The following is a 144179-nucleotide window of genomic DNA, read 5'->3' as shown; positions in this document are numbered from 1 at the left end:
CCATGGATTGTAGAGTCCATGGGATCGCAAAGAGTCGGACACGACTGAGTGACTTTCACTTCAAGCTGAGCAGGGTCCCCAGTCTGAGCAGTTGGTGTTGTCCCCTATCACCGCCTGACGTTCCACTCCTTCATTGCCTGGAGCAATGTCACCTTACTTCTCATACATTCTATCAATACCATGGGACCTGTCAGATCTCTCACATGAGACTGTGTTGTGGCACACTGTGTAAAGGGGACCTACAGAGAGGACAGCCCCAGATTCTACAGCCAAGGGTGCTTCCACCCAGTGACACTGTCACCTTCTAAAGGATTCATGGCCACGGAGTTCTTTATGTATTCAGGTAACACACTTACCCCTGCTTTGCCTGCCTTTCAAGCCCTGCCCTCCTCACCAGCCCCCACACCTAGCCCAGGCAGTCAGAGACAGGGAGTCAGGTCTGTGGTAACAGCAGCAGCTGCTGCTGCTGCGTTGCTTCAGTCGTGTCTGACTCTGTGCGACCCCAGAGACGGCAGCCCACCAGGCTCCCCCGTCCCCGGGATTCTCCAGGCAAGAACACTGGAGTGGGTTGGCATTTCCTTCTCCAATGCATGAAAGTGAAAAGTGAAAGTGAAGTCGCTCAGTTGTGTCCAATCCTCAGTGACCCCATGGACTGCAGCCTACCAGGCTCCTCCATCCATGGGATTTTCCAGGCAAGAGTACTGGAGTGAGGTTCAGACTCCCCCATAATCAACATAGGAGAGACTCTGTCCTGAGAATGCTCCTTAAAGAAATGTGTGTCGAGGTTCTATTTTTAGCCTATATTCACATTCCATCTTTGTCCTCTTTTCTTTTTCTATCTTAATCAATACTATAATTTTCTACTTTATTCAAGGTTATTGGACTCTTGTTAAGATAAAGATCTCAGTGAAGCCCTATGAGTAACACAAAGATGGAGGAAGTCGATACTATGCTCTGAGAACTTACCAGCTGATGTTTCTGAAATGTTAAATAAAAAGCATATTTTTCCACATCACCAAACCTGATTTGGAGGCTGATTTACTCGAATGGACTAGAGTCTGAGATCGACTATGAATCAAGCAGGTTTTTGAACACCCAAATTGATTTTCTGTGAAGAAAGAAAAGCTTCACAGCAGGATCCTCTATGACCCACCTCCCAGAATACTGGAAATAAAAGCAAAAATAAACAAATGGGACCTAATTAACCTTAAAAGCTTCTGCACATCAAAGGACACTATTAGCAAGGTGAAAAAACAGCCTTCAGAATGGGAGAAAATAATAGCAAATGAAGCAACTGACAAACAACTAATCTCAAAAATATACAAGCAACTCCTACAGCTCAACTCCAGAAAAATAAATGACCCAATCAAAAAATCAAAGAACTAAATAGACATTTCTCCAAAGAAGACATACAGATGGCTAACAAACACATGAAAAGATGCTCAACATCACTCATTATCAGAGAAATGCAAATCAAAACCACTATGAGGTACCATTTCACACCAGTCAGAATGGCTGTGATCCAAAAGTCTACAAGCAATAAATGCTGGAGAGGGTGTGGAGAAAAGGGAACCCTCTTACACTGTTGGTGGGAATGCAAACTAGTACAGCCACTATGGAGAACAGTGTAGAGATTCCTTAAAAAACTGGAAATAGAACTGCCTTATGATCCAGCAATCCCACTGCTGGGCATACACACTGAGGAAACCAGAATTGAAAGAGACATGTGTACCCCAAGGTTCATCACAGCACTGTTTATAATAGCCAGGACATGGAAGCAACCTAGATGTCCATCAGCAGATGAATGGATGGGAAAGCAGTGGTACATATACACAATGGAGTATTACTCAGCCATTAAAAAGAATACATTTGAATCAGTTCTAATGAGGTGGATGAAACTGCAGCCTATTATACAGAGTGAAGTAAGCCAGAAGGAAAAACACCAATACAGTATACTAACGCATATATATGGAATTTAGAAAGATGGTAACAATAACCCGGTGTACGAGACAGCAAAAGAGACACTGATGTATAGAACAGTCTTATGGACTCTGTGGGAGAGGGAGAGGGTGGGAAGATTTGGGAGAATGACATTGAAACATGTAAAATACCATGTAAGAAACGAGTCGCCAGTCCAGGTTCGATGCACGATACTGGATGCTTGGGGCTAGTGCACTGGGATGACCCAGAGGGACAGTATGTGGAGGGAGGAGGGAGGAGGGCTCAGGATGGGGAACACATGTATACCTGTGGTGGATTCATTTTGATATTTGACAAAACTAATACAATTATGTAAAGTTTAAAAATAAAATAAAATTTAAATTAAAAAAAAAAAAAAGAAAAGCTTTGGCATTACAAGGCCAACCAAATGAACTACACAAAGAACATTTAAGTTGTCTGATTTTTATTCATCTAAACATATCAAAATGTGACCAGAACTTTGAAAGAAGTGAAAGAATCTGGAAACAAGAAAATATGCAGAGGATTAAAAAACAAAGTGGGGGAAAGGGATGTATGGGCTTTTCAAGACTTCCATGGATTGAGGTCTGTTGACATAAAAACTAATTCTACCTACGTAAGATGAACTTTGCCAACTTAACAACAGGAGCAAAGAAAAGATAGTAACTATGTCTCACTATGAGAACCCCAATATGTCATAGGACCCTTCACCTTGAAGTGCTTTCTACTTCAGATCATAGGCAACGTTGATCTGAGCGTCTGCCCTTCCACATCATATGTACCCCTTGCGTGCATCTTGGCTTTTGTCACCACTGTGGATCAGAGCTGACTGATGTGACATCTGGTTCATCTCTGATTTGGGGGCTCTTCCATTTTCTCTTGGTGAGCAATGGGCTGTATGTGTTGGTTTCAATTTACAAAGGAAGGAGCTGCCTGGGTCTCCTTGCTGGGCCCAAACCTCAGGGTTGTTTACTCATGAGTTTTCTCATAGAATCATAGAGGACTCTGGCCTCCTCCTATTGCTCATTTGTATGAAACAGTCCAGAATGTCCTTTTTTGACAAGGACATCACTCATCACTTTTCCTCTTCCTGATGTAAATTCTGCCAATTTAGCCATTGTTTTTACGAGTTGGTGCTGAGTATTCCTACACATTTTAGCATCAGTCCCGTCGTCTCCTATGCCTTTTGCCAACAACTGTCTTTAAATTAATGATACGTCTACTTCCCCTCCTTTCTCCATCTGTAGCAAGACCAAACTTGAGCTAGTACTTCAAGTTAGGAAGAGTAATAAGTCTCATTTAATTGCTTTTGTTTTAAATATACACACGCACACACACACACACAGAAGCCAGGTGTATCTAGCATTTATCTCCTTGGAGTTGATAGGCTTCAGTGATGATCTCAGCATGATCACATCTAACAAATAACACATTACCTCTGCCTTCCAGAGACCTTGAAGCTTTGTGATTTATTATCTGGCCTTGCCTTTCGACTTCATTTTTAGGATATGTTATTCATAAAATTAAGAGCTGCTGCTCCTGCTAAGTCACTTCAGTCGTGTCTGACTCTGTGCGACCCCATGAATCGCAGCACGCCAGGCCTCCCTGTCCATCACCAACTCCTGAAGTTCATCCAAACTCATGCCCATTGAGTCGGTGATGCCATCCAGCCATCTCGTCCTCTGTCGTCCTCTTCTCCTCCTGCCCCCAATCCCTCCCAGCATCAGAGTCTTTTCCAATGAGTCAACTCTTCGCATGAGGTGGCCAAAGTACTGGAGTTTCAGCTTCAGCATCAGTCCTTCCAAGGAACACCCAGGACTGATCTCCTTTAGGATGGACTGGTTGGATCTTCTTGCAGTCCAAGGGACTCTCAAGAGTCTTCTCCAACACCACAGTTCAAAAGCATCAATTCTTCGGTGCTCAGCTTTCTTCACAGTTCAACTCTCACATCCATACATGACCACTGGAAAAACAATAGTCTTGACTAGATGGACCTTTGTTGGCAAAGTAATTTCTCTGCTTTTCAATATGCTATTTAGGTTGGTCATAACTTTCCTTTCAAGGAGTAAGCATCTTTTAATTTCGTGACTGCAATCACCATCTGCAGTGATTTTGGAACCCCCAAAAATAAAGTCTGACACTGTTTCCACTGTTTCCCCATCTATTTCCCATGAAGTGGTGGGACCGGATGCCATGATCTTCGTTTTCTGAATGTTGAGCTTTAAGCCAACCCTTTCACTCTCCTCTTGCACTTTCATCAAGAGGCTTTTTAGTTCCTCTTCACTTTCTGCCATAAGGGTGGTGTCATCTGCATATCTGAGGTTATTGATATTTCTCCTGGCAATCTTGATTCCAGCTTGTGCTTCTTCCAGCCCAGTGTTTCTCATGATGTACTCTGCATATAAGTTAACTAAGCAGGGTGACAATATACAGCCTTGACATACTCCTTTTCCTATTTGGGACCAGTCTGTTGTTCCATGTCCAGTTCTAACTGTTGCTTCCTGGTATTTAAATGCTTGAGGCCAGATAGCTTCTATTGAGAGGGAGTCACAGTGATAATTAGGGAAAGAGAAGGCCTAGCCAGTGCCTGAAGCTGCAGAGTGGCTGCTCTGTGCCCTGAAGACTGCTGACTGGGGCTCTGTATACCTCCCTGGGTCCCAGCAGGTCAAGAGTTCAGACACTGAATGTTTTTCCAAGGAATGAATACACCACAGTCACCACCTCAGCTTTAAGCTGAGGAACATGGGGAGGATAGGGGGAGTTGGTTCTCCCAGGGTAGAAATGGTTTTTTGAAATGTCAGCAGTAGGAATTGCCCAATTAAAGTTTGATATGATAGCCTGATGGGCTACTATGCAGACTTTGAAACTGAAAATTTCAAGACTGTGAAGTCACCTGGGAAACTTTATGACAAAATGTTAGTATAAAATGTTTATGATAAAATGTTAGTATAAAAATCAGAATGTCCAATTTAATCAACACTAGCAAGTAGGAAGGAATATGGAAAAAAAGTTTAATGAGTTCTTTGTTATAAAGATGGAACGGGGTAACTTCTAAAAATATATTTGCAATTTTTTATATGGCTGCATTGCTTTTAAAAATGGAACCTGCTCATGAATGAATTTGAGCCTGGTTCATAATGATTCTGTCATTAAATCTTTGATTTTTCAAAAATGCTGTTTATTTGATAGAAGGGTAAGATCTTTGAGGAATATAACCCCATTCCACTCCCTGGTTCCCTGTTTCTTTCTCTTCTTTTTTTTTTTTTTTTAGTATGTATTTATTTACTTATTTATTAGGCTGTGCTGGTGGTTGAGTATGCAGGATCTTGGATCTTTAGTTGCGGCATGTGGACTCTAAGTTGCAGCATGTGGAACCTATACCCCTGACCAGGGATCAAACCCAGGCCTCCTGCATTGGGAACACAGATTCTTAGCCACTGAACCATCAAAGAAGTCCCTCTCTCTCTTTTTTAATTTCCAGAGCCTATAAGTAAGATGACTTAATGAAGTATCATGACTCCAGAGAATTTATGAGAATTTTTGAAGTGTAAGCATAGCACACGAGAAGTATCATATTAAAAATTTTCATAAAAACAAACAAAAGGAACTTTTTCATGTTCTTTAAAATGGTATTGATTTTTTAAAAATAAATTTTATTTGTGTAGAATAGCATCATATTTATAGAAAAATTGGAAAAATAAGATATAGAGTTCTAATGTGCTCTGTAACTAGTTTTCCCTATTATTGACATCTTACATTAGCATGATATATGGTATATTTGAATTATTGAATCAAAGTTGATAAATATTGTTAACAGAAAGTGAAAGTGAAAGTGAAGTCGCTCAGTCATGTCTGACTCTTAGCGACCCCATGGACTGGAGCCCACCAGGCTCCTCCGTCCATGGGATTTTCCAGGCAAGAGTACTGGAGTGAGGTGCCATTGCCTTCTCCGATTGTTAGCAGAAGCCCGTACTTTACTCATATTTCCTTAGTTTTACATGTTGTCCTTTTCCTGTTCTGGAACTCCACCCAGGATGCCACATTACACTTAGTTATCGTGTCTCCTTAGGCTCTCATGGCCATGACAGTTTCTCAGACTTCTCTTGTTTTTGATGATCTTGGCTGCTTGGAGGAGTATTGGTCAGGTATTTCCTAGAATGTTCCTCCATGGTGATGATGTGTCTGATGTCTCTCTGGTGATTTGTCTAGGGTCATGAGTTTTGGGGAAAGACCACAAGGGTAAAATGCCATTGTCACCATATCATCATATCAAGGGTACATACTATCAACATGACCTGTTCGGTTGATGTTAACCTTGACCACCTGGCTGAGAAAGTGAAAGACAATTTTAAAAGATTTGAGAACTTGCGTATCTGCCAAGGAAAAGAGTTGACAAACATGGCAATATGCAACAAACGAACAAATATGACAAGGCTCTAATCTGTGACTCCCAGGATTTACTAAGTAAGACAACATCACTCTTCACATGACCTGTCTTCTTCTTCTCCCCGTATATCCATCTATTCCAGCCCTCCCTGCCTTGGCATCGATATTTGCTTTTATTATATCTTAGTGAGATATTCATATTTATATTATTTCAGAAAGTAAAATGCCATAGACCCTCCAGAACTAATTGGAAGCTCTCATGTAGAGTTTTGTGCTATGAAGACATAAGCTACTTTTACGTCAAGGGGGAGATTATGCACATAAAGACATCTTTCTTTCATACTGACAAAACGAATGCATTTTAGAGAGGGTCAAATTAAAACTGTGCTATTGTGATGAATGTCAACTGCCTAAACCTCTGCAGATCTGGGTGAGATGAGACTTGCAATGAAAGGAGTCACTGGGGAGCAAGTACTCTTAAGTAGCCTCACTTTCTACCTCATGTTGTCATTTCCCCCCTACAGTTGACCCATTGGAGTTGCTTAATAAAATGTTGAATGAATGAATAACTCAGTATTTGAATAAAGAGCTGAGAAGATATAAAAAGTAAACTATTCTAGAGATATGGTAACTGTCAGGTCTGCTGCATGTCTTTCTAAGGAATGGACTCTATCCATGCCCTTTGCTCCATAAAGTTTTGGTTCATTCTGTCAATTGCACACCCTAACCCAAAACATACAGAGATTGGACAAGCCTGACCCAAGGATAGCCAATTTATAGTCTTACCACTACTCAGAGGCTGGCATACAGAGATGAGCTGGCCTAACTTAGAGTCTTCCTCTTGGGAATTTAGAGTGAGGAAAAAAGGGATGAATTGCCAGCAAGCCATTTTACTGGCCTTGTCAAATTGAGAAAGAAAAGCTATGTGCAAGATGAAATTATGAAGTGGCCTGAAGAAGAGAGGAAAAAACTGCTTAGGGAAGGATTATCTTGAGGGAATCTGAGTCAGAGAGAAGCCAGCAAAGCAATATGAAAAGGACCAAGGGAAAAAAAATCAGTGCCCCAAACTAGGTAACCTCTAGGGCCTGTGACTTGTGATCCTTTCTGATTTGTGTGAAAACTTCAAATAACACCCACCTCTCTTCCCCAAAGTCAAGTGAGTCTCAGTTCATTAGAGTTCAAAGAACATTTATGAAAACGGTAAAGTTCTGTAGGCTTCTGGTCCAGTAACAGTCTGTTAAAAGATTTTTCAAATTTGAGCAATTTTCCTTATTAAAAAATATATAATTATAATGCCTTATAATTGTGTATCCTACAGTCAAAATTTTCAGTTTACTGTTTGCTAAAAGGTTTAGTTGAGAGTCCCTTGGACTGCAAGGAGATCCAACCAGTCCATCTGAAAGGAGATCAGTCCTGGGTGTTCATTGGAAGAACTGATGCTGAAGCTGAAACTCCAATACTTTGGCCACCTCATGCGAAGAGTTGACTCATTGGAAAAGACTCTGATGCTGGGAGGAATTGGGTGCAGGAGGAGAAAGGGACGACAGAGGATGAGATGGGTGGATGGCATGACTGACGCAATGCACATGAGTTTGGGTGAACTCCGGGAGTTGGTGATAGACAGGGAGGCCTGGTGTGCTGCGATTAATGGGGTCGCAAAGAGTTGGACACAACTGAGCGACTGACTGAACTGAACTGAAAAGGTTTGGTTAGACATAATGGAGGAAAGAGGAAGAAGATAGAAAGAAAACAATGACCACACCCCCACCTTTCCCAAGGCTAAGCTGGAGCTCTTTTCACAAAACACGCCCACATTCTTTCGCCTCCTTCTGGATGGAGCCCATTGCAAAGCTTTGAAGTCCAATTTGTAAATGCGCCTGGGTGATGCATAAATCTGCTTGCTCCTAGAAGTTACTGGGCTGCTACTCTTAGTCATAATAAAGGCATGCATCTTTCCCATTGTTGATGTTTTTATGAGATTGGTTATGTTATGTGCTTGTTAAGTAATAATAACATTGCATCTGTTATTTTATAACATGACTGAAGAGTGTATTAAAATAGGCTACAAGTAGAGTATTATGTATAACAACAGATTTATGAAACACTAATTAAAAGATGACTTATTTAGACCAACAAAATATTTAAATAAAAATATTTGGACAATTATGCTTCCCTTGAATGTAGTCTCTGTTTCTTTTCCATGGTAATTTATTTGTTCCCTTTAGAGTATATTTATTGATATTTTCTTAGAGTTTAACTTTCCAATTTAGGAAACTTTTAAAAAAAAATCAACAGTTAAAAGTATAACTATGAAGTCTTCAGTTAATTAAAAAAAAAAAAAAGCTGTTGTTTTTAGTAACAGACAAAAATTTGATACTTTCTGTGTGCTTCATGAATTTTTTGAGCATGAAAATTTGAAAAGATTTTATTACTACAGCTGATACTTGAAAAATAAGGGGGAAGGTTTATCTGAGTATATAAGTTACTTACCCTCCTTATGTGAGATTCTTCCACATTTGAAGATCCAATACTAAATATTCACTATTAAAAATATCTGAATATAAGTGGAACTCCACAGTTCAACTGTCTATTGTTCGAAGGTTAGGTGTACATCTAAAGGAACAGAACATCTACATGTCTCACCAGGTCAATTCATGGGATGGCCCATAGTGTTGGGTAGAACATTCACTCAGTGTTGCATATGGATTCTAAAATGTAGGGGGAGTAAGGCTGCAGTGGAAGAAAATGGAGCTGGGTGTGTGGCCTTTGCAAACCATCAAAGTCAACAGACACTTTGCATTAAATGTTTTATACATTCAATGGTTCACTTACAGGGAATTGTAAAAACAGAACTTGAGTTATTTGTGTGACCTTATAACAGTTCCAACTCCTTTTGTCTAGAGATTGGCTACACAAAGATTGACTATTTGTTGGTGGCCTGCATAAGCCTACCTGTTTGAATTGGTGTGAGGATTATACTTGTTGGACATTGAAGTACTAACTGAATAAACCCAGATGCTAGTTTCTTTCTTATACACACACACACACACACACACACACACACACACACACACATATATATGAGAAAAATATACATATATTTTCTTGAAAGATGCTAATGGGTTAAAAGTATTCCTTTTCCTTTCCTTGGAAACTATGTGCAGTACCTGAGATAATGCTGTATCTACAGGGATGCTTCTGTGAATGTTGTGGTCCCCAAGAGACGGTTATGCTATTTCTACCCCATAAGAATATGGAAAGAATAACCAACTTTATTTTATTTGTTTCAGATCAAGAAGTTGTGTGTTTTGGTTTCTGTTCCCATTTTTTTTTTTTTTTAATGTATTATTTAGAGCTCTCACATCAGGAGCTCCTTCTTTTATTTTCTGCTTTTAATTCTTTTGGCTGTTCTCTCAAATTATAAAAGTGATGAAGATTGCTATGAATATTTCTGTGGAAAGCAAGATAAAAAGGCTAATGAAGGTTTATTTTCACACAAATGGCACTTGTGTTTTCTTCTTTGGTGCTTCTTAGAATTTTCCACTAAAGTAGCTCCAATGGCAGAGGGCCATGAACACAAACCTAGAAATCCCCAGTCTATATTTTGAAGAACTTGAAGCAAACTGCTGTAAACACAGTATTTCTTGGATGTATTCTGGTTTTTTCTTATTCATCTTTGTTTTCGCCTTATAATAAATATTCACATTTGAATGAGTTAATATAATTTCCTTCAAACCCTCATATAAAAGTAGATAATTGTGAGAGATGTATCTTATACTTCTTGTGAGTTGGCTACATATCCACATTGGTGTGTACACTCAATTTAGGTATGAGCTAAGAATTGCAGAAGATGAATTCTTTTGCTATGGTTTAAATAATAAGCTAATTCATTTATGATTTAAAACATTAATTACAAATGATACAAATATACAAACAGAACTATCAAGTTTATGATATCCTTGTCATAACAAAAGCTTATGTTGTAACAAGAGCTTATGACTAAATTTTTCTTAAGAAATATGTGATGATTTGTTTTTGTAAGCTTTGTCTCAAAGTTTATTGGGGGCTTCCTTGGTGGCTCATCAGTAAAGAATCCACCTGTAGGACTTGCTTCGTAGCCCAGTGGCTAAGACTCCCTGCTCCCAGTGCACGGGACTGGGGTTCGATCCCTGGTCAGGGAACTAGATCCCACATGCCACAACTAAAGATTTTGTGTGCTACAACAAAGAGCTGGTGGGGCGAAATAAATAAATAAAATATTAAAAAAAAAAAAAAAGAATCCACCTGCAATGCTGGGTACACAGATTCAATTCCTGCATTGGAAAGATCCCCTGGATAAGGAAATGGCAACCCACTCCCAGCATTCTTGCCTGAGAAATCCAATGGACAGAGGAGCCTGGTAGGCTATGGTCCATGGGGTAGTAAAAGAGTCAGACACAACTGAGTAACTAAACAGCAAAAACAGTAACAAAAGGTTATTAGAAATAATGAGGTGTTTTTTTTTTGTTTTTTTTTTTAATGTAGCTGTCCTCCCTGATATGAAAAGAACAGCTAACAAAATTTTATGGACCTCAGAAAGTGAAGTTTCTCAGTCGTGTCCGACTCTTTGTGACCCCATAGACTGTAGCGTACCAGGCTCCTCTGTCCATGGGATTTTCCAGGCAATAGTACTGGAGTGGATTGCCATTTCCTTCTCCAGGGGATCTTGCATTGTAGACAGACGCTTTACCGTCTGAGCCACCAGGGAAGTCCTTGGACCTCAACTTGCTGTCTAATAAAAGTCACCTCTGGCAAGATCTAACAGCATATTGTGTATATATTTCAAGGTGACCTTTGCTAAGTAAGCTGGAGGTAGTAAGTGCGTCCATTAACCACAAATTTTTCTCATTCGCCACTCAGGGTTCTTTGATTCTTTGAAATAATGGGATTCATCCCTGGAAGGATGCTCTCTTCACTTTGTACATGTGTGAGTTAGTTGCTCAGTCACAGCTGACTCTCTACGACCCCGTGGACTGTAGCCCAGAATGCAAATCCAACTTGTTCTCTTGGAGACCATGGCCCAAATCTCTCTTTTTCCAGGGCCAAAACAAGAAATAATAACTTTTAAATCATTGTGAAGGCAGCACTATGAGTAGACAATGTCAATCTCTGGGATTGTGTTAGAGTCCTGACTTTGCTCACTTACTACGTGACCTGTGGCAGAAAGTGAAGAACTAAAGAGCCTCTTGATGAAAGTGAAAGAAGAGAGTGAAAAAGTTGGCTTAAAACTCAACATTCAGAAAACTAAAATCATGGCATCTGGTCCCATCACTTCATGGGAAATAGATGGGGAAACAGTGGCTGACTTTATTTTTTGGGGCTCCAAAATCACTACAGATGGTGATTGCAGCAATGAAATTAAAAGATGCTTACTCCTTGAAAGGAAAGTTATGATCAATCTAGACAGCATATTAAAAAGCAGAGACATTACTTTGTCCACAAAGGTCCATCTAGTCAAGGCTAAGGTTTTTCCAGTAGTCATGTATGGATCTGAGAGTTGGACTGTGAAGAAAGCTGAGTGCCGAAGAATTGATGCTTCTGAACTGTGGTGTTGGAGAAGACTCTTGAGAGTCCCTTAGACTGCAAGGAGATCCAACCAGTCCATCCTAAAGGAGATCAGTCCTGGGTGTTCATTGGAAGGACTGATGCTGAAGCTGAAACTCCAATACTTTGCCCATCTAATGTGAAGAACTGACTCATTTGAAAAGACCCTGATGCCGGGAAAGATTGAGGGCAGGAGGAGAAGGGGACGACAGAGGATGAGATGGTTGGATGGCATCACCGACTCAATGGACATGGGTTTGGGTAGACTCTGGCAGTTGGTGGTGGACAGGGAGGCCTGGCATGCTGTGGTTCATGGGGTTGCAAAGAGTTGGACACAACTGTGTGACTGAACTGAACTGAACTGATGTGACCTGTGCATGTCACTTCACCTCCTTAGCTCAGCTTCCTCACCTGTAACATGGAAGCATTACTACTTACAATGTTGGGCTGCAAGAATGATTAAAATAGTAAATATAGATAAAGTGCTGTGAATGTTATCTGGTATTACAAAATGGTTGGGTAAAATTTACATACATAAGTGACTTTTATCATATATGGATATTTGTTTCATTTAAAAAGTGCCATCAATGCAGGGTTAATTTCAGAGGGTGGAACTCAGACCCTGCACTCCCAAGCGAGTTAGAAAAGCAGACATTGAAATGTCATCTGCCATCCCCACTCTCATAAAACTGTGACAGTGGTTCACAGCCCGCTGTCTCCCCTAAGTCTCTGTCCCAAAAGATAAGCCATGAAGCTGTTGGAAAGAAGCCATCCATCATGACATCACTTGATATAATTATTCTTTAGAAACTCAGCTGTCAGCCTGAGGTGGAAGTGTGCTGGGCAGGGCTATCAGGAAACACAGCTGAACAGGCTTTGTCTCTCTGGCGCTGTCTTGTCTCTACAGAGTATTGTTCCAGGGTATACATTCTTTTGTTTGTTCCCACATTTGGACTGGCAAACTTTAACCTTTCAAAAAGTCAGTGATGAAGATGCTTGTTGACATTGACCTCAGAGACTACCTTTCAATGGAACCCCTGGCTATTCTTGTTTTTTCCATCACCTTGGTCCCTTATTATCTTTTGGTGATCAACCCGATGTGGATATTTTTCTTTGTGTTGATAGCTTAGCAACCAGATTTTGGGAATCCATGTTTATACTGTTTAAGACCAGTTTTCAGTTGAATCTGCTCCCACTACAGCACTGAGATGATACTTCAGAATGAAAAGGGCCTCATTGCAGCTATAAGGGCATGCAACAAAAACAGGTTTCATAAACAAGAAGAAGATATAGGTATCGTGCATGGAAAGAACAATGAGAACAAAGCTCTCTTGATTATGTTTAAGCACTTGAACCTCTAAAGAGACAGAAGAATCAGGAACATTCATAGTTCAAAGAGCCTATCTGGAACAAGAGTGGGATTCCCATCTGAGGAGGAGGTTTCCATGTGACTGCTTCCATCCACTGGTTGACTATCTGCCTGAGGTCTGGAATTGTAAACCTAGAGAGGTCTTAAGAGCACTTCAAGCACTTGCTCTTTTCCCATTATCCCAGACAGGTAGAGGTGTAACAAATTTATAAAATGGTGGTTTTATGACTCATCTATTAAAAAGAAAGATGAATGTTCACTCTTTACAGCAAAGGTTCAGTGGTTATTGAGATTATCAAACTCAAATTCACAAAGAGCTGGTTTAAATATTAGGTCTTCATTGTCAAATGTTGAAGTACACTGGGGGCAATGAGAGGGAAAGGAGGTTCTGAAATCTACATATTGGAACTTAGGGACTGAGGTGGTATGTATTTCAACAGTGTTTAAATCCAATATGTGCTAAATAGTAAAATTATAGACTTCATTTCCAGACAGATCAAGGTTCAAATCCTAGCTTTGCTCCTCAATGTGTAAGACTTTTCTAGCTTCTTCCAATCTTGGTGTTCTCCTGAATAAAATGAAAAAATTTACAAGGTTGTTGTAATGTTTTAAAAAATAATGTATGCAAGGTTCTAGTATGACAGAAATTGAATAAATGATGGTTATTATTTAACTGTTAATTGAAGGCAATGAAGGAATAATACATTTTGTGATTTGATTTTGTAGCTACAGATACAGGTTACATTTGGCACAACTCTCCTGAGTCAATTATGTAAGCATTTCTGAAAGTTCTGCTAATACTATGTGCCACATCATTTGTAGTTATTATGGCATAGGAAGAAGCAACAACAGGCAAAGTTGAAGCTTATCAGTCTGTGTTTTCATGGGGTTGTATCTGATCTCTTTTCAAACTTACTGATCCTAACATGTAGTGGACAACTACTGAATATTTTTGGAATAAGTAAATGGGCCAATGAATTTATAATTTAAGGTATGATTTCTGCTCTGAAAGAAGCATGCAGTAAAGGAGAAAGAGATACATGTACACAAGTAACAGTAGGGAGAAAGACAGGGAAGGACATTGTTAACCCATCTCAAAGATTCGAACCAAAATGTTGTTTTAAAAGCCTAAACCAGTGGAATGATAATGCCTGTGAATCCTTAATGGAGGGCCTGCTAAAATATCAAATCCATATACTCTTACTGATGCCTGCTACATTCTAAGCTTAGAGCTAGGCAAAGAAACAAAGAAATGAATGATGTTTAATTGGGGTTCTTGAGGAACTCACGATGTACTAGAGCTGTTACTGCTAAAGTCTTTATATTGCTACCTTGAGCTAGACCAAAAGCTTTACCAAATAGAGGGCTTGCTGTGTATATTTCCAAGTGTAAACAAAATAATGCCGTATACCAAACTATGCTTAATAAGTGTGGTTGATTAAAAACTAATTTGAGGAATGTACCATATCAGGATAATACCCAGATAAATATATGCTAATGGAGTTATGTTTAATAACACTGAAATTGCATCTTTTCACATTTTTAATTATAGTGAAGTCTGCATGTTCATGGGGCATCCCTGGTGGCTCAGATGGTAAAAAATCCACCAGCAATGCAAGAGACTTGGGTATGATCCCTGGGTTGAGAACATCCCCTGGAGAAGGGAATGGCTACCCACTCTAGTACTGTTGCCTGGAGAATTCCATGGACAAAGGAGCCTGGAGGCTTACAGTCCATGAGGTTGCAAAGAGTTGGATATGACTGAGCAACTAACACCGCATGTTCAAGATTAAATTAAAAGAGACACTCTCAATCTTTTTCCCCCTAAAAGTGCTTTTTTTTCCTTGTTAGTTACTAACACAAGCCACTCACCATGATTCAGAATTCATTCATCTATCATCTTTCTTTTGGTTACTTTTTTGGGTTCCAGCACCTTTAGCACAAATTTATAATGAAAAGAAGCAGAAGAAAAACCCAGATCAGTGATTTGTCATAACTATTTGCTGTCACCCTGAAATTTTATATAAAAGATAAAAAAATAAAATTGTTAATTAATTTGATTGCACTTTTTAAATAATCAGAATTTGAACTTCCTTGACCATTTGGTTATCTATCTACTCCCACTGTAGGCCATGTGATTCCACATTTACCCTCATTGGGGACCACAAACCAAAACCAATCCATGCATCTCAGTCTCCCTTAACTCAGTTTTTATTTCAGAGAATGGCACATAACCCAGTTAAAGACAAAGGAATTTTTCTAGGTCTTCTGCAAAAGGTGTCCTAGACCTTCATTCCATTGAATGGATCTAAGAGGATAAAGGATTCCAATGCTGCTGTTTTGTAATTTAGCTAAGACTACAGAGAAGGCAGTGGCAACCCACTCCACTACTCTTGCCTGGAAAATCCCATGGACGGAGGAACCTGGTAGGCTGCAGTCCATGGGGTCACTAAGAGTTGGACACAACTGAATGACTTCACTTTCACTTTTCACTTCCATGCATTGGAGAAGGAAATGGCAACCCACTCCAGTATTCTTGTCTGGAGAATCCCAGGGACAGAGGAGCCTAGTGGGCTGCCGTCTATGGGGTCTCACAGAGTCGAACACGACTGAAGCAACTTAGCAGCAGCACCAGCAGCACAGTAATACAGCTGAAAGCAGAACTGATGTTTCCATGGTACCATTTTGGGCCTGACTACAGACATGCTGAAGCCATCCTCTAATCCTGAAAATTGCAGTAATAATAACAGTATCTTTTCCCCTAGGCCATTTTCGCTGGGATTTTGTACCACTTTGATTTTCCAGAACACCTTCTAATTTTAGATAACTTTCTTCTTTTCAATTAAGACAATTAGTTGTGTTAGTTAACTGTAAAACCCAGCATGTCTTCATTTCCATACTACTATAAGACTTTTCATATAAACGACCGCAACAAAGCCCTCTTCTGTTTTACATAATTTTGCTCTGTTTTTGGTACAGAAAATACTATTTCTTTATCTGTGGATGTCAAAGATGATTCTCATGATCTTGTTATTTTATGTAAGTTGGAATTATTGAATTCAGACATCCAAGAAAAACAAAACACCAAACACTAATTCCCTGAATATCTCCCTACCAAACTGCCAATCCGATCATGTGCATATGCATCGTCTCTGTTTTTCCTGTTAAGAAAACACACAAAATAACATGTAAATATTGTAATCCATTGGATTTTGTTTTGCTAACCTGTTAATAAAAATATGGGACCATTATCCTTTTAAAAAAAAAAAGAAAACACACAACCCTGTCTATGAAAGGCCCATTTCTTTACTCATGCTTTGACCTTTCTCTCTTTCAAAAAAGTCTTTCTTCTCTTAAAAAAAAAAAAAAAAAAAGCAAAGCAGAAAGAAAGTAAAAAGGACAATTACCCTCCTATAAGTATATTAAACAGTGAATGAATGAGTGAGTAGATGAATGAATAAAACCTCTCTGCTCTGCTAACCTTCATCATCCTGCTTTTCTTTCAAGCCTCTCAAAAAAATTATCCTCATTTATCATCTCCATGTCTTAATTTTTTCATTGATTATTCACTCCAAGTTGACTTTTACCCTCTTCCTTCCACCAAATTTCTTTCATCGAGGTTATTAAAGACCTCGCTGTCAAGAAATCCTGTAGTTATTTTTAGTTTTAGTCTTCCTTATCTTTTCATTAGCATTCACTTTTGGATATCCATTCCTTTTGAAATATCCTCTGCCCTTAATTTTCACTATATTACAAGTACTTTGGCTTTTTTTCTAAAGTATTTGATCACTTCTCCATTTTTCTTTTCCAGGCTGATCTTTCTCTCTACAGACATCAATTATCAGAATTCCTCAAAACTCAAGCCTACAACTAAAATATATCCTTGCCAAGGCCATTACAAAATTTATTTTTCCTTTTGAATACAAGAATACTTTGCTATGTCAGGGAGTAATATTACGATAGTTCATGGGAAAGAAGACTATTTTGAGTTCCCAAGATAATTTTGCTTTCCAAAGAACTTTGAGTACTTTCAAGATACTTCTTCCTTTCATGACTTACCTAGGGGGATAAAAAAAATAGCTGATGGAGTTTGTGTAGGGTCAAGGAATAAACTAGTAAGAAGCGGGGGGAAAAAGAAAGGAAGAAGGGAGAGAGGTGGGAGAGAAGTGGTGGAAATGAAAGTGAAAAAAGTTTTCTGATAAATGTCTGAAGTTCTAAAACCTCTGGGTCTTACAAACCAGATCCAAGTGAATGGCCTTTTCCTTTCTCTCTTTTTTGATTAGGTATTGGGTATGCTGAGGATTTGAGACTGATTATATTCTAAAAGGTTCCTAACAAAGAATCTTCTGGTGAATGTGTAAATCCAACCCCTGCAACAACCAGACAGTCTCTCTTCAGTGTCTCCCATTAATGCTGTTTCTACAGGTCAAGGCAGAAAACCTCAATGCTTGAATGAGAGGGGAAAAAAGTGATCTCAATCTCTTAATGTATTCCTAGTGGATCACTATCATTATCTGCAATCAGTTCTATATATAATTAGAGGGCTTATTTTTGCATTACAAAAACTATCCCTAATTATGTGTTATTTGCAAATTGCTACAGATCTGCATTCATCTTTATGATGAAACAAGGGTCTTGCTCTTCACTGTATTAATATCATTTCTACATTCTTTTTCTCCTACTCCAAATCTCTTTATTTAGTGGCAGGTCATATTCAAAATGTGTTTTAAAAGCATTCACCTATCTTTACAGCCTCCGTACGTGCGCTGTGTCAAAACACCTATTCATCACTTGTCTGTCCTCTAGCAAAGGCAGATGGAGATAAGTCACTAAGACAAAAGCAGACACTATAGCAGGCTTTTATACAAATGTTGTGCTTTGCTATCTTGAGGTCTGAAACAGATGCTTACTCTAAGCATTTTCTTGTTTCTTTGTTTTAAAGTATCTAGCAAAGTTATAATAAGGGATATCCTTTTGGGATGGACCTCCCTCTAGGCAAAAGGGATTCTTTTAACACTACACAAATGAGTCCATGCTATCCTGTGACTGAGTAGAGACAGGATAATGGAAAATAAGTTGATTGCTTCTTCAAAATTTTAGCATACCTAAGGATTCATATGAACCCAGAAGGTGAAAGAAAATTTTTTCAAACAAGAATAGTTTAGAAAACTAAGGAATATGCAAGTGATTTCACAGTCTTCAAAATTTATTTCAATGATTGACTAGGGTTATTGCCAGAAAATGGTTCTAAAGGCTAAATATATCTCCTAACATACAAATCAACAAAATCCTGAAGGCACTGTAAGACTGTGCTCAGTAACAAATGAAAGGAAATTCAAAGGGGTTAACAATGTGTCCTTATGGCTGTGCGAGGCTTGTGGACACCAAGAATTTGTAAGTTCCAAGCATTTGCAAATATTAAGAAAACCATTTTCATTTTCAAGTTTGAGATCAAGTTGAAACATTGAGGATGAGTTGTGCAAAAAAGACCAGAAGTTAAATCTCTGATGCTTATTTTCATTAGAAGTAGAAGACTCAATAGCAATAAAAGCAGTTATTTATATTGATATCTATTATTTAACATTTACTTATAAAATATATTTATTAAAATGTAGATTGTCTTGTCTCTATATTATTTCTCCCATTTTTAGCAATGTAAAAAATCCAGTGTAGTTGAAAATATATGAAGAAACATCACAGTATGGCATTGAATGATGACTTAATGAAGTAGTCCTTTAGGATACCTGAGGACACAACTTTTCATCATCAATATTATTACCAAAAACATTTATTAAGAGCTTCTTGCAATTGTTCTCTGTGTTAGGAAATCTAGTATTCCTTTAAAAAGCCAGTATGGGTTCAAATATTTTTCAACATTTTCTAATCCTTTACCTTCATCTGCCACTCATATTCATGATTCTCCAGGATTCAGTATTTAGCCCGTATAACCTTCTTAAGTCGGAGAAGGCAATGGCACCCCACTCCAGTACTCCTGCCTGGAAAATCCCATGGACAGAGGAGCCTGGTGGGCTGCAGTCCATGGAGTTGCTAAGAGTCAGACATGACTGGGCGACTTCACTTTCACTTTTCACTTTCCTGCATTGGAGAAGGAAATGGCAACCCACTCCAGTGTTCTTGCCTGGAGAATCCCAGGGACGGGGGAGCCTGGTGGGCTGCCATCTATGGGGTCGCACAGAGTCGGACACGACTGAAGCGACTTAGCAGCAGCAGCAGCAGCAACCTTCTTAAGTAACTTCACTCCCTTTGCCACTATTAATTAGTCTCAATAAATATGATGGTAATCTGAAGGCTAGACTAGTGTAATGGTTAAGAACACACACTCTGGCCATGAACTTAGGCTGCTGCTGCTAAGTCACTTCAGTCATGTCTGACTCTGTGCGACCCCAGAGACGGCAGCCCACCAGGCTCCCCCGTCCCTGGGATTCTCCAGGTAAGAACACTGGAGTGGGTTGCCATTTCCTTCTCTAATGCATGAAAGTGAAAAGCGAAAAGTGAAAGTGAAGTCGCTCAGTCGTGTCCGACTCCTAGTGACCCCATGGACTGCAGCCGACCAGGCTCCTCCGTCCATGGGATTTTCCAGGCAAGAGTACTGGAATGAGGTGCTGGCTACCTAAGTTCAAATCTCATCTCTCACAGTCACAAACCTATTTGAGGCTCTGTTTTTCAATCTGCAAAATGCAGAGAATAATACCTACTTGACAGAGGTGTGAAGTTTGTATGTGTTACCATAGTAAAGTGCTTAGAACAGTTTGTCACATTGCAAGTAGTCAGTGCTTGTTGTTATTATCTTTATGTCATTGGTTCCCAAATCTAGATCTCTAACCAGTAACCAAATCTCTAAAACAAACAAACAAAAAACTCCTCAAGAAAAATAAATTGTTAATAGCCTGCACTAGTATCCCCTGGGAGGTATATTCAAAATGGAGATTCTCAGACTTCATCTTATATTTCGTGAATTAGATGATCTGGGAATGAGATTCAGGAATCTGTGCTTTAACAAAATGTCCAGACATTCTGATACAAAATATCATTTGTAACCATTTTTTTTAAGTTTTATATTTATTGTCTGAGTTATCTCTACTGGGTGAGCCTCAAGCAACTAGACCTGTTTCCCAAACTTGTTTCATCATCTCACCCTCAGAAGACATCCCTTCATGATCATTGGCATCACCTAAGACTCAACATGACATCCTGAAGGTATCCTTGACCACTGACCCTGTCAATCCTGTATTTGATCCCTATGATTTCCATATTTTCTAAATATATCCTCTTCTCTCCATTCTTATTGTTAATGACTTCATTCATTTGACAATTAATTATTCAGTACCTACTGGATGGCAAGCAAGGGATATGGCCATATATATGTTGAGATTTCAATGTAGGCAAGCTCTTGGTATTTCTCTCCTGGACTATAATAATCGCCCACTGACTGGTTATTTGTGTCTTGAGTGCTTTTCGAGTAATCCTTCGCAATGCTTACTAAAATGAAATCCAGTCATGTCAGTCTCATGTTTAAAGCTCTCACTTCTAAAATAAGGTTAATCTTTAAGGTGTTGGAAACAACTTTTGCCAGAATGTGCTGAGACCTCTACCCTTCTTCATGTTACTCTTTCCACCTAGGACTTTTGCTTCAAGAACATGAGGAAATTGTAGATCCCTCTCCTACACCACGACTGTCAATTAAACACGCATGTGCTCAGGTGCTACTCTTTCCCAGATATGTGGGAAACACATAACTTTGATATGAGAGCAGAGATGGAGGGCCTTTAGCCCAGCCTTGCAGGATAAGAAAGCTTCCTGTTTCATGTCTCAGTGCCTTTCCTAGTTGTGTTCTTTCTCAATACCTCTGCAATCCCATTGTCCCCTCACCTCAATTCCCTCTTTTCTAATTTACCTTATTCATCCTTCAAGATTCATCCTCCCTAGTCAGTCCCTACATCTTCACGTGAGACTGGCTTAAGGGACTCTTTTCTGGTATCTCAAAGAATCCTTAGTATTCACTGCGTAGGGCTAACATGATTGATTTATGTGTTCATCTTTCTGACCAGACTGAAAACTTCTTGAGAGCAGAAATCAGTATCATTGGTGAATTCCTGGCAGCTCAGGAGTAAAGCAACCATAGAAATATAGGTACTGTCCCAGCCTGACTACCTCCCCTTGTTGTCTCAGTCTCGGTCAGTTTCCTCTTCCTATATAAGAGCACATTCAAACTCTGTCCAATATTCTTCCTCCTCTTTACTCTGCAGTCACTCCTTGACTGTCCTTTGGCCATAAGAGCCAGCATTTTCAGAAGGGCTTCCATACTCTGGAAGACAGCCTGAGAGAGACTAGACCATCCCTGGGAGTGGGGTCAGGTCATTAGGGTAGGGATTCCTGTTCCCAAGTAATTGGAATATCAATAACCTCAGATATGCAGATGACACCACCCTTATGGCAAGAAGCAAAGAAGAACTAAAGAGCCTCTTGATGAAAGTGAAAGAGAAGAGTGAAAAGGTTGGCTTAAAACTCAACATTCAGAAAACTAAGATCATGACATCTGGTCCCATCACTCCAAGGCAAATAGATGGGGAAACAGTAGAAACAGTGGAAAATTTTATTTTGGGGGACTCCAAAATCACTACAGGTGGTGACTGCAGCCATGAAATTAAAAGATGCTTGCTCCTTGGAAGAAAAGTTATGACCAACTTAGATAGCCTATTAAAAACCAGAGACATTACTTTGCCAACAAAGGTCTGTCTAGTCAAGGCTATGGTCTTTCCAGTAGCCATGTATGGATGTGAGAGTTGGACATAGAGAAAGCTGAGCTCTGAAGAATTAATGCTTTTGAACTGTGGTGTTGGACAAGACTCTTGAGAGTCCCTTGGACTGCAAGGAGATCCAACCAGTCCATCCTAAAGGAGATCAGTTCTGGGTGTTCACTGGAAGGACTGATGTTGAAGCTGAAACTCCAATATTTTGGCCACCTGATGCAAAGAACTGACTCATTTGAAAAGACCCTGATGCTGGGGAAGATTGGAGGTGGAACGAGAAGGGGACAACAGAAGATAAAGTGGTTGGATGGCATCACCAATTCAATGGACATGAGTTTGAGTAGATTCTGGGAGTTGGTGCTGGACAGGGAGGCCTAGAGTGCTGCAGTCTGCGGGGTTGCAAAGAGTTAGACACAACTGAGTGACTGAACTGAACTAAACTGAACTGAAGTAATTGGAGCATGGTCTGGTTTAGGAGTGGGACCTGGACAAACACGTTTCCTTCACCTCACAGGGAGGGTGGAGGCCAGAGGAGGGTGTCTCTAAGGGACAGGACCCTGGCTATCTGCGTTTAAAGGCAGGACCAACCCTGGGTCCAACAGTTGAATGCAGAGTAGTTTGTCATCTGTGCCTAGTACACAAACGACGCTCAAAATGGAATTTTGGATAACGGTCTGACTCAGCATGTCCCAATCTGCCAAATGCAATGTCACGACAAACTCCTGTGCTGCCATCAACTGTAAACTGGGTGCCAGGAAAATTTGGGAGTTTTTATTTTTTTTCCTTAATAAACAAAATAACGCAAATTTAGAGTTGTCACTCTTACCATATCACTCCCACTGGCAATCTGAGTTGCTTTATGGCAGGAGAGAATGTGGTGGTGTGGGGGTGGAGAGATGCTGGGGGTGAGGCTCGGCCCACGCAGTCTTTTCATAAGGACTCGAGATTTCACTTATGGGGAGGCTATAAATTGTACTTTTACTTTCCCACAGTTTTATTTTGGTGGGGAGCTTATCCAAAATTTTACTTTTCACATGAACTGTTGCTGTTGTTTAGTCTCTAAGTTGTATCCAACTCTTTTGCAACCCCATGGACTGTAGCCCACCAGACTCCTCTGTCCATGGGATTTCCCAGGCAAGAATACTGAAATGGGTTGCCATTTCCTACTCCAGGAGATCTTCCCAACCCAGGGATTGAACCCATGTCTCCTGCATTGGCAGGTGGATTTTTTACTGCAGAGCCAACAGGGAAGCCCCTTTCACATGAACTAGAATCCCTAAAAAATAAAATCCTTTAAAAATACTGATGGTTTTAAGTTTTAAACACCAATTTTACCCCGAGACTTTGTGATTTAAATAAAAGGATTTCACAGAAATTCTCATCAGTATCTTTGGAATATATCTGTGTTTCCCTCCTTGTTGAAAACAGCATCATACTGAGAACAGAAAAAAAATATTATTTTTAGAAAAGGGAAGTTCTACTGGGAAGCAATCTCAAGATTTTTGGATTAAAAATATATGAATTAACCATCTACATGTCTAAACAAAAGCAGAGTCCCTAAGATGAAATATCGAATCAATGTTTCAATGTCAAAATAAAAGAAAAATTACTAATAAAATTGCCTTAGTAACAAAATCTTGATTAAAGGGAAAAAAGCAAAGAAAATTTAAGTCACAAAAGCATATTGAAAAGATATTTATAAAAAAAAGAGGTATGCATTGCTGACCTACAAAATAGTATAAATGGCAGGCATCACTTTGACTTACCATTCCAAGATAAGATGCACTGTGTGTGTATGCGTGTGTGCTAAGTCACTCAATCCTGTCTCTGACTCTTTGTGATCCTATGGAATGTGGCCCACCAGGTTCCTTCGTCCTTGGAATTCTCCAGGCAAGAATACTGTAGTGGGTTGCCATGCCCTCCTCCAGGAGATCTTCTTGACCCAGGGGTCAAACGTTCATCTCCTGGGCTCTTGCATTATAGGCGAATTCTTTACCACTGAGGCAATGGGGAAGCCTAAAGGGGATTATTTAATCTCAAAAATAAGGTAATGATTAAAGTGAAGACGTGATTGTCCTTTGTATATTCTGACATATGTAGCTCAAGTTCTATATTCAGAATCTGTCAATATTTAACTTATAATTGAAAGTAACTATATCAGATTGGCTTTAGGCTACAGTGAGTTTCATTGTCATAGCAAGTAAACTTTGTGGTTGTAGCTGACAAATTCATTAAGCATCACAGTGCAAATGTAACCACCAAAAGTTAACATAATTTTAAACTGGAAATAGAAATGTAGCTCTGGACAGCAAAAGCTAGGTTTGATATTTAAAAAGAAGGATTGGAGTCCTGATCATACAGCTGGAGTATCTTAAAGTGGTGTGTATTCTAAGATGAGTGGGAAGAAGAGAAATTATGATAAGTCTCCTATATATGAACCTTCAAGTTGTGAACTTTTAAAGATGCGAACATGAAGCTTACTAATGAAGACCTGTTGGAATGGGAGACCCAGAGAAGGGACAAAGAGAGACTAGAGGAAGAAGGAACAACTGAAGAATCAGAGATTCATGGTGCAGAAAATGGCAAGGGGATTTTTTTTATTTGAGGAGGCATTGTTAGTTTTTGAGACATAGGACCAAAATGTAGAATGATACATGAAGGTTGCAGCAGCCATTCAGAATACAATCCAATGATACTGTCTCATCTATGATGAGAAAAAAAGCTGCTACCCAGGGCTTTCCTGGTGGCTCAGACTGTAAAGAATCTGCCTGCAAAGTGAGAGACCTGAGTTCGATACCTGGGTTGGGAAGATCCCCTGGAAGAGGGCATGACAACCCTCTCCAGTATTCTTGCCTGGAGAGTCCCCATGGACAGAGGAGCCTGGTGGGCTATAGTCCCTAGGGGTGGCAAAGAGTTGGATACAACTGAGCGACTAAGCACAGCATAGCACCCAGACATCACTGGATCACTTGTTCCAAGAGAGTAGATAGATTTGAATTCAGCAAGGAACCAGAACCCATACTAGCAAAGTCAGGGGTGAGTAATATTACAGCTTGCCGCCCATCTTCTATTGCTGACAGTCCTTCAGCTCTACCATCTCCCACCCCACTCCCTCCTCCAGTCAATAACTCTTCTTGCCTGTTCACTTGATGCCAGCCTGTGTGTGCCAGCTGTTGCAGTACTACTGTATTTTTCAAAGTACTGTACTGTGAGATAAAAAAGAAACACTTTTTATTTTTGTGTGTTTGCTTTTTTATATATTATTTGTGAGAAAAATGCATGTATTAAAGTCTCTCAGTCGTGTCTGACTCTTTCTGACTCTTTGGACTCTGTACAGTCCATGGAATTCTCCAGGCAAGAATACTGGAGTGGGTAGCCTTTCCCTTCTCCAGGGGATCTTCCCAACCCAGGGAACAAACCCCGGTCTCCTGCATTGTGGCGGTTTCTTTACCAGTTGAGTCACAAGGGAAGCCCCGTGAAAAAGTATTATAAACCTATTATAGTACAGTACTATATAGCCGATTGTGTTAGTTGAGTACCTAGGCCAACTTTGTTGGATTTACGAACAAATTGGACTTACGAATGAACTCTCAAAATGGAACTTGTTCATATGTAGGGGACCTACTATCTATCATACAAGGAATAAAGAAAGTGAGAGTATCCAGTTTAGAGAAGAGAGAACTCTTGAGAGATTTGATAGTCTTTCCTAGGATCTAGAAGGCTATCATGGAAATAGCAGAAACATAGACCTGCTTCCACACATAGAAATGTTCAGAAATGAAATAGTTACAAAGAAATCAGATTCCTGTAATAGGGGTGTTCACACAAGGCCATTTGATGGAGACGTTGTGAAGTGGTTTTTAAATCTGACTCAAGACCTATTTGAGAGTCATGAAGTGAAAGCTTAGTAGATAATTATAGCATTTTTTCTCTTAACAGAGAATAAATAAGAAATATTCATGTTCTCAGCCTGCAGGAAAGCTTATTATTTCATAAAACTTTTGTTACAAAAACACACCACACACACACATGCATGCACATGAATTGTGTTCTAGATTTCAGTTTAAAATAATTTCTTCTTGTGAATTGCAGTCCAAAAAATAAAGCGTGAAAGTCAGCATTCTAGTTGTCATCTTCCTAATTCCCAGAAGAAAATCAGAAACCAGACACATCTGAGCTGATATCCCAGTCACAAATCTTTCATTTAATCTCTTTATGACTAAGTTCCCCATTTGAAAAAGTGGAGAAAATCATGACAGCTACCTCTGGAGTTTATACACACACACACACACACACACACACATAATATTTTTAAAAGATATATCTAAGTGCTTAATGCTTTTTAAAGATTAGGTCATCACTTCTGCACTTCTTTGAAATGACTTTGAAGAAAATCAGAGGTTATTAGGAATTTCCTGGCAGTCCTAAAGTGGTTAGGACTTTCCACTCTCACTGTTGGGGCCCAGGTTTGATACTTGGTGTGGGAACTAAAATCCTGCAAGCCACCTGTCATGGCCAGAAAAGAAAAAGAAAGCAGGAAAGAAAGGAGGAAAAGACAATCAGGGGTTCTTGAGGGGTTTTAAAGACTCATTCCTTGTTTTCTTCCGTCACTGACCCTGACATGTACAGACAGGTGGCCTTGATAAGATAAATAAATTAGGACAGTGTCCCTGGGAACTGGTTGCAGGGGTGGGGAAGGGTAACAGAGCGTGTGTTCAGCAATTTAATACAATAACATGATTCATTCCCAGACACCCAGATGTAGCTCTCCGGGATTCTGCAATGATTTTGGAGGGAAAAGGACCCCTTCCATTTTTTTTCAATGGCTCTTTTGCAACTGTTAACTTTGGCTGTTGGTGTCTCCCCAGCTGGGACATTCATGTTATCAGAGAATTGGCCCCTCGTGTGTAAGCCCCATTGTGTGACCAAGGCTGCTGTGTGGGTTCTGTACCATTGGTGTTTATTGCTGTTTGGGTAACAGGAAGAAACCTGGTACTTTTGTACTGTTCAAACACTCATCCTATTCATGGCCACTGTTTATGCCAAAAGAAAATGTTCTCACAGAGAGACCAATAATTTAGAAAATATTTGAACGGGAGGTTGAATAGTTTCTATTAGAGTCTTTATTAGTGATCTTGATTTCTGAATACAATGGGACTCTGTTAGAAAATGTTCTCTACCATGGATTTGGTTTATTGCAAGCCAAATCTTATTCCCCATATACAGAATAAAATCTCTATTGCCACAAGACAAAAAGCTTGTAATATGGGTGATTCTTATTCCCAACTTCTGGGACAATAGGAAGATTTGTAATCAAATAATATATATTTATATTATATATATTTATATATATTTGCATTGATATATAAATATTTATATATATTTAAATTATATTTATATATTTATATTAATATATAAATGTTTATATATCAATGTAAATGTATATAAATATATATAATATAAATATATATTATTTGATTACAAGCACTCTTGCCTGGAAAATCCCATGGACAGAGGAGCCTGGTAGGCTGCAGTCCACGGGGTCGCTAAGAGTCAGACACGACTGAGCGACTTCACTTTCACTTTTCACTTTCATGCATTGGAGAAGGAAATGGCAACCCACTCCAGTGCTGTTGCCTGGAGAATCCCAGGGACGGGGGAGCCTGGTGGGCTGCCGTCTATGGGGTCACACAGAGTTGGACACGACTGAAGTGACTTAGCAGCAGCAGCATATTAATATTTAATGTAATATAACTAGATTACAAATCTTCCTATTGTCCCAGAAGTTGGGGATAAGTATATATATCACTCATTGGGAATAAGAATATATATATATATATAGTACTCATTGTAGAAAATGAACAAACTACATAAAACATGAGATGTCATTGCAGATGTTTTAGAAAGTACAAAGGTGGTACTATTCATTATCCTTAACATTTAGAAACTTTCCAAGTTAGGATACTGAATTGGGTAGATATGAAAGAGATTTAGACTCTTAGGAATATCTGAAAGTTTGTTAGCTGGTGACTTGTCTCTATTACTTTTCATTAAAGTAGTATAACTGAGGAAGATCCACTTCTTTGAAATGTTATTTATGGGTATACAATAAGCTATAAGTCCTCAAAGTCAAGCATGCTGTATCTCTATAACAACTTTATTTATCTATAAATTAATGTCTAGAGGTTTGTACCTCTTAATCACTTATTTCACCTCTTATTTCACTCTTCCGCAACTCCTATCTTAGCAACCACTAGTTTGTTTTCTCTATGACTTTTTCTGTTTGGAGCTTATTGTTTGGTTTTTCTTGGATTCTGCATATAATTAAAATCCTATGCTATTTGTCTTTCTCTGTCTGACTTATTTCACTTATCTAAGTCCAGCCATGTTGTTGCAAATGGCAAGACGTCATTCTTCTTTTAGGGTTGAGTAATACTCCTGTGTGTGTGAGCGGGTGCACGCAAGCACACATGCACATGCGTGTGGCAGAGAGGAAGTGGGATTTCAATGTATCTTACTTTGCTAAAGTAAAATTGGCCATAAATGAGCCTATTTCTTTCTTTCTTTTTTTTGGTGTCAACAAATTTGTTTTAATATATAATATATATATACATTCACACACACAGTCACAGGCCAGTGTGACAAATACCCTTCTCCACCCAAGAAAGGGTTCCATCATACATCCAGGCTCCTGGAGACTCTCCGGAAGGAGCCCAGGCCTGGCAGTCTTCACAGGTGACACCCAAGGCGGGGAGTGGGGTGGGGGGCACTTTTATTAGACAAGTGGGAAAGGATGGGGTGCACCTTAGGGTGTACTGTCGAGCACCTCACACAGGCCCAGAACTCTGCTGCACCCTCTTCAACAGCTCCTCATCCTGCATAGACAACTCTGTCAACTTCTTGCCCATGCACTCATGGATGTCCAGGTACTTGGAGGCATACGGGTCCAGGCACACGGACTCGCCCTTGGACAGCTCTGCTTCCTTGTAGTGGGCAGGCATGCACTTCCGGTGGTAGGCACTGGTCATTCTGTTGTACATGTCGGCCATCTCTACTCCAGCTCTGCGGCCAGCTAGGCCCTGAGTGGGTCCATCTCAGCACTGCGCCCTGGAAGAGATCTCCTGCAGGCCTCCTAGGTCCGCGCACAGCCGGGGCAGGGCGGAAGCACGTGGGGTGCGGCCGGAGGGAAGTCCCGCCAAATGAGCCTATTTCTATAAGAAGCAATAAATACTTCCGACCCCCTGAATTCCTTTATACCTTCTCTATTCAGAAGATGTAGTCATCCTTTTAATGGGCAGTACTTCTTAGAAGGGGTTCTTCAGACTGACTAATGGATGGCTGCTTGACATATCCAGAGATATATGTTAATAACTTTAGTCCTGCTTTTGACATGAATTAATCATTTCCCCGCTTGAGGGTCTCTTTCACACAGTTAACTTCTCTCTACCCAGTTCTGATAAGGGTTTTTGTAGTGGTCATTATCTCAGATTGGGGCAGATTTTCTCTGAGATAGCTTGCCTCTCTGAGGTGATCTAAAGGAAAATCAAAAAGTTTGAAAAGTAATATTCTCATGTGAAAAAGGAAAGAGGGAGACAGAATTAGATGATCAGAAAAGCTTTACTTTGCAGTGCTGAAAAATTCGTGGTTACTCAGTGGCTTTGGGACTCATACAAAGTATGTTTCACCCCTCCATTATTCAATGGTCTCTCAAATGAAACCCACCAAAGCAGATTTCATTGCAGTTAACTACTTCCAGAATATATATAAACAATCATAGAAGAATTCTGAGAAGTGTATTGGGAATCGAATAAAAACATCTGAATTTATCAGTATATTTTGATAAGAATTTTTATTTAATATTTATCCCTTTAAAGTTCAGGAGGATGTAGGGCAAGCTAAGAACTGCACCCCATAAACCACAAGCCAGTCTATTTTTCAAGAGTATAAAGAAAAGCTGCTGCTGCTGCTAAGTCGCTTCAGTCGTATCCGACAAAGAAAAGCAGATATATATAAATATTCTGAAACAGATGAAATAAAAATGAGGCTAATGACTCAACATTTTTGATACTTAACAGTGGGTTGACTTAGTTTTAGTTCCAGGCACGGGCAAAGGTTCAAATTGGAACTCATTTTATTCAAACTGGTTTTCCCACCATCTTTAGTTACATCGTGACTGAACTCCCACCACCCTGCCTCAAATACCAAACATTTTGCCAATACTTTTACTGGATTAAAGAAAGAGCTGAAGTAAACATGTTATGATATACCCAAAGAACACGTATCTTTTTTTCACTAGTTCCCTGTATTTTCTAGAGTCTTTCACTAATGTGAGACTGAACTCAAACAAGACCACATCTTTGCCGCCAGCTATTTTTGTAGAGAAATCATCTGTAAAGGACAGACACACTCAGTTCATTGCCCAGCCAACTTCCAACTAAGTCCAAACCCATTTAGCTGCAAATCCAATATCATTATTTTGTACAAAATGTCTAGCCACTTTCCTTTAGACTACAATCCTTAAACTTTGTGCAATCCAAGGAAAGCCTGTTTATCTGTCATATAAAGGAAGGAAGTGGCTTCATCTTGTCTGAGAACCCTAAGATATCCTATAAAACCTTCTAGATCTACCACACAGTGATGCTCATAGATTAAAGCCATGAACTTTTCTTCCTCTCACAGTAATATTTTAAGGTTTATGGAAACCATGTAAAGCAAACTAAATTTGTTCCCATAATCTCAGACCTCTGGGCTTAGTTACTGATTTGCAAAAACCCACTTACACAGGAAAATTTTAAATGTGCCTGTTACCAAAATACTTTGGAGAATATTAATTTTTGCCTCAAGAGTGTCTTAAAATTACCTCATTCCCCACCACTGTTACCCATTTCTATCCTAGTGTGAACTGTTTCTTCACAGTGGAAGGACTTATATTCTTTTTTCCATCTCTTTTGTGTAGCATCAATTGACTCAAACCAACCATGGTTCTTTAAAAAAAAAAAATGAGATACAGTTGATTTACAATGTTTCAAGTGTACAGCAAAGTGATTCAGTTATAGGTATATTTAATTACTCATACATATATTCTTTTCAGACTCTTTTCCATTATAGGTTATTATAAGATATTGAATATAGTTCCCTGTGCTATACAGTAAGTACTTGTTGTTTATCTATTTTATATATAGTAGTGTGTATCTATTAATACCAAACTTGTAGTTTATCCCTGCCCCCAACCCTTTTCTCTTTGGTAATCATAAGTTTGTTTTCTATGTCTATGAGTCTGTTTCTGTTTTGTAATTAAGTTCATTTGTATTATTTTATTGGATTCCACATGTAAGTAATTTCATATATTTGTCTTTGTCTGATATTCTTTGCTTATTGTAATAATCTCTAAGTCCATCCATGTGACTGCAAATAGCGTTATTCTATTTTTTATGGTCAAGTACTATTCCATTGTATATATGTATACGTGTGGGTACCACATCTTCTTTATCCATTCATCTGTTGATGGACATTTAGTTTGCTTCCATGTCTTGACTATTGTAAATAGTGCTGAAATGAACACTGAGCTGCATGTATCTTTGAATTACAGTCCTTTTCCATATATACACCCAGGAGTGGGATTGATGGGTCATATAGTAACTCTATTTTTAGTTTTTCAAGGGAACCTCCATACCCATGGTTCTTTTTCCCCTCAACTGTGGCTTAGGTCCCCAAGGATGCCATCAAAGAGTTACTCTAAAGGTTTCCACATTTGAGTTGTTCTCAGGCAAGAGTCTCAGGCTAAAGGTAAAGGACCCAGGAACAAAGAGATCCCAGGATGGTTGGTGTGCTTGACTGAAAAGAAGGAATCCTACTTTGTGCCAGAAATTACTGTTTATGCTTGGAACACAATAAGTGCTATGGTAAGTTATTAGCAATGCATTTCAGTTAAGACCAAAGGCCTGATCATAACTACCAAAAAAATCACAGAGATTTGTAAAAAGAGCATGTAATACTTTGGATAATTCTGATAGTTTATTATACTATTCCAAATAAAATTAATCTGTAAAGCAAACATGACACACAGGATTCAATCAGTGATCAGTTATAATTATTTGCTGTGTGTGGTCTTGGAATGTAAGAAATAGGGTTCTGCCAGTAGCATGTCATTTCCTGCCCAGTTATGCCCAGAAGGCCAAGTGGGTTTATGTGTTCATAGAAGAGTATGAGTTTGGTCTGATAATGAGCTTTAGTTTAGGATTGGCAATCAATTATGTAAAGCTGTTCCCTTCTAAATAAGCATCCTGGAGATTATTACATTACTTAAAAGTGAAGTGCTGTAATATGTTAATTTCACAGTATTGAATCCTGCCAAAAGTTGGAGAGGTTGTACAGTGTTCCCATTGGGCTGTTTAAGCCTAGAGCTTGTCAGCTTCAGTCCTTATCTGTATCATGACCACAGTGTTACATAGGTACTAGTTGTCTTTGTAGTCAAGATACAGAGATATACCTTGCATTAAGATAAAATATCAGAGAAGATATCATGGAAGGGTTTTTTATATATATATGAAGGTAAGGGTGAGTGGGAGGTAGACTGGGAGGATGGGAGTGTTCCTTAGTCATGTCAATTCACACTTTAAATACATAAGAAAATCATCTGAAAAATACTCTGATCATTGCTTTAATTAGTCCCTGGTTCAGGAGTATCTGTTCTGAGACTAAGCATTTGCTGTGGACCACTTACATGGCAATCAGAGTGATAAAACCATCATGTGTATCAATCAATCACATTATCTTCAGTATATTTTTTTGCTGATCAGATTGTGAAAAGTCATATTTATTCAAAGAAGTAATTCAGACAAAAGGAAATATAACCAAAATGATATAATGTGGGTGAACTTCAAGGAAATATTAGAGCTATTCTATTGACATTTTCATAAAAGGGACAAAGAGAGACTGTGTTACACTTGGAATGTCCCAAGAAGAAAAGTATTCTAACAAGAAAAGTCAATGAAAATACTGCAAAGAAAATTCAACAATAGATTACCTAATTAGCTATAAAGAGTATGTTATAAACACTGCCTTCCTAATCCCCAACACATTTGGTATAGGAATATAATAAATAATCAAGCAGTATAATTATTTAATGAGGTGAAAGCATAAAATAATATAGATAGCAGTTGCCAAAAATCTTCAGTAAATAAAAATCTATTTGAAAGCTTTTGAAACTGATTCCATTGCAGTGCAGAATGATAGAAAAGGAAGGGGTCAATACCAATAATCAGTACTGTTGTACATGGGGAGGTTGAGATAGGCACACTGCATTTTCTCTCCCAGGATAAATGAATCAGAGCAAATGGAATAATTTACCAACAATACAAGTCATTGAAATTCAAGTTGCTGTCAAATCCAGAGAGATTCTTTCCACAGTATCTGCCTGAAAGACTGAAAGCTGAGTTGGTTATTTAAAATGATTTAGCTATTTGACACCAAATATTTAAGAACAGGTGCACAGATAAGAACTAAAAATCTGTCAGTGGACGCACAGGAAAGGTGATTCCAAGGCTAATATACCAGCTAATGTATATATTCAGGTTTTCTTATTTTTAGATGACTAAATATAAAAAAAGAATTCTACTCCCTACTTTTCAAGTAGAAGGAAAAAGGAACACAGGAATATGCATCCTGGAGCAAATAAACTTCCTTAGCCCAATCTCAAAAATGACCACAGTCACCATCAAATATAAGGCACACTGTGGTGAAGGAGAAATCAGGGTAGAAAGACACAGCATTTTAAATTAAACAAAAACAAAAGGCTTACTTCTGCAAATCTTGCAAAAATATATGACAACATGAACACATAGCTAGACCTCCCAGAGCCCAGGAAGAGGTGCCCTGAAACATGTTTCATTAGTTTCACAGTGAATTCACCTGCAGTCTTTGTCCTTTGGATTTTGCCCTTTAAAAGTTCATTTATTTTAGGGTGAGCAATTGTTACATTCTCTCAATTCACTGAGAAAATGAGGAAATAAAGTATGCATGAAAAGTGGGATAGGGTGCTCGCTTCGGCAGCACATATACTAAAATTGGAACAATACAGACAAGATTAGCACGGCCCCTGCGCAAGGATGACAAGCAAATTTGTGAAGTGTTCCATATTTTTTGAGGCCAACATCACCCTAATACCAAAACCTAACAAAGATCCCACAAAAAAGAACACTACAGACCAATATCACTGATGAATATAGATGCAAAAATCCTTAACAAAATTTTAGCAATCAGAATCTAACAACACATTAAAAAGATCATACACCATGACCAAGTGGGCTTTATCCCAGGGATGCAAGGATTCTTCAATATCCGCAAATCAATCAATGTAATACACCACATTAACAAATTGAAAAATAAAAACCATATGATTATCTCAATAGATGCAGAGAAAGCCTTTGACAAAATTCAACATCCATTTATGATAAAAACTCTCCAGAAAGCAGGAATAGAAGGAACATACCTCAACATAATAAAAGCTATTTATGACAAACCCACAGCAAACATTATCCTCAATGGTGAAAAATTGAAAGCATTTCCTCTAAAGTCAGGAACAAGGCAAGGGTGCCTACTTTCACCATTACTATTCAACATAGTTTTTGAAGTTTTGGCCACAGCAATCAGAGCAGAAAAAGAAATAAAAGGAATCCAAATTGGAAAAGAAGAAGTAAAACTCTCACTATTTGCAGATGACATGATCCTCTACATAGAAAACCCTAAAGACTCCACCAGAAAATTACTAGAACTAATCAATGACTATAGTAAAGTTGCAGGATATAAAATCAACACACAGAAATCCCTTGCATTCCTATACACTAATAATGAGAAAACAGAAAGAGAAATTAAGGAAACAATTCCATTCACCATTGCAACGGAAAGAATAAAATACTTAGGAATATATCTACCTAAAGAAACTAAAGACCTATATATAGAAAACTATAAAACACTGGTGAAAGAAATCAAAGAGGACACTAATAGATGGAGAAATATACCATGTTCATGGATTGGAAGAATCAATATAGTGAAAATGAGTATACTATCCAAAGTAATTTATAGATCCAATGCAATCCCTATCAAGCTACCAACGGTATTCTTCACAGAGCTAGAACAAATAATTTCACAATTTGTATGGAAATACAAAAAACCTCGAATAGCCAAAGCGATCTTGAGAAAGAAGAATGGAACTGGAGGAATCAACCTACCTGACCTCAGGCTCTACTACAAAGCCACAGTCATCAAGACAGTATGGTACTGGCACAAAGACAGAAATATAGATCAATGGAACAAAATAGAAAGCCCAGAGATAAGTCCACGCACATATGGACACCTTATCTTTGACAAAGGAGGCAAGAATATACAATGGATTAAAGACAATCTCTTTAACAAGTGGTGCTGGGAAAACTGGTCAACCACTTGTAAAAGAATGAAACTAGAACACTTTCTAACACCATACACAAAAATAAACTCAAAATGGATAAAGATCTAAACGTAAGACCAGAAACTATAAAACTCCTAGAGGAGAACATAGGCAAAACACTCTCTGACATACATCACAGCAGGATCCTCTATGACCCACCTCCCAGAATATTGGAAATAAAAGCAAAAATAAACAAATGGGACTTAATTAAACTTAAAAGCTTCTGCACAACAAAGGAAACTATAAGCAAGGTGAAAAGACAGCCTTCAGAATGGGAGAAAATAATAGCAAATGAAGCAACTGACAAGCAACTAATCTCAAAAATATACAAGCAACTCCTACAGCTCAATTCCAGAAAAATAAATGACCCAGTCAAAAAAATGGGCCAAAGAACTAAATAGACATTTCTCCAAAGAAGACATACAGATGGCTAACAAACACATGAAAAGATGCTCAACATCACTCATTATCAGAGAAATGCAAATCAAAACCACTATGAGGTACCATTTCACACCAGTCAGAATGGCTGCGATCCAAAAGTCTACAAGCAATAAATACTGGAGAGGGTGTGGAGAAAAGGGAACCCTCTTACACTGTTGGTGGGAATGCAAACTAGTACAGCCACTAGGGAGAACAGTGTGGAGATTCCTTAAAAAACTGGAAATAGAACTGCCTTATGATCCAGCAATCCCACTGCTGGGCATACACACTGAGGAAACCAGAATTGAAAGAGACATGTGTACCCCAAGGTTCATCGCAGCACTGTTTATAATAGCCAGGACATGGAAGCAACCTAGATGTCCATCAGCAGATGAATGGATAAGAAAGCAGTGGTACATATACACAATGGAGTATTACTCAGCCATTAAAAAGAATACATTTGAATCAGTTCTAATAAGGTGGATGAAACTGCAGCCTATTATACAGAGTGAAGTAAGCCAGAAAGAAGAACACCAATACAGTATACTAACGCATATATATGGAATTTAGAAAGATGATAACAATAACCTTGTATACAAGACAGCAAAAGAGACAACGATGTATAGAACAGTCTTTTGGACTCTGTGGGAGAGGGAGAGGGTGGGATGATTTGGGAGAATGGCATTGAAATACGTATAATATATATAGAACGAGTTGCCAGTCCAGGTTCGATGCACGATACTGGACGCTTGGGGCTGGTGCACTGGGACGACTCAGAGGGATGGTATGGGGAGGGAGGAGGGAGGAGGGTTCAGGATGGGGAACACATGTATTACTGTGGCAGATTCATTTCGATGTTTGGCAAAACAAATACAATATTGTAAAGTTTAAAAATAAAATAAAATTTAAAAAAAAAAGTTGGATAGGGATGAAAGATAGTTAAACTTTCATCATCCACAATATGAAATTAATGAAAATATCTGAAATTGAAAAAATCAAGAAAAAGCAGCATAAACATACTACTTTTTTAAATGGAGGGAAATAAGCTATAAGAAAGTTGGAAATGGTTGTCACAGGGATAGAGTAAATGATAAAGAACGGGACATAGAACTATTTTTTTGAGAAGCCTTGTCCAATATTTAAATATAAAATTAAAAATATTTAAACATACTTAAATGGATCCCAAATAAAGGCAATGCCAAAGAATGCTCAAACCACCACACAATTGCACTCATCTCACACTCTAGTAAAGTAATGCTCAAAATTCTCCAAGCCAGGCTTCAGCAGTACATGAACCGTGAACTTCCAGATGTTCAAGCTGGTTTTAGAAAAGGCAGAGGAACCAGAGATCAAATTGCCAACATCCGCTGGATCATTGAAAAAGCAAGAGAGTTCAAGAAAAACCTCTATTTCTGTTTTATTGACTATGCCAAAGCCTTTGACTGTGTGGATCACAATAAACTGTGGGAAATTCTGAAAGAGATGGGAATACCAGACCACCTGACCGGCCTCTTGAGAAACCTATATACAGGTCAGGAAGCAACAGTTAGAACTGGACATGGAACAACAGACTGGTTCCAAATAGTAAAAAGGAGTACAAGGCTGCATATTGTCACCCTGCTTATTTAACTTCTCTGCAGAGTACATCATGAGAAATGCTGGGCTGGAAGAAACACAAGCTGGAATCAAGATTGCCAGGAGAAATATCAATAACCTCAGATATGCAGACACCACCACCCTTATGGCAGAAAGTGAAGACGAACTAAAAAGTCTCTTGATGAAAGTGAAAGAGGAGAGTGAAAAAGTTGGCTTAAAGCTCAACATTCAGAAAACGAAGATCATGGCATCTGATCCCATCACTTCATGGGAAATAGATGGGGAAACAGTGGAAACAGTGTCAGACTTTATTTTTCTGGGCTCCAAAATCACTGCAGATGGTGATTGCAGCCATGAAATTAAAAGACACTTACTCCTTGGAAGGAAAGTTATGACCAACCTAGATAGCATATTGAAAAGCAGAGACATTACTTTGCCAACAAAGGTCCGTCTCGTCAAGGCTATGGTTTTTCCAGTGGTCATGTATAGATGTGAGAAGTGGACTGTGAAGAAAGCTGAGCACCAAAGACTTGTTGTTTTTGAACTGTGGTGTTGGAGAAGACTCTTGAGAGTCCCTTGGACTGCAAGGAGATCCAACCAGTCCATCCTAAAGGAGACCAGTCCTGGGTGTTCATTGGAAGGACTGATGTTGAAGCTGAAACTCCAATACTTTGGCCACCTCATGCAAAGAGTTGACTCATTGGAAAAGACTCTGATTCTGGGAGGGATTGGGGGCAGGAGGAGAAGGGGACGACAGAGGATGAGATGGCTGGATGGCATCATCGACTCGATGAACATGAGTTTGGGTGGACTCCGGGAGTTGGTGATGGACAGGGAGGCCTGGCAAGCTGCAATTCATGGGGTCGCAAAGAGTCGGACACGACTGAGCGACTGAACTGAACTGAAATGGTATCTTACAATGCATTTTGTTCTTCACCTTTTCTTTTCACTTACTACACCTTGAAGTTTTTTTTTAGAGCAGTACAGATAAAATCTACGTTTTCTTAATGACTGTCTAATCAGCTATTTTATTGATAAAATGTAACTTATTTAACCAAGCTGATACTGATGCACATTCAGCTTGGTGTCAGATTTTTTAAATTATAGATCCTTAGTGGCAAATCTTTCATGGCATGTTTTTATTTGTATATGTTTAGGATAAATAGCTAGTAGTGCATTTTTAAAAGATTGTTTGAAAAGCGTTTTATGTTTTGCATTTTTTAAAAATATACTTTTTATTTTGGACTAGTTTTTTAAAAATAAAAATGTGGAGGTAGTATAGACAATTCTTGTATACTACACAACTCATATTGCACATTAACATCTTACATTAGTGTGGTCTATTTTATATTAATGAACCAATATTGGTAAATTAAAATTAGCTAAAGTGCAAATGTTATTCAGACTTCCGTAGTTTTTAACTAATGTCTTTTTTCTATTTCAAGACGTATGTTTTTTGGTATTTATCTTGCTTTTTTTGTTGTTGTTTGTTTGTTTGTTTTATCAGCTGCTGGTCTGTGGCTTGGCATTAGTCATTAAGTTTGGAAAATCCTTCTCCATTATTATTTCAAATATTTCTTCCCGTATATCCTCTTTTTCTTCACCTTCTGATATTTTAATTACATGTATATTACATTTTTAAAAAATTATACTACATTTGTTGGATGTTATATTCTGTTGTTTTTTTTTCTCTTTTTGTTTCTTTGCATTTCAGTTGGGAAGTTTCTGTTGACCTAACATTAAGCTAATCGATTCTTTCCTCAGCCATTTCCAGTCAGCTAATAAGCTTCTCAAAATTATTCTTTATTTCATAACACAATGGTTTTGTTTTAGTGTTTAATTTTTATTCTTTCTTAGAATTTACATCTCCCCACTTGCATTACCCATCTCTTCTTGCATGACAGATCCTTTCAACATCTGTGTCACATCTCAGTCTGATTCTGATGTTTGCTTTGTCTCTCCAGAGCGTGTTTTTTCCTGCATTTGGCTTGCCTTATAATTTTTTGTTGAGAGCCAGACATGTCATATTGGGCAAATAAATATGTTGGCCCCTAGTGTGAGGTTTTATGTTGATTTGCTAGGGAGTTGGGCTGTGTTTCATGTTTGAAGTAGCAGTCGATGCTAGTGACTTTGAATTTCTCTGGTCTTCTTGTTTTTGACTTTACTCTTGAGTGATGGCTCTCCCCAGATGCTCTGCACTCAGAGAGAGTTTGCAGATTTCAGTTCTAACTCTGCAACTCCCAGCACTTTCTCTCTCTCAGGCTAGGCCACACTCAGCCTCCAGCAATGTGTCAAAATTGTCATGTAAGTGTTTGTGACTTCAGGGACACCTGCTCCTGGTAAGTAAATGTGACTCTCTATTCTGTGACCTCAGTTCTCTAATGAGTCCAAGAAAAGTCACTGATTTTCAGTTTGTTCAGCTTTATCTCGTTGTAAGAAGTGACCACTTCCAAGGTCTTTACACATCAAAGCTGAAACTAGAAATCTCCTAGAAGAGGAGATACCTGGATAAATATTGGCAAGTTGTCCTCCAAAAAATTTTCACCGATTTATATTTTCATCACTATAACTTAAACTTACTTTTAAATAGTTTGACATCCACACTTGCTAGGATTTGACTTTGAGACTGGGAGACAAACCCTAAGAGGATAGATATTGGAGAAAGTCTTAAAGATAACTTACATCAAAATGCAAATGTATTTTTGCTATGCATTCGCATATCTTATTAAATTTTACTGTAGTGGTGGTAGTTGTCTGTTTTGATTTCCAAAGGGACTCATTAGTTTGATCTAAAGAAGGATAAAATGGGGTGAGGTGGATTGTGTTCGAATGTTATTTTAAGAATTTCTCCAGCTATGCTCTTTCTTCATAGGTAATAGGCAAGAACTTTGATTTTGCTAAAAAACTGATTGGTTTGTAGGTATCTGGACTTCCACAAACAAACTGTGTCCCAATATTCTGGAAGTTAGAAATCAAAATTGAAACTTCTAACCTTGGTCTGACTCCAGAAGGGAACAAAGTTCAGCTATTGAGTGTATGCAGCTGACTTTTACACAGAAATTAATCTTCAGTAGTTTCAAACCTTTACCTCTTCTTTCCTCTTTTAAAACAGAAATATTCTTCATTAGAATTTCTCTGTTTCCTTGATTATTTGCCAGGAAAATAATGAGCGCTTTTTCCCAATCTATCATTCTGTGTAGAGATGATGAAACAGTGATGAGTTGATTTTTCTCTTTTCCCACGTGAATGTTATTTTTCCATAAATGTTTTTTTCCATAAGTGGAAAATACACTTAAAATCCAGTGAACGCTTTTTCAGTCGGCACATGGCAAAATTCTAACAACTCAATGATTTTGTTTTTCTGTGAAATACAACCTTTCAACCATTATTTTATCTCACTAAATATTTTATTCTGAAATAGGTCATCTTTGGTGTAATGGAGAAAGGATGAAAAGAAAGTTGTGATATTTATCTCAGAATCAAAACAAAGAAAAATTGAGTCAAATAATTTTGAATAATCAAGCCATCTTAACTCAAGCTTAATTTACTCTGAAAGTGAAAGAAGTGAAGCCTGTTTCAAAAGGGCTACTTGGGACTTCCACAGTGGTCGAGTGGTCAAGAATCCACCTTCCAAAGCAGGGGATGCTGGTTCGATCCCTGGTTGGGGAACTAAGACCCCACGTGCCATGGCAACTAAGCCTATATGCCTCAACTACTGAGATGGCAGGCCACAACGAGAAAGAAGGCCATGTGCTGCAACAAGGAGCGCACACACCTCAGTGAGGGTCCCTGTGTGCTGCAGCTGAAACCTGATGCAGCCAAAAAGGAAATAGCTCCCTAAAGAAGAAAAGCTTAAAAAATTTTTTAATGAAATGGCTACTTAATTATTGGTAAAAATCACAGTGTCATTTGTTCACTCACTTTAGTGTCATTTGTTCACTCACTTTTAAACAAACATGTTTGCAAACAGTAACTTAATTCTATATTCTAAGGTTCATTGGTTAATTCTATATTCTAGGGAATATCAGAAGGCTTGCCATTCTTATAAACAATAAGTTATGAAAAGGAAATAAAATATGAAATAATGCCAATGTGCTTATTGAATCTTTGTTTTGTTAAGCTCTGTGCTCAGAAGATACTGTCAGCCACAGTGAAATGTGACTTTACAAAATGTTATCACTTAATATCACAAAAAATGAAAAAATAAAACAAGTCACACAAGATGCTGAGATTGTGACAAACTGAAGAAGTTGTTTCCACAGTTATATGATAATGTTACTATAAATAGTGTTGAAAACTGTACTAGTTTTTAAACATAAGTCAGGTCCAACTTCTGACTTACTTCTAACCACAGAGGAATATCTATTTCATAGTTTAATCCATTGCCCATCTGGATCCCAATCCAACTCTTTCAGACATTCACTGTCTTTCACTAAAAAAAAAACTTTAGGACCTAAACAATTTAAGTAAATATGAATTACATTTTTTAGAAGAGATCATGTGGCCAATAAAAGTAAAATTATCAAAATGAAAGCTTACTATCTGAACATAAGGCTTTTCACTTCCAAATCCCTCTGCTTCTGTTTTAACAGAGTTTCTGAGTGGGAGAATGTACAGAAATCGCCCACTTTACAGCTCACATTCTAAACCAGCAGCCTAGAATTAGAGTTTTATCCATGTATGGAGAGGCACTGATAATTATAATATCTTCTACATTCAGTGATCAGAAATTACCCTCGTTCTATTATTTCTCTTCAAGTCAAAAACAAGTTTCTCAAAAGATTCTCATGCTACTAAGTTGTGCTTCAGTATTCGTTTATCTCATCAAAATTGTGACACACAAAATTTATGTGTCATTTTTTCTTGTTTTGGACTGAAAATATAATTCCAGAGAATACTCTCAATCCTGAAAACTTGCTTATCATGAGAGAAACAATACCAGGAATGATGGTGCCATTTAGGTCTGTGCATGCTAAGTTGCTTCAGTCGTGTCTCTTTGCAACCCCACGGACTGTAGCCTGCCCGACTCCTCTGTCCATGGGATTCTCCAGGCAAGAATACTGAAGTGGGTTGCCATGCCCTCCTCCAGGGGATGTTCCTCACCCAGGGATAGAACCCACATCTCCTTCATCTCCTACATTGTCAGGTGTCTTCTTTACCGCTAGCACCACCTGGGAAGCCCTTAGATTTGTAGTCCTGCCAAATAAACACTAACCCTAAGCTTTTGACATGGAGAAGGCAATGACACCCCACTCCAGTACTCTTGCCTGGAAAATCCCATGGGCAGAGGAGCCTGGTAGGCTGCAGCCCATGGGGTCACTAAGAGTCGGACACGACTGAGCGAATTCACTTTCACTTTTCACTTTTCACTTTCATGCATTGGAGAAGGAAATGGCAACCCACTCCAGTGTTCTTGCCTGGAGAATCCCAGGGACGGGGGAGCCTGGTGGGCTGCCGTCTATGGGGTCGCACAGAGTCAGACACGACTGAAGTGACTTAGCAGCAGCAGCAAGCTTTTGACGAGAGTCTTATTGATGAGAGTCTAACTGATTTCATGATAGTTTAGGGGCTGAAATTTAGTTTGTGAATTTTTTAGATTGGAGATTAACTACTTTCAATAAGCGGTGTGTCCACTCTATCTGTGGGCTAGATCAGAGATTCATTTTATTCTGAATAGACTAGGAACAACAGTAGGAATTAGAAAGAATGGAGAAAGAGAAGTGGGAAATGGGAAATATAGTTGACTTTTTGCTTTTAGAAAATTGGGCGTTTCATATTGGTGACCTACTCTCAGATGCAAGAGTGAAAAAGTACTTACACTAGCAATCAACCCCCATGGCAATAAAAATCATGCCAGTGCCATCTCAAGCATGTGTGTAGTAAGCTACCAACTCTTTTTGGAGACCCATTACCTCCTCTCTTTTCTTGATCAATCAACCTACCTACTCACCTTCTCAAAAACATGTGTTATTGTTCAGAACCAATGGTTTGTTTTCTTTGCCCTCTTTTTCCTGATTTTGCCTTTTTAAGCTCTGATAGTAGCATCTTCCAACATTTTGGACCTAAGTAGGTCTATGCTGTGCTGTGTTTAGTCACACAGTCCATGGGATTTCCCAGGCAAAAATACTGGAGAGGGTTGCCATGCCCTCCTCCAGGGGATCTTCTCAACCCAGGGATTGAACCCAGATCTCCTGCACTGCAGGTAGAAAGATGTCTATACAGTTCAGTAATCTGCTGAAAATGTATTATCCCTAGCCTGTGTGATGCTACCAAATACAGCATCTTCTTATACAATGAATTAGGGTTCAATATAGAATAATGAGTAAGAGCTCAAACCCCAGTGTAAGAAAGCATGGGGTCATGTCCAATCTCCACCACTTTATAGATGTGTGTTCTTAGCAAACTATATAATTCACTGGGTCCTTGTTTTCTCATTGGAAGTGAGTGTGAAAATAAAACTAGCGTCATGGGTTTTTGAGTCAATATTAAATGAGCACTTAGCATAGAGCATGGCATATAATAGACTCAATAAATGTTTCTATACAAATAAGTTTCAGCAAATGACATTATAAATCTACTCTAACTGTAAAGAAATTGAATACAGCATCCATAGCTTGTTTTTGACTTCCCAGATGGCTCAGCATGTAAAGAATTTGCCTGCAATGTAGATGACACAGGAGATATGGGTTCAGTTCCTGGGTTGGTAAGATCCCTTACAGTAGGAAATGGCAACCCACTCCAGTATTTTTGGCCTGAAAAATCCCATGGATGGAGGAGCCTGGTGGGCTACAGTCCATGGGGTCACAAAGAGTTGGACACAACTGAGTGACAAGCACCTAAGTCAGATACCTTGTTGAAAGTGATTCCTTGGAAGTGTGGTAAGGAGTTTAAGGTCAATGGATATGCGTCTTAGAATCATGTGCTCATTGTGTGACTTTCTGGATTCAAGACACAACTTACAGGGCATAGACTGACTCTGATTCAGATAGGCAATGGACTCTAAATGTCATCCATTGTGCCTTAGGCATTAGACAAATTTGTGGTATTCTAAACATCACCAATTGTTAATTAATTTAAATATTAAAGCAAGACTGCCATTCCAGGGGGAATTTCTGCCACAAGTAAGGTTCAAAGGTTTTTATCAAAGGTCCAAACAGGTGGTCCGGTCCATTTTGTGAGCTCTTTCTTATAAGCTGACTTAAAATACAGAGTACACTTTTCAGAAACTTTCCTTCTAAAATCGAGACTTGGCCTTTCAGTTACGCATCACGATTCAGCAGGGAAAGAAAGGGTAAAGAATCAGCAATTATTTTCTAGCCAATTACTTCTTGCTAATTTTGAGTGAATTCACGTTTCTCTAATAAGATATGGTTTGAAATTTAAAAGATAAGTGGTAAATGAAGTAACTATTCTCCAAACATTAGGCTCAGTGTTCTTTGTGAGCTCCTATAGCTGTATGATGCAGTTATGTAAAGTCAAAGTCAATTACTAAATTTTTTTTCATAGCAATGTGCAATAGCTCATTTGTTTGTTATCCCATGTTTGTTTATGACTACCCAACAATGCTCTGATCCAGTCTTTGACATTTATTCCTGCAGGTCAGCAGATGACATAAAAAGAGGTTAAACACCAAGTTGTCAATAGACTCTTTGTTAGTTAAGTCTGGTGGAAATTTTGATAGAAAAATGACATTCAAAAACCACTGTTTAAAATAAGGTTTGTGAATGATGCATGGTTTCCAATACTCTATTCTTTCCTTTTTCTCTTTTACCACTGATAATCAAGATTTGGCTATAAATAACTCTCCAGATGCAGAGGCTGAAACAGTCAATCGACATTCTCTGCAGTGTCTTTTATGAGTTCCTGGATGAGTGCCTTCGCATTTTTTTTTTTTTTTTTTTTTCTTTTCTGATAAGGAAATGTGTTCAGCATGCCTTACACTGGGTACTTCAATATTAGCTCTTTTTCCACAGGGCATTCTAACTTAACATATACAAAATTATAGATGCTACCTGGCATATACAAAAAGCCATATAAGATACTGATACTATCACCAAGAAATTTCTTTAAAATAAGCCACATTCTAAGGCAGTGTTCCTCAAAATGCTACTGTTGCAACTCAAGGAGGAAAGAGACAATCTTTACATCCCTCTAGATCTCCTAAGAAGAGGCTTGCTGTGTCCCAGTGTCTTATCCCTGTATTGAAAAAAGTCAGGGGTAACATTTAGCCTATTTCCTCTTGCACTGTTCTTCCATCTTGATTCCTGGTTGATGAGGGAGACCTATGGTCTTGGATTTCCTCTGCCCAAAATAAGAAATAGACAATGGACTAGCTATAACAATCATTGTTGAAGAATTCTGAGTGACTGAGGTTAAAATTGGTAATAGTCATTAAGATATCAATGCAAATCATTTCTATCTTCATCTCTAACTTAATGAAAAGTCTTCGACTCAGGTAGCTAGATTATTTCTCCATGTGTATTTCCCTGCAGTGGGTTAGTCTTACTGCCTAGTTTCTACGAGAATGAGTTATAAATTGCCCTGCTGTTAGTCTTGCTGCCTTGCTTCTGTGAGGCAGGATTATAAATTGGAGGAGACTTTGCTGATCCCAAAAAGATTTTCTGAAATAGCTCTGTGGTCAAAATAAGAAATAATTTTTGAGAAGAAGCAGTTTCTCAAGACAACAGTTAAGGAAGAGTTAGGAGCATTAGTCTTTTGCCCTCAGGGCTGGATTCATGGGCATGCAAAGTGCTCAGGAGAGCCTTGGGCTTGGTTTAATGCTCTACTTTTGCCAATTTAAGATTCTTAATTTTATTCTCAAACTCGTGTGATCCTCATCAAGTGTTCATGAGCAAAGCATAGGGATTCACTGAGACTCAAAGCAAGTACAAGTGTATTAATTAGGTCTATGACTAAGGGAGTGGTGGGGGGAGGCAGTCTGACAGCCATGAGAGGTCATGCTTTCCTTTTGCATGAGAACTTGCTTCAAATGTAGATAGAAAACAATGGAGTTCTAAGAAACAAGAACAAGTAAGGAACTCTATCACATCCTTTCTTACGCTTGTTTAGCTGATCACATGTGCTAGCAATCATGACATAAAGGAAACAGAGAGAGAGAGTGATCTATTATTACCTTTCTGTTTAGTCCTTTCTTACCCATCTAGTAGTTGAAGGTATAGCGTGGTAGCAGAATGTATGAATATTGAGAAGTGAAATAAAAACAATTGAGTTAGTATCCTGTAGCATTTTCACTCTTCCACAAAATACATATTCATGTATGAGCTACAAAATACAAATTACATAAAATAAAAGCACTTTACTGCTTTTACTTTTGTATTTAAGACTGGCATGCATAATATAAAGATGAATGATAAAATTCATGATGAGAATTTAAAGTTTTATCTTTTCTCAATTTATAATGGCATTAAATAAAAAATTAATAAAACACCATGACAAGTCAAGAGAGAGATGGTGGAAGAAAGGGAAAAGCTTTATATCTAAATATATCCAAAGTTTCATCTCTAAATGTGATAGTACATTGTTTTCTGCTTTTTGAATATGACATTCTGCATTTTCAATTTGTTCTGGGCCCTGCAAGTTATACAGCTGACCCTTGTTGCTCCAGAACTGCTTGCTAATTCATTTTGCTAAGTCATTAAAAGATGTAGTTTGGGAAGAATGGAATGGAGGTGAGGCACTGAGAAATTCCTCAAGCTTCTTCTCTCCAAAGGCCTGGTGGACTCTATTTATTGAGGTTTTAATAAATAAAGGTTTTAATGAGGTTCTTTCTTGCCTTATTCTAAAATTATTTTAATAGTAATAGTTTCCATCAGTTTTCCAACCAAAGAGTGGTCTCAATATCCCTACTTGTTTTTGATTTTCTAAACATACACAAATTTAAGTTATCTTTGCTTTCATTACTCCCCACAGAGCAAGTTCAGGAACTTGTATTCAAATATCTGCCTTCAAAACCATTTCCTTTTCATTCCATCTTTAATCTCGTAATTTGAGGTCACTAAAAATATGCTACAAATACCCTGCAGAGTTTGATCCTTTCCTTTTCTCTTTTTTCTTGTGTTCTGGTTTCTTCTCATTTATTCTTAGACACACAGAATTGCAGTCAGAATCTAGGACTTTGTAGATGTCCTATTGGTTTCTAAGAAAGAAAAAAAAAATGAGTCACATCACTAATACTGTTTAAAGTTCTCATAAGAGGCCACAACCTACTGACCAAGATGTCAATAATGTTTTAGCCCTGCCTGCAATTCTAGCTGCTGCCTTTCATCACCTTAAAGTAAATCTTTTGATCTTAGTATAACCTCAGTCTTGCCTTTTCAGTTGCTTTGATCCCAAATCTCACACCATCGAATTCCTGGAGTCTTAGTATCAGAAAATGCTAAGAACGAAATCCTCTTCTGATTTCTTTTATCCATATCCTAACAGAAACTTTAAAGTCTGAGAGCAGTTTTCATGCCTGGCCCCTATAGATGTTCCCTGCCCCATTTCTGCCTTACTGTCAACATTCCAGAAATATTGTTATTTATAGTTTTTCAGGCTTTCCTCATAGTTCATTTGGTAAAGAATCTGCCTGCAATGCAGGAGACCTGGGTTCGATTCCTGGGTCAGGAAGATCCTCTGGAGAAGGAAATGGCAACCCACTCCAGTATTCCTGCCTAGAGAATCCTATGGACAGAGGAGTCTGGCAGGCTATAGTCCACGGTGTTGCAAGAGTTGGACACATCTTAGCAACCAAACCACCACCATAGTTTTTCAAATGTGCCTAGTGTTTCAGATCCCCTTACATCTCTCATGTTAGTCCTTCTATTTAGATCTCCTTCCCTGTCTTCTTCACCCAGATAATTACTTTTCAAGCCTTAAGTATCATCTCAAGCATAAGTAAATCCTCACAGTTCTCATTACAAGGAAAAATAGATTTTTCTATTTCTTTCATTTTGTATCTATATGAGATGATGAATGGTCACTAAACTTAGTATGTTATTTCATGATGCATGTAGATAAAATCATTATGCTGTACACCTTCAATTTATATAGTTAAAAAAAAAAAAAAGAAAGTGTTAGTCTCTCAGTTACGTCTGACTCTTTGAAACCCTGTAGACAGTAACCCACAAGCTCCTCTGTCCATAGAATTCTCCAGGAAATAATACTGGAGTGGGTAGCCATTCACTTCTCCAGGATATCTTTCCCAACCTAGGGACTGAACCCAGGTCTGCCTTTACCATCTGAGCCACCAAGGAAGCCCCAAGTTATATAGTACTGAACATCAATTATATCACAATAAAACTTGAATAAATAAATTAATTAAATTAACTGAATCAGATGTGCTTTAATAAAATATATGATATCTCTTTTGGATATTATTTATGTGGCCCTAACCCAGAGAACACCAATATACGTATACAAATTATATGCACTAGCATTATTCTCCTAGGATTTTTAAAGTCATAGAATCTTAAAATTAGAAAGAACCTCTGAATATCACACTCAATGCAGAAATCCCTTTACAAAATTTTACTACTCATTATCCATCTTATAATTTCATTTCTGTTTTATTCTCTTAATCATGGTTGAAGGAAAAGGATGATAGATAGAAAGTGATAGTTAGATAGACGGGTGCTTTCTATCCAAAGCCAACTGCCAATATAAATTCTCTTTTCCAGAAACCTACTGAAATCAGGAATGAGCTCTTCAAGTCAGATATAGGGGAAAGGTCACCAGAATCTTTTACAATACCTAGATTTGGGGAAATCTTTTCCCAAGGATATCCCAGAGAAGACTCCACAAAATTTCCAGGTATTCAAGAGTTTCATTATTAGCTCAGCTAAAGATAAGCCATTTAGAGAGCAGTTTTAAGTTCTACTTATGGGGTTTAGCTAGAATTTTTATTTCTTAGGATTTTTTTGAATCTTTTCCCTTCTTGGGAAAGTAAACTGCCCGGGTTGTCATTTTCTTGTGTCCTGCCTCACTTATTAAATTGATGTCTGTTCTTTTTAGATTAGAACAAGTATAGTGGCCTCCAAGAAATAATTTTCAGGTTTTTCGAGTTTTCCAATATCAGTATCTGCTGTATGTATGTACCTCTGTCACAGCTACCTTCACATAAACACATAGACATGTGTTTATACAGACTCATACAGACTTTAGCAAGCCTGATGGTCAGATTGAGGATTGATGATCACCTGTCCATATGCCTAGGGGAACAAGTTTGATGATCAAGGCCTTGGCCAGGAACCCTACACATGAATTTTCCTTCATGAACTGCTTGCCAGTTCTTTATGAGATTTAAGGGTCTCTGACCTTGTTCTGTCTCTCTGCTGATTCCCACTACTGCTGAAATAGACAATGCCTACCTAACTTCACCAGCTTGTTTTGAGAGTCAAAAGAAAAACAATATTTATGCAGAGTTAAAGTGCCATGGAAGTGGAAAATTTTCATGTTCAGTCTTCTATCCATACTGTGAGTTAACTGTTTAGGTTCCTTTGTGTTATAAATTGGTTGGTACAGGTGGAGTACAGCAGAGAAGAAAGGGCTACGATAGGTGGGAAGAGGTGTCTGAAAAAGGAAAAATCGACTAAACAGTGTTGGCTTGTTTCATGTACTGATTTAGACCTTTTCTTAATCAGAGACTCTTTATTGAATCCTGAATGTCCTTCTCTGAAAAGAAGATGAATTGTCAATAAACCAGGACAACGGGATGGAGAAAATTCTTACTCATGCTTTAACGCTGTGGATTACTTCCTCTTCCCCTTTCTTGTCCTTTAAGAACCAGAGTTGCCCCATTGATAAATAATGAAGGCAGACTTGCTTCTGGGAAGATTCCCTGAGTGCCCACAGCACTCAGACTGTAGTTAAGTACCACCATCTGTGGCCTGTGGCATTGTGCCCACTGTAATAACTAAAGCAACAAATACTTCCTGCTCCAAAAGTCACCAAGCATGCATGTGCCGCCCAAGGGTCATCCCGGAGGCTTTATGTCTCTTCTCTGACAGAGCTTGTTCGTCATAATTGAGCCAGGATGGCGGAGGCTTTGACTGTTTTTTTAAATTTTATTTGTAATGTTCCTTCAAGGCTCCAGACTCACTGGAGACATCCTGACACTGTATGCTTTGTCTAGCACAATGTGATGCCCTTTACCTAAAGAGTGAGTGAGCCTCATAAAGGTGCTGCCTTCCCCCCAGAACAAACAACGGAAATGCATCAGGAGAGCTCAGCTGCAGACAGAATGCACATCATGAAGCAGGAGCCACCATGGGATTCCTTAGATGAAAGCCAATTTCAATGAACATTGTGTTTCAAAGCCTGCTTCCTCTTGCTCCGTAAGAGCCGCAGAAGGAACATCCCACTTGCGTCTGCTGACACAAAAGAATGCTGTGGCTGGGAGATCTTATCAAGCCTTCCTGTGCCACAGTAACAGAGCTCCACTTGTGTCTTGTAAGAATTACTCATTGTTTCATGGGGACGACTGGCTCCTTTGGGTGGGATCTGATGGCATCTCATGGAGTGGAGGTAGGTGGTGCTGGGAGGTCAGCCAGCCACATGACCCAGCTTGCTGGCTTTGGGGAAGTCAGAGAGGGGAGCAGACTTCACCCAGGCTGTTGAATAGCTAAACACATAAGGTTAAACTATTAAAACAGGCCTATGGGCTTCCCAGGTGGCGCTAGTGATAAAGAACCCGCCTGTCAATGCAGGAAACAAGAGATGCAGGTTAGATCCCTGGGTTGGGAAGATCCCTGGCAGAGGGCAAGGCAACCCACTTCAGTATTCTTGCCTGGAGAATTCCATGGACAGAGGAGCCTGGTGGGCTACAATCCACAGGGTCACAAAGAGTTGGATATGACTGAAGCAACTTAGCACACAACACATACTGTTCACTTACTACTATCTTCAACTGTATAAGATGAGAACAAAAATTAAAGTGTTGGTCAGAGTTTTTCTGTTGGTATAAGCTGTTCCTTCTCTTTTAATCAATTCACCTACAGCTGGGTTATTCTGATAAAACTGAAAAGAATAAAGGAAAATTTTTTTGAAAACAGAAATATATTTATTTAAAGCCATCTCTGGAGAATTTAGATGTTAATAAGTAAACATATTAGTGTTTATGACCTAAACCTCAAAAATAAATGCTTTTTTATGAAGATGAACCTCAGGTTTAAAGGCCTCACCTTTACATTTAAGAATGTAAGTTAATAATATTGGATTAATTAAATTTGGTCAAGTCAAAATGATGTATCCTTCACTTAGAAAGTTCGTGGCGTCCCAGTTTGGGTCTCTTCTAATAGGGAAAATTGGTGGTTACCTGCTTAGCTGTGTGGAGAGTAGATTCCCTCCTCTTCTTTCTAAATGCTTGATGAGTAATTATTACATATAAGAAATACATAACTGGAAGTATGATAGGCTAAGGAAAAAGGATGACCATGTGTTTCCCAAGGGGACAATGCTTGAGATTAACAGTTTTAATCCCTCCCTCCTATATCTCCATGTGGCACTTTCTGAAATGCCCTTTGCCCTAAATGTACCCATATTCAGTTGTTTCAACTACCAGAATTATTTTCTTCTTTCTCTGTTAAGATTCTGAAAATCAAAATATTACCAAAATACATCTCTGATATTAACATATTTTTTATTGAAATTATCAAATGTTGTAAATAGATGGTTTTCTCTCAGTGAGCTGTGAGCATCTTGAGGAAAGGAGTTGGATAACATTCATCTTCCCGTCTCCATTGCCAAGCAAAATGTCTTGCACATATTCAGTTCAGTTCAGTCAGTCCTGTCCAACTCTTTGCAACTCCGTGGACTGCAGCACACCAGGCCTCCCTGTTCATCACAGCTCCTGGAGTTTACTCAAACTCATGTCCATTGAGTCAGTGATACCATCCAACCACCTTATCCTCTATCATCCCCTTCTCCTCCTGCCTTCAATCTTTCCCAGCATCAGGGTCTTTTCAAATGAGTCAGTTCTTCGCACCAGGTGGCCAAAGTATTGGAGTTTCAGCTTCAACATCAGTCCTTCCACTGAATATCCAGGACTGATTTCCTTCAGGATTGACTGGCTGGATTTCCTTGCAATCCAAGGGACTCTCAAGAGTCTTCTCCAACACCACAGTTCAAAAGCATCAATTCTTCGGTGCTCAGCTTTCTTTATAGTTCAACTCTCACATCCTTACATGACCACTGGAAAAACCATAGCCTTGACTAGATGGACCTTTGTTGGCAAAGTAATGTCTCTGCTTTTTAATATGCTGTTTAAGTTGGTCATAACTTTTCTTCCAAGGAGCAAGCATCTTTTAATTTCATGGCTGCAGTCACCATCTGCAGTGATTTTGGAGACCCCCAAAATAAAATCTTACACTGTTTCCCCATCTATTTGCCTTGGTATGATGGGACCAGATGCCATGGTCTTAGTTTTCTGAATGTTGAGTTTTAAGCCAACTTTTTCACTCTCCTCTTTTACTTTTATCAAGAGGTTCTTTAGTTCTCCTTCACTTTTTGCCATAAGGGTGGTGTCATTTGCATATCTGACATTATTGATACATATTTGTGTTGACTAAATATTTATTGGATGGCTGAATAGATGGATGGATGGATGGTTGGATGGATGGATGAGTGGGTGGCTGGCTATGCTGTAGTGCGTAGAGTTACACATGACAGTTCAACTTAGATTGTCTACATGGTTCTTGACATGACCACAACTAGGCCTTTCATCCTCTAAGACTTTATTATCCCACTACATTAGGTGCATAGAATGAAGAGATTTTCAAGATCACATAGTTCAGTTCCTTCATTTGACTGTCAAGGAAATGAGACTCAGGGGGAGAATCTGATTTATTCATAGTCCCCCAATTAATACACGCCAGATCTGGGTTAAAATCCAGATGCTTTCTTTTTAGTCAAATGTCCACTACACTGTTGCTTTCTATGACTCAGCTCCGGAGGCTTTAAAGGACCCTGTGGAGCAATCTGTCTCTCCTGGCTTGTCTGAGCAATGTAAGAGAAACCCGGCTAGAGCAGAACTGGGTGAAAGGGGCCACCCTGGAGCTGCTGAATTCATACGCTGATGGGCTGAAGCAAGGTAAGAACCAGAGTGACTGGCCTTGATTCAGGCTGATATTATTCCGTGTTCCTCTCAGAAGGTGCCCCACTGGTAAATCAGTGGATGGTGTCCAGTCCCTCCCTAGTCTCCTGGATAACCTTTGGCAATAACGCGGTCCAGCCGTATTCCACTGGCCAAGATTTCCATTTTATGCAGGGTCCAGCCTTTTACAGCCCTTTCCAAAGAAGCTTACACTTCTCCACTTAATGATGAGGTTGATGTAATGATGCTATCTCTAGATCCTCCTGCCATCAGGAAGTGCTCCCAAAATATCACTAATGATTGCCTGGACTCCTGTATCTCTGAATTATGCCCAGTCACACTGCATCTAAATGCTTGTGGTTAACCTACACTTAAGCAATATGTTGTTATTTAAGAATTTAATCTTTTATTTTGTAACAAACTCTAAGGGAAAAAAATCCGAAAAAGAATACATGAATCACTCTGCTGTACACCTGAAATTAACACAACATAAGTCAAATAAGTCAACTATACTTCAATTCAAAAAGAAAAAGAAAAACTAACCTTTTAGATTCCACTCTTTTAAAATGAACACCTAACAACAGAGATGAATCTCAAAATAATTATGCTGAGTGAAATAAGACAAATAAAAAGAGCATATACTGTATGATTTCATGTATATAAAACATTTATGCTTCTGATTCAACCTGACTAACACAGTATTTGGGTTGAATTTTAAAAAGTTGCATTTTTTAAAAAGTTCAGTTCTGTTCAGTCGCTAGTCATGTCCAACTCTTTGTGACCCCATGAACCGCAGTACTCCAGGCCTCCGTGTCCATCACCAACTCCCGGAATCTACCCAAACCCATGTCCATTGAGTTGGTGATGTCATCCAACCATCTCATCCTCTGTTTTCCCTTCCTCCTCCTGCCCTCAATCTTTCCCAGCATCAGGGTGTTTTCAAATGATTCATTCAGCTCTTTGCATCAGGTGGCCAAAGTATTGGAGTTTCAGCATCAACACCAGTCCTTCCAATGAATACCCAGGACTGATCTCCTTTAGGATGGACTGGTTGGATCCTCTTGCAGTCCAAGGGACTCTCAAGAGTCTTCTCCAACACCACAGTTCAAAAGCATCAATTCTTCGGCACTCAGCTTTCTTCACAGTCCAACTCTCACATCCATACATGACTACTGGAAAAACCATAGCCTTGACTAGACGGACATTTCTTGGCAAAGTAATGTCTCTGCTTTTGAATATGCTACCTAGATTGATCATAACTTTCCTTCCAAGGAGTAAGCGTCTTTTAATTTCATGGCTGCAGTCATCATCTGCAGTGATTTTGGAGCCCCCCCCAAAATAAAGTTTGACACTGTTTCCACTGTTTCCCCATCTATTTGCCTCTAGCACTTTATATACATGAAATCATACAGTATATGCTCTTTCTGTCCGTCTTATTCCACTCAGCATAATTATTTTGCAATTCATCTCTGTTGTTACGTATATAATATAGTTGGGCTTCCCCGGTAGCTCAGTGGTGAAGAATCCACCTGCAATGCAGGCGACACAGGTTCAATCCCTGTGTTGGGAAGATCCCCTGGAGGAAGTCATGGCAACCCATTCCAGTAGTCTTGCCTGGAGAATCCCAGAGACTGAGAAGTGGGGTGAGCTATAGAGCCCATGGGGTTGCAAAGAATCAGACATGACTGAAGTGACTGAGCACGCACACACATATAATATAGTTACAGAGGTCTGACCTTATGGAATTGTTGCATACGGTTAATTCATGTCTGTAAAGTTGTTGTCTTCACATCTGATGTTGGAACTTGAAGTCCAAGGAAAGGCTATCCGGAAAGGAAGGTGGATGTAAAGTGGGGAAGAGCCTGTTTCAGAACAAGCTAGAATCCAAGTGCACAAGCAGTAGTTCAAAGGAGATTGAAATTTGTATCAGTTCTTAATGACTTTGACCTTGATTACACAGATTTCCTGAAGAAGCAGGACACTCATCACAGAGCTAAACATACATACCTGGCCCAGGAGTTGGAGAAACTGGAGGAAGAGCCGGACACAGAGGAGTCACAGGCCCAGCTGCTGCCTCCTGCAGGAGGTGAGACAGCTGTGAAGAAACAAGCTATGTACCAACTATGAAATGGCTGCAATTTCACACTGCCTCCAAATTTTGCACAAGAATGTCTTTCTGCCCACTCTAAGACACAGGAGAGAGATTCTGGGAAATACAGTTCTGAGTCCTCAAATTTACTCACTGTCAGAGTTATTCTTTGACAACTTGGTACTCAAAAACATTTTTAAAATCACACTTTATCTCCAAATGAAGATAATAACAGAGTCATGTCTCCACCTAACATGATGCACCTATCCCAAGAACAACCCAAACACTAATCTTTGCCCAGAAGAGGATCCAAAGTTTGTTTTTTTTTTTCTTCACTTTGGGTGATGTTTGATTTTAGTGTGCCCCTAATTCACACTTCCCCTTTGCTATCCTTTACTACATCTACTATTAACACATCTTATGTTAGATAAGAAAATGAGAATGAGACATAGCACAAATGCAAAAATAATTGGGTAAATATATATATATATATATGTATAAGCATATATGTATATAAACTATATGTAACTATACATTTATTGTTGTTGTCATTCAGTCGCTATGTCATGTCGACTCTTTTGCGACCTCATGGACTGTAGCCCACCAAGCTTCTCTGTCCAAGGGATTTCTCAGGCAAGAATACTTGAGTGGGTTACCACTTCCTTCTCCAGGGGATATTCTTGACTCAGGGAATTGAACCCATGTCTCCTGCATTGCAGGTGAATTCTTTTAATACTGAGCCACCAGGGAAGCCCACACATATATATATACATGGTCATATCACAGGGCTGCATTTAAAGGGGTTACAAAGAGTTGGACACAACTTAGTGACTGAACAAAACCAACATATCACAGTAAGAAATAAATACTCGTAACTATTACAGTATTTATATCTGCAACTGGTTGTGTGGTCATAGCTGATGTTTATAACTACTTCCTTCCACTTCCCATTCCATATTCCCTTCATCTTCAGCAAATACTTCAGCTAGTTGTGGATCCTTGCCTGGTGGAGTGAACCAAATCTTCATCCCTGAAGGGTCTGGGTCATTAGCAGTCTTAATAATTGAATTGATGTAGCTTTATCAGAAGATATGGGAATACTGAGATGCAACCTAGAGGATCTTTAACACTGGAGACATTTTCTCTAACCTTTTTGTGCAGAATCAGCCCAGGTTCAGTCCCTCCCTTCTTTCACTGTTGATCCAGTGGCATGAGTCAAGGGGCAACCAGTTCAACAGAATCATCCTCGGGTGTCCTGATGGAAGCACTTATCTCTTGGGAACTAAGACCTCTGGACCAGCAGTGCCTAACATCATAGGGACAGGAAGCAAAAGCTGACTGGATCACCAGGGACAGTCCTGAGAGGAACCTTTCCCATCACTACCCCTTATTCCAAGACCTATGCATCCTGGGTGCGGGAGAAACAAAAATAAGCACTGGATGATGATTTGGAGCATGTTTGATCCTGGACATCTCGCCATAACTGAGTCTTCAAAAGGCCATTCTATGGCTGTGATCCAAAAGTCTACAAGCAATAAATGCTGGAGAGGGTGCGGAGAAAAGGGAACCCTCTTACACTGTTGGTGGGAATGCAAACTAGTACAGCCACTATGGAGAACAGTGTGGAGATTCCTTAAAAAACTGGAAATAGAACTGCCATACGACCCAGCAATCCCACTGCTGGGCATACACACAGAGGAAACCAGAATTGAAAGAGACACATGTACCCCAGTGTTCATCACAGCACTGTTTATAATAGCCAGGACATGGAAGCAACCTAGATGTCCATCAGCAGATGAATGGATAAGAAAGCTGTGGTACATATACACAATGGAGTATTACACAGCCATTCAAAAGAACACATGTGAATCAGTTCTAATGAGGTGGATGAAACTGGAGCCTATTATACAGAGTGAAGTAAGCCAGAAAGAAAAACACCAATACAGTATACTAACGCATATATATGGAATTTAGAAAGATGGTAACAACAACCCTGTATGCAAGACAGCAAAAGAGACACAGATGTATAGAACAGTCTTTTGGACTCTGTGGGAGAGGGGAAGGCGGGGGGATGATTTGGGAGAATGGCATTAAAACATGTATAATATCATATGTGAAACGAATCGCCAGTCCAGGTTCGATGCAGGATACAGGAAGCCTGGGACTGGTGCACTGGGATGACCCAGAGGGGTGGTATGGGGAGGGAGGTGGGAGGGGGGTTCAGGATGGGGAACACGTGTACACCCATGGAGGATGCATGTTGATGTATGGCAAAACCAATACAATATTGTAAAGTAAAAAAAAAAAAAAAGGCCATTCTATCATTTTGTCAAGCCTGCTGTTTCAGGGTGGTGGGGAACATGACAAGACCAGGGAGCTGCATGAGGCAATTGCTGTACCTCATTGGCTATGACATAATTTTTTTTGGTCATAAATGATGGTTTGTGGAATATCATGATAATAAACAAATCATTCTTTATATGGTTTTGGTGGTGGCTTGGGCAGAAGCATTGTGGGCAGGGAAGGAAAATCTATATCTAGAGTAGATGTCTATTCCAGTAAGAACAAAACACTGTCCTTTCCAGGAGAGAAGATCTAATCTAATGTAATCAATGTGCCAGTAGGTGGCTAGTTAGTATCTGGGAATTGTGCCATGCCAGGGCTTACTGTTGACCTCTGCTATTAACATATTGGGCTCTCACAGCAGCCACAGCCAGGAAGTCCCTGGTAAGCAGACGACTATGAGCCCCTGCAAAATTTTCATCTTAGCTGCCATGGTCACTTTATTCATGAGCCAACTGAGCAATGACAAAGTTGCTGGAGAAGCAGGCTGATTGAGGTCCACAGAATGGCTAATCTTCTCCATCTGATTTTTAAAATACTCCTCTGTTGAATTCACCCTTTGGTAAGGATTCACATAGAAATAAATATCTTCACATGCCTTGACCATTTGGAAAGCTCTGTCAACCCGCTTTCCCTCCGGATCCCTTTAACACCAATTTTTCAATCATGTTCCTTCCAAATCTCTTGATGTTCAGCCAAGTATTAGCCATGGCCCATAAACTAGTATAGTATACTTCTGGACATCTCTCCTTATTAGCAAAATGGACAACCAGGGGCAGTGCTCAATATTCTGGCACTGGGAAGATTTCCCTTCACCCCTGGTCTTCAGGGTAAGACCGTTAAGCTTCAACTGTCCATTTTGTTCTTAGCTGACCACTTTTGCACGCCATCTGCCTATTGTGCAGAACCATGGCGGAACAGGCCTGACCTGAGTGTTTTCTTCCTCCAACACAGGGAGCTCCCCAGGAGGCCATAGGTACAGATTAAGAGAAAGAAGACAATATATCAGGGGTAGAGGCTCTGGATATACTGGCCACTTGCTCATACAGCATACTTGTGCCTTCATGTTCCACTCAAGCCCAATTTTGTATATAGCACTCTCACTTGAGAATGAAATACTTCAGTGCATGTTTAACTTTGTGGCTCAGTGGGTCAGATAATACCTAGCTCAGGTCACATGGTACATTAGTAACCTGTGGCCAAGCATTCAATGTCTACCAAGACTCAGTAGCAAAACATAAGCTATTTCTTAAAAGAATAGTTATCCACAGAGGATGGCAGGGCTTTATTCTAAAATCCTAAGGATTTGCATTGTGAGCCACCTATAGGAACCTGAAAGAGGCTCTAAATATTATAGCAGTCATATAAGTCAATGACATTTCAAGCACCATTGGATCTCCTGGATTACGGTCCAAGTGTAACCAAGTAGGACCCTTTGGGCCTTCCTGGGACAGAGCCATACCCAGTACCCCACCCAGTAACTCCTCTCTGAAGGACCAGATAATACTATTTGATGCACACCTCCTGAGTTATTTTATAGATGCTAAAGTGTGTGTTAATCTCTCAGTCATTACTGACTCTTTGTGACTCCATGGAATTCTCCAGGCAAGAATACTGGAGTGAGTTGTCATTCCCTTCTCCAGGGGATCTTCCCAACTCAGGAGTTGAACCTGGGTCTCCCACATTGCAGGCAGATTCTTTACCATTTGAGCCACCGGGGAAACCACCACCAAATGGAAGACATTAACTACTTGAAGATCATAAACCCCTAGACTTCCTGGTGCCTGACGACGGATAACGTTAACCCCTGTGACAGTGCCTTGTTACCTCAACATCAGCTGATCAGAGAATCATGCACAAATTAATCACACACCCTGTGACTGCTCCCCCCCCTCACCTTGCCTTTAAAAATACTTTGCCAAAACCCTTCCGGGTGTTTGGGGGTGGGGGTGGGGGGTCATGAATCACCCATTCTCCTTGCCTGGCCCTGAAATAAATGCTTCTCTGCTCAAAAGTCTGACGTTTTGGTTTATTGGCCTCATGTGCATTGGGCACATGAACTGGCATTCAGTCACACAAGCGGCAGTGGCAGTCTGGGCTTCGGACAGAGCTTGCTCTTGTTCTGGGCCCCTGCTCACAACTTGTAGCTTTTTAGGTTACTCGGTAAATGTGTGAAAAAGTGTCCTTAACGTGTCACAGACTGGACCCCTAGATATTTCACTGAGGTTGCAGGTCCTTGATTTTTCATGGGGTTTATTCCCCACCCTCTGACAGGCGAATGTCTTATCACTGTATCGAGAGCAGTTGCTCCTTTCTGCTCACCTTATGCACAAATCAGAGAATCTGGAGGATCCGGGCATGATGAGGCAGCTGTAAGGCTGGACACTGTCTCACACCAATGAGATGTGCCAGCAGGTAAGCAACAGAGTGAATGAGCAGCAATACACATGCTGCTTCCGTTCCTCCCTCCACATCTCCCATGAGCATCTTTCTTAGAGCCCATTTGTACCTGAAACATACAAGAACAGAAGTTCCAGGAAATGTAGTTTATCCTCACCACATTGACACATTACAAATCTATCACAAATACAGTTTATAATAGACGATTATAGGGTGGAGAATTGAAATTAAAAGAAAAATAAACCAGTAGATGCTTATCCTGGCATGATCTTCTTTCCTGAGGAATCCATATGACAAAATAATTTCTCTTACCTACAGGGCCTTCTTTCTACAGGCTATGTGTGCTGTGTTCTCACCCTGGGGAGATTTTCAAAAAAGAGCTATTTCCAGAAACATATATTATTTTGTAATAAATAAATGCTTAACAATGTGAAAATAGATTCACAGTTTGAGTGTATTTATCAATTGCTTTTCCAGAGAGGCTGAAGCTTGTTTTTTTTTTTAATGTTTAGTCTTCAAAGAATAAGAATTTGCTTTTAAGTTAAAAAGTGTGCTGTGGGCCAGCAGCAGGGAGATATACTTCTGCATTGTGGGGAAGAGAAAGCCTCAGAATTTGCTCTCCAGGCCGCCTGGAATGCTGCTCATCATGGTGCTGGAGAAGGCCAGTGTGGCTTCAGAATGGACTGTCTGCATCTTGGCACGTGGAATCTTCCTTTTGTTTCTGAAGTCTATTGTCTAAGAGAGAGCTGACATTAACTTTTGTCTCTTACTTTATGAATCTACAGCTTCCTCTTAGAAAGTAGTTAAGATGATTGCAAGGAAGGCATGTGTATGTGGGAGAGAGGGACAGGCTTTTCAGTGACTTAAAGGACAGAATTCTCAGCTGAGAGCAGCAAAAGGAAGAGAACGTCCAAATGAGACCAAGGGGAAGGTGGTTTTCAAGTCAACCTTTTCTTATCTCAAGCCAACTCATGACTTCCTGATGAAGACATTTGTCCACCCTCCGGTGCTGGTGTTTCTAACTATTCCCATCACGCAGTAACAATTGTCAACACCTGCCTCAGGTTCAGGAGTTGGGAAAAATCACAAGTGGGCAAGAGACATAAGCACACAACCAACATGACCATTTTAATGACGGAATTGGTCACCTCAGATAATTTGCTGAATTGAAGCATTAAAAGAAGAAGCCATATAGTGTCTTTGACATCGTGTTGGCTGAATAATCATTTAATAAATATAATTGGATGGTTGCCTACGTAAAGAAAAGAGTCATATCTGCTATTCATACAAACATTTGGCAAGTATTTGGCCCTATCCCCAAAGAATTCTGATTTCTTTTCTCCCCCCACCAGTTTGGTTCTTGAAGCTTTAAAATCCCAAATAAAGTTGATTCTTAGGATTTGAGCATATTGGGCTCACAATAGAGACCCTGAACCACTAGACAAAGGAGGGAGGGACATAGAACAGAATGGAAAAAATTATTGAAATTTTCCACCCATGAACTAGACACACCCTCATGCAAACAAGACTTTTAGGCTAAGGCTATATTTTACAATAATGTGATAAAACACTTGATAAGCCCACAGAGGATAAGCAGTAGTTTTTGTTTTTTTCCCAATTCTCTGAAATCCAGTACCACATGCTGAGCAGTTGGACGGAAAAGCCATTTGTCATCTCTGTTTCCAAATGTCTATTTCCTTTCTGGAGCCCCAGCAGTTTGAGGTGCTGTCAAAGGCGAGAGGACATCGTGTCAGTGGCTCTGATCTCGCATCCACCCTTGTCCTCACTGAGTCCATCTCCACCACTTGCTAGCCAGCTCTGACAAGAGGTGCTGGGCTGGGAGGTCATGGGAGGAGCTGTCAGGCGTGTTTCTTTCTGGCTCTGCAGTTGGCTCTTCATCACGCAGGAAAAGGCAGAGAGTCAGAGACAAGCTTCTTGAGTGCTTTCTCCCCTTTGTAGGCCTCTCCCAGTGCTCTTGAACAGGGGCCAAGTAACCCAGTCCCTTGAAAAGTTGTCTCAGTCCTCAATACCTTGCTTTCTTCCCTCAACACCTTTTTGAAATGCTATTCTTATAATCACAATGAGAAAATAAAATTACTTAAACTCTGTTCTTAATAGTAAGCACTCAAATAATGGCAAAGGTGGTCTTACAACTAAGACTAAAGGTGGCTTCCCTGGTCACTTAGCGGAAAAGAATCCACCTGCCAATGCAGGAGATGCAAGTTTGATCCCTGGGTCAAGAAGATCTCCTGGAGGAGGAAATGGCAACCCACTCCAGTATTCTTGCCTGGGAAATCCCATGGACAGAGGAGCCTGGTGGGCTACAGTCCATGGGGTCACAAAAGAGTTGAACATGGCTTCGTGACTAATAAAAACAAAGTGGATTAACGGACTTTTTCTTTAAAAAGAAGTGATGCATCTTCTACATTTTCATTTGTATTTGACTTTCGACTGCCAGACCCAGGAACACTCTGAAGCTTCCTTGTGGTTTGTCATATGCTATATGTTACTTTGATGCTTTGCAGGTTTCAAAGAGCCTTTACACAAAAAATGATCTCATTGGGTCCTCAGATAACCCTGGGAGGTGGGCAGGGTTGATGGCTATTCTATCACCGCCTCTCATAAGGGGGGATGGGGGGTGGAGTAAATAAGTTATGTAACCAGACCAAGGTCACTCTGCACCTCAGGGGTGGAACTAGATTCCAACAGAGGCATCTCTCTGGAAGCTTTCTTTCTTTCTTTTAATCTATTTCATCACAACAAGCCACCTCTGTGAAGGAAAGGTGCACACATCTTTCTAATTCAACATTTAAGTTAAATGGCTGCAAAATTATAGCTACAGTAGCTATGCTTGTTAGGTGACAACTTATTTCATATTTCTATTTTCTTCTTTCCCTACAACTATTATCATTTTCCTCCCTACCCAACATCCCCTATTTAACATTTATGAAAGTCATAGTATCCTCTTCTATCTCTCCCCTCTTTTCTCTTTTTTCCTCCCTATTTCTCTCTCTCTCCTTTCTCTGTCTCTCTCCCTCTCTCTCTTTTTCTATTTTGTTTTTGTTCACTGATTGGGTACTAAAAGTAACACATGACTGGGATTTAAGAGAATCAAGCTTGAGATATTTGTTTCCCATAACTTCTCTGGCTCTCAGTTACTTTTCTTGCAAAACTTTTTTTCCTGAAATAATGACTTTTCCACAGGAGTGAAGAACAGGAAAGCAAAAATGACTTTTGTGTTTATCAAAAAAATATATATGGCTAAAAAAAGCTGAGAGCGACTTTGTAGGTTTTCTTATTTTAAGTTACAGATGAAGGATTCAAACTTACAACTTCTGTCTATAAGTCAAATATTCAGTGACTTTATTTTATAGAAACTTCCACTAGCCTCACCAGTAAGCCATTTTTAACATGAAATGCCAAAACAGATTCTGCAAAATTTAGGAAAGAAGTCAGAGTTGCCTCCTCACGATTATTAATATCTGATCATTTCTCATGTTGATGGCATTTTTAAAATGCAAATTAACAGCCAACAAAATAACAACAAAGGAAAGAAAATGAGATGGTTCTTCATTCAAGTGCTCTATATTTCTGGTTTTGTTTGTTATATGAAGTGATGGCAGGTGATGGGACTGGTTAAGTACAGACTGAAATGAGCTGTATTTAGATACTGTCTACAAAGGTTTTTCCTAGGAGGAAGTCCTTATTTAACTTAAACCCGTGGTTCTATAGACTTGTGTGCTCTGAACACAGCTGCATAATTAGTAATCATCATTAATCATTTCTACTTCTGTACTTCTATCACCAACAAAATTATAGCAACCTATATTTTTAGTAAACTCTAATTGCAAGTTTAATTTAATATTTATTTATCACTTTAAGAAGCAGTTTGCTGAACTGATTATGCAAATCAAAAGTGATGTTTCTGAAGATAGAAATAAAACTTCCCATCAGGAATAAATAGATTTTTCAAAAGAACAGTGTCTGCCTCTTGGCAAAAGGAAAAAAGAAAAAAAAAATGCCAGAAAATCAGGCTTTCAGGGCTTTTCTACCTTTAATGTGAAAATGAGTATTCATGTGGGATGGCTTTAGACTACCTATTGGAAAATGCATATCAAGTAACAGATGTATAATTTATGGAACTGATTGCTTTAAGCAAAGAAACTTAAAAATGAGTTTTGCAAGCAACTCAAGTTGTTCTCATGAGGCAAATGTATGCTAATTACTCAGAAGTGAAACCTGCCCTTGAAATATACGCAAAAAGGAAAAGAAACCTGAAGAAATGTTTAAGCAAATGTTCCATCACTCTCAGAAGGATTTTCTAGACTCCTTCTATGGGAAGAGGTCAGGTGGTAGTTTATACTCTTGAAAACTCCATTAGATAGTGAGCCTTGAACAGATGAGTTTCTCTCAAGGAACTGTACATGGATATTCCCCAGGTGCTGATTCAGGATTTCCAAGCTTTCTGGGTGGATGGATTAATGGATGTATCAACTGGAGCTAAGAAATGTTCTTTTAGCCAGACTCAAGATGTAAAGCAGACAAGGGCCTATTTCATTTACAAAATTGAATCATTCAAAGACTCAAGGACAAAAGTGCAACAATGTAGATGACTAACATAAAATTATCACTGTCAGACTTACATTATAACTAGAAGCACTGGATTTTAAAAGCCAAGTCATGTGTTGTCAATGGCCTGAGGTCTGCAAAAAAAAAAAATTCTCCCACAAAAGCCCATACAAAAAATGTTTTGAAGTGGAATCTGAGACCTGGTAGCATAAAAGTGCCTTAAAGATCCCTAAGTGGCATGGGGAGGACTAGGGCACAGAGGCAGTCTCTAAAGTAGACAGAGCTCTTCAATCACATGCAGGAACTGGTGCTTTGAAAAAACAAACCACCAAAAAGAATACAGGTAAATGTCATAGCAAATCAAGTTAAACATCACTAGCATCTTATTTCCTGGTTTTGGTTTTATTTTGTTCTGTTTTGTTACTATTCATTTTAATGCCTTCTTTGGAAGAGACAAGTTTTCTCTAATTTAAAAAGAAAAGGAATGGCCATTTAGAGTAGAATGAATAATATACAGTAGAATCTTATGTAAACAAATTATCTACTAGCTACAAGCTGCCGCAATTTGCATGAATTTTAAAAATGAAAATTGAGAAAAAAAGTCACCGAAGGTAAAAAAATAGGTAAAATTAAATCACGTATTTTAGAGATACATATATAGGTGGTAAAACTATGAAGAATAGTAACATAATTGCTAACATAAAATGCAGAATTATTGTTTCATGGAAGGGGCAATAGAGAGAGGGAGATGTGATCAAGAGACCCTATATAGGTGGAGGGATCACAAATATAGGTAATATTTTATTACTATTTATGTTGGTAATGTATGCATGAGTATTCATTTTATTATTATTCTTTAAACTGAGCATAAATATTATCATATACTCCTATAAATGCATAATTGACAATTTTGATTTTTTCAAAAGAGATGGGTCAATTTCTTACAATTTCATTTCTTTTCTTGAAATCCTAACACTCCTATCTTCTGAAGGTAACTTTCACCCAGAGAAATCTGTGAAAAAACTCAAGACACAGTGTTTACAGACTCATAGACAATGTAGCCATAGAGCAAAAATAAATTAAAAGTCAGAAGAAAAAATCCCTGGTTGGATGAATTTTAGAAGTTGGCCTCCCTTTATACTTTCTGCCTTGGTCTGACACTCAAGACCTTTACCAGTGGAACCCAATCTTCTAAGAGTATTTCCTAGAAATTCCCTCCCTGTGAAGCCTCTTTCCTTGTTAAGTATGATTCCCTGGCCAAGACTTCACCATTCCCTGGCAAAGCATAAAGCCATTTTCCACCCTTGTGCTTTGATTATCTCATGCCAGTTACCTGTATTTCCCATCCTCTTGATGACTGACCATCATAGTTCGACCTCTTCTGCAAAACCACTCTGATAACCTCATAACCTCAGTCTGCAGCGCTCTGGCCTTTTCCTGAACTCTTGAACAGCTGCCTATTTAATTCTGTGAGTAGTTAATCTCGTGGGCTTCGTAACCCCAGAATTTTCATAAACCAGATTTATCTTCCTCCTTGGCACAGAGCTGGTCTGTATTTCCTGTCCTCCCTTGCAGCTAGCTGCAGCCATGTGATTGAGTTCTGCCCAAAGCAGCACAGATACCAGGTGCATCGTTCTTCTCCAGCCCTGTTCTAACACCTCCCACAAAATCCTCCATGCCCTCTTTCTCCTCATCTGTGGTTGTTCCAGGAACCCAATGAAGCACTTTAAAGCTCTAGGGATCTGTAGACAGGATCAGGGGTCAGCAAACTTTTTCTCTGAAGGTCAGATAATAAGTATATTAGGGTTTTGAGGGTCAGCCAGTCAGTCAGTTCAGTTGCTCAGTCGACTCTTTGCGACCCCATGAATCTCAGCATGCCAGGCCTCCCTGTCCAATACCAACTCCCGGAGTTCACTCAAACTCACGTCCATCGAGTTGGTGATGCCATCCAGCCATCTCATCCTCTGTCGTCCCCTTTTCCTCCTGCCCCCAGTCCCTTCCAGCATCAGAGTCTTTTCCAATGAGTCAACTCTTCGCATGAGGTGGCCAAAGTACTGGAGTTTCAGCTTTAGCATCGTTCCTACCAAAGAACACCCAGGACCGATCTCCTTTAGAATGGACTGGTTGGATCTCCTTGCAGTCCAAGGGACTCTCAAGAGTCTTCTCCAATACCACAGTTCAAAGGCATCAATTCTTTGGCGCTGTAAAAGCCTTTCTTAGCTTCTAGAATTAGGCTGGATTTGAGTTGGGGGCTGTAGTTTGTTGACCCCATTACAGATGAAAAAATCTTGGATTTCAGAATGTCTATGTAAAGCACAGCCCTCTTCCTCCCTGCTCCCACCTCTCTCATGTCTGCAACTGACCTACTTGGATTATGAAGGGAGTGATACTTTTTACTGTTTCATTTTCTCTGAACTGTAGCAATGAGACTTTCCGTGGTCAGATGCAACAAAGAGATAACTATTTGGGGAATTTGGATGAAGTAGAGTTCCAATTTCAAGAAGTTGGGGTCCATTCACCCCAATTAGTCTTCTTTGCTAAAATGCTGATTCTAGAAATATCTAGTTTCTTACTTGTTTTTTTCTAGTTCTTGTCTAGGAAATCATTGTTATCAAACCAATCTGCCTAGGCCAGAGCAGCCTGCTTTAAAATCATAGCTTTAAAATCCAGCAGAAGAAATCTCAAGTTGGAGGAAAATCAAGAGGAGAATGTGGAAGAGTAAACAAAGAAAGAAGATATGTGCTTCACCACAGAAATTGAATCTGCAAAGCATATGGAAACCTCAGGTGCATCTGACTCAGAATATTAATGTTTTCCCTAAGATCTACAGTCTTCCTCCCTCTCTTCTCTACTTTTCTGAAATAACCCACATCTGTGAAGCTTCTTCAGTTTTCATTTTCTCAGTCCCTGCTGATACACAGAATTCACTAGGATCTACATGCCTGGACAGTTTTGGTCATAAGTCAGAGTGAGGTAATGAAAGATTTGGAACAAAAACTCCCCACTACAGCCTGGTTCACTCAAACAGCCTGCCAAGATGGTGTGGTTCTCATGTGAAGAAAGTGCTCCTTCACTTGTACCAGCAAGTTGTTCTCTCTAAGACAGCAAATTGCATTTGTTTTGACCTTGAGTAAGTTGCTATTTCCCTCAGCTGACATTTGTTCTGTTCCTTGAAGCTGCAAACCACTTCAAGGGCATGTTTTTCTTTACACATACTGTCTTCACTTACTTACTGATATGCAAAACTTGAGAGGCACAAAAGGAACATGAATACAAGCAAAAAGCCAAGAGACTCATAATTGTTCTTGCATTGCACTTCCAGAACCAAAGGAAGGAGGAGTCTTTTTGATTGTGATGTGAAAAGTAGAAAGTGATAACTTCCTGTGTTCGACTTAGTCAAAGGAAGTTCAAAGGCTTCTCTATATTCTGGATTCCCACCTTCCTATCTCTCAAATTAGATTTATACACACATATTTTCACTACAGCAGGCTACAGAGTAGATCTTAATTCTCAGCAGCTACTAACAGTGGACTCTGAGCAGTTATTTATATGTGAATTTTGAATCTACCAGCCTCCATTCATTATATGATGAGCTATTAATAGAACTAATAAAATAGTCATAGCTTGTTTGTTGATTCTTCCAGGGTTCCAGCATTTCACTCAGACCTCTGAAAATCATCATTGTGGGCTTTAAGGAGCAACAGAAAACCCAGCTGCATAAGAACTGACTTCCTTTCTGCCTGTCCCAGTAGATCATGTTTAGTAGCTGCAGTATTCATGGTGCCTGTCCTCTGGGCTTGCATGCCTGAGTCTAATACATCCAGGAACTGTAGGTGGACATGGTATGGGATAAGGGGAGAGTTGACTGACTTTTGCATCCTATCAAAGGTGAATGCTGGGCTCCTTTGTTTAGATTAGCCTAGAAGAACCCACAGAGAAGGTGGTGGTACCCCACTCCAGTATTCTTGCCTGGAAAATCCCATGGACGGAGGAGCCTGGAAGGCTGTAGTCCATGGGGTCATGAAGAGTCAGACACGACTGAGCGACTTCACTTTCACTTTTCACTTTCTTGCATTCAAGAAGGAAATGGCAACCTACTCCAGTGCTCTTGCCTGGAGAATCCCAGGGATGGGGGAACCTGGTGGGCTGCCGTCTGTGGGGTCCCACAGAGTCGGACACGACTGAAGCGACTTAACAGCAGCAGCAGAAGAAGAACCCAAAGGGATAGAGTAGAATTGACCTTGTGTTGAAACTCCTAATATTGTTCTTCTAATGCAATAAAAAAGAGCAGCTCTCCTGTAAATTTCTTGACATGTTTATTTCACAGGAAGGGTGTCACTAATTTGATTAATTTTTAAGGACTTGTTAGATATCTTCCCCCTGGCCCCAAAAAATGAAAAGATAAGCAATTTAAAATTTTGAGTATCTTAAGAGTGCTATGGGCCCTTGTGAAATTCTGTTTGAGAAAATTTATAGAAAGTTACTGTGAAGCAACCATATGCTTAGAAAGCTTCTTGTTTAAGACTCCATTGGGTCAATTCTGAGGTTATTCTGGGAGTTGGATGCGTTTGTACTCTCTCTGAATCACAGTTTCTGACATATTATTTTACCAGTTCTTGATATTTTCTAAAAACTGACAGGCTTATGGAGAAGTTAATAATTCAGTGAGTAAAATATGCTTATGTCTGCAAACAACAGAGATCAAAAAAGGTGCCCCATTTTTACTGTGAATCTTCCTAACAATATTAAATATGCAAACCCAAATTTGACTTAGAAAACATGCAAAAGATTTTAGCCTTTAAATCTTCTCTGCAGGTTTCCCTTATCATAAAATGCTTTCAATTTTGCATGAGGTGAAACAATTTAAAGCCCAGCTTCAGACCACTGTGTCTTATATTACAGAATTTAAAAAGGGAAGAAGGTTCTTAGAAAAGTGTGGCCTATGTCAAAAGTAGCTGTATTACACCAAAATGACTATTTCTACATTATTTCCAACCAATGGAAAGATAAATTTGAGCATGATTTTCTTATAAATGATAGCTAATGTATTTTATGAATGCATTGGTACAAATCAGATTTGATATCACCATATAAGATACAGCTACTTTTGACATAGGCCACGCTTTCTTAAGAACCTTCTTCCAATAGGGACACTGGTGGTTCAGTGGTAGAATTCCTGCCTCCCACGTGGGAGACCTGGGTTTGGTTCCTGGTCAATGCATCATGCTCTTGTTTGTTTGGGGGCTTCCCTGGTGGCTCAGACGATAAAGAGTCTGCCTACAGGGCAGGAGACCTGGGTTCAATACCTGAGTAGGGAAGATCCACTGGAGAAGAAAATGTCAACCCACTCCAGTATTCTTGCCTGGAGAATCCTATGGACAGAGGAGCCTGGTGGACTACAGTTCATGGGGTCGCAAAGAGTCAGACACAACTGAGTGACTTCATTCTCTCTCTCCAAGGTGATAAGAGTAAGACTTTTCAGTTCCCTAATGATTTCTCTATTTTCTATAATTATTTGCAATGATATTTCAGTTATATTTGGGATGTAGCTGTCAAACTATAAAAATAGCCTCCTAGTCCACAAAACAATATGCTGTCTTCAGATTAAAGATGAATACTCTGTTTTAGAGTACAAAAAGTTCCATTCCTTGGGTTGCTATTCCATACATCCAAAACTTCACAGAAAATTACCTACTAGAAGCTGAAAATCAGGTAAATAATTTGTGAAGTAATACATAAATTCATGAAAAGAAAGGAAATCCTTTGTGCTGACAGACTTTGCGGGGAGCAGTAGTAGAAGGACCAGGTCTTCCTCCCCTGGGATCCTTGGTTTCCTTTGCCTAGAATCCTCTTTCTCCATATTTACATGGCTGCCTCCATGAGATGGTTAAATAGCATCATCAACTCAATGGACATGAATCTGAGCAAATTGCAGGAAATAGTGAAGGATAGGGGAGCCAAGTTGCTGCAGCCCACGGGGTTGCAAAGAGTCAGACACAACTTAGCAACTGAACAACAACAACTCCATCTTATCTTGGGAACTCAGCTAAAAGCTTAAAGGTTACAAATCAGATCATTCTGATCACTTAACCTAAGTAGGTGCCCTATTATATAATTGTTCACATAGTCCTTATCACTAACTGATATTCTTGGTTTCTGTTTAATGTCAATCTCCTTGCACTTGGAAGACATGAATTTTGTCATATTCACTCTGTAATCCTAGTATCTAGAGTATCTACAGCAGGTATTATGGGTTGAACTGTATCCCCAGACCCCCAAAATATGTTGACGTTCTAACCCCCAACACCTCAGAATGACCTTCAAATAATTGGAAGACAGTTGTTACAAATGTATTAGTTAAGATGAGTTCATATGAAGTAGAGTGGGCCCGAAAGACTAAAAACACTCTCTTATAAGATAAAGGCATACAGACAGAGATACTATGTGAAGATCTAGACACATGGAGAAGATGGTGATATAAAGAAGAAATTGGGTTACATGGGGGCTACCAAGAACTGGGAGAGGGCATCAGAAAGAACATGACCCTACCAACACCTCACCTCCCTTTTCAAGTGCTGACAGCTGATATTCTACCCCTTCACCCAATGGCCAAATATGTGCCTTAAAAATTATACTAAAAACTGGGATTTTTGCAATAAAAATTTGTATAGAAAATGGACTGAAGAGTATCATTCTATTGCAGTTCTCTGGTTTGGCTTAAAGTAATGTTGCTATAATTTCCATCAGAAATATTTGTAGGAGGGAAGATTTTTACCATAACTTTGTACTAATGTTATTGTGAATTTCCATGTTTCAGCTAGCATTAGTTAATAATTTAAAAATGCGTTATATATTTTTTTCTTTTTTGCAGTAATAAGAGCATATCTTTGGGACAATGGATGGCATCAGAGTTGAACTGAAGCCAACTCTAGTTTTTTAAAGAAAATTTTTCATGACACTTCTAAGTGAGCAGATTCAAAAGACAGCATGAGTCAGTCTCAAAATATTCTGGGTAATTAATTCCCAAAGTTTGCATGACCTAAACAGTAGTAGCTCAAAAACACAAATTCAAGATGTATTCATTGTTAGAGTTGATTTTTAGTGATTCCTTTTTTAAAAATCTGAAATCACTTGAAAACCAATTATATATATGCATGTATGTGTATGTGGAGAAGGCAATGGCACCCCACTCCAGTACTCTTGCCTGGAAAATCCCATGGACGGAGGAGCCTGGTAGGCTTCAGTCCACGGGGTCACTAAGAGTCAGGCACGACTGAGCGACTTCACTTTCACTTTTCACTTTCATGCATTGGAGAAGGAAATGGCAACCCACTCCAGTATTCTTGCCTGGAGAATCCCAGGGACAGAGGAGCCTAGTGGGCTGCCGTCTATGGGGTCGCACAGAGTCGGACACGACTGAAGCGACTTAGCAGCAGCAGCATGTGTATGTGTTCAAAATCACCAGCATTTAGGAACTGACAAATTTTATTATGAGATCTTTAAAAAGGTTATTCCATTTATATATCCCTTTATATCAAATATGGGCTTCCCTGGTAACTCAGCTGGTAAAGAATCTGCCTGCAATGCAAGAGACCCTGGTTTGATTTCTGGGTCAAGAAGATCCCCTGGAGAAGGGATAGGCTACCTACTCCACTGTTCTTGGGCTTCCCTGGTGGTTCAGATGGTAAAGAATCTGCCTGCAATGTGGGAAATATGGGTTTGATCCCTGGGTTGGGAAGATCCCCTGGAGGAAGCAACTCATTCCAGTATTCTTGCCTGAAGACCCCCAGAGAAGCCTGAGAAGACAGAGGAGCCTGGCAGGTTACAGTCCATGGGAGTTGGACATGACTGAGCAACAAAGTTATCAAATAGGAAGCTAAATCATAAAAAGCATCTTCATTTATTCCTCGGTGCCACAAGAGCAATTTCTTTAAAGGAAGGCATATCACCCTATAACTGCAACTTGCTCTCAGTCTGTTCTGGGCATAATACATAGGATTAAGTAAAAAGAAGCAAATGGATGTACTGAAAACAAAGATCAAACTTTGTGGAGTCACGTGCAGGGTCTGAGAGCATTTCCTGTCTCATAGGAAACATTCACATCACGACTTGTCATCTATACTGTCTAGCCCAGTGTCTCCTAACTTCCTGGAATAAAACCAAACTAAGCAAAGCAGTAAAAATGTCAATTTTTCTGTGTTTTGGAATTCCAAACTCTTATTACTAGAACACTAAATCTTTCAACCCTGCTGACTCTTGTGCCATCCAAAATTAATAGTGGTTTTTAATGGTTTATTTTTTAATGTAATGCTTCTATCTACATACCATAAATTATAACAACTTATTTTAATCTTATTCTAAAATTCTGCAAAATATTGGCTTAGTATTCAAACCTACCTCTGCTTTTTACTTGGGCAAATGACTTGAACAAAACTCATTCTCCCATAAATATTAATTGGGTTTTAGATGCTGGCAAATAACCAGAAAGTGAGTAATATAAAAGTCATACTTAGTTTATCCTGTGGATTTGCCATTTGTGTCTTCTACAATACTTGTTGGTCGAATGATTTCCAAATTTGATCTATATTTCAACTTTGCCTTCATAAGAAATCATCCCATCTGGAGACAGGGTTATATTTTATCAGCACCATCTCCACCAACTACATGGCCATCAACACTTTTCAATTTGTAGAAAATTCAGCATTATCTGCCAAGTTGTCAAGATGTCAAAAGTGCATAGATTATTTTAACAAGACTACTTCCATTGTAGGTTAATTTTAGGGACTCACATCAGGTGTGGGGAGCACTTCCATGCCCCATGCTTTCAGACTGCAGAGATTAGTAGGTTCTTATTTTCTGTTTGAAGCAAGCATTCATAGGGAGTACAAATTCATTCAGCCTAAGGAGAGACATTTCAGATTTATGCAATCCGGAGTCTTTATTATACCAGTAAGGAAATAAAAGTGATGTACCAAGCCACTAAAATCCAGATTTTCTCACCGTCAAGGCCCAGGTAATATTCATAGCTCTTTGAGGAAAAAAGAAACACAGAATTAACGCCTACTGAATGTCATCCATGGGCCAGACACAGTGATAGCTGCCTGGCACTGTCATCCTTCAAAACAGAGTTTAAGGGTTAGGCTCCCAGTTCGATTTCTTCAGTGGGAAATTGGTTCCACCTCTTGTTACCTAGTTCTCTGATTCTTAGTTTCTTCACGTATAAAATGTGGTTCATAAATGAACCTTCCTTAGTGACGAAGACTAAATGAGATAGTCATTATCAAAGCCTTAATAGTGCTTGGCACATAAGTGAATATTGAATAAAAAAGTATTGAATAAATTGAATATTGAGTTAAAAAAAAGAGGAAAAGAAACTTCACATGTCATAGGGGTAGGGAGGATAAAGCAAACGAGAATAGATTTTATGCCTATTTTACAAATGAGAAAAATTATAGTTGGGTAAAATTCAGTTATTTGCAAACAAATTGCAAAACCAGCATGTGAAGTTTCTTTCTGTTTCAACCCAAACTTCCAGTTGTGTCTGCTATACCACAACACCTTATAAGAAGGATAAGAGAGTCAGGGAACTAGAAAGAGCACTGGGACCATCTGCTTGGAGAGCAGGCTGCTTTGCTCATGCTGCACTCTGAAAGCTTTCGGGCAACTTCCCAGCAACTCTAGTAACCTACGAAACTCTGAACTGTTGCTCCGCCCAAGTGACAGAAGTCAATGAGAATATTCAGGTGATAGTGCAAATATTAGTCCAGGTTAAAGTCTGGAATGTAACCTTGGCTTCCGTTAGCTCATTCTCAAGGACAGGCTTTGCACGTGCTCTCTTTCTGTACAGCTGACTCACTCCATGCCCAGCATGGCAAGGGCTTACTGGGTCAGCTCTCCTCATGGCATGACCCTAGGCAGGTCACCAACCTCTGCAAGACTGGGTTAAGGACAGAATCGCAGGCCATACTGCCAACCACCTAACTCAGATTTTTACAGAATGAGATCTTGAAATACCTAATTTTTATGTAAACTTGTCACTGAGGTCAAGCTTGTATCAGAAAAAAAAAAAAAAAAAAAGAGGTACAAATCCTGTAAGGGTAGTCTCATTAATTTTCATGAAATGAATACAATCTCAAATCAATTAGCAAAGCAATCCAGTCCAGAAGACAACTCTTTGGACTATCTATTAGTCACTCTCTCCCAAGGTAACCACCATATATTCTGACTTCTAGGATAATAGCTTACTTTTCCATATTTTTGAAATTTATATGAATGGAGCCTCATAGTGTGTGTTGTTTTGTATCTAGCTTCTCTGACTCAACAGAATGCTTGTGAAATGCATCCATGTTGTTGCATGTAGTTATAGTTTGTTTGTTCTCATTGTTATATAACAGGGGGTCAACCTTCTGTTTTGTTAATAAAGTTTTATTGAAGCACTGCCAGGCTAATTATTTGCCCCCCCCCTCCTTTCTCTTCTTCTGATGGCCTAGCAGTGGTAATGTTTTATTATGATTTTCTGAGCAAATATTAAGATAGAATGTAAATGTAATAGAATTTTATAAATGTTTTCCAAGCAATGAGTATGCTCAGTTGAATCACATTCTTTCAGAAATTGGCAGTACCTACCTGTATGAAGCTTATTTAACTTATATGCAGAGTACATCATGGGAAATGCTGGGGTGGATGAAGCACAAGCTGGAATCAAGATTGCCAGGAGAAACATCAATAACCTCAGATATGTAGATGACACCACCCTAATGGCAGAAAATGAAAAGGAACTAAAGAGCCTCTTGATGAAGGTGAAAATGGAGAGTGAAAAAGCTGGCTTAACACTCCAGCATTCAAAAAACTAAGATCATGGCCTCTGGTCCCCTCACTTCATGGCAAATAGATGGGGAAACAATGGAAATAGTGACAGACTTTATTTTCTTGGGCTCCAAAATCACTGCAAATGGTGACTGCAGCCATGAAATTAAAAGATGCTTGCTTCTTGGAAGAAAATCTATAACAAACCTAGACAGTGTATTAAAAAGTAGAGATATCACTTTGCTGACAAAGGTCAATATAGTAAAACTATGGTTTTTTCAGTTGTCATGTACAGATGTGAGAGTTGGACCTTAATGAAGGCTGGATGCTGAAAAATCAATGCTTTTGAATTCTGGTGCTGGAGAAGACTCTTGAGAGTTCCTTGGACAGCAAGCAGATCAAGCCAGTCAATCCTAAAGGAAATCTACCCTGAATATTCATTGGAAGACTGATGCCGAAGCTGAAGCTCCAATACTTTGGCCAGCTAATGCAAAGAGTCAACTTATTAGAAAGGACCCTGATGCTAGGAAAGATTGAAGGCAGGAGGAGAAGGAGATGACAGAGGATGAGACAGTTGGATGGCATCACTGATTCAAGGGGCATGAGTTTAAGCAAACTCCAGGAGATAGTGAAGGGAAGCCTGGCATTCTGCAGTCACAAAAAGTCAGACACAACTGAGCGAGTGAACAGCCACAACATGTATGAAGAGAGATGAGATATATAAAATCTTAATACAGATAAACATTTGCAATTGATTGCAAACATATTTTCAACCTCAATGAAGCAAACTATATACTCCCCAAAACATTTCATTCTTTATATTAATGGACCCGTATTAACAAAAATTATATCAATTATTATTTTGTTTATTGTTATTAATTTAAAAATTGTGAAAACTATTTTCTTTCTTGTTATTATAAGTACCTACATCCAACATAATAGCCTTAGTTTTGCTTTTTCTGGCCCACAAATTCTGAATATTTACTCTGTAGTCCTTAACAGAAAAGGTTTGCTAATCTCTGCTTTAGATAGTTTTATTGTTCTTTAGTTGCTAAGTTGTGTCTGACTCTTTTGTGACCCCATGGACTGTAACTCACCACGCTCCTCTGTCTATGGGATTTTTCCAGGCATAAAATGGGTTGCCATTTCCCTCTCCAGGAGATCTTCTTGACCCAGGGATTGAACCTGCGTCTCCTTCTTGGTAGGCAGTTTCTTTACCACTCCACTTTAAACAGTGCCCTCTACTAAAAACTAAAAGTATGCCCAATAATTTCTTTCTCTTGTTTCTGAATCTTGGATCATTTTTTCCAATAGAAAGAAGCACACGTCTTTTCTCTTATGAAGGTTATGTTCAACACAGAGAAATCAGACAATAAATACAAATAGATCATAAATAAAGGAATATTATGATGAAAATAAGGTGATATGATAAAGATGGTGTGATAGAGTCATAGGGATGCAATTAGACTGGGTGGTCAGTTAAGGCATGACTGAGGAGGTACCTGGGAGCTAAGCCTCAATGATAAGAAGAGGTCAGATGGGCAAAGATCTTGGGACTGACTGTGGCAACACTGGAAATAGTATGTGCAGAAATCTTAAGGCAGGAATGGATTTAGTGCTTTTGAGGGAAAATAGAAAAAGCCAGTGTCGCTAGACCAAGATAAGAGGTGAGGTATAGAGAGAGAACTGACAGCACCCAGGCCAGGTCTCCTGTCTGCCTCCTGCATGGATCATAAAGACTTCAGACTAATTTCTTTCTGTCTTGTGTGCAGCTACTTCCACACAACAATGCCAGAGTTTAGTTGCCTCAGAGACTGTTTGGCTTCAAAGTTGAAAATATTTACTATCTGGCACCTTACATAAAAAAAGTTTGCTGACCTTTGCCCCATAGTATTCAACTGCCAGTATATCAATACTTCTTTATTCATTCTACTTTTGATGGGCATTTGGATTGTTTCTAGTTTTGAGTTAATACAAATAGTGTTGCTGTGAAACTTCCTATACATGTTTCTGGTAGTGCATATACCTATTCCTATTGGATGTATGGCATATGATTTTTTTTTTAAGCCTCTGATTGATTCTAATGTACAGACAGGTTTGGACATTTTTACTTTAAAAATGTTTAAAGAGTTGAAACCCAAAGTGTATAAACTGCCTTGCCCAAGGTCACACAGATAGTATTTGGCAGACTTGAGATTGACAGACAAACCTCTGTTTCATGGAACAGTTTTGTTTTTCCACTATAGTTCCTGTAATCTTTATCTTTAAACATTAACTTACAAGGGCCTTTACTTATACGAGGTCCTTCACAAATGTAACTCTTTTCTGCCATATCTGGTTGTACCTTTTTAAGAACAGGCATGATTATATAAACCACTTAACCTAGCCCTTCATTTTATAAATAAGTAAACTGAGGACCAGGAATATTAATAATTTGCCCAAAATAGGCATTTGAATCTTGACTTTTATCATGTGCTCTAAAATGATTTTGAACTTGCTGTTGCATTTGCACTTGTCTTTGCATTTGATAACATTTCAGTCAATTCACTAACAAAAGGAATATCTATTCACTCAACTATTTAAATTTACAGAAATATCTAAATTAAAATTGATGATTTATCATTCCCCTTCCAGCTATACAGCCTCTCCCCTGCTGCTAGATGATTCCTCTTAACAGTTTGTATTTTCACTATCTATATATGAACATCTAAAATTCATGTAACTTGTATGAGTCCACAACTTTGATGAGGAGAAATACAACAATTTTTCTTTAGCTCAAATTAATTTCTAGCTTGAGGTTCCATCCCATCAGTTAGGTAGCCACTCAGTCTCAGTTATTCGGAATAACTTCTTTTTTCCTATAAATTGTCTAGCATTTTAGGGACAGAGAGAAGGTTATGCAGTACCAAGAAATTGAGTGGGAGGTAGAGCATGTGCAGCATCTGCTTCTTGGTAACCATGGTAATAACTGACACTTCTTTCACCCTATCTGGGCCTTGGCCACCGGTTCCCACAGACACATCAGCCCCTGTTGTTAGACCCTGTCAGGTGTGTGGGTTTCTGCGCGGTGTCTGAGTCACAGCAATCTCTGCCAGCTTATCTGATGCCCTATAGCAATTTCCTCTGTGGGCTCTTGCCAGCCTCCCTGGCCTCCACCTGGAAGTCGAGGTCAGTTTCCTCTAGTCTTAGATCCTACCAGCCGAGCTATAGTTTTCCACTGGCCCAGCTCTATCGAGGCATTTGGTTTGGGGCCCCTTTTTCCGGGCACATCTCCAATGCTCACTGCTTTCTTTCTAATACATTTTCATCTCTCCCCAAGCTGGGGGCATCTACTTTCAACCTTTAATAAGAATCTCTGTAAGATGCTTTGTATATTTGTATTTTAATTTCTGTCAGATTATCTTTTTTTAGTCAGGCAGTTGGGTCCAACCCCTCTCTTCTCCAACCCTCAAATATAGGCAAGTTTGACTTTTTGGAAGCCAGTTGCTAGAATGATTCTTCTCTCTATTCATACCTCATTGGGAATAACAGACCTGGAGCAGTTTAGGGGCTTGAATGGGGATAAGGGTAGAAGGGTATAAAAGGTGTACTACTGAAAGAAAAAGAAGTGGTTAATATCTCAAAATATTATCCCACTACAAAAATAGGTACATCTGGAAAATAATTATTTCATTTTGCTCTTATTCTAAAATTGGCATTATACATCAGACTGTAACTTATACTTCTTCACTGAATGCATCCTGGACAAATGCATGCATACAGATATGCCTCATTATTTTCAATGGCTTCATAGTACAATTCAATTATTATCCTTGCTAATGGATATCCAGGTTGTTTTCGTTACTATAAATAATGCTGAATGACAGTATTAACCAATATTTATTATGGTCTTAAAATATAGTAGATGATGTTTTAAACACTTAACATGCATCTTATTATTTAATCTTTATAAAAATTTCATGTGATATATATTTTTTGTCTTCTTTTTCTGAAAACTGACGCACATAGGATTGAATAACTTACAAGGTAAGTTATCAATGTGAATCCCGAGTCTAACTATAGAGGCCATGCTCTTAACCATCACACGGTTCTGCCTTCCTCAATTAATAAGCACACTTGTATGTATGTTTATATACTTTATTTTTATTTCTGTGAGATAACTACCCAGAATTGAGATTATAGGTAAAGTCTTTGTGCATTTCTATATCTTGACAAAACCTGTCAGATTACCTTTGGAATGAAGCAATTTACAGAACCGTGCCAAGTGTTCAACAGAATGGATTACCCGCAAGGCTTAACAACAGTGGGTGTCAGGTCTTGTCTAAAGTTATTTCATGCCAATTGGAACACTGTCTCTCCACCTCAAATGATGCCCAGGTATTTCAATTTTCACTTTAGTGGCTACTAATATAGATGTCAAGCATCTTTTCTTAGGATTACTGGTCCTTTGTATTTCCTCTGCTGTGAATTGCCTGTTCACATCTGTCATTTTCTAATTAATTTGTAAAAGCTCTTCATGTGTGAGGGATATTAAGCTGCTGTTTTACATGTGTTGTAAATATTTTCTCTTCTTTTGCTTTATACCACACAGTAGTTATACATGTTTATTTGACTCTTTCATTTTATTCTTTATGAAATAATTGCATAGTACTCTATAGTATGAATTGCTTTTTCCAAAATATGTTAATTTACTGTTTCCTATCTTGCTAAGGAAAGCTTGTTTCATTCCATAGTTATATAAATGTTTTCCTGATTTTTCTTTTTTATGATTTTACATGTTGTATGTCTAGTTCCTTAATATAGCTGGAATTTACTTTTGGATCTTATGAATAGGAGTTGATACTATTTTCTTGCTAATAGATAGCCAATTATCCTAATTCCATGCATGTATGAACTTTGAATTGGTTGTATATTGCATATTACACTTCCTTCCCCAGTGACTTCCACTCCCAGATACTCTTGGATCTACTTCTAGACCTAATTCTTTCCTATTGATTTATCATTTTTAATTTCAGTATCATTCCACTTTGATTTCAGTAACTGTAAAGTAAATTCAGATATCTGTTAAATGAAGTACACTCCCCCATTTCTGAAACAGAACTATAAAGTTTACTACATACTTTTCCTTCTTCAGATAGTTCATAATATCTCAGTAGACCAAGAGGCTATCTTATTATAAGTGGGGTTTTTTTTTCACGAATGAGGAAGTGCAGATTTTTCAGGCAAATGAAGCTCCTTATGCCACATGATCTGATATCCTTCAAATTTTGCTAATATTATCAATGAATTGACCTTGAATTTGAATCGGAATTCACATTTTCTTTCAGTTTTAGACACTATCTAAAGTCCAGACAATAGAGAAATTGGCCAATGAGGGAAAATTAGCTAGGGAATTTTATGACTGATAAAGATCATTATTTTGTTAAATAGAAACGATTAATTTAGCAATAATTTAACTTAAAAGTTGAATACTGTTACTCCTGTGATATAATGTTTATTTTTAGTGTCCCTTCCCCTGCCCTCAATCTTTATCACTAATTTGTATCCAACTATAATTTTAAAAGGTTTTTATTCCAAGCTTCATTATGGATGTGAGAGAGTTGCAGTTTATGGGCTTTTTTTAATGCCAAAATCTTAACTACTTTTCCATCAAATTCCATGGGCAAGTTGGTTCTTGTGAATTTTGCCTAGGCTATTCTTATTTGTAAATGTAGCTCCATAGGCATATTTCTCTAGATGTAACATCTATGTTTAAGTAATCCAAATAGAACCACCCTGCATTAGTATATTACTAACTCATAACTGAAATTGGCACAACAATGATTCATGTGCTGTAATATCCATTACTGCTTCCTATGAGTTTTGAAAACCTTATTTTAGGAAGAATTCTGTCTCAACATCCATCACAGTGGATTTTTGCCCTCATTTCCTTAGTATTTATTCTGGTGTTTGTAAGAGGACGAGGATCTATTTTGGTTGGGGACACTATTCTCTTCCCAGAGGAGGAAGTGAGAGACCCCGCGCTTTGTCTCCAGCTCCAAAGCTGTTAGACAGATCAGACAGGGCCCTCGGTCTGCCAGGCTCCAGGAAGACTTCTCTCTTCTGATGGAACAGCTAAACAATTGTTACTATTTACAATGGGCCAAATGGAGAGGTATTCTTAGAACAATAAGAAAAGGGAAAGTCGGCCACCAGGCAGGAAAGAAGGCTTTCAGGCAACATCAAACCTAGAGAATGTGAATGTCTTTTACATGTAAACAGTTTACCCATAGCACCTCTTCAAATAACAATACCGGGGTGCTTGCAACGTGCCAGGCGCTTGACACACACTGTTATCTCTAATCCCCTAACAACCACACCAGACAAGTATTAATCCAATCTGACACAGGAAGAAATCAGGGCCAAAGAGCTTGTAATAACCACTCCATGGCTGGTAAACGTGGAATTCAACCCCAAACTTGTATTATACACCTAATATATATCCTATCTTACCTATCTTGTTTGTAAATTAAAAAATAGGTGGAAGTTTACAGTTTTTAATGAGTGAATCTATACTCTTCTCACAAAAATCACACGGTAGCAGTTAGGGGTCCACTGGTAGATTGAAATATGTTCTTTTTGAGTTTCTCTGAATTCTGCAGAGACAATGGGAATCAGAAGAAAACTTGCTACATGCTCTGTGATAGGGCAGCCTCCTTTGTCACATACATAATTATCTCCGCATCTCACTCTCTAGGGCTTCCCTGGTGGCTCAGATGGTAAAGAATCTGCCAGCAATGCAGAAGACTCTGGTTCAGTCTCCAGTCTCCGGGTCAGGAAGATCCCCTGGAGAAAGGAATGGCTACCCACTCCAGTATTCTTGCCTAGAAAATTCCATGGACAGAGGAGCCTGACAGGCTACAGTCCATGGGGTCCAAAACACAACTGAGCAACTAACACTTTCACTTTTCATCACTTTCAATCTCTTCAAATGGCCCATGGGATGAACTCTTATTTTGATTATAGTAACTCCAAACCTTGAAGACAATATGTGTAGATTCGAAATCTATATTCATAATAATCATCATATTAATTTTTAACAGAATGCTTGGGTTACATATAGCACAAGTATGATGAAAAATAATCACCAATTTAAAAATATATGGCCTTTTTTCCATTAGAGTTTTAATGTTTCACTGAAATTTTCTATAAATGCTAGATCAATGAAGCAAATCTTACCTTAATTGCATATAATTTGCAAAAAGTGAGAGGAGAAAATAATATATCTAAAAGTGAGGTGCTCATTGGAATGTTTTGGATATGGAGTGATACATGAGAACAGTCAGTATTTGATTTAAGGACTATAATGAACCATGAAAAGTTACTAGCTTTCTAGTTGCTTTAGGTACAATGACAAAATCTTTTTTTTTTTTTTTGCTATAACTTCATTTGCTCCAATGGGCCCAGGGCCTGCTCCACACTTAGGAGGACAGAGGAAATGTTTGTGTGGTCTCCTTCTCACTGCCTAGCACCACACTCCCGTTCAAGGTTTCCTTTCCTTGTCCTCAACTCCTGCAGTGGAACTGCCACCAGTTTGGGGAACATCCACTGTGTGAAGGGGAAGGGAAATACATGTTCTTATGAGCTCTTTTTGATAACATTTTCAAGGATTGGTTAGCCATTTGCTAGTTACCGTCACAGAAAGCAGGATTCTGGACAAATAAGTCAGATGAAGCAGCAGAGGTCAAGACTGTACGAGAAGATGGAATAGTGAGAGGAAGATGGCTGGCATCCTGCTGAGGACACTGAACACTAAGAGGCCGATGGAGTGGGATGGGTAGAGAATGAGAAGAAAGAAAGCGTTAAAAGAAAAATAGTTCCCCAAAGAAGAGGTGGAAGACTTTCTCATCCTTTTGTCTAAGTTCTCCCAAAGTCTATATTTGTTTAAATGATCATCTACAGGACACATCAGACTTTTAGCATGACTGCCATTTCCTCTTCAGAGGAAAGCTGCTGTAGCCATAGCACCTGAGGAAGAGGTTAATCTTGGAAATTCCTCAGGCGTTAAGTGGCCGTGTTTGCTCCATACTGACTTGCTTCCCACAGACAACTGGGGCAGGGTTCATGCCTAACCTAGTAATCTAGTCAGACCAACAGTCTTGGAAATGGTCTGACGTCAAAAGCTCTGCCCTCTAAGAATAATGATGATTGCTTGTACAACCAATTTATTTTTACTTAAAAGAGCAATTGATAGACCAACTGTGGTTCTTCATACTTTTGTATTTGGCAGACATTTTCTTGAAAATGAACAAAGTGTGTCTGTCATTTCAAAAAAAGATCTGGCAGTATGTGTTGTGAATGATAAAATTTAAACTTTCAAGTGAAAAATAGAGTCTTGGAAAATGTGTAGCTGCCATTTTAAGCTTGATAGCTTTCCAAAACTTAAACCCTTAAAAAAAAAATTCTGACATAGATGATATTAATATGTGTGATTTCTTGGATACTGTGTCAGCATTTACAAGACACCATATACCTCACTTAACCAAATTTTCCAGATGACCAATACTTAATGTTACAAAAGCCACAAGTGAAATATTCATTTAAAGTGCAGGGTAGATCACTTAATTTTTTTTTGAATAGTGAATTTTAATATAACTGAGTAGTCAAATTTCACTGATATGATTTCAAACTTCATGTCACAACTAATCTTTAAGAAACCACCACTTGCTGAGTTTTGGTATTCTATCGAAGAAGAATACCATAATCATCTGGAAAGGATATTCAAATGCCCTTCCTTTTTTCAAATACTTGTCTGTGTCAGGCCAGATTTTCTTCACGTGCTTCAACCAAAACAACATAATGCAACATATTGAATGCAGAAGCAGATATGAAAATCCAGCAATTTTAAAAATCATACATTAAAACAATCTGTAAAAATGTAAAATATAGCTATGTTTCTCCCTAATTATTTTCATTTCACAAAGTAAAGGTATTTTTGAGAAATGTTATTTATGTTAACAGATAATGAGCTGATTATCATTATGTTAAATGCATTAATAAATATTTTTAGGGCTTCTCAGTTTTAATTCCTGATTTAGTAAATAGCAATTGATGTAATCCAAAAAAAAATTTTTTTTTAAAAACCACTTTGGGTTTCTCAATAATTTTTAGAAAAGAATTTAAGATCAAAAACTAGAAACTACTGCTCTTATTTCCATTTCTTCTTAGAAAAGTAGGTAACTCTAAAGAGGTACTACATTTATTTTTTGTTGCAAAAGAAAAAAAAATCAAATATAAAACATTCAGAAATGTCCAAAGGGAATTTTTGTTCTTAGGTTGAGACCAAAGTTCCAAGTTACACATATGAAAAGTAAAATAGACAAAGGCGCACCAAACCAAAATACTTTCTGGCATACTGATAGCATGTTAGCTAGGAATCCAGCATAGTGTATGAATGCAGAGTCAGCTACTAGGTTACATTTAAACTAAGACAATATTTGCATGAAAGATTTAATCATTAAAAGTGCAAAAATGTCATCTGTTTTGAATCAAGTAGGAGACTTTGAAAAAAATGTGTATTCTTTAATGTCACCAGATTTAGTTATTAAAAACTGAGAGTTAAACAAAAATCTTATTCTCATTGTCATATGCATGTACAATATTCAGATAGCAAAAATAAAGCTAAAATTTTTAAAGTCGGGTACAATTGTTTCTTCAGAGACTTTGATAGTACAAGAAAGATTATGTTTTGATGAAGGTGGTAGCTTAAGTTTCAGTCAAATTTTGTTAATTACAATAAATTTCAACAATGATTGTTTCAATTATTGAGCTTCCAGAATGTGTTTTGTTAAATGTTACATTAAATAGGCTATTATCTCTGACTTAAGATATTTTCATTAATAAGATTTTTGTGTATATAGTCATTATCATAAATCTGATATGTAACTTTTTGGGTTTGGATGCCATACTGATTAATATTTTTCACTAAGTAAGAAATATTGTTGCTGTTCTGTCGCTAAGTCATGTCCGACTCTTTGTGACTCCGTGGACTGTAGTCTGCCAGGCTCCCCTGTCCATGGGGTTTTTCGAGGCAAGAATACTGGAGTGGGTTGCCATTTCTTTCTCCAAGGGATCTTCCTGACCCAGGGGTTGAACCTGCATCTCCTGCATTGGCAGGTGAGTTCTTTACCACAGAGCCACCAAGGAAGCTCAAGTAAGAAATATATATATTTTAAAGAACACAGATAATCACAGACTAGCAGTAGTTATACTTCTTATACAAGTGAAAAACTGAAATAAATTTACAAAGTAGCTGCATTAACCAAATTCAGTATAATTTAACTATGATAGTTGAATCAATGATATGGTTTTCCAGAAGTTAAACCACTGCTGGCAGCAAACTCCTGACTTCCTCTACTACAGCAGAATTCTTTTGGTTTGACATGAAGATACTGCACTATTATTACACAGTCAGATGGCTATATTCACTCACAGCTCTTCTTAAACTACAACAAAACCTTCTTAAGTATGAGATGCAATGAAATCATTGTTCTTGACTCAGGTTCCTATTAGCCAGAGTGCCTGAATTCTTTGCGCACTGAATTCCTCTGATTGTAGCCATTTAGAAAGTGATCACGAGATGATCCCACCTTTGATCACACCAATTGTTTTTTTAGCTTTAGAAATGAAAATGCAAATCTTAAAAATTCGGTGGAGAACTTGAGTGACCTCAAGAGGGTGCCCTCAGAGTCCAATTGAGGAAACCATGCTCCAGTTGGAGAAAGCCTTGACTGGAGCTGCAGGAAATGTCCTGCCTGCAAAGGAGGTGGTCAAGGATGTTTTTATTTTTGACATTGGAAATATCCAAGCTTATCAAAGCTTTCCAAGCTAATTGAAGGGCCATAAGACAGAGAAGCTAGTCCTCAAAAGAAGAGCTTTTCTTTATCTTGAGAAAGTGAAATTTTACACATTGATTTCCACTTTCCAAGAAGGAGCACTATACTTTTCTCCAGTGAAAATAGGAAGTTTCCCTATCAAGGACACTTTTACTTGCAAATTTTACATAAAATTACTAGTGGGTATATTTTGGCAACATTTGCCCAATGTAAAATTTAAAGCAGAAGTCAGCAAACTATACCAACCGTAAGTATAATTCAGCCCACGGTTTTTGGATAAGTGTGAGCTAAGAAAGTTTTAAACATTTTTAAAGTATTGTCTAAAAAAAAAAGGAAAAGATAAGCTGAGAAATAAACAGAGAAGGTATGTGGTCTGCAAAATACAAAAAAGTTACTCTCTGGCTCTTTTACAGAAAAGTTTCCAATACCTGCTCTAAAAAATTGCTTACTTTTAAAAAGCAGTTATCAGTCTTTTCTCGGGGGAAAGGTTGACAGTATTCATTTTCTGTCTATTTTTCATCTTGATCCTCGTTCATCCTTTACTTTAGCCTTGCTATCAAATTAAAGGCTTTTAAGGGGACTTCCCTGGCAGTCCAGTGGTTGGGACTTTGCCTTCTAGTGTGGGGGTTGCCGGTTTGAACCCTGGTTGGGGAGTTAAGATCCCACATGCCTCTCAGGCAAAAAAAACCAAAACATAAAACAGAAGCAATACTGTAACAAATTCAACAAAGATTAAAATGGTCATCAAAAAAATCTTTTTTAAAAAATGACTTTTAATATATTGCTATCTATATTAAATAAATTATTTCATTCATTCCTTTATTTTAAAAACAAGTGAGAAGGCAATTTATATTAATACTACTATCGAAACAAGCCACTAAAATGGAATAATCTGTTTTTTCATTTTTTTTTTTTTCTTATGGGCCAGTAATCTTGAGAAAAAGCAAATGTGACCTATTTACCTTAGATGCCAACATTAGAGCAAAATCATTCTTTCTTATCTTCAGTTTGTCTTCTCATTTTTTTCTTTATTAATAAAAAAAAGTAGACCACTAACTTTCTCTAAGTTTGAGAATAACTTGAAGAATGTTTAATCCATGCTCAGGGTTTCCCACGTGGAGTAAGTAATTACTAGACCCAGTGAAGGACAATGGAACACGAACCTCACCTTCTAAATATCTTTTCCCATTAATTAAAGCATGAATAATATTTGTTTGGTAAAAATCTAAGTGGATTAATACTCTCTAAGCCTTCAGAGAAATTCACTTTCAGAGCTGCCAAAGGGTTTATAAGCTTCATTAACAGTCCATTTTAAGTATGATTAAGTGCTTAAAATATTTTTAAGTACCCAGGAATTAGTTGTTTGATTAACTATTATGGTCTCCTTTACCTGACTCAGAGAACACATTAAAATAGCTGAAGAAATGTCATTAATTACTCACTAAGGAAATAAAATGTGGTGGGTAAGTATCTGGGTTTTATGTCATCTTCAATGGATTTTTTAGGAAAGAACATTTGAAACTAAGTCCACAGGAAAAGGCACTGGGACACAGATTGCCGCTGAGAGCATTTGGTCCTCAACACTGAATTTGAAAGGCTAAAGAGAATCATGTTTTCTTCCCTGAAGGCAGATGGGTGCTTATTAAGAGCTTCCTTCAGCAAGAAAGTTAGGATCCCTGCCACATTCTCCACCCCCTCACAGCCTTGGTTTCTTCCATTCTAGAGTTCTCCACAGGAAGCAGGAAATAAGCACTCTAAGAGGGGGGCCGTGGGGCCCCCTTGGCTGCCCGGGGACTCGATTTGCATTCATCTGTGCACTGCCCTCAGGTCTAGATGGTGATCCCATGGTAATGAGAGACATCTCGGCTGTTAAGAAACGCTGATCCAGAACTTCGCTCAAGAAGCCCTTGGAGTCGTTAAGGCTGCAGCCAGCTTGTCCTGGCATGTCATGCACACACCTCTTTGGGCACTGTTGCCAGAAAACAACTCTGTGAGGACTTTGGGGGAAATCGTGCCCTCTGAAAAAACTAGTAAAGGTCTCAGAGGACAGAGAGGGCGCTGCCTCGCCAGCCCCAGCAGAACCCTGCCCTGCACTCTACCAATCCGTATCTGCAGACTCAAGGCCTGGTGATCGGGCCCCTGTGACTGTGGGCAGCAGCCCTCCCCAGAGACAAGACTACATAAAGCCTGCTTGAGCTGCTCTCTTGGGCACCTCACTGCTGCCCCTCAACTTCCACTCGGAGCTCCATTCTTTCCCTGACCTCTCAGGCCAGCTTGGACCCGAGTCCTGACAGGCCCAGGTTCTCAGACTTTATCCCTCCAAGTGGCCATGAGTCAGGGCAGCTGGGATCTCTGGATCCTAAACCACCACCTCCCGCACAGGCCCCACCCCATGACCACACTCCTACCTTGGCCCCTGTTGGATCTTGAACTCCAGGGCGCTGTGGGGCAGCCAGCCAGCTTGAAGTCTGAGCTTTGCCCTATGCCCTACAATTCAGTCTCATCTCCTCCTCAGGCTTAATGACTCTTGCTTTATGTGTGTACCTTTCAGCTCTGAACTCTAGCTCTGCCTTAACTGGCGTGTTACCTGGACCACAGAGCAAGGCTGGCAAGGATTCCTAACATGAGTCGCTTCATGCCTGTTCCCCATGTTTGCTGAAGCTATGTGTGTGCTTCCAGATTCCAGGGAATCTCTAGATACAGGACAAGCATTGAAATTAAGGGAAAGAGAGTAATAGGGAGCACCTTGTCCCAGTAAATTTCCCCTGTGAATGCTGGGGGAGAAATTACTGAAAGGAAGTTCTTATATCAGCACTGACAAGTATTCTTAAGGGAAGGGGAGGCTTGGGTTATAGATGAGATGGATGTTCACAAGAAGTAGAACAAGACTGAATAGAAGTTCATCTCTTTTACTTGGCTCCTTTCATAGACAAGAAAATGGAGGACCAACAGCATAAATTGACTTGACCAATATCACTCTGGTTAAAACAGAGCAAAGTTGGAATCAGCATCTTGCTTCCTGGCTGCTACAGTATTCTCCACCTTCATTCTTTCAACAAGCATTCATTGAGTGTCTACTCTAGGCTGTGTTATTACAATTTACCAATTCTTGGGTATGTCATAGGTGCTTCCCTGCTGGCTGAGACAGTAAAGAATATGACTCCAAAACAGGAGACCAAGTTCAATCACTGGGTTGATAACATCCCCTGGAAAAGGAAATGGCTAGCCATTCCATTGTTTTTGCCTAGGAAATTTCATGGACAGAGGAGTCTTGCGGACTATGGTCCATAGGTTTGCAAACAGTAGGACATTCCTGAGCAACTTTCACTTCAGTTCAGTTCAGTCGCTCAGTCGTGTCTGACTCTTTGTGACCCCATGAATCGCAGCACGCCAGGCCTCCCTGTCCATCACCAACTCCCGGAGTTCACTCAGACTCATGTCCATCGAGTCAGTGATGCCATCCAGCCATCTCATCCTCTGTTGTCCCCTTCTCCTCCTGCCCCCAATCCCTCCCACTTCACTAGAAAGATACAAAAGAAATATAACAAAGAGTAGCCATTTTAAGGGACATTGATCTGGTTTTTAAAAAAGGAAATCTTTTAAAATATTAAGTATTTTAAAATAATGCAAGGCTATTTATGCTTGTGGGGTAATAGAAATACATGTAATAAATTTTCATGGGAATTCAGAAAGAACAACCATCAAATTGGGCTGTGATTCTCAAGAAAGACATGTTGGATGGTACAGGTATTAAACAGAAAGACAAGATAAGATTTAGATCCTTTGACAGGAAGGAGAAAGGATTTTTAAGTAGGAGAAACTGAAGTTTGTTGGCAATTTAGAAGAGAAGGCTATATCATTTGTGTGGGACACATTATAGAAAGCCTTTGGGAAAAACAATCAAAAGTGTACAGTAGGCACTGGGGAACCATTGAGGTGTTTAGCAGGAGAGTAGTGAAGAGTCGGACACGACTGAGCAACTTCACTTTCACTTTTCACTTTCATGCATTGGAGAAGGAAATGGCAACCCACTCCATGCTCTTGCCTGGAGAATCCCAGGGACGGGGGAGCCTGGTGGGCTGCTGTCTATGGGGTCGCATAGAGTCGGACACGACTGAAGCGACTTAGCAGCAGCAACAGCAGCAGCAGCAGTGATGATCAGGGTCTTATTGGGTAGCTCACCTGGTAAAGAATCCACCTGCAATGCAGGAGACCCTGGTTCGATCCCTGGGTCAGGAAGTTCCCCTGGAGAAGGGATAGGCTACCCACTCTAGTATTCTTGCCTGGAAAATTTCATGAACAGAGGAACCTGGTAGGCTACAGTCCATGGGATTACAAAGAGTCAGACACACAGTCATAAGCAGAGCAATGCTTTAGGAAGACTAATCTGGTAAAGCTAGGATAGGAGGCAGTTGGAGTGGAGGGAGAGAATGAGAGCTCAGAATTGATGACAAGCTACCAGGTCATTAAAACAGCATCTAATTATAGAAGATTCTTATAGAAAGTTAATTATGTCATTTTCAAATACTTAGAGTAAAGTGATCTCAAGACAAAAACAGAACTGTTACCTTTGGGCCTGACAAATCTGCTGAAGCCAAGAATTTAGATTGTGTGTTTCTATCATGAAACTTTTATAGAAATGGATAAAGGTAATGCTCAAAAACAATTTGTTCTCAGATTAAGCAAACCACTTTCTCCCCAAACAAAACATTTTATCTATAATTTGTGTTCACATCTCTTTCACAGCTGGCACAAAGTTGAACAAGACCAGTTTATGCTAACATAACTAAAAATTCTCCGTGAGTGTATGCTAGATTAATAAGCATTTGTTACTCTTTCAAGAGTTTAAAGATACAAATAATATTAAAAACAACAATGAAAGATAGAAAAATGAAGTTCATTCCCAATCCTGTTACTTCAGCACCAGCTGTTTCTCCTTTTCCCATGTCCTTTTTTTTCCAGGCTTTGTTCGTGTGCTGCTGTGTCTCTTTTTACAATGGTGAAACCATTTATCCATAAAAAGATATAGTAAAATTGGCTACCTTTGCCCTTAACATAATTATCCCGTTGTATTAAATAAGAACTGTTGGTTGGTAGATGGCAATATGAAATGGATGGAAAGTTGGTTTCCCTGACTCTGAGCTCTTCAAAGTAAAGATCACATGGTTTGGAATCTCATACAAAAAGCCTGTTTAAATACAGCAACTCTGTCGCTGTCTTCTGCTCCAACTAGCTGACTAAATGATGAAGGGCAACAGCTGCAGTACTTTCTTTGTGTGTTTCTTGTGTGTCTGTGTTTTAATTGCCAAGTTAGCCACTAATCTCTCTAGCGAGTTAACAGTGGTTATGTCTTATGGAAAAAATTATCTACATCTCTTCATATGGATTTTAAAGAAATTAAACCCTGGCTGTTTATTACTATTATATTTTTGAGATCAAGTCATCATTATTGGAAAGGAATGTTGTAATATTTACTCCATTAATATTTGAATTCAGCTACATTCAGATTCTAGTTATAGATTGGATTGTGTGTCATGGTTCACTTGTTACCAATCAAGTCATTATCCCCAATGAACCAGATTTGCTTGCCTGGAGGCAATGTTCTAGGATGTACTACATTTATTCAGAGGTTTTTGGTTTGTTTATTTTAATAACCCTTGTTAGCAAAGCCTGAAACTTGAAAGTTGTCCAAATTCACTACCAAAATGTAGCTAGAGCTCCAATTTAGTGATGAAAATAGAAAAAGGTCTTGATTCTCAATGACCTTCTGTCTCAATTTACACAAATTTGCATATGCATTATGACCTTCACTTATGAGTTACAGAAGCTGAAATGAAATTAGGTAATATTGTTTTCATCAATTGAATGCATGATATGAAAATAAAACTAAATTCCAAAAAGGCAAGAATTAATTAAAATGCTTGATATAATTTCATCACAGTAAATGTCCAATACCATTATATCTGCCATGAAGATTATTTTACTGCAAAAATGATTTTTGTGATATTTTTAAGGAACTAAAATCTATTTTCATAGTTCCAGATATTATTCCATTAACTGATATTCCATGTGATGCTTATGCCATAAGATCCAGAGCAAAAATGATTGGTGCAAAATACATAGTTGTTACTATAGTAATAATCTCCACTAAGGCTTACAGTGCTCACTATTTTACCTGAAGTTGGGGGGAGACCAGTATTTCATATAAACACATTTTTGGCCACAAGTTAATGTTTCTTGTCTCATGCTTTTTTAAGTTAAATGCCCTCTGACTGAAAAGTGTTTCTTCGTAATAGTTGGTAGTAATAAAATAAATGTATATCAGAAAATTTTCCACAAAGGTTATCTCAGTATATTCTCACAGTCTTGGGAGGTAGTAATTATCATTATATTTTTTGATGGGTCAGGATATTGAAAGCCAAATGAAATAAAAGTCTTTTTAATTCTTATAACAAGTCAGTGGAAAACCCATATTTTCAGTTCATGGCTGGCTTCCCAGTACATTGCTCTTTCCATCAGCCTTGTATATCATGTGTTGATTGCAATGGAGCAAGATTGAAAGTCCCCCAAAAGGTTACCTTCAAATTGTTTTATTGCTTCAGCCAAAGTATTTTGTCATAGTCAAATGCAGTGATTCATAGTCACGTGCTCACTCTGCACTGGTCCACCAGCGCTTTGCTTGGCACAGTTTTAAAGCTCTCGCTTCTAAGTGGAAACATGTGCCCTCCCTCATCTTCTGTGTGTGCTCTGCCCTCATCCAGTACCCTCCCTCTCACCCGGATGCTGCCACATCTAATGAGCTTACGATTATTTTTAAACTTCTTTCCATGAGGTGATATCTACATACCAGCTGAAGGGGAGAATGTGATCCATCTTGCAGAAGTTAAACCATGGGTCATGTGAAGAGCAGGAGGTGGTAAGAAAGGAATATTTGATGAAACTCTCCATAGAAATGTCAAACTCAGTATCACATTTCTATCTGACTCCAGATTTTAGAGTTCAAGATGTTTGTGCTAGAACCAATCAGTGGAATCAGTTCAAGTTTGGAGAAATATTTCTTCCAGAGTAACAAATAAAGAAAGAGAGAGAGTGAAGCAAGAGAGAGAAATAGAGGGAAAGAGAAGAAATGGAGGGAGAAAAGAGAAGAAAAGAAAAAGATGAAGAGAAAAGGAAAAAAAGGGGGGCAAGTCTTTTTGTGTATGCAAGTTTTCCTGCTCTTAAAATAATAATAATAAGGGTTTAAATTAATAATAAATTTGGCCACTGAAGATAGTTCTGATTCTGGTTAAAGAATCAATAAGCTTCATCTGACCAGTGGCCATAATTGGCAAATTCCTACCAGAGGTTACTAATGGGTAAATACTGCTGTGATCAAAGAATATATATATAAAGTACATTTAATATATATATTTAAGAGTATATTTAATATATATTCCTATTGAAGAACAACAAAATTACACAGGAGAGAACATTTGGACAACGGTCCACATAGTTGTTAGGAGCAGTTGCTTGAGTCCATCTGAACTAAGGAAGGAACATTGCACTGCTCTGCCCCTCTGCTGACATTTGAATTTTTTTCAGTTTGGGGTTATGACAATACAGGTGTGGCTTCTATAAATACTCTCATATCATCTTTGTAGACATATATATTGCTCTTGGAAAATACATGAGAGTAGAATTACTAGGTCATGACATAGCTGCATGTTTAATTTTATAGGAAAACAAATAGTTTTCCAAAGTGGTTGTATCATTATACACTCCCACCAGCAACGGATGGGAAATGCAATTGCTTCTTAATACCTCACAACTATTTGAGGTTATCAACTTTTTAATTTCTACTCTTCAGGATTGGAGTGAAACGATATCACACTATGGTTTTAGTTCATATTACTTGATGACTAAGGATGTTGAACAACTTTTCAAGTACACATTAGATTTTGTATATTTTCTTTTGTTAAGTGTTTAAGTCTTGTCTCCTCTCCTTTTAAAAAAGCAAAACCAATTAAAAAAAAAACTTTTTGTAGGACATATTTATATTTCATGGATATAAGTCCTTAGTCATATATATTAAGCCACGTTAGTGATATCCCATGCCATATTTTTAGAAGCTTTTTGATGAGCAAGAGCTTTGAACATCCCCATGGAAAAGAAATGCAAAAAAGCAAAATGGCTGTCTGGGGAGGCCTTACAAATAGCTGTGAAAAGAAGAGAAGTGAAAAGCAAAGGAGAAAAGGAAAGATATAAGCATCTGAATGCAGAGTTCCAAAGAATAGCAAGAAGAGATAAGAAAGCCTTCCTCAGTGATCAATACAAAGAAATAGAAGAAAACAACAGGATGGGAAAGACTAGAGATTTCTCCAAGAAAATTAGAGATACCAACGGAACATTTCATGCAAAGATGGGCTCGATAAAGGACAGAAATGGTATGGACCTAACAGAAGCAAAGATATTAAGAGGTGGCAAGAATACACAGAAGAACTGTACAAAAAAGATCTTCATGACCAAGATAATCACAATGGTGTGATCACTGACCTAGAGCCAGACATCCTGAAATGTGAAGTCAAGTGGGCCTTAGAAAGCATCACTACGAACAAAGCTAGTGGAGGTGATGGAATTCCAGTTGAGCTTTTTCAAATCCTGAAAGATGATGCTGTGAAAGTGCTGCATTCAATATTCCAGCAAACTTGGAAAACTCAGCACAGGACTGGAAAAGGTCAGTTTTCATTCTGACCCCAAAGAAAGGCAATGCCAAAGAATGCTCAAACTACCGCACAATTGCACTCATCTCACATGCTAGTAAAGTAATGCTCAAAATTCCCCAAGCCAGGCTTCAGCAATACGTGAACTGTTGACTTCCTGATGTTCAAGCTGGTTTTAGAAAAGGCAGAGGAACCAGAGATCAAATGGCCAACATCTGCTGGATCATGGAAAAAGGAAGAGAGTTCCAGAAAAACATCTATTTCTGCTTTATTGACTATGCCAAAGCCTTTGACTGTGTGGATCACAATAAACTGTGGAAAATTCTGAAGGAGATGGGAATACCAGACCACCTGACCGGCCTCTTGAGAAATCTGTATGCAGGTCAGGAAGCAACAGTTAGAACTGGACATGGAACAACAGACTGGTTCCAAATAGGAAAAGGATTATGTCAAGGCTGTATATTGTCACACTGCTTATTTAACTTCTCTGCAGAGTACATCATGAGAAACGCTGGGCTGGAAGAAGCACAAGCTGGAATCAAGATTTCTGGGAGAAATATCAATAACCTCAGATATGCAGATGACACCACCCTTATGGCAGAAAGTGAAGAGGAACTAAAAAGCCTCTGGATGAAAGTGAAAGAGGAGAGTGAAAAAGTTGGCTTAAAGCTCAACATTCAGAAGACAAAGATCATGGCATCTGATCCCATCACTTCATGGGAAATAGATGGGGAAACAGTGGAAACAGTGTCAGACTTATTTTTCTAGGCTCCAAAATCACTGCCGATGGTGCCATGAAATTAAAAGACGCTTACTCCTTGGAAGGAAAGTTATGACCAACCTAGATAGCATATTGAAAAGCAGAGACATTACCTTGCCAACAAAGGTTCATCTAGTCAAGGCTATGGTTTTTCCAGTGGTCATGTATGGATGTGAGAGTTGGACTGTGAAGACAGCTGAGCGTCGAAGAATTAATGCTTTTGAACTGTGGTGTTGGAGAAGACTCTTGAGAGTCCCTTGGACTGCAAGGGGATCCAACCAGTCCATCCTAAAGGAGATCAGTCCTGGGTATTCATTGGAAGGACTGATTCTGAAGCTGAAACTCCAATACTTTGGCCACCTCATGTGAAGAGTTGACTTGTTGGAAAAGACCCTGATACTGGGAGGGATTGGGGGCAGGAGGAGAAGGGGATGACAGAGGATGAGATGGCTGGATGGCATCACCGACTCAATGAACATGAGTTTGGGTAAACTCCCTGAGTTAGTGATGAACAGGGAGGTCTGGCGTGATGCAATTCATGGGGTCGCAAGGAGTTGGACACGACTGAGAGACCGAACTGAACTGAACTGAGTCTTATACAAGTCCTCACAGTTCTGATTACTATAGTTTTATAGCAAGGCATGAAATATGATGTGTATTTACCTTCTTGCTTCTTTTCAAATTTATTTTGGCTATTGGTACTTTGAATCTGCACATAAATTTTGGAATCAGTTTGTCAACTTTAGGGGAAAAAAATCCTCCTTGGACTTTGACTGGGATTATACTGATTCTATAGATCAATTTGGGGAGAATTAAAATCTTTAAAAAAAAAAAGAGTCCAAAATGCAGTACTTGGATGCAATCTGAAAAACGACAGAATGATCTCTGTTCGTTTCCAAAGCGAACCATTCAATATCACAGTAATCCAAGTCTATGCCCCAACCAGTAACGCTGGGAGGGATTGAACTGAAAATCTTAATCTTAATGATGTCCACTATTCCAGCTCATAAATACAGTGTATTTTTCCATCCTTCTATTAAATGTCTGCTTTTATTTCTCTCAACAATGCTTTGTAGTTTTTAGTATAATGTGCTTAGTCACTCAGTTGTGTCCAACTCTTTGCGACCCCATGGACTGTAGCCTGCCAGGCCCCTCTGCCTGTGGGGATTCTATAGGCCAGATTACTGGAGTGGGTAACCATTCCCTTTTTCCAGGGGATCTTCCCAACCCAAGGATCAAACCCAGGTCTCCTGCACTGCAGGCAGATTCTTTACTATCTGAGCCACCGGGAAGCCCTGTTGGTACAAAGGTCTTATATTTTACTTTGGAAAATTCAGTTATTTGCATTTGTGTTTTTAATAATATTATAAATGGAATTGCCTTCTTAAATTTTATTTTAAATTATTTTCTATTAGTAGGTAGCATTGATTTTTGAATATTGAACTTGTATTCTAAGTGAACTTACTAAGTTTGCTTTAGTTCTAGCAGTTTTTTTTTTTTTTCCTTTTTGAGGAATCCCTTAATATTTTCTACATGTCATCTATAAATAAAAATAGATTTATGTGTTAGTTGCTCAGTCATGTCCAACTCTTTGTGACCTCATGAACTGTATAGCCCATCAGGCTCCTCTGTCCATGGAATCCTCCAGGCAATAATACTGGAGTGGGTAGCCATTCACTTCTCTAGGGGATCTTCTCAACCCAGGGATTGAACCCAGGTCTCCTGCATTGCAGACAGATTCTTTACCATTTGAGCCACCAGGGAAGCCTGATTTTATCATAGGGGATTTAAAAATTATGAGTTCAATTTGTACATGAATAAGATTATTTTTACTACTGAGGATGCTATTAACCAGGCTTCCCTGGTGGCTCAGATGGTAAAGAATCTGACTGCAATGCGGGAGACCTGGGTTCTATCCCTGAGTTGGGAAGATCCCCTGGAGAAGAGAATGGCTACCCACTCCAGTATTATTGCCTGGAAAATTCCATGGACAGAGGAGCCTGGTAGGCTACAGTCCATGCAGTTGCAAAGAGTTGGACACAACTTAGCAATTGAGCATGCAGGCATACTATGTAGATTAATATTATACTCCATGATAATGCTAGTAGTATTTCACTGTATGAATTCACCAATTGATGGACATTCAATTATTTCTACCTTTATTGTTTTATGAATGATGCTGTTATAACATTCATGTAAAAGTCTCGATGTGAACATACATTTAACTTCTCACTTTAGTGCATAGGAATGGCATTGCTGAGTTGGATGATAAATGCATGTTTAAATTTGACACTGCCATACTGTCCTCCAAAGTCACTGTAACACTCGCCGTGTCCGCTGCATGAGAGTTCCAGTCGCTCTACATTTCTCGTTGGCACTTGCTATTGCCAGTCCTCTTATATTTAGCCATTTGAGTGAGCAGGTAGTAGAATCTCACTGTGGTTTTAACTTGTTTCCCTGAAATGACTAGAGATGTTGCGTGTACTTCCATATGCCTATTTGCCATCTGGATATCTCATTTTGTGAAGAATTTGTTCAAATTTTTTGCCAAACTTTTCATTGTGTTTATCTGCTTGCTATGGGGTTGTAGGAATTCTATATAGATTCTGGACACAAGTCCTTTGACAGACATATGCTTTGCAAGTATTTTCTTTCAATCTACAGCTTGCCTTTTTATTTCTTTCAGTCAGTGCATCTTTCTGAGAGCATAAGTTTTTAATTTTGTTCCTGTACATTTTATCAGTGCAGTCCTTTACAATCAGTACTTTGTATGACCTATTTAATAAATCTTTGATTAACTCAATATCACAAAGATTTTCTCCTCTGCATTTATGCATTAGTTTTATTACTCTTGTACTGTGTTCTAAGATCCATTTTAATTCATTTTTGCTTATAATATGTGGCAAGGGTCAGGGTTAAAATTTTAAATCCTTAGAGTTATACAATTATTTCAACACATTTATTTAAAAGGTTATCCTTCCCATATTGAATTATCTTGGCATCTTTTTTTGAAAATCTATTGATCATGTTAGTGTCGGTCTATTTCTGAATTCTATTCATTCCATTGTCTAACTTTATATCAGTACCATATTGTCTTGAATACTGTAGCTTTATAATAAATTTTGAAATTAGGTAGTGTAAGTCCTCCAGCTTCACTCTTCATAAGTAAGGTCTGATCTCCTTAATATATAGTAGCTCTTAGAAATCAAGATTAAGAAACCAACAATCATAGAAATGAGCAAAGGGCATAAACAAAAAGTTCACAGAAAAATAAATTCAAATGTCTCCAAAAGTTATGACATATGTTATCACATTTGGAATGAGATCAAATATTAAAACTATTCTAAGATAACATTTGGATTAGACAAACCAAAAGTTTGACACACTCTCTTGGCAAAGAAGTAGAGAACCAGGCACTCTTATATTTTACTAAAGGGAGAAAAAAATTATAATTCCTTAAGGAAAGAAGACTGGAAATATCAAGATTACAAATGCATTAACTCTTTAAGTTAGGAAACCAGAAACCAGAATCCAGCTTTAGTTACACCTGTACCCAAACAAAAAAAGGGCTTCCCATTTGGCACTAGTGGTAAAGAACCCACCTGCCAATACAGGAGACAAAAGACACGTGGGTTTGATCCCTGGGTTGGGAAGATTCCCTGGAGGCGGGCATGGCAACCCACTCTAGTATTTTTGCCTGGGAAATACTATGGACAGAGGAGCCTGGTGGGCTACGATCCATAGTGTTGCAAAGAGTTGGACATGACTGAGGCAACTCAGCATGCACATGCATCCAAGGAAAAGAAAAAATGCAAAAGGATACCTCTCACAGCATTGTTTGTAATAAAAAAGACTAGAAACTATGCAAGAGAACAGCATCTGGGAGACTGGTTGGAAAGAAAACACTTATATATTGAAATATTATGCAGCTGTCAAAAAGAACGAGGAATATTTCTATATACTGCTTTGGGAAAACCTATAATTAATTAACTAATTAATTAAATTACATATAGGTTCAGGTCAGTTCAGTCGCTCAGTCATGTCCAACTCTTTGCAACACCATGAATTGCAGCATGCCAGGACTCCCTGTCCGTCACCAACTCCTGGAGTTCACTCAGACTCACGTCCACTGAGTCCGTGATGCAATCCAGCCATCTCATCCTCCATCGTCCCCTTCTCCTCCTGACACTAATCCCTCCCAGCATCAGAGTCTTTTCCAGTGAGTCAATTCTTCCCATGAGGTGGCCAAAGTATTGGAGTTTAAGCTTTAGCATCAGTCCTTCCAATGAACACCCAGGACTGAGCTCCTTCAGAATGGACTGGTTGGATCTCCTTGCAGTCCAAGGGACTCTCAAGAGTCTTCTCCAACACCACAGTTCAAAAGCATCAATTCTTTAGCACTCAGCTTTCTTCACAGTCCAACTCTCACATCCATACATGACCACTGGAAAAACCATAGCCTTGACTAGGCAGAACTTTGTTGGCAAAGTAATGTCTCTGCTTTTCAATATGCTATCTAGGTTGGTCATAACTTTCCTTCCAAGGAGTAAGCATCTTTTAATTTCATGGCTGCAGTCACCATCTGCAGTGATTTTGGAGCCCCCAAAAAATAGTCTGACACTGTTTCCACTTTTTCCTCATCTATTTCCCATGAAGTGATGGGACCAGATGCCATGATCTTTGTCTTCTGAATGTTGAGCTTTAAGCCAACTTTTTCACTCTCCTCTTTCACTTTCATCAAGAGGCTCTTGAGTTCCTCTTCACTTTCTGCCATAAGGGTGGTGTCATCTGCATATCTGAGGTTATTGGTATTTCTCCCAGCAATCTTGACTCCAGCTTGTGCTTCTTCCAGCCCGGCGTTTCTCATGATGTACTCTGCATAGAAGTTAAATAAGCAGGATGACAATACAGCCTTGACGTACTCCTTTTCCTATTTGGAACCAGTCTGTTGTTCCATGTCCAGTTCTAACTGTTACTTCCTGACCTGCATATAGCTTTCTCAAGAGGCAGGTCAGGTGGTCTGGTATTCCCATCTGTTTCACAATTTTCCACAGTTTATTGTGATCCACACAGTCAAAGGCTTTGGCATAGTCAATAAAGCAGAACAGATGTTTTTCTGAAACTCTCTTCCTTTTTCCATGATCCAGTGGATGTTGGCCATTTGATCTCTGGTTCCTCTGCCTTTTCTAAAACCAGCTTGAACATCTAGAAGTTCATGGTTCACATACTGTTGAAGCCTGGCTTGGAGAATTTTGAGCATTATTTTACTAGCATGTGAGATGAGTGCAATTGTGCGGTAGTTTGAGCATGCTTTGGCATTGCCTTTCTTTGGGGTCAGAATGAAAACTGACCTTTTCTAGTCCTGTGGCCACTGCTGAGTTTTCCAAGTTTGCTGGCATATTGAGTGCAGCACTTTCATAGCATCATCTTTCAGGATTTGAAAAAGCTCAACTGGAATTCCATCACCTCCACTAGCTTTGTTTGTAGTGATGCTTTCTAAGGCTCACTTGACTTTATATTCCAGGATGTCTGGCTCTAGGTCAGTGATCACACCATCGTGATTATCTTGGTCGTGAAGATCTTTTTTGTACAGTTCTTCTGTGTATTCCTGCCACCTCTTCTTAATATCTTCTGCTTCTGTTAAGTCCATACCATTTCTGTCCTTTATTGAGCCCATCTTTGCATGAAATGTTCCCTTGGTATCTCTAACTTTCTTGAAGAGATCTCTAGTCTTTCCCATTCTGTTGTTTTCCTCTATTTCTTTGCACTGATCGCTGAAGAAGGCTTTCTTATCTCTCCTTGCTATTCTTTGGAACTCTGCATTCAGATGCTTATATCTTTCCTTTTCTCCTTTGCTTTTTGCTTCTCTTCTTTTCACAGCTATTTGTAAGGCCTCCCCAGACAGCCATTTTGCTTTTTTGCATTTCTTTTCCATGGGGATTGTCTTGATTCCTGTCTCCTGTACAATGTCACGAAGCTCCATCCATAGTTCATCAGGCACTCTATCTGTCAGATCTAGGCCCTTAAATCTATTTCTCACTTCCACTGTATAATCATATGGAATTTGATTTAGGTCATACATGAATGGTCTAGTGGTTTTCCCTACTTTCTTCAATTTCAGTCTGAATTTGGCAATAAGGAGTTCATGATCTGAGCCACAGTCAGCTCTTGGTCTTGTTTTTGCTGACTGTATAGAGCTTCTCCATCTTTGGCTGCAAAGAATATAATCAATCTGATTTTGGTGTTGACCATCTGGTGATGTCCATGTGTAGAGTCTTCTCTTTTGTTGTTGGAAGAGAGTGTTTGCTGTGACCAGTGCGTTCTCTTGGCAAAACTCTGTTAGCCTTTGCCCTGCTTCATTCCATATTCCAAGGCCAAATTTGCCTGTTACTCCAGGAGTTTCTTGACTTCCTACTTTTGCATTCCAGTCCCCTATAATGAAAAAGACATCTTTTTGGGGTGTTAGTTCTAAAAGGTCTTGTAGGTCTTCATAGAACCGTTTGACTTCAGCTTCTTCAGTGTTACTGGTTGGGGCATAGGCTTGGATTACTGTGATATTGAATGGTTTGCCTTGGAAATGAACAGAGATCATTCTGTGGTTTTTGAGATTGCACCTAAGTACTGCATTTTGGACTCTTTTATTGACCATGATGGCTACTCCATTTCTTCTAAGGGATTCCTGCCCTCAGTAGTAGATATAATGGTCATCTGAGTTAAATTCACCCATTCCAGTCCATTTGAGTTCACTGATTCCTAGAATGTCGACGTTCACTCTTGCCATCTCCTGTTTGACCACTTCCAATTTGCCTTGATTCATGGACCTGACATTCCAGGTTCCTATGCAATATTGCTCTTTACAGCATCGGACCTTGCTTCTATCACCAGTCACATCCACATCTGGGTATTGTTTTTGCTTTGGCTCCATCCCTTCATTCTTTCTGGAGTTATTTCTCCACTGATCTCCAGTAGCATATTGGGCACCTACCGACCTGTGGAGTTCCTCTTTCAAGTATCCTATCATTTTGCCTTTTCATACTGTTCATGGGGTTCTCAAGGCAAGAATACTGAAGTGGTTTGCCATTTCCTTCTCCAGTGGACCACATTCTGTCAGACCTCTCCACCATGACCCGCCCATCTTGGGTGGCCCCAGGGGCATGGCTGAGTTTCATTGAGTAATACATATAGGTATTAAATATAAATATTTTGGTATATATACCTATATATATAATTTAATTAATTAGTTAATTTTTGGCTGTGCTGGGTCTTCATTGCTACACATGTACTTTCTCTAGTTGCCATGCATGGAATTCTCACTGTGGTGGCTCCTCTTGTTGCAGAGCATAGGTTCTAGGTGTGCAGGCTTCAGTCTTTTCGGCTTGAGGAATTAGTTGCCCTATGGCATGTAGGATCTTCTCTGACCAAGGATCCAACCTGTGTCCCCTTCACTGGCATGTGGATTCTTAATGACTGGACAACCAAGGAGGTCCTCTACAGTATATTTTTAAATGAAAAAAAAAAAAAAACACAGCAAAATGTAGCAGAATAAGCTCGATCTTTCGTATCAAAAATAGAAGTATGAGAATATTTACTCGTATATGCATAAAAATATAAAGCTAAACAGAATAAAAGGCAAGCAGAAATTCAGTGATGGCTTATAGTGAGGGGGGAGAAAGTGGTGGATGGGGACAGAAAAAAGTGACACTACTCAGTGCACCTTTGTATAGTTCTGATTTTTGAACCATGTTCAAATAAAGTTTCTTGAAAAGAAAATAAACTCAAGAAGACACAGGGAAATATTATAAGAATGCTGTAATATCATAACATACTCAAGCTTCTGCCTTGCTAGATGTGGTTTGGTGGGGTGGTAGCATGTGGGGAAATCTCGCCTACCAGAAAGGCAGGGCAGGGCCTAGGGAGCTGGGTGTTCACAGGGGTGGTGTCCAGGCACCAAGCCATTCTGAACAGTTGGAGTGTTAGCCCAGTTTATCTTGGCCCCACGCATGGTCTGATTCCACTCATTGTCTTGGCTCTCTTCAGTGGTAACTCTGGTCATGGAATTGTCCTGGGAAAAGAAGTAATAGGTTATACAGACCAGCTTCCTCTCCCTGTAACCTGGCTCTATGAAGGTCCCGGGGAAACATTAGCAAGTGTTTCCATCACTTTTCTTTGAAAGGCCTTTCTATAATTACCTTCTGTCTCTCAGGAAGACGGTTCCGTTGCACCTAATCTAAATTTGGCTTTCCTAATTCCATTGTATATCTTATGAAAATAGTTTGAAAAATGCAAATAGTCATTCTCTCCACTGATGTTTCAAGGAGGCAAAGATTCTGAACTGATTCTTCTAACCAGAGCTTAAGTTGGATATGGATGCATGCTCTCAACCATCTCTCTTGGTAAACTCAGAGATACAGGGCAGAGGGGATGCCCTTGCTGCTTGCTCAAGCAGACTGATCTTTCTGGGCATTCAAACTCGATAGTCACTGCTTCTGGAGTCTCCCTTCAGCTTTGACCCCAGCATCACCTTTTAATAGGCCATACCTTCTATTATTCATAACAGTTTCCGACTGCATTGGAGTTGACAAAATGTACAACTATCCCAGGATGAGGAATGAATGCACTTGGGGCCAGATAAAAGTGCCATCTGCCTGGACTCACACCATACAGCAAAGAAAGGACAGTCATAGCTCATCCCTTCCTCTTTATGTACCAGTGATTTGAAGGGAACTATCAGTAATACAAATATGTCCCCTGTGCAAATCTGAAGGCAGTTGGTTTAGGTGATGTGAGTATGACCAACACAAAAACCAGGAGTATTATTTTTATGGCTATTCTCTCAGTTCAGTTCAGTTCAGTTCAGTTCAGTCGCACAGTCATGTCTGACTCTTTGTGACCCCATGGACTGCAAAACACCAGGCTTCCCTGTCCACCACTAACTCCCAGAGCTTGCTCAAACTCATGTCCATTGAGTTGGTGATGCCATCCAAACATCTTATCCTCTGTCGTCCCCTTCTCCTCCCACCTTCAATGTTTCCCAGCATTAGGGTCTTTTCCAATGAGTCAGTTCTTCGCATCAGGTGGCCAAAGTACTGGAGTTTCAGCTTTAGCGTCATTCCTTCCAAAGAAATCCCAGGGCTGATCTCCTTCAGAATGGACTGGTTGGATCTCCTTGCAGTCCAAGGGACTCTCAAGAGTCTTCTCCAACACCACAGTTCAAAAGCATAAATTCTTTGGTGCTCAGTTTTCTTACAGTCCAACTCTCACATCCATACATGACCACTGGAAAAATCAGAGCTTTGACTAGATGGACATTTGTTGGCAAAGTAATGTCCCTGCTTTTTAATATGCTGTCCAGGTTGTTCATAGCTTTTCTTCCAAGGAGTAAGAGTCTTTTAATTTCATAGCTGCAGTCTTCATCTGCAGTGATTTAGGAGCCCAAAAAAATAGAGTCTGCCACTGTTTCCATTGTTTCCTCATCTATTTGTCATGAAGTGATGGGACCGGATGCCATGATCTTCATTTTCTGAATGCTGAGTTTTAAGCCAACTTTTTCACTCTCCTCTTTCACTTTCATCAAGAGGCTTTTTTAGTTCTTCTTCACTTTCTGCCATAGGGGTGGTGTCATCTGCATATCTGAGGTTATTGAAATTTCTCCCAGCAATCGTGATTCCAGCTTGTGCTTCTTCCAGCCCAGCGTTTCTCATGATGTACTCTGCAGAGAAGTTAAATAAGCAGGGTGACAATATACAGCCTTGACGTACTCCTTTTCCTATTTGGAACCAATCTGTTGTTTCTTGTCCAGTTTTAACTGTCCTTTCTTCACCTGCATACAGATTTCTCAGGAGGCAGGTCAGGTGGCCTGATATTCCGATCTCTTGAATAATTTTCCACAGTTTGTTGTGATCCATGCAGTCAAAGGCTTTGGCATAGTCCATAAAGCAGAAGTAGATGTTTTTCTGGAACTCTTTTGCTTTTTTGATGATCCAGTGAATGTTAACAATTTGGTCTCTGGTTCCTCTGGCTTTTCTAAATCCAGCTTGAACATCTGGAAGTTCACAATTCACATATTGTTGAAGCCTGGCTTGGAGAATTTTGAGCATTACTTTGCTATCATGTGAAATGAGTGCAATTGTGCAGTAGTTTGAACATTCTTTGGCATCGCCCTTCTTTAGGATTGGAATGAAAACTGACCTTTTCCAGTCCTGTGGCCACTGCTGAGTTTTCCAAATTTGCTGGCATATTGAGTGCGGCACTTTAACAACATCTTTTAAGATTTGAAATAGCTCAACTTGAATTCTATCACCTCCACTAGCTTTGTTTGTAGTGACCACTTGACTTCATATTCCATAATGTCTAGCTCTAGATGAGTGATCACACCATCGTGGTTATCAGAAGCAGAAGATATTAAGAAGTGGCAAGAATACACAGAAGAACTATACAAAAAGATCTTCATGACCTTCCTTCAGGACAAGTGAAAAGAGGAATAGAAGCTCTTCCCTAAACAATTGTGTAAGAGACCAAGAGCATAAAGAAGGAAGGGCAATGAAAATACATGTGTAACTCAGGTGTATAAGGTCTCTCTGCCACCCAGTTTACACAACCTATAGTTCCTTGCTACTTAAAATGTGGTCCACAGACCAGCAGCATTGGCATCACTAGGGAGCTTGTTAGAAATGCAGAGTCTCAGGCCCTCCCTCATTCCCTCTGGATGGGAATCTGCATTTTAACAAGATCTCCAGGTGGTTCAAATGCACATTAAAACTTCAGAAGTGCTCTCCTGACCTGCAGATGTAAGTAGAATGGTATCTCCCTCTCACTTGAGCTCTTGCTTTCAGCTACTCTTCCCTTGTACTTAGACACCTCCCAGGCTTGGAGTCGGAATGAACCCAACAGGTTCATTCAGAAAGGTGCATGTTCTGTATGGGACCCATTGAAGTGATGGGATGGGATATACCTCCCTTTCCTTGCCATCCGTCCACTTGCTTGGCCCAGAGCAGAAAGATTAGATGTTTTAATAAAGCAAACATCTATATTTTTAAAATCAAGGGCAATGTTAGAAGCATTCCTAAACTAGGAGAGGGAAGGTTGAAACTCTCACCTTCTTAAACCACACCCCTCTCAAGATCCCTCCTCTATAATTCCATCCATCTCCCAGGACATTGCAGTAGAGGGTTCCCCTCACTTATTCTTCACACTATCCTCCTTATCCCCTTGCAATGGGTCAGGTCTGTGACATTCTTTCTAAAGTGGTGGATTTCAGCTCACCTGTGAGTGATGTGCGTAACTCCAGGTCCCCATGTTGGTAGTGGAGATGAGGCTTCCTGATCCAGTTTGTGGCTCCACTTCCACACCAGAGTGAGATGCAAACAGATGGGTCCTCTAACTAGGGGACTTGTTGAAATAGCCCATCATAGTGTTACAAATAAGAGCACAGTGTGGAGCCAGATTCCCTGTGTTCTAATCCTGGCTCTACTTAGAACAGCACCTGGTAACATTGAATAAGTATCTGCTATCATTATGTGGTGGAGAAGGAAATGGCAATGCACTCCAGTATTCTTGCCTAGAGAATTCCATGGACAGAGGAGCCTGGTGGGCTGCTGTCCATGGGGTCACACAGAGTTGGACACAACTGAAGCGACTTAGCATGCATGCATGCATTGGAGAAGGAAATGGCAGCTCACTCCAGTATTCTTGCCTGGAAAATCCCAGGGACAGAGGATCCTGGTGGGCTGCCGTCTATGGGGTCGCACAGAGTCGGACAGGACTGATGCAACTTAGCAGCAGCAGCATCATTATGTGGGTGCAAATAATTTCTGAAATTATTCAGAATACTTTTATCTTGTGAATGTAAAGAGCAGTTTGTCCTGATTAGTTTAGAGCCTGATATAGATTAACAGGAAGGAAAAGTGACATTTTTGCCAAGACTACTTGTGCTGGGCAAAAAGAGAAGTCAAGATTTCTTGGTATTTCTTCCTTGGCCTCAATCTCCTGACTTCACACATAGGTTTATTGCATCTGAACATCTTGAATTGCTCAGAAAAAATGACACTGCATTCCCAGTGTTCCAGTTGTCCATTATTTCACTTGACTTTCACATTACTCTTTTCTTTTTGCAAATATTTGTTATATGGGGCATTGTTGTTAATTTCCTTCTTTAGCATGATGGTGGATTGGAGGAGTTGACATGCAATTATTTCCATATAATTGTGTAACTACAATAAATAGAATTAAGGACTCAAATGAGCTAAATACAAATAGGTAGAGAATTTTAGCATTGACATTTCTCTTTTTAGCAATATGCTAATTGTATTAAGGTCTTCTTTGTTCAGAGGTACTCAGAATAGTCGCCAATAAATTTGGATCATTGAGAGCAATAATCCTTGAGCGACTAGATGTTCTGTGTAGTGAGTCAGCCCTGTGGTAGCGTCCTGCACTGTGTATCTGTTATTGTGGCTCTAGGAATCATTGCCAAGCTGGTTAATTTGGTCCAGATATTAATTAGATGGGAATTCTATTTTGAAAAATGCCGAAGCTTACAAAAAAGAGAAATGTCTTTACGATCATATCAGGTGGGATTTCTGTGTAGGTTTAGAACATCTATAGATTTTCTATGAAATTTACAAAGTTATTTTTATTTTTTTAAGTGGTAGAGTAATGAAGAGCTAAAGGAGTTTTTATATAATTATGAAAATTCTGATTAGAAGAAACTTAAAAGATAACTTACTGAAACATTTCATAAAATGTTGGCACCCTTGATGGAGCTTATTCTGTGATAAAGCTGAGAAATATATAGCCTCAGGAGGCAAATGAACTGGGGCTTAAATACCAGCCAGTACTTTCTGGTTAATGCTTGACTTCAGCCAAGTTGATTAATTTCTATTAGACTCAGCTTCCTCATCCACAAAATATGGCACATAAAACCTACCCTAGAGGTATTGATAAGGATTAAATGACATAATATATATAAAACACCTAGCAATATGCTGATGTTTGTCATGATAAATGCCATAGAAAGCATCCAACCATAGTAAGTACCCAATAAAATTCATAAAAGCAAAACCCTACCAAACTCTTAGTTCAATGAGATTTCTTCTTGTCTACCTACTTTGAAGAGTTGCTGTTAGGGATAGATTTATAATATTTAAAGCACCTATCACATGGTGGATGCTCGATAGATTATAGGAATTATTAGTATTTCTTGATGAACATTCTACATCTTTCCCTGATTCATCAAATATTATTACTGTGTGCCAGTGCTCTAAGGAAACCCAATGAGTAACACACTGGTGTTTTCTGTCCAAGTGTGGAGGCAATTGATTTGAAGTGCTTTGAGTGGGACAGGCAGAGAGAGGCCAGGAGTTCAAGACACGAAACAGGTAGATGATGGTGGCATTGACTGAGAGCGGGCAGAACAAGGACAACAATTAGACTTCGGGATAAAGGTATGAGGAGGAATTAAGAGTTGTATTCTTTACATATTGAGATGCTCATGAAACATTCAAGTGAAAGGTCACAGAGATGGTTGAATAGATGAGATTACAGATGATATTTGGCTGGAGAAAATAATGGGTTATCACACGTTCATGGTATTCAGAACAATGGAACTCAATGAAGAGCTGAAAAAAGTTGTGTAGAAAGACTGCCGCAAACTGAAATTTGAGGAGCTCCAACATTTAGAACTTCATGAAGAAGGGGAGATCAATAATACCCCAGGAAGTCAATGTCATTGTTGGATGGCTTAAATGTTTAAGATGTTTCATTTTGAGCCTGCCCTTTGGAATTTCAAAATATTGGCCTTTTAAGAACAACATAGAGCAGGTCTTTCCTTTCAAGTACATGAGGAAGGCTCCCTGCATGTCTACTGGACTTTTCTCCTTTAGCCTAAAATACTCACATGTCCCGGAATGTGACTCAGAGCAGACATCACCCAAACCCTACTCTTCCAGCTTGACCAGCCAGCCACCTGCAGGACTCCTAAGCAAATACAGAGTGAGATGGAATAAAAGGAAGACAGATGAATTACTTTCAAAATCCACTGCTGTGGTCTTAATGAATCATGACTGGTTATAACTAACAGAGCAGTTGTATAAAGCATGGAAATAATCTTAAAAAAAACAAGCCTAAGAGGGCAAACTCTAAAGTCGGTTGTGCTTCCAGCAGCTTTAAAAATATGGAGTGAGAAGGCATGCTCTGGCGATAGAAAAACAACTACAAATCAGCTGGACTTCTGCTGGAATTAAGATGAACGGTTCACATTTCTTCCTTGAGTTCATGACACCAGCTAACTCATACATCTCTGCCTGGTCCTTGTTTTGCTTCCCATTTCAGAACTCCAATTTACTGCATTTGTGTGAAATTATATTTGGACATACATTAATTGACATCACCCCAAGCTCTGACCTCCACTCTTCATTTTGCAAACAATATTTATCTACTATTTCTTTGGTACTTACCCCAGGTTGTGGTCTTGCTGTATTTTGATATATCTAGAGAAAGCCATATGCAAAACCAGGTATTATTAGTAAAAACTCCAGCCATTAGGCAAAAAATAAGATTTTCTTCTAGTGCTCTGTGTAGAACTGGAGATTTATCTGCATTGGATTTTCCAGACACCTCTGCATATTGAACAGTGCTGTGCTACCTACTGGGGGCTTCCCTGGTGGCTCAGATGGTAAATTCTTGACCAAGAAGCAGTGACTAGCCAAGTCAGACCATTTAACATGGCAGGACCATGAAGTGTGATCTCCATCTACACACTAAGTATCTGATCAGGTAGCTGGTTGAAGTGGTTCTACTCATGACTCAGAGCTGAATTTACTCTGCTTTGTGATGCTAACAATCACCCAACAATAGAACCATAACCTGGGATGCCTTAACCTGGGAAGAGTTGTGGCTCTTCCCACCACTTTTCTAACGTTTGCTCCCTCATTGGCAACTCTTCTCAAGGACATCTTCTACCTCCTTCTGTTCTAAGCAGTAACTTTTCAAATAATAATTATTATTCTGATAATGTCATTGTTGTTTAGTCACTAAGTTGTGTCCAACTCTTTTGCCTGGACTGCAGCCTTCCAGGCTCCTTGGTCCAGGGAATTCTCCAGGCAAGAATACTGGAGTGAGTTGCCACTTCCTTCTCCAGGGGATCTTTCTGACCCAGGGATCAAACCGATGTCTCCTGCATTGTCAGGTGGATTCTTTACCACCAAGCCACTAGCCATTATTATTATCAGAATAAATCAGAAATAGTTTTTAAAATGTGATGCGTGTAGGCTATTCTTTACGAGATTTTCATTCAGTAGATCTCAGGTGGAGCCGGAACTCCACACTTTCTGAAGTTCTTTGTAAAGCTTTCTGAATCAGAGTGACCAGGTTTGTAAATGACATTTCTAAAGACTCCAAGTCAGAGGCATACGGTCATGGCTTTGTGGGTCCTGTCTTCTCTCTGGTCTCACTCTATCTGGTTACAGCCATCCAGTAGCTGTCTTGACCAGTTTGTTCCCACTCTGACCATTACTGTTCTTCAGATTGTTCTGATTCACAGGTCTTAATGGTCTTACTGGTTACTCCAGATTCTCTGATCCCAATAATTCTTTTCATTCCCTGTCCTCATTCACTGAGAAGATCTCAATTTGGCTTCCATGGCTTGATACAAGAACGGTGGCGGAGACAACACTCATCAAATATCCATGCACTCCAAACAGCTCCCAGCTCTCCACCCCTCTATTATGTTACTAATTTTACCCAAGGGATTGGGAGCAGTAGAGACACATATAATTTCTGGGATTATTCTCTTAAAGGCTGGTGTGAGCTTACATGCCTCTCCTCCTCTATAGCAGCAAACTTGGAAGTCACATAGTGAGATGGCATCCTCACAAGATGGCTGAGTCATGGATGAAGGGGAGTCTCTGCCAGTCTCCATCAGTCTATATGGGAGCAGTAAATAAGTGTTTTGGGGTTGTTTTTTTTTTTTTTTTTTTTGCTGTACCACATAGATTTCAGGGTTGATTTGCTACCATAGCATAGCCGATTCTACCCAGGACTAAACAGAAAGTGCAACTCCTGGGTAAAGTTGCTGCCAAGAGAACTGAACTCAAGCTATCATGATCCATCTGCCTAATGTCTTGTTTCTTTCCCCTCCAAATAGCACACCAGCAGCATCCACTGGGCACCACAGAGGGAAAGTCATGCTAGTTACATGAGATGAAACAGTTGTGCTTGACAGTGAAAAAAATGTAGTTCCCACTTAAACTTGACTGGCATTTCAGAAAAAATAATTTTCAATCATCTTTAGTCCCTTTAACATTTTCCTTAACTCTTATATATCCTGTAGGTGGCTCAGACGGTAAAGCATCTGTCTACAATGTGGGAGACCCGGGTTCAAGCCTTGGGTTGGGAAGATCCCTTGGAGAAGGAAATGACAATCCACTCCAGTACTATTGTCTGGAAAATCCCATGGATAGAGGAGCCTGGTAGGCTACAGTCTATGGGGTCACAAAGAGTCGGACACAACTGAGCAACTTCACTTTCAAAGGTGACAAACTCAGGTAGGAAATTAAAATGCATACAATAGGCAGATATAAAATAACAGGCAATGGTATGGCCTCACATTTGGAACAGAACAAATAGAAGGAGGCTTGACCACCTAAAAGTATTTCAAGCAAATCAAAGAAAATAATAGCTTCAAATTAAATAAGAGGCTGTAGCCCCACTCATCAACCTGGCAGCTATGGCCTGAAGTTGTAAATTCCCCTTGTAACTCTTGCCAGGTCTGAGTCATTTTCATACTAAACATATGAAAAAATACTATGCAGCTATTAAAAAAATGTGATGTAAAAGAACAGAAGTTGGTAGAAAAATTGTATATATATGTGTGTGTGTGTATATATATATATATATATATATATATACACATTGCATTGCATTAATTGCTCAGTTGTGTCCAACTCTTTGGGAACCCATGGACAGTAGCCCACCATGCTCCTCTATCCATGGGATTCTCCAGGCAAGAAATTGGAGTTGGTTGCCATTTCCTTCTCCAGGGGATCTTCCCAACTCAGGGATCAAACCCAGATCTCCCACACTGCAGGTGGATTCTTTACCATCTGAGCCACCAGGGAAGCCCATACATACATACATACACATATATATATATTTAAATTTTTAAAAGAATGAAATTTTGCCATTTGCAGCAATAAAGATGGACTTGCAGGGCATTATGCTAAGTGAAATAAGTCAGAAGGAGAAAGACAAACACTATATGACATCACTTATATGTGGAAACAAAAATAGAATCAACTAGTGAATACATCAAAGAAGAAGCAGACTCATAGAGAACGAACTAGTGATTGATCACCAGTGGGGAGGGAGAGATGGGGAGGGGCAATATAGGGGTAGAGTATTAAGAGGTGCAAACTATTAGGTAGAAAATAAGCTACAAGGATATATTGTACAACAGGGGTACAGAGTCAATATTTTATAATAACTGTAAATGAAGCATAACTTTTAAAATTGTGAATCACTATATTGCACATGTATAACATATAATATTATACATCAACTGTATTTCAATAAAAAATTACATGTTATATTATGTTACCAACTTTGTAGAATAAAAATGTGTAGAAAAAAAAGGCTAAAGGGTACCTGTCCCTAGTTAACAGAGTTAATACTCACTCCTAGTCAACAGAATAGATATCACCGGGTTATGGGATTATGGGTAATTTTTACTGACCTTTTGTGTATTTTCCATCTCTTTAAAAATAAACACATTATTTTAGTCATCAGGAAAAGAAACGTTATTTTAAAAATCCATGTTTAGGGCCTTTTCAGGTGGCTCCCATGGACAAAGGAGCCTAGAGGGCTATGGTCCACAGAGTAGGACACGGCCGAAGTGACTTACCAAGCACGCACTGGTGGCTCAGTTATAGAAAGTCCGCCTGCCAGTGCAGAGGATGGGGTTTCCATCCTGGGTCTGAGAGGATCCCGTGTGCCTCAGAGCATCTGGGCCTGTGTGCCAAAACAACGGTGCCTGGGAGCCACAGCTACTGAAGTCCACGAGCCCTAAGCCCATGCTCCTTGCCCCGAGGGGCCACCATAATGGGAGGCCTGCGCACCTCAGTGCAGAGTGGCCTCTACTCGATGCAACTAGAGGAAAGCCTGTGCAGCAACAGCCACCTGCACAGCCAGAAATAAATAAATATTGTTTTTTAAAAAATCCAATATTCAGGAAAAAAGGAGCAATTATATGCATTCTCATTAGCTATGAGAACTTCTAACATTTTAATTCTAAGTATGTAATTTATAATGTGTGTGGTGTATTTTAAGTCTAGCAATAGTTTACTAAATTATATAAAAACTAACCTGGAACTGTCATTCATTTACAAATTCTACTTAAATTGAAACATCCATCTCTATTATCCTTTACATATTTCAGAAAGACATTATGCCCATCTTAATGATCCTCATAACTATCTTGCAACAGACAACCAACCGCAACTGAAAAATACACCACCATGGGCACAAATTGTAACAGGCAATGAAAAATTGCCTATAATTATAATTACAGCTACCCAAAGAATGCAAATAATTAAGAAGAGTTTTTGTTCTCCAAGTTTTATTCTGCTGTTTATTCATTGGAATGGCTTGGCAGTTGCGAGTTCACAACTGTCCTGAGACTGGTTCATTAAACTCTAATCTGATTAGGGCTTTTTGTTTCTTTGTTCTCTGTGTCCTCAGGTGGCGATTTTTGGCTGAACATTACAGATTTTTGCCCCATGTCAGGTAAAGAAACATAATTTTGCCTGTGTATTACATAATTGGGACACAATTTTCAGGCCTCAATCCTAAAAGGCAACTCTACTCAACAGAGTTCCATTTCTATTCAAAACATCTTCAACAAATAAATCTTGTTACATATGTAACAAAGCACTACACACGCATTTATGTGTGGATAGCCAGATGTGTCTAATTTCCCAAGCATTTACTAGTTACACTTAACTTGCTTTTTAAAAATTATGTTAAAACTATCATAAACGTTATTTATCTCAAGAAATTCAAGACTGATTTCATGAAATTTGGAGTCAGATAGCAAGATGGGTGGAAAACATGGTAAGGGAGATAACTTGTCAGGAAAGGGGAGTATAATCTACTGCTGCTGCTGCTGCTAAGTCGCGTCAGTTGTGTCCGACTCTGTGCGACCCCATAGACGGCAGCCCACCAGGCTCCCCCGTCCCTGGGATTCTCCAGGCAAGAACACTGGAGTGGGTTGCCATTTCCTTCTCCAGTGCATGAAAGGGAAAAGTGAAAGTGAAGTCGCTCAGTCGTGTGCGACTCTTCGCGACCCCATGGACTGCAGCCTACCAGGCTCCTCCATCCATGGGATTTTCCAGGCAGGAGTACTGGATTGGGGTGCCATTGCCTTCTAGGGTCAAATCAAAAGGAGAGGATCACAAAACTATCTGGAAAAGGCTTTCCATTAGAAATGTAATAAGGACCCAGCAAAATCTTTAATGGTGTTCCTAGACAGGTGGCACTAGTGGTAAAGAACCTGCCTGCCAATGGAGAAGACATATGAGACACAGATTTGATCCCTGGGTTGGGAAGATCCCCTGGAGGAGGGAATGGCAACCCATTCCAGAGATTTTCCCTGGAGAATCCCATAGACAAGGGGGCCTGGTGGGCTACAGTCCATAGAGTCACATAGAGTCAGACATGACTGAAGCAACTGAGCACAAAATCTTCACTACTGAAAAGCAATTATGAGTCATCATGCTATGCTGGTGGGCAGAAAAGATTGTGGGAGACCGTGGCCAGTGAGTAGGCTCTAGCCCAGCAGTCACTGTGGATTTTACCCTATCAGACAGTTTAGTCGCTCAGTCATGTCTGACTCTTTGCAACCCCATGAACTGCAGCACACCAGGCCTCCCTGTCCATCACCAACTCCCAGTGATGAGTCAGATGAATCAGTTGTTTGCATCAGGTGGCCAAAGTATTGGAGTTACAGCCTCAATATCAGTCCTTCCAATGAATACCCAGGACTGATTTCCTTTAGGATGGACTGATTGGATCTCCTTTCTGTCCAAGGGACTCTTGAGAATCTTATCCAACACCACAGTTCAAAAGCATCAATTCTTCGGCACTCAGCTTTCTTTACAGTCCAACTCTCACACCCATACATGACTACTGGAAAAACCATAATCTTGACTAGATAGACCTTTGTTGGCAAAGTAACGTCTCTGCTTTTTAATATGCTGTCTAGGTTGATCATAACTTTCCTTCCAAGGAGTAAGTGTCTTTTACCCTATGCTGCTGCTGCTAAGTCGCTTCGGTCATGTCCGATTCTGTGCAACCCCATAGATGGCAGCCCACCAGGCCCCCCCATCCCTGGGATTCTCCAGGCAAGAACACTGGAGTGGGTTGCCATTTTCCTTCTCCAATGCATGAAGGTGAAAAGTGAAAGTGAAGTCTCTCAGTCATGTCCGACTCTTCGTGACCCCATGGACTGCAGCCTACCAGGCTCCTCCGTCCATGGGATTTTCCAGGCAAGAGTACTGGAGTGGGGTGCCATTGCCTTCTCTCCACTTTTACCCTATAAGCATAAATAAATGTCAGAAATTTTTGACTTTAATGAATGCATTCAGAATTTTATCATCAAAAAAGCACCTAGAAAAGACAAGTTGTTCTGCTAGACTTATACATTTTATGTTCTTTAAAAAATAAAATTGTATTTTTATGTGTTTAATAGTTTAGGAGATCTAAAAGCCTTATTCTGGTTCTGGAAAAAATTCAGGTGAATATGGAATAAAAATGAAAACATATATCAGGGTAAGAACCCAGACCTTAGCATATTCTGCATGAGACATGAGTCCTGAAAGAGCAGGGTAGGCATATGGCTCTAGAAGATTCTAGAACAGTGGCTTCTGATGATGTGGTCCACTCTCAGGTTTCGTCTACAGTCACCTTTCCTGACAGCGAGCCACCATCTAGACACCCAGCTTTTAGGTCCTGGAGTAGCAAGTAGTTTAGTGGAGACATGTGCTACATTAAGAGAGGTGCTAATTGCAATTGGTGTTGTAATATTTACATTGTTGAAGATGTTTGGTTCCTTTTTTAGGAGCTGAATATGAAAATTGTCTGCCAGGCTGGCTGTCAACCTATGAATGATGGGCCACACCATATGATCGAAACAGGCATGATGACAGAGTCTGGAATTTGGTCTGTGGAAGATCTCCTCCTGTCTGTAATTACACCAAAATGAAACATCCTCAGTTGAAAAGAACCAATGCATTGTATTTTAAAATCTACAGAAACGCACCGGTGTCCCCCATCACCATAATGTGACTCCAGCTTCTAAGTTTGTGACAGTACGAAAGAAACAGGAAACCCATCTCTTTCTTAAGCTTCAGATGACTGGGGGCTTGCAGAAGGATCAAAGAAACCCTTCCAGGCTCTCTCTTTTTTTAGTTTTTGGTGCTTACCATGCACTCCTAACATTAACAAGCTTAGTTCCCTGATGCACCTTCTGGGCCAAAAGATAAGATTTTCTTTCCCCTAAATCATGTTTTCTCAAATATTTTTCAAAGCTGAGGTATAAGCCTTTTAATAGAATTATGCAAACGTTGCCCTAACTTCAAATGTTTTCGGAACTAAACGCCTCTTTGAAGAGTCTCTGTATTTGCAATGTCCACATGAGGAAACAAAAGCTAGGAACAGCAGGCGATGAGGGGGACAATGATGACACCCCAAACTCCGGTTTTATTTGTCCCCAAAGTTACTTTGTGTAAATTCAAAGCAACCTCTGCTTCTCAAAGGTCAAACTCACTGGGATGAAAATGCTGACCGGTCATTAAGGGATAATCCTCTTGGCAGAGTAGAAGCCCAGCTCGAATGCACCTCACTCCTGATTTGAACTGTCTGGATGATGGGATAAAAACATCTAAGGGCCAAGCCCCCAGGGCAATGAACAGTGAACACTTGCATCCCTCCCAAAACTGAGATGCAAAAGTACATTTGAAAAAAAAAAAGCCTTGGATTGATGAGAAACAACTTAGTATTTCCTAGGTTTTCTCTTAAAATAATGGAAAACTTTTTTTTTTTTAATGAGACTCAGGAAAAGATAACTATAACCGATTTCTTTCAGGGTAATACACACTTAGCATTTCAGCCAGAGTAAGACCCCTTGTTTAACGGAAGACTAGTAAATTCATGTTTGGAAAATATATTTCAGAAAAGCATGCCAACTGTCCTGATCCCATAGTTCTTGGGTATTCTGCTTGTGGGTTAAATAAAAATCACATACTTAAAATTGCCACAGGTCCATACCACTGTCTTATTACTCACCTTGAAACTAAGTGTTGATGAATAGTGCTGGTTTTGTTTTTTTTTTTTTTTTGGACTCAGGTAATGTTGCAACAAGAAAACAGTGTGTATAGTTTAAAGCAGTCTCCTCTGCTCTACACCTAAATGATGCAGATTTTAGGCCATGGCCACAGCTCCAAAGCAGCTCAGAGCACCCCAGCTGCCCTCCGAGCTGACCCCTTTCCATCAGCTAGCTATTCTCTCTTCAAGGTGAAGGTCCCTGTTGTCCCTAACAGCAGTACTGGAAGGTGAAGTGTTTGGCAAAGCAGCCTCCGACAAAGGATGGGTATAGAGAGAAGCAGCACATGGGACCTGACCCCAGTTCAGCTTTTGAGGGTCACTAGCTAAGGATGACATTTACTGCAAACACATCATTTCCTCGTAATGAGGTCTCAACTGAAAAGCCAAGTCCCATCAGCTCTCCAAAATCCATGTTGATATTTAAAAACACACACGAGAGGACAAACTCCCAAAACTCCAGCCCTTTCTCTCTCCTACAGTCATGCCTGCCTGCCTTGGCACCGTCCCTATGAGATGCCCTTACCAGACACAGCTCTGTGGCTGCAGCTGGGAGGTGAGTTGCTTGCCCAGAGTGTATTTGCCGCCGTCCGTCTGGGCAATGTTTTTCGGCGATGTGCACATTCAGCTAGCATCTCTGCCAAGGAGCTTAAGTCGGGAACAGTGGTAGTTCCAAGTATGCAATCTGATTTCAAAATCAAGTTCCTGTGCTTCTGCTGTATCCGAGTGTCCCCAGTCATGATGGGCTTGACTGTCACTGTCTCAGCTGCTATGTAACTTCGCTTGCAGGTTGCTTGATATTTATCTGGCTTTAAAACTGGCATATCTAGGTCAGCAGAAGTGGAGGAGTTTCTTCCTTGATTTATTTGTTCTTGTTCATGTTCAATTATGATTAGAAGCCATCTCTACATAGCTGCTCTATAATTTGTACCCTGTTTGCTTCTGGGATTTCTTCTAATAGCACTGTTCCATAGAATAACATTAATATTATGAAAATGAAATCCATTTTTACAGTTTAGCATGAAGCGGATGGTGTTCTTTTATTAAAAATTGCTGAAGGCTGCAATTTGCAAGTAATTAGTTAATCCACGTGAGATTTAACCTTCACGTGTATTTTCTCCTAGAGAACATTTTCCTATAAGCAGAATGACAAAAATGAAAACTTAAATCCAAACCAAACACACCTATCAAACTAATTCAGACCACAATAGCAACATCTCTCTGTTGCCCATATATCTCTGAAAAACGTGCCTCCCCACTTTGGTCTGAAATGTCAAGTTTGTACCAAAAAAAAGGAGAGGCTGCTGGTGTTTTTTGTTTAGTGGGCTTATTTTCTCCCCTAAAATAACATGGGAGCTTCCTTGGTGGCTCAGATGGTAAAGAATCTGCGTACAATACAGGAAACTTCATAGACACAAATCAATTGCATATTCTTTAAAAGAAATTTCTTCAGCAAAGTTTTCAGATAGGGTCATTTTACAATTCTAAGTATGGATAACACAGCAAAGAGAAAAAAAAGATGTTTTGGCTGGTACACTTGGGTGTTAGTTTGCAGTCTTGAAGCTAACTGGATAGCCATAGACTCTGGGTTGAATCCAGGGAATGGCTCTAATTCTCTAACTGGTTCAAACTGGTTTGGTTGCCTGAGTTAGAAGTGCTAAAAGGGAACAGAAAACAAATATCCCTAGTGGCTGCTTTTCTGAGCATCATTACACAGGGTACAGTTGTGAAAGAAGGTCAGGAATGACAAGCAGACTGGATTGTGCCTCAGGGTAAAAAAGATCAATTAGAACTATATGTATTGACTATACCATAAAGGAACCATCGATGTGTGTGATGGAGTAGCTTGTTTTCTAGTTTCACGCTTCTCAGAATTTTAAAATTCAGCATAGTTGTTGCAGAGTAAAGCATTTTCTACTGCTCTTATCATCTTCGAATGTGCCCTTCAAATGTGATGTTAGAACTGCTAAATATTAGCTTTTTCATTTTATTTTTCTGCCTCCCCTGTTAAAGGGTTAAGTGCTACAGAACCTTTTCGCTGTATTTACTCCTCATCTTTAGATCTGCACCAGTGCTGGGCACATAGTGCTTGCTCAATAAATGTGTGTGGACTAAATACCAATCAATCTCTGTCAGTTTTATGTACCATAAAGCTGACTGATGATATGCCTATAGCTTCCGAAACAACATTACATTATTTCACACTCACTGAACATCAAAAGCAAAATCCCCACTTTTTAATTTTAGCACACAGTATAGATAGCTAACATTTTGAGACTTTTAATATTCTTGCTTGAAATGAATGGAGGCCTCTTCCTCATATGGAGAGTTACTGATTGGTTATCAGTAACAGCTTATGAGATTGTTTATTTCTTGAATAGAGGCCAGAAATAATATTGGAAGAGAAAACTCTTTCCAAAGTTCCTTCTGAATGCACCATCCAACGAAAGAAAGCTGAGAAAACATTACTTCAAAGGGCTTTCAAGAAAGTGATGTCAAATTTTGCACTGATGTGGTGCTGCTTTTATTTCATATACACACACATTATCTGTTTTTAATAAAATGTTGATAGAGAAATCTTGTTACAGCTGGAAAGAAATGTGGAACAAATGTCCTCTTACAACTTGCAAACTTTAGCCAATATATTCTGGGTTCTTGGATTAGCAGGCTTGTCTCAACTGGGGTGTTTTCTTTAAAAAAGGCAGATTTCTAGGCCCCACCCTGAAACTTCTGATCAGTAGGAAAAGTAGGGTGCAGAAACCAGAAATGTTTATAATCATGCCATGTGATTTATATGCGAGCTGTCTGCAAATGTTACTTTGAGAAAAATAGAAATGCCCTTATCAATAGAAGATCCTATAAGATCATGGCATCCTTTAAGCGTAATTCTCATTAGATTGTAATTTAGGTACTTAGTTGCCAGACAAATACCTATAAGTTTTGATTACAAGAAAAGTAAAATGTCCAAGAGCCTATTAGACCATGCTCATCTAGTTCTAAAAATGTTGATCATTTCTATTTTTCAATAGACAGGCTTTTGTTTAAGTTGGCACTACAAATGCTGGCAGAAGTCAAATGCAGGGGGAAAAAAATCAATAGAAATATTTATTCATCATTTGGCAAATCACAAAATGTTTTCTCCCATGTCATCTGATTCTCAAAGTAACTCTGTGAGGGAGTCAGCATAGGTATGTTACTCTATTAATAATTTTGCATATGAGCAAACCCAGGACCAAAGAGATTCTCACTTGCACAATAAGTAGAATTAACAGCAAAGGGCCCATCCCTTCTGGGACTGCTCATGCCTAGTTTAGCATTTAATGACTCTTCATGATCCCCTGGGCTTCCCAGGTAGTTCAGTAGTGAAGAATCTGCTTGTCAATGCAGGAGATATAAGAGATGTGGGTTCAGTTCCTGGGTCAGGAAGATCCCCTGGAGGAGGAAATGGCAACGTATTCCAATATTCTTACCTGGAGAAGCCCATGGACAGAGGAGCCTGGTGGGCTGCAGTCTAGGGGGGTCACAAAGAGTCGGACATGACTGAAAGACTGAGCAAGCACACATGGGCCCTTACATATATCGAAATATATTTTCTCATTGCTTTTCTTCCCTGACTGTTTATCTCTGGAAATACTGCATGGAGAGATCTCAGTACATTGCCCAGCTCATGGTAACTAGGAGGAAGAAAAGGAGAGTTGGATTGTTATTGTTGTACTTAATATTAAATGAGATAATGTGTGTGAAAAGCCCTTTGTAGGTTATACAATAGTAAATATATACTTGCATATATTATTATATGCTTCTGTGACTATAGAATATATACATGTATTATTATTATCACCATTTATCTTTTCTTAGGCATTAAGTCTTCAAAACGGGAACTCTTGAGATCACCGACAACAAATTTGGTGATAAATTGTAAAATGAAAAAAATGGAGGAAGGAATACATGCAGAAAGAAATAATACTTTTTAGAGTAAGAAATGAATTACAGTATGTTGAACTTTGAGGAAGTACTCAAATTGAAGTTAAACTGTGGGAAGAGATTTATGACTTGTTTCCAAAATGTCCCCAAATGGCACATAAATACATAAGTATACACAAGCTTAGAGTGTCTCCTTTTTTTTTGTTTTTTCTCAGAAAAGTTATTGTAGTTGAATTCGATCCCGCCTGAGATGTTGGTTGCTTCAGAGGAACCACACAGACTGGCGCCTATGCTGTGAGGTATCCTGACTGGATCAGGTCTGAGGGTATCTTTTCTATTCTGGAAGCAAGGTGGCATTTCTCAGCAGGATTCTTTGCTACTTCTCACAGCCTGATAAGGGAATGTAACACAGCCTGCCTCACAGCCTTGTTATTTTCATCTCTTAATATTTTCTGGTCTCTGCACCTCATCTATATGCCCATAATTCTGTATTGCCAGTTGTAACCAAATCCTACCTTGGAAATGTCAAACCTGAGTGGAAAAGAGAGCAGTCGTTCCAACAGCTGCTGCTCTGGGCTGTTTTGCTGCTGTGTCATAGCATGAGGAGTGTTTAGACATAAAGTTGAATTACCAGAGTCTTTTCATCAAACAAACACTGCCTAAGAGTGGTGTAAATAAGTGACGTGATGCCTCAATGAAGCCAATTGTTCCAAATAGGAGCGAAGTAAACATCAACTTACTACATGTGCAAATCTTGGCATATATTAGAATGTTGTTGTTCAGTCGCTAAGTCATGTTTGACTCTTTGTGACCCCATGGACTATAGCCCACTAGACTCCTCTGTACATGGGATTTCCCAGGAAGAATACTGGAATGGGTTGTCATTTCCCTCTCTAGGAGATCTTCTTGGACCACGGATCAAATCTGTGTCTCCTGCACTGGCAGGCAGATGCTTTACCACTGAACCACCTGGGAAGCCTGCATATTAGAATAATTTTGTATAAAGGTCTGAGGGGCTTGAAAGACTTTTTTCTCATCTAGTTGAATCTGAAAAAGAGAAGATAAAACTTATCGTGGCTGATAAGTCCACAAATGTTATGCATCTCACAGCAAATTCTGATACACATTATTATTTTGACCCACTACTGATTGTAGTACGAATTGGACCTAACTTAAACTAGAATCTGGATCAGATCATACCTGATATGCTCAAGTCACTTGGCACATTGGCTGCCAGTGCTTCATTGATCCTGACTAAAATGCCCACTTTAGAAACTCATAAGTTTTAGCCCCTTCTGCTGCTGCTGAGCTAAGTCACTTCAGTCGTGTCCGACTCTGTGTGACCCCATAGACGGCAGCCCACCAGGCTCTTCCGTCCCTGGGATTCTCCAGGCAAGAACACTGGAGTGGGTTGCCATTTCCTTCTCCAATAGCCCCCTCTAGAATTGTATAATGGGATTTAAAGGAGATTTATGAGCTTCTAGCCCCCTCTAGAAGCTCATAAATCTCCTTTTAATCCCATTATACAATACAATACCCACCCGATGCCAAATAAAGGGTGCATCAAACAGTAGTTGAGAAACAAAATTCAGCATGCTTCTCTAGAAATTCTTATATCTATTTCTTTAAGGGAAAATTTTAAATTGCTGGGAATGGGTACTTTTTCCTCTTCTTGAAACTTGTAAGGAGCTTAAAAGCAAAAGACATTTCTTCCTGTGACATTTCCCTCCAAACAGAGGTAAGGAGAAACAGAAGACATAAAAACATGATCATCCCCAAGCCCACTAACTAATCTGGTCTTTTGAACCAGAAAGAAATAAAAATATTTCAAATTCTTTGCAGATATCTGGGATTTCAAGATGAAGCAGACTCTCTAGTCTCTCCACTCCATTCCTTTGCTCCCATATCTGAACATCTTCAGGCCGATAAACATCTACCCACAATAAGAGCTTGGTTTACTAAGCATCTACTGGATATTGCACCCTGGACTAGAAGTTTCACAAATCTCACTGCATTTGGAATTTTCAATCCCTGGAGGTACTGTTTACACGCTTTGCAGGTAATAAACAAGGGTCAGAAAAGGTAGATACTTTGCCTAAGATGATAAGGTAGAAAATTTGAAGCCAGGTCTATCTTCCTCCAATTCTGTGTGCTGTATTTCTGTCTGCACATCTGCACTTATGTGATTCGCTGCACAAAGGTATCGAACTTCCCTTTATCTAGATTCTCTGCTCACTAGTTATTTGATTCTGCACTGGTCACTTAACTTCCTAAAAAATAAGTTTCTAAAAAATGGAAATAACAATTCTTGTTCCTCGTCTTTTATATGATTGTTGAAGAAGTAATATGAAATAACATATATACAGTATTTTCTAAGTGCTAAAAAAGCTTCCAAATCACAGGTGTGCATTACTTAGAGATAGGTTTGACTATATAACTGAAAAGTCCAAAATGATTGTGGCCTACATGAGAAGAAATCTGTTTCTCTCTCACATGAAAGGTGACCTGAGGGAAGTGGATCGGGGACATCTTGGCAGGTGCCCAATGTATGGCACCCACAGTCCCCTGGTCAGGCTGTAATACATCACCCCGTGGTACCATATGGCCCCACCCACACTGACTACATCCAGCAGATGAGAAAAAAGTCTAAAAGAAGGGAGCACTTCTTCTCACAAGTGTCCTTTGCCAGAAGTTGAACACATTTGTACATTTCCCATTTCCCCATAATCTTAGGTTACCCACTAAAGCATTTAGAGACACAAATCATGTTCAGATGACAATATTGAATAATAAGGCTTTTGAGGCAATGAGTCATTTTCCCTTTGAGAGCATAAGTGATACTTGCAGATTCTTTCTTTTTTTTTCCTTTTGACTGCTGGTTCTTAGTTCCCTGACCAGGGATCAAACCCATGCCCCTGCATTGGAAGCACAGAATCCTAACATCTATACTGCCAGGGAAGTCTTCTGATTTTTTTCTAAGAAAAAATACACATTAGATATTATGCTCATTACTAGGGTGAATATGTGAAGCACAGAGTGACTACCCTTCTACCCTTTTTTTTTTTTTTTTTTTTGCACAAAGCAGCTGGACAGAAAATATAAAACTCATCTAATCGCCAAATGTTGGCAGGAGAATATTCCAAACATCCTGAAGAATGACTTCAATGTGGCTTTGAGGAAACATAACTAAAACCAGCATTCATCAACCAGAGAACTATAACCAAAAATCTAGAACTTGAAAAATTGCGAGGTAAGGAGAAATAAAAATTCTTTCTAATTCTTTCTAGTAGCTGTGTGAACAGTAAACCATGGGGGCTCAGAGTTTATGTAGAAAGACCAACCACGCAACTGTGGAGAGAAACTGAGAGAAAGACCAAAGTCAAAGCGGACTCCAAGGGGCCTGAGTAATGGGCAGGACCCAGGTGCTCAACAACGAAGTGAGGAAACGGGAGGAGTTTGGCGCCTTGGGACAGAGGGAGGTTTAGGCACTCGGTTATAAATAGCCCAACTCAAGCAGCCTATCTAAGCAGCAAAGGAACTGAACAGTATTCAGAGCAGCTGCAGGTGAGCCAAAGTGCCAGGCCTGGCAGCCCACACACAGCTCCAGACAAGCTCCACCACCCAGGAGACCCGAGTCCAGGTTGACACCGGACACCGGAAGCTCCGCCCCTGCTGCCACAAGCCCCAGCTGTCACTGTCGCCCTCACCAGAAAAAATAAATAAATACTGTATTCCATACGCTCCTGCTTCTCACTTCCCTCTTCAGATAAAGGCCACCTGAGGGGCAGAGCTGGGTCACAGGCTGCAGAGGACCTGGCGGAAGGCTCTGGTTTCTAGCTGGAGGATTTGCCTGTGAGTCCCCTCCTCCCAGAAAGCAATTCTCCAGGGCTTCAGCACCAGCAAGCCCCAAGATATTCTTGTAATTATTCCTTTGCTCATTACTAAGTGCTCAGTGAACCTGTTCTTAAAAGGGACATAATTTTCTTCTCTACTTCCAGCTCTAGACCAAGTTTCTTTTGACTGTGCAGCTGGGCCCGTTTCAAACCAGATAAAGGCCTGAAGCAGGGCTGTGAAAACTACATCACTGTTTGAGAAGCAGTTCTTTGGGGCAGGGGAGGGCTGGCGCGGGGTAGGGGGTGCGGTAATGAGGGAACAAGAAGAATAAGAAAAACAAGATATTTGAAACTTGGGAATAAAATATTTCCAGAGAAGGATTAATACTAGTCTTCACATCTTCATTTGGGCTTCCCTGGTGGCTCAGCTGCTAAAGAATCTACTTGTAATGTGGGAGACCTGGGTTCAATTTCTGGATTGGGAAGATCTCCTAGAGAAGGCAATGGCTACCCACTCTGGCCTGGAGAATTCCACAGACTGTATAGTCCATGGGGTTGCAAAGTCAGACACGACTAAGGGACTTTCATTTATTCAGGTGTAAGAGGGAATGCACACCACATAAATGACAAATGGATAATTTAAATTGCTAACATTAGTATTTAAAAATTGGGAATTTGAGAGGCATTGGTTTGGCACTCCTTAAGAATAGTCATTATCACCAGGTAATTATTAACTCTTCATTATTATTTATTGAGAGGTTACTCATGCTAAATGCTACTGTGCAAAATGCTTACTTTCAACATCTCATTTGACTTTCACAATAGCCACTTTAGGCAAGACTAGATTCAGAGAATTTAAGTACCTTGTCTAACCGGTAAGGAATTCCAGCGTCGTAAACACTTCTCTAGGAAGCTGTCTGCTTTAATTTAATCTCTAAGAAGACAAAATGTCAAGTTAGGACCCTGGAGATCCACAATACAACAATCTGCTCCAAATAAATTTCATTTCATGTGTGTCTTTGTTTTTCACGGATCTTTAAAATGGCTTGCGATGTCTTCCTTGCTGGGAATTAACCTTCATTGTTTACAAAATTATGCACCTATGTACAAAGGCACTTATTCTAGGTATTTTTGTTTTTGTTTTCCATAAGAAGGAAAGAACTAGAACTCTAATGTCATCAGTTAGGAACTTTATAAATAAGTTTTGACAGACCTACATAATTACATTTGTAGGTGAATTATTTTAAAGATATTTTAAGATATTATTTGAAGCTTAAAATATCTAGATGAAAAACAGTGGTTGTGGTGTGATTCCATTTGAAAAGCTGGACACACAGATTTATATGCCTGTAGATGCATAAAACACTTCTAGGAGGATGTGCAAATGTGGCAGGAAGGGAAAGGAATTTGTAAAGAGCAAGGGAGACTTTTACCTTTCAGTTTATATCTTTATCATTTCAGTGTTCTACTTTTACAGTTACTAAAAGGGAGTGTTTTCAGTAAATTCTCTGTGTTTGAAATGCTGCTGAGCCTTTTGAAGAAGCTATGTTATGCCTTTCTATCCTTCATTTTTAAATTATAAAGCTGAAGAGAACTTTGGCTTTTCATACTGAATGTTTTTATACAGTCTTGATTCTTTCTTCAATGTTTGTGGCTAAAGCAAATTGCACAGTATTAATATGCATACATTTGCATATTGGTCAAAGTTTCCCTCTAAATAAAAAGAACAGAGAATTGAACGCCTAGAAATGGTTAAAATGGTCAATTTCATGTTATATATATTTTAACCACAATTTTTTAAAAAAGATATAGAATTTCATAATATGAAGTACTGAATGGAAAGGTAAGACTTCTCTGGTGCCTGCTAGGGCCAGGCCCTGTGAAAAGCGTGTTGTATGTTTATCTCTGAATCTTCAGACTTTAACAACCTTGCTGCTTTTCCTGCCCATCTCACAGAGAACACTGAATGAAATGATTTGCCCAGGGGCCTGCAGCTGGCAAGCAGTGAATGCAGAGGAAGCCCAGAAATTCTGATTCCAGACACAGGAAGCCATGTGTTGATATATTACTCTTCACAGCCTCTGTAATTCAAATGAGTTTGACTGCTGGAAATACACCTGTGACATTCCCAAAGAAACTGACTCACTCCTTGTATATATATACACAGTGCAACGTGAAGCTTAAAGACATTTAAAAAATTATTTAGCTCTCGTATCTGGGCATTTTAGGGCTAGGTTTTTCTGATTTATATAAAACAAGTTTTGACACCAGTACTTGATATTCCTAGTTATTAATTTGTAGGTGGTGTTTTCCATATACAATAAGTAACTGGAGTACACCAGCTAATTAAATTTTCTGGCTATATCAGTGATGAACAGAAAACTTTTGTTTTCATCCTTATTACCAGAAACATTTGAAATACGTTAGTATGCCTTCTTTTCTTAGTAAAATAATAATTAAGTCTTCTTCTGATAAAATAATTTCTTGTGCAATTATTAACATACCAATAATCATTGTCTAAAAATATGTTAAGCTGAAAAAAAGGACCTAAAAATGTCCTTTTTATAAAATACTAAATCATCAATAGGAGTTTGTTTTAGGTAATTTCCTCATGTTTCTAAAAGTAGAATTTTCAAAGTGATCCTGGCTAAGTGGATTTCACTTAATAAGATTTGGCTAAACACTGATGTTTCATATAGTCCCACAAACATGTACGTCTTGAATTACTGAGTTTGGAGAAAGCTCTACATTTAGTGGAAGACACTAAATGCAGGACAAATACTGAAAGTATTGTTTGTTATTAATAAAAAGGATATCATGCTTTTACAAAATACACATTCCTGCCACATCCTAATCCCTTCTCTTACCCAGATACTCCCTTGGAAAAGATAGGTAGTTGTGATTCTGTTCTCTTTTTCTCCTCACCCACACTTTTACATGTTTTCTTTAGGTGTACTCACTAGTGTGTGTGTGTGTGTGTGTTACAAGATCCTTAAGAATCAGCTAATCAAACTTCTAGCTGTAGACATGCCTTCAGCAGTGTTCCCAACAGACTATAATCAAATCTGAAAGTTAATTCTTTCATTAATAGTTATAGGATATCATTGGACATTCTTCAGACAATTCTAGTTGCTATCATCCTTCTGCCACCAAAACAGTCCTAGAGAAACTCAGATTATGAACACACTCACTTTTCCACAAACAGACTTTACAAGTGTTCTTTGCCCAAGACTTTCCCTTATCCAGTTAGGGAGTTACTGAAAATGATAAAACCAGAGGCTGTATAAGGCTCCTTATAAGGTCTAAATAAAATACTTACTGAAATGTATTGCCTTGTCTTACATGACAGAGTATCCCAGACTGAATTTATTTTTAACATGAATGGAAGCAATGCACTCACATTATGTATTTGAATAGCACAGGTATCTACATCCAATTGTTCTCAGGTATTGACATCCAATGGAGCTATGCTAGAAGCCATGCAAAACGTGTTTTACTCCTTGTAGCAAAGTACTCAGCTCACAGGATGAATAAATGAAGACAGAATGACAAGCAAAAATATAATCATGATCTACACATACAATCATTAACACACTAAAAGGCAGCAGGAAGACAAGAGCCCAAGATAACAAACAGGTAAAAGAAAATCCATAATTAGACCTTAAGAATGTCTTTAGTTGTGAAATGTGGATGATTTACCTGGTGATGCTGGTTGTGGGTTAGGAAACGTTCACCTCTCTTAAACTATCTGGTAGAAGCCAACCTGACTTCATGTTTTGCCAGTCTACCGGGTGTTTGCTCTACTGGGAATTATTAGCCAACCAGTTTGACAAGAGTTCTTTGTTTTTTGCACTGATATGATTTATTTACTGAGTTGCCTGAACAAACAGGTTGTAATTTAGGCTATTGTATGAAGAAGCCTGAAATTGTTTTTTGGAGAAGTTAGAGCTCTCTCCCAAGGAAGGGCTATTAGATAGTTACAGTAAGTGATGAGAAATGAGTCTCTTAATGTCCACACGTCAGTGAAGCCACTGGAGGGTGGGGAAGCAACACTGTAGATTAATATGAATAGTGGAACATAACTCATTGAACAAGTTCCCTTTGAAAAAAATTCTTGGCCAAATCCTTCCTAACCTCTCTCCTCCCTGGAGTACTCTTAATAAACTGGAAGGGGAGTTTACACTGAAACCTTTGGTGCTTGTTACGAAGACATTTTAAATATTTTATTTGTAGGCAATTTGATGGAGAGAGAAACCAGGCTGCCTATGGGAAAACATCACCCTTTGAAAGATCAAACTTGAAATCAAACCCCAGTTCTGCTATCGTTAGCCTCATGACGTCAGATGCTCTCTGAGTCTCAGTCCTCAACTGTGAAACTTATATCACCTATGTAAAACACTCATGGTTGTGTCTGGTACAGTGGTTCTTCAAGTGTGGTCCCCAGACCAGCAGCATCAACGTCACCAGGGAACTTGTTAGAAATGCAGATTCCAGGCCCCACCCTAATGAATCAGAGGGAAACGGGAGGCGAGAGTAGCAAGCCGTCCAGGAGACTGTGATTAGCACAGTAAGTTCTGAGAACCACTATCCTGGCATATGGAAATTTCCTCCAAAGTGGCAGATGTTACAAACTTCATATTAGTCTACAGCAAGTACTTCTCTCATGGCTCAGTGGTAAAGAATCTGCCTGCCAATGCAGAAGACACAAGTTCAATCCCTGGGTCAGGAAGATTCCCTGGAGAAGGAAATGGCAACCCACTCCAGTATTCTTGCCTGGGAAATCCCGGGGCAGAGTAACCTGGAGGCTACAGTCCATGGGCTTGCAAAAGAGTCAGACATAGTTGCAAAAGAGTCAGACACAATTAGCGCCTAAACAATTATAGCTTACAGAGTTGCTTTTCTGCCCAAAATACCATCTATTAATACTTTGCTCAGATCTTCATTTCTTTTGACCCAATAATTTCACTTTGCAGTTTTCCTCAGGAAATAATCAGAGATGTTCAGAAAAAAATATGTAGTTGGTTATTCATAGAGGAATTAGTCATGTAGTAAAAATTTGAAAACTAAAGTTAACTAAACACTATGGGATGGATTTAATAAATTATGGCATGTCTAGGTAATGTAACAATAATGTAGCAATTAAAAAGCGTATCATATATTGTGCTTATCAGAGCAAGGGCTGAAAATCAACTAGACCAGAATCACCTGGGAGGCCTTTCAAAATGCAGATCCTGGTCTTTATCTCAGATTTATGAGTTAGAATCTGTGATCAGGGACCTGAGAATCTTTCCTTTCCACGTGCTCCCAGGGGACTCTTATGCAAACTCTTTGTCTTATGCAAACGAAAGTTTGAAAACAGTGTTTCAAATTAATACTTAATAACATGGCAAGTATTTGTGGTATATTACTGAGTGAATAAGAACATTACAAAGCAAATATTTACAGGGTCTCAATAATATAGGAACCATGGACGTGTACGTATAAAGATGTACACGTCCATATAAAAATGTACACGTACGTATAAAGATGTACATGTGCGTATAAAAATACACGTGCTAAAACACTAAGTAATTATCTCTGGATAGTGAAATGGCAATTCTGGTGGTTGTTTATTGCCTTCTTGTTCTAAATTTTCCACATTTCTCATAATGTGTGTAACTTCAATGAGAAAATGAATATTATTTCAAAAACCACATTTTAGTGTGTGCATTATTGATCTATGAAATGAGGACTTCATATATACACTTAAGGAAAGAAAACTCTGGTGTAGACACATGCGAACGAGAAATTTAAAAAATAATAAAATCAAGACATTGATAGACTTCCCTGGTTGTCCAGTGATTAAGAATCTGCCTGCCAATGCAGGGGACGTGGGTTCAAACCCTGGTTTGGGAAGATTCCACACATTCCAGGACAACTAAGCCCATGTGCCACAACTGCTGAAGCTCAAGCCCTAGAGTCCATGCTCTCCAACAAGAGAAGCCATTGCAATGAGAAGGGCGAATACCACAAATAGAGAGTAGCCCCCAACTCACTGCAACTAGAGAAAGCCCCCCCCACAACAATGAAGACCCAGCACAGCCAAGAATAAATAAAATTTTAAAAATAAAAAGCAAAATCATGGATGCACAAAGCAAATATACTTGTGTCTCAAAAGGGAGGACATTTAAGTTTGCTTGGGGAGTGGGGGCCAAGATACATTCAGAATAAGGTTGGAGATCATCCCTGCTCTTCTCCAGTCCCTGGGCTCTGCCCAGTGGATACAGATGCAATCTGCCATCCATTAGGCAATGCAGGTGGCTCAGCACACTGCTGACTCTGTGTCCTTGATGATGACTGAGGACGGAAAGAAAGAAACCAGAGGATGCTAACGTGGCACAGAAGTTGCTGAGCATTCATGAAGCTCTTTTATAATAGGAGAGTAGCCTATTTTTCAGGGGTGATATAAGTGTGGTACTTTCTGAAGTCAAAGCAATGGTGTAAAAACAAATCACAATGATTGTAAACATTACAACTGAATGTCTTGGCCAGACCCCTTAAGCCCCCTATGATTTGGCACTAACAGGTAAGTGATAGGAGTACCTGCAGGAGACAGTCTCATGGAAAATGCTCCTCCACCCCAACTGACCAGAGCAACTTGCAGTTAAAGAACTTCCAGCAGGGACACATATTAATAAAACAGGAGGGCTTATTGGAAGAGGTTCCTCCCTTAGTGAGTATTTCTTATCTGTCTGAAAAAACTAATCTACCCGGGACGGGTGTATCCCTTGAAAGGATCACATTTTACAGCAAATTGTGTGGTCAAATAATTTTCTTTAAAGGGAATCTCTAGTGATTAGAGACCAGAACACAGTCCTGCTTAATTATCAATATATGCTGTACATTTTCCAGTAGTCATGTATGGAAGTGACACTTGGACCATAAAGAGGGCTGAGCACAGAAGGACTGATGCTTTTGAACTGTGGTGTTGGAGAAGACTCTTGAGAGTGACTTGAGAGTTCCTTGGATTGCAAGGAGATCAAACCAGTCACTCCTAAAGGAAATCAATCCTGAATATTCATTGGAAGGGCTGATGCTGAAGCTGAAGCTCCAATACTTTGGCCACCTGATGTGAAGAGCTGATTCATTAGAAAAGATCCTGATACTGGGAAAGATTGAAGGCAGGGGGAGAAGGGGATGATATGGTTGGATGGCATCACCGACTCAATGGACATGAGTTTGAGCAAGCTCTGGGAGATGGTGAAGGACAGGGAAGCCTGGTGTGCTGCAGTCCATGGGGTTGCAAGAGTCGGATACAACTGAGCGAAAATTAAAAATGGTAAATTGCACTTTTTTGAAAGCATGTGATCAGTTTCTTAGCATTCTGGAAGGTTAAGGGCACACATGCACAAACAAATTGCAATGCAAATGCTTATTAGTGCAAAATATGTGCATATTTATAAAAGTCAATTACATCTCACAATAATTTCTAAATTACCTCATAGAGTTCAAAACCACTTTAGCTGCTCAATAAAGTGAGAGAAATCCATTAAACTCCTGAGTCCTGCTGAGTGTCCTGATGAGAGAGAACAGGAGCTTAGTCATTACATAAGGAAGAAGGAGTATGTGTTTAAGGAGGCCCTTTTAAGATCTAGACCTTGGCCTAGTTTACTTCAAGTCACATGGTTTCCTTCCTTTCCTCAAACAAATGAATGAGCCAGGATCCTCTTACTGATTTGTATGCTTGTGTGTCCTGTATGGTGGAAAAAAGAGTGTAGGTAAGAACTGGTTGATGAGCTAAGCTCAGCTTCCTGTCAGAGGTAAGACAGGAAGCTGTATCTCTGTAGCTGGGTATGTCCAGAAGTTTGGGGAGTGAGGTAGGGGTCTCCGGGCACTCCTGTCCCTGAAAAAAAATGAAGTGAAATGAAGTCACTTCAGTCATGGCCAACTCTTTGTGACCCCGTGGACTATAGCCTGTCAGGCTCCTCTGTCCATGGGATTTTCCAGGCAAAAGTACTGGAGTGGGTTGCCATTTTCTTCTCTAGGGGATCTTCTCGACCCAGAGATTGAACCTGGGTCTGCATTGCAGTCAGAATCTTTAACTTCTGAGCTACCAGGGAATCCCTTAGACCCAGGCAGATAAGGCCCAAGCCTGAGGCGCATGCTTTAGTTTTAGAGGTAAGAAGACTATGCAGCCAAGGGACACGCCCACCTGGAGCCAATATACTTTCTTCTAGACAATGTTTTGGATACCCTGAAGCTTGAAACTTTCTAAATGTCCCAGCCCGCGTCTAGAACTTGCATGGTCCTATTCTTCTTGTGCTGTATTTGGGAGATACATCTCAGAGTCATCTATGCGGTAATGTGACTTGCAGGTTAAAAGCCATTTGGGGACTTCCCTGGTGGTCAGTTGGCTAAGAGTCCATGCTTGCAATGCAGGGAGCCTGAATTCAATCCCTGGTCAGGAAACTAGATCCCACATGCCACAACTAAAAAACCAATCCCATATACTGCAAGAAAGATCAAGGATCCCAAGTGCCACTAAAAAAAAGTTATAACCAATCTAGACAGCATATTAAAAAGCAAAAACATTACTTTGCCAACAAAGGTCCATCTAGCCAAAGTTATGGTTTTTCCAGTGGTCATGTATAGATGTGAGAGTAGGACTATAAAGAAAGCTGAGTGCCGAAGAATTGATACTTTTGAACTGTGGTGTTGGAGCAGACTCTTGAGAGTCCCTTGGACAGCAAGGAGATCCAACCAGTCCATCCTAAAGGAAATCAGTCCTGAATATTCATTGGAAGGACTGATGCTGAAGCTGAAACTCTAATACTTTGGCCACCTGATGCGAGGAACTGACTGATTGGAAAAAACCCTGATGCTGGGAAAGATTGAAGACAGGAGGAAAAGGGGATGACAGAGGATGAGATGGTTGGATGGCATCACCAACTCAGTGCAGTATACTCCGGGAATTGGTGATGGACAGGGAGGCCTGGCGTGCTGCCATCCATGGGATCACAAAGAGTTGGACATGAATGACCGACTGAACTGAACTGAAGACCTTGCCCAACCAAATGAATATGTATTTTTTTTAAAAAGTCATTTGATGTCAAGGATATATCTTTTATTATTTTTTATTGAGATATAATTCAAATGCCATCAAATTCGCCCTTTTAAAGTGTAAAATTCAGTCTTTCTTATTGTATCCACAAAGCCATACAACCAGCAGATCATATTAATTGCGGTGCTTCTCCCAGCTTGCTCACCGTAAAGGCCTTTTCAAAAACAAAATGTGTACTTAGGAATCCTTCTTTCTAAAATGTACAAAATCTAGGAATATTTAAAAGGTGCAATGTAGAAACACAGCACTGTGCTCTGCTTCAGTTCTTTATGACTCTCCTCTTAGAACCACAGAACATGAAAACCAAAATCTTGAAAGATGAGCACAGCAACTTAGCAGGTGTGGTTGAACATTTTTTTCTCCAAAAGGATCCTTCACTCCTTCTAAATAGGATCAAGAATGGGGGACTATAGAAACATAGATAGGCCTTCCCTGATGGCTCAGTGGGTAAAGAATCTGCCTGAAATGCAGAAGACACGCAGGAAAAGCGGGTTCCATCCCTGGGTTGGGAAGATTACCTGGAGGAGAAAATGGCAACCCACTCCAGTATTCTTGCCTGAAAAATCCCATTGGCAGAAGAGCCTGGCAGGCTACAGTCCAAAGGGTCAAAAACAGTCAGACACAACTGAGTGTCCACGCAAGCACCCCATCTTGGTTAATAAGATATGCATCGTATTTTTCATCCTTGTAGACAGCTGACTTGACTACACTCCAACTAGTTGAAAGTGAAAAATTCAGTCACAAAGCATCAGGTCTTTGAAAAATGATAACCCAGAGTTATTTTTGGTAGTCTTCCCCCTTTAAATTTATTTTGTTTGTAGACATGACCACAATTTGAAGAACAGAATGTGTGCTCAGAAATGTGCTACATTGATAAATTATACCACAAAAAAAGAGACAGGCTATATTTTTGACTTTGCTAGTTGACAGTTACAATTTGCATTTCTTACTTTCCGTGTATGTCATCATAGCTTTTTCCCTATAGGTTTCTCAGCGTTCTCTCCCTGCTCCTTTCTTGTTTTCTTCAATTTTGACCCCATAATTCCTGAATCACCATTTCGCCACTTGTGATTGTTTTCAAACTAATGTGTTTCACACATACGTTCCAGGGATATATCCATCAGGAGAAAATTGCAAGTGCCAGTAAAAATCATCTCTCTAATTTGTTAATGCATGTCTGAAAAAATATAGAAAGTGTGAGATGAATACAGAAATAACTTGAAACAGAAGGCTGAGGAGTGGGAAGGAGAGGAAATGTACATAATAAGTAGTTTGCTGATTTCCCCCCTCATAAACTAAGCCACATGTCACTGCCTGCTACGGGGTTTGTCTAGTGCCCGCATTTTTAGCATCCACCAGTGGAGTTCCAGGTCACTGACTCTCGGGGTTCAGGCTTGTCAGTCAGTGATCATTCATGCATCCAGCATGTTCCTTTCCTGGCAACTCTTCTAAGAGATGGAAAGTTGTAGCCTCATTCTAATCATAAGGTTCCTTGGGAAAATCTCTTGGATGCTGTACAAACCACTCAGTTCTAATCTTTCACTAGGGATAACTGAAATTTACAAGTCCACCATTATGATCTGTATTTGTGGTCCTTGTGATTTGTATTAATAAGCTTCCAGAGTGTCAGAAAGAGTTCACTGCATACACAAAGGCACCAAAGATACCGAGGACTTCTGCTGCCTGAAGAGCACGGTGCACATTACCATGGAGAAGAGACAAAGAGTTGCCCGGCCTGTTCTTTCTCTGTTCAGCTTAGAGAACATTACTAGGCACAGTCCCATTCTAGGCACATAGGGGCTTATAGGAATCACTTGTTCTTGAAAAGCACAAGAAAAGGACTAAGAAAAAATAAATAAGCTCGTGATAAAACAATAGACTCACAAGTACATGCTGTGGTGGCATAAAATGTGTATACAAATGCTTAGAAAATGAGGAAATCATTAGGTGGAAATAATCTGAGCAGACTTCATTACAGAGTTCATTATTCAGCTGACCATTGTAAGAACGATAAGATTGAGTTGGGCAAAGCAGAGAATTCCTTCTGAGCTATAGCAGAAGAGTTGGAGGAAAAGAATACAGAGAGGCAAAAGTCCTAGCAATGTAACCTGAAATTTAAATATTATCTACTCCACAAATCTTTTCTAGTTAAAGGCAGCTACATGACCTAGTTTTGGCCAAAAAGTTAACTGAATTCTGCTGGGTGCCTGAGTGACAAGGCTTTACTTTTTTCCATGCAGAGGCAGACACAGCAGCTACAAACTTCTTTCCTCTCATTCCTGCCTGGAAAGATACAATGAGTTTGATGTGTGAAGCTGCAGCTTCTTGCCTCCAACATGAAGGAAAGGCCAGAGAATCAGAGAGGCTGGACTCGACACCTCTGGCTCCTCTGTACATGGGGAAAATAACCCCTCTTGGTTATAAGACACATTTTCTATTATTTGAGGCCTAGCATATTCCTAGTTGATATTCTTAGGTGGGTTTTTGGTCAGGAAGACATTGCCCAGATTTTAGTTGTACTGGGTAAAAGAAATTTTAAAATAAAGATGCACATGATCGTAAGTTTATTTCATGAGAAAGTGAATGTTTTAGAGCTTGCAAGTTTATTGAGTTGAAGAATAGCACTTAAATAATTCTCTCTATATATACATCCATTTCATAATTGTAGCTAAAAGCAGATTTCCTGAGCTTCAGCCACATTTAGTCCATTAAGCCTCACTAGCTCAGATGAGCATGTCTAAGCCCTTCTGTGTGACCGTGAATTTAATGTCAGCTAGGATTTCAAGGGATAGATCCTTTTACAGCGTCATTTATTTTCCTTTAGTTTCTCTCCCAAGTCCACAAAGTAATGTGGCTTTTTTTTTTTTTTTTTTTTTCATATTTGGAAGATTGTTGTATCTGCTCCCAAAATCTAATCTTTTTACAGGGCCTTCTCATATTTCATAAAATAAAAGTGGCTTAAGAATGCATAGTCTCCAAACCCTTCGAGAGTTACTTTTTTTACCAATTTTAGTAACTGTCAGCAGGGATAAAGGATAGCATATCTTAAAAGCAGCAATTTTCCACAGACTATAAAAACTGGAAGGGACTATAAGGACTAATGGATCCCATCACTGGTTGATCTTCAAAATTGTCTTTTTAAAGATAAAATTTCTGAGATTCATCCCCAGAAACCCTGATCCAATGGATTGGGAATGAAGGCCAGAAATACCTTTCAAAAAATCTCTTCAAATACTTCCCCAGGCATGCTTGGGAAGCGCTAATCTAGTTCAGCATTTCTCCAAATGTGCGCATCACCCAGCTTGGGAGCAGATTAGAAGGTAGTTTCTGTTTCAGTAGATCTCCAGGTGGTCTGAGATGCTGTTTCTCTAACAAGCTCCTAGATGATGTGCATGCGGATGTCCGTGAAACACACTGTGAGTGAGGAGCCTCCAGGCCACTGGCCACCTCTGTACTCTAGGTGTGACAGCCGAGACCCAGAGAGGTCAAATGAGTTGTCCAGGTCACACAGGCATGGAGCCCAGCTTCCTGAATCCCCAGGCTGGTGCTCCTCTGCACTATTCCTCTGACCCCAGAAAAGTTCCATCTGTCCATGAGACCAGCTGGTGTTGGTGAGGGCCAGAGAACACAGAGTCTCTTTGGTTCACTCTCGTTTTACTACGGAAGCTAGGTCTTTTGTGATCCCTTTGGCTACCTATCTTCAGCTTCTCTTTCTACTTCCTATGCAGCCAGTGGTGTGCTGGTAAACATTTAACTACTGGTTCTCCAGATGGAGGGAGGAGAGAGGGAAGCCCTGATTTGCAACAAATACTGGTTTCCATGGTGTAGACTTCTAGCACAGCCAATTACAAGATACTGATGAAAGAAATGTTCACATATTGAGACATAGGGAAGTTATTCTGGCTTCTACATGAGTTAACTTAAATTTTATTTTTATTTTTGGCTGTCCTGGGTCTTCATTGCTTGGCTTGGGCTTTTCTCTAGTTGCAGTGAGCGGGGTCTCCTCTTCACTGTGATGCACAGGCTTCTCATTGTAGTGGCTTATCGTGTTGCGAAGCACAGGCTCTAAGTACGTGGGCCTCAGAAGTTGCAGCATGCAGGCTCAGTTGTTGTGGCTCTCAGGCTCTCGAGTGTGGGCTTAGTAGTTGTGGTACAGGAGTTTAGTTCTACATGCACATCATGCGGAGTCTTCTTGGACCAGGGATCAAACCCATGTCCCCTGCATTGGCAAGCAGATTCTTATCCACTGCACCACCAGTGAAGTCCCAGAGCTAACTTAAATTTTATGCTAACCCAAACAGCATGTTTGTGGCCCATCAGACATACACTGTACATCTGCTTTGATTATCAGAGAAAAGGGTACATTGATCAGAAGTAAAGAATGTCCATGTTAAAAATAAAGATTAAATGCCTCACTTCCTGGGATGTCAATGCTGCTACTCCTTAGATGATAAAACTCCCTTCCCTGGTGCTGAGGCCACGCTGACTTGCTGTGTACATGGTGACGTGTATGTGTGTGTTTTACCTTGAATATGTGTATCCCTGGCTTGTTTAATATTCTTGACAAGATATAAAACTGTGCTGAAAACCCTGCTTTTCTGGAGCAGTTTCTCAGAGTAATTGGGGAAGCAGGTTTCTGAGCTAGTCCTCAATTTGGCTAAAATTAAACTTTTCTGCTCTTATTATCGATTGCTTATTGATTACTGACTATGCCCACCTGAGGTTACTGAACCTGGAGCTGGATAAAGATGCACACAACCAGCTCTCATGACTTAGAGGGAGCTAACTCCAGCCTTTCCCTCCTCCGGCTCTCCTCTGACCTGGCCACAGCTCAGGATGGCAGTTGTGGTTCCAGCCAGGCTGCTAGGAGTTGGTACCTGGTTAGGGGCAGGAGAAGAAATAACACTATTGGTTTTTTGCTCTATTTTGCTTTGTTTTGTCTGCAACTTTTGGAATCTCAGTTCCTGCAACCAGGGATTCAGGGGCTGAACCTGGGCATGGCAGTGAAAGGCTGGAATCCTAACGACTAGGCCACCAGGGAACTCCCAAAATAGCGCTATTGTTTTTCATGCAAGTCAACCTCCGGTGTAACTGGTAAGGATGTATTGATTGTGCGTTAACAATGAAAATGTCTTAGGAGAGCTATTTCCAAGAAGAGCAGAAAGATCACGGGGAAAGTATCAGCTTATGAAGGAACTAAAACATTTAGAGACTGAAAACAAACAAGTAAGCAAAAATGAACTAATTAACCCCAAATTGGACAAGTATATAGATGGGTGCTTGTGTTTCATAAAAATAGAACCAAAAACTGGATTAATTTTTTTAACTTAATTTTTTAATGTGTAATTGATTTACATTGTTGTGTTAATTTCTGCTGCATAGCAAAATGCCTCAGTTCCACATCCAAATACTTTTTTCATTATAGTTTATTACAGAATATTGAATATAATTCCCTGTGCTATACCATAGGATCTTGTGGTTGATCCATGCTACATAAAACAGTTCGCATCAGCTAATTCCAAAGTTCCAATCCATCCCTCCTCCACCCCCTCTCCCTTGGCAGCCATAGGTCTGTTCTCAATGTCTGCGAGTCTGTTTCTATTTCATAGGTAAGTTCACTTGTGTCCTATTTCAGATTCCGCCTGTAAGTGATATCATGGAATACTTGTCTTTCTCTTTCTGACTTACTTCATTTAGTATGATAATCTCTAGGTCCATTCATGTTACTGCAAATGGTAACATTTGAATTTTTAATTCAAGACTTCAGTACTGGCTGAGTGCCGCCAGTGTTCAGAACATTCAGCTAGGTTCTTGCAGCATAGGTTTTATTTTTATGTGATCTGATTGTAATTTTTTTTTTCTTTTTCCTGATACAAACCACTTCTGCTAGGAGTCTCACCAGAGGAGATAAGACAAACAGTACCTGGATCAGTGCCAGGGTGACTACACGTCATTGACCCCTGGCCACCAGGTAATTTATGATTTTTTTTTAAATGAAAGCTCTCTATTAAAAGAGATTTATTGTGTTCATCAGTTCGTACAGTCAGAGACTACACATAGACATGCAGAGCAGGTATCATTGAAATTGGATTGAACAAAAACTAGTCCATATAGCAAAAAGTCTACATTATTTAGACCTAAGTCATACAAAATAGCACAGATATAATATTATTCATTAAAAAGTACTTACAAATTTCATAGGAGTATTATTTTCCCATGTAATTAATGAACAATGAAAATAAGTGCAAGAAAAAAAAATAACAAATATGGGCTTTCAGCATGAAGCTTAGATATCATATTTCTTGCAAAAATAGCCTTGTTTTTTCTCTTAAATTTCCATTCTCACCTATTCTCTCTACTGAATAGAAATTCTTTTCACCAACAAAAAAAAATTCTCACATCTTCCTCCTAAATGTTATCACCACTCACAAACACTCTCAGGGGGAAAAAATGTAATTCTTTCTTTCTCATCTCATGTATTTGGTAAGTGCTACTTAGAATCAGAAACACCTACAATAAGTTCAATTGCTTTTCTGCTGTTATCAATCCTTGAAGTTCAGTGGGACAAGCCAAAAGTCAAAGAAAATTCAGAGAAAGTCTGCTTAAACTACATCTAGCAAAACTAAGCCAATAAGTTTAGAATCAGGAGACTATTACCAAATGATCTTGTATATACAAAAATAGGCAAAACCTAATATGAATGAATTCAATTATTTTTTTTTTTTTTTAGGGATATCTAGACATTAAATTCCCTGGAGAAAGGAATGGCAAGTATTCTTGCCTACTCCAGTATTCTTACCTGGGAAATCCTGTGGACAGAGGAGCCTGGTAAGCTACCGTCCGTGGGATTGGACATAATTTAGTGACTAAAACAACAACAGACAGTAAATCTCAAATTCTTCGAATGTTTGTTTTCAACTCACCTGGTGGGTGTGTTTTCATGTTCACAGAATGCCAATTTAGTTCAAGAGTCTATTTCAGTAAATATGTATTGAGCACCTGCTATATGCAAGATCCTGGACAAATCACTGAAGATACAACTGCAAGTATTAACAGGGAATATAAAATAACCTTCTACCTTTTTTGAGCATCAGCATTATGCTAAGAAATATTTTGATCTATGATCTAATATTTAATCCAAGATGGAAAAATCCAGCTGGTTTAAAATATAATCCAGTTGACTCTAATAAAGTAAATGTCTCCATTATGCATTCCTGACAATAACAAATTCTTAAATATTTTGATCACTAAAGAGATAAATGAGAGAGTGTAAATCCAGCAGAAATCCATCCTCAATGTGGAACACCATCTTGAGGGTCTGAACAAAAGGGCAATAGATTTTTGTTAGCCTCATACTTTAGCAGAGTCCAACTTGTATCTAATAGATTTCTTATGAAGATCAGAAAAGATGAAACATACAAAGAATCTGTGAACTCAAAGCACCATACAGATATAAAGTGAGATAAGTATTATTATGTTAGGTTTTTACACGGAAACGTCCAGGGTTGACTTTTTAAAAAATCATAGGGTAAAATGTGGTATTTTCTCCTTCTAGAAAATACTGAAAAATTGGTCAGTATCTGGCTTTTTTCTTTTCCCACAGTTAATCTGAGGGTACTGTAACTTCCTCTCATGGTAAGGGATATGTTTTACCCTTAATTTCTGAAATCCTTTTGCTTTGCTTGTCTTCTCTTTCTTTTTGTAAAAATATACACTCTCCCTTCCTAAAGAGCCTAATAATCACTATCACCATCATCATCTTGACTTTTATAGCTAAAAGAGACTGTGCCATCTTTCATGTTTCAAAGGAAGAAAAGAGAGCCAAAAAAGGAAATGTCAGTCAGAAATAGTGGTGAAGATAAGCGTACAGCCTAGGTTTCTAAATACTAATCAAGTATTTTCTTTGGTGCGTTTGGCCTGATAAGAAGGAAGTAAACCCAAGTTTTGAGGATTCCTAAGCTTTGGGCTCAGGGACAAGAAAGTTATATTAAGCCAGAGTTGAGTAGGATAAAAATAACGTGAATTAATTATTGACTTGGAATGAGGCATTGGTGAGATACGTGTCACAATAGGTGTCTTCTGTATCTACCTTGAAATACCTAAATTGCTTCTGTTGAATTACATAGTTAAATGCATGTATTCTTAATTCACTCAGCTGTAGAAAAATGAAACTTTCTGAACACTTTTCCTGAAATGCTTTCAACACAATTGGAACCATAATTTTGTTGAAATGTTGGGACCAGACTGTAAGTTTTTCCCTGGAAAGATCTTGTGTATCCATCCTTTGATTTCTAATTTCAGATATTGTAGTTTTCAGTTCTAAAATTTCTATTTGCTTCTCTTTCCATCCTCTTCTCTTCCTTTACCTAAAATTTCAGTCCTGCCTTTTAATTGCTTAGACATATTAAGTGGAGCATTGAAAAATGAATGAATGATAGGTGCATTTCCCATATCTATATAAGTCTGTCTATGAAATGTTCTTTATTTTGGTTTTTGGTCATATGATGTCCTTTTATCCTTTGTTACTTTTGACTGGGTTCTGAACATTTTTTAAAGAATTCTATTTTATTTTATTAGTTTTTTGGTCATGCCCTGCCCATATGGGATCTTAGTTCCCTGACCAGGAATTGAACCCATGCCCCCTGCACTGGAAAGAAGTTTCTTAACCCTGAACCATCAGGGAAGTCCCAGTTCTGGACATTTTATATGGAGAAATTTAGAAGTAATTTTATGCTCTTAATGATATCATCTTTATGTAAGGATGATTTACTGTTGCTTCTAGCAAGTAGCTAGACT

The 144179-nt window shown here is 39.2% G+C and overlaps 1 protein-coding gene, 2 long non-coding RNA genes and 1 other non-coding gene across 6 annotated transcripts; 2 read left to right on the top strand and 2 right to left on the bottom strand.

The window, feature by feature from the left end:
- Window positions 1-28872: 28872 nt before the first annotated feature.
- Window positions 28873-29161, bottom strand: LOC786419 (mitochondrial import inner membrane translocase subunit Tim10-like). Its single transcript, XM_059890022.1, is given in 2 exon segments — window positions 28873-29122; window positions 29125-29161. Coding segments are annotated over 2 exon segments (264 nt in total). The 3' UTR covers window positions 28873-28895.
- A 4942-nt stretch (window positions 29162-34103) lies between these two features.
- LOC112448187 (U6 spliceosomal RNA) lies at window positions 34104-34210 on the top strand. The gene has a single exon (XR_003036574.1). It is a non-coding gene; the product is annotated as a U6 spliceosomal RNA (small nuclear RNA).
- A 25827-nt stretch (window positions 34211-60037) lies between these two features.
- On the bottom strand, window positions 60038-110948 carry LOC100295884 (uncharacterized). 2 transcript variants are annotated; one of them, XR_009495853.1, is made up of 3 exons: window positions 110609-110942; window positions 110050-110129; window positions 60038-60559 (listed from the first exon to the last, which is right to left on the bottom strand). It is a non-coding gene; the product is annotated as an uncharacterized lncRNA (long non-coding RNA). The 2 variants fall into 2 exon arrangements; XR_001501048.3 differs by lacking the exon at window positions 60038-60559 and adding an exon at window positions 103953-104220 and having other exon boundaries at window positions 110609-110948.
- Window positions 78738-128718, top strand: LOC132346123 (uncharacterized). Of its 2 annotated transcripts, none has more exons than XR_009495855.1 (4): window positions 78738-78993; window positions 124293-124509; window positions 125536-125700; window positions 128240-128718. It is a non-coding gene; the product is annotated as an uncharacterized lncRNA (long non-coding RNA). The 2 variants fall into 2 exon arrangements; XR_009495854.1 differs by having other exon boundaries at window positions 125533-125700.
- The last annotated feature ends 15461 nt before the right edge of the window (window positions 128719-144179 follow it).

Source organism: Bos taurus, chromosome 9, assembly GCF_002263795.3.
Source record: "Bos taurus isolate L1 Dominette 01449 registration number 42190680 breed Hereford chromosome 9, ARS-UCD2.0, whole genome shotgun sequence".
NCBI lineage: Eukaryota > Metazoa > Chordata > Mammalia > Artiodactyla > Bovidae > Bos > Bos taurus.
Note: the sequence above shows the minus strand (reverse complement) of the source record. Positions and strands in the feature narration are given on the sequence as shown.